This window comes from Pleurodeles waltl, chromosome 8 (assembly GCF_031143425.1).
Source record: "Pleurodeles waltl isolate 20211129_DDA chromosome 8, aPleWal1.hap1.20221129, whole genome shotgun sequence".
NCBI lineage: Eukaryota > Metazoa > Chordata > Amphibia > Caudata > Salamandridae > Pleurodeles > Pleurodeles waltl.
Window position 1 is genome coordinate 1,084,011,344 of NC_090447.1, and position 144,179 is coordinate 1,084,155,522.

The following is a 144,179-nucleotide window of genomic DNA, read 5'->3' on the forward strand; positions in this document are numbered from 1 at the left end:
CTCAGTAGAAGCAACCTTATATTGAATACAATAATCACTGTAGAGATTAAGGGAGCCAAGTGTTTTTTTGACTGCACTATTTTCTTAGCACAAAATGCATTCTCGCACCGTATTTGGATGTGAGGGTGCATTTTGCACTAAGAAGAAGTGCCTAATGCCCAATCTGCCCCGTCACAGACTTCAACAGAATTTCACTGAATTTTAATGTAACTCCACACAATTCAACAGAATCAAACTCAGGTATTGCAACTCAACAGAGTCAAAATCTTTATCAGCATCTAATGCAAATATTGCTAGGGTGTCCTTTAATGCCTGTGCCAATGTTGTGGTGTTACAGAATCCTCTGACATTCGGTTTAGTAACCTGTTTGAGATAAAGTCAGACTGATCTACCTTCATGAAAGCTCTCCTGCTAGTTTTTAGCTCATACATTATTCAGTGAAATAAGCCGTGAATACCTTACTGGCCTTTTTTATTTTTAAGTGCTGCTAAAGAAGAATTAATTGTATGTCAACATAGAGATATACTGACCAAATATTTTACACGTGTGCAGTTGTACTTTATTGCCTTAAATCGACTAATAATTTCAGTATGCAAAGGAAGTAATGAAAGTGTGTTCCTAAAGGGCCAATTTACATTTTGCCAGACCGAGGCATTGCAGCCATGGCAACGGAATAATTTACTCCTTTGCCTCCTTTGCCTAGACTGCACATCCGCTCACCAAATCATGAAATCACCACCAAGCTGACGGTCATTTCTTAAAACATTTTCAGGAACTGCCGTGATGGTGGTTCGTGTCTATTGTTAGGGTCGAGCCTGCGTTGAATGCGCTCGCGCATGCGTATCGCAGCGAGATGCTTTTGTATTTAGAAAAGGGCTCGGAGCCCTGTCAACTTCACCTCAGTGTTTTTTATTGGTTCGTGGGCTTGCCTAATAAAATCTGCTTGCTTTTATTAGTCGAATGCATGCATACGTCATGCCTTTTCCGGTGGCTAGCCCTCCTCGAGCGCAGCGACCAAGTACAGAAAACATGCGAGGCTCGCTGTTTTCTATCGGGCTCGTGGACTTCTTTTTCTCTAATTTACGAGCGCGATCTCGCTTGGCAGAAGTCGAGCGCTTTACATAGTTAATTTCACTTTTTCGGGTTCTGTACATAAATGTACTTTTGCCCGATAGGTTAAAAGTCGGGTTATGGAGTTTACAACGCGATCAGCTCTAACATGAGCAAACGCGAGACCCGTTGCATTGTAAATGCTTGTTTTTGTAGCTGGTGCTGGGCCTCTTCAGCATGACTGAGCCCTGAACCACACTGTTTTCTTTTCAAAATGAAATCCAGAAGTGGGAATTTCTTTTCGAAAATAAAAGAAAATGCCACCTTCACCATGGAAATCATCTCTAATAGGGAGGTGGCCATTCTTGTTTCTTACTGACTCTTACCACCAGGATTTTACCTAATGGTGACAGGCAGTAAACCCCGCTATTTGTCCTTGCATTGTAAGTGGCGTGCAGACATTTAGCCATTTTCTGATGGCCCATAATCTGTCAGGCTTTTAGAGCAGTTTGGCCATGGCTGAGATGGAGTAGTCTCAGCTGTGGCCAAACTAAGGTCCACCTTCTATTAAATTCAGCAGGCGGACAATAATGTTGGGAGTAAGCACACTCCATCGCTGTTGTGACAGAGTATTCTTACAGCCAATATTTAAATATGGCCCTAAATTTGAAGAAATTGTTCATATTTGCATTCCAAGGTGATTGGACTACCTAAATGCAATTCTTACATGTTTCACCTCTTAGTGGCAGCTTCTTCGTGCAATATAAAGGGTTATGTACTATTATAAATAAATGCAGCAATGTTATTTTTCACAAACCAGAAAAACTAATGAGTATGCTGAAAAGACCTACAACCTATGTCGAAATACAAATAAGTAATTGTTATAATTTTTGTATTAAGCTTGGTATATACATTAAAGTATCCTACACTGGAATCGTTTACCGAAACCATTTATTTCTTAATGAAAGATATGGCCTGCGGCAAGCTTTCTTTAAAGTGACAGATTTCTCCTTGCAAGTGAAACTTTTTATTTCTTCTGGGTACCAATTTTGCCTTGCAAGAAGGGTAATTATTAGGAAGGCAGCAGATTAATTAATTATTAAAGTACCCTGTTCTATCCTCCAGCTAAATTCCCAGTTACACATTAGATGCAAAGCGGCATTTTGGTAATGAATCGTTCTTTTTCCCCACAACAGTTTAGGTTAATGACATCTATTGCTTTAGGAAGCTAATTTAGCACTACAGTTGCCTGGCACTACACCACAGCGTGACCTGAACCTCAAAGATCGTCCTTCTACGTTTGGACTTCATTTGTGACTGCTTTGTTCCCAAAAATGTTTCACGATCCACTCATAAGGCACTGCTCCTGGGGACAGTTTTTTCCAGGAGTACTCATAGAAATGTGTTGTGAAATCTATTTTATTATAATCAGGTATGTATGAAAATTATTAGCTCATGGGAAAATCCTCCAGCAAATGTGGTTTATAACATGTTTTCTTTTTTCACCATGGGGAAATATTTTCCTAAGAAGAAAGCCCCCATCGCCTCTTCTCATCAATTCTGGGAGTACGCCCACCCACTTCAACCATGGAAATGTATTTATTTCTGCCTTTGACAGGAATAAGTCTCTCATCATTATCAGGGTGCGAATGAGCCGAGAAGACGTTTGTGGGACTGTAAACTCTCTCTAGGGCATCCCATTTATGGAAACACACTTTCTGCCTTAGGAGTAACTTATCTACTACTTCATATTATTCCAAACAGGTGTAATATTAAATGAGAATAAATAGAGTTATGAGTGTAAATGTATGTTTTATGAGCTTCCTTAAATTGTTGTTTCAGTGTATTTTCCTTTCCATCTTGACTGACCTTTCTTTCAATAGATTGTCTGTTATTTGCCTATTTTGCTCTCCTTATTCTCCTATGTTCAGGTTCGACCCCAATGTGCTTTTCCACGTTTCTTAGCTACCATATTGATTTACCAACTATGTATTAAAGACAAAGAAGTATTAGCTCACATCAAAATCATGTGTTTAGACAGCTGCTTGTACAAATCGACGACAATGTGCATCCTTCACTGTGCCATTCTCTCTTATCTCTAAATGCCTTTTATGTTTTTTTATAACATAAAACCCTTAACACATTCGGGGCATGATGTATCGAACGCTTTTACCCATTCGGTGTCTATTTGAAATGCATTGACACTTAAGGACCACAGTTACCAAATCATGTATAACTTCTGTAAAGAATATTCTTGACCCAGGGACTCTGATCCTGTACAGAATTATTTGGAAAACTCTCTAGGACCCTGCCAACATTTCCGAGTGTGACGGCCATTCTAAGCAACACTCCCAGACAAAACCAATGCTTATTATTAGTATGACAATAATGCACTTAATGCAGTAGCACACTTTAATATGGAGAGAATTTGTTCCTGTACCCTGGATACACCTTTAAACAATTTATGCTGGCTCCCTGGCACTGCTTAGATGGAGCATGTTTGCCTTAGTTGCTCATTGAAATTGTTGCAAATCTGGATCCTTACCTTTCTCACCTCCTATGGCATGACATACCCAACTATGCTTAATCACATAACAGGATATGTTGAATCCCTGGTTCAAATTGGGCTTTTAACACACTGTTTATCACAGCATCGAAGACTCAACTGAGGTTTGTGTTGTAAATACAAAATCTCATCTCCCTTCCCTATAGAAAGCCCCCAGGGATCCATATAGAAATTAGCCTTTGAAGGAATAAGTTACATTCTACTTGTCCTTTGAAACTACTAAATGTACTTTCAGCACAACCAAACCCTTGGTGAAGCAATGTTCTTGTTAGGTAACAGAGAGAGCAAAATGTTTGAAAATCGAAGAAGACATTTTCTACTTTCATTAAACAATTTAAAATGTATATAGTCATGTAGGTAGCCCATCAGGGCAGCTCTTTGAGCTACCTTGATGGGCTATCCAATGAGATAGGCAGTGCTATGCAGGTCGTACATTTAAATTCTTGCAAACATTACCCAGCCTTTTTATCTTCTGAATTTGGTCAATTGAGTTCATTTGAGCTGGATGATCGCATTAGATTATTTATAGGAATTAGAAAAGTGGGAACTATTAAGAACAGCACTACGTAAAATTCTAGCTATTACTTTCAATGTCCACATAATAATGCTCTTTTATAGCAATTTATTTGATAGATCCTAACCAATGACATTTTCTGGTTATAGTACACTTTGCAAAGTTCACCATCTTGCTCTCACTATGTGCTGCTCATGAATGACATCCTTTAAATGATATCCCCAATGATTTCATCAATGACATCTTGCAAACTCTTTTCCATCATTGAATTGTTGCATGAAGAAAATAATATGAACTTCACAAATGCTGGAGCATTTTCATCCTTCGCAGGAATCAATGCTCAACTAGGGCAACAGACCTTTGGACCCTGCGACAGGGTGTGGTAGAACCATGCAACTCAATTTCAATACAAACCAGCTATGTTAAACAATATGGCCCATTTGGCCATATAAGGACAATTCCAATCAGGAATAAAGTTAAGAGATTTATTACGAAGTTAAGCTCAAAGTAATGTAGACAACTCTCAAAACAAAATTATAATGATACAGAATCACCAAGGGTTGCCCATGATGACATAATAAGTTCAGGTGAACTAACAATAATAAAACTAATCATTCAATTTGAAAAGTGCAAAACATTAACAGAATTATTTGGGATATAGAAATCACATATTGCTCAGGCTTAGCAAGTCAGTTTCAAATCATCAAAGTTATGGTTTTCAGCTGAGCAAGGGAAAACCCTACCATAACCAAATTAGGGATTGGCATGTGTGGAGCGGAACATATGCGGGCAAAAGACAAAAAGAACAAAAAGAGCAAAAAGAAATTTGGAAAAAGGAAGTCTTGGGCAACAAGGTATTAACTTAGGTGGGCAAAAGATAAGTAAAAAGGGCAAGCATCAGCATGTCCGAAGCTCGATCAAGAGTCTTCTGCAAGGGTTCGGGAGAAAAATCTTTAAGTCTCAGCAGGGCATCTCAAGGGGGAAAGCAGAGAGCAACATATCTCGTCCAGGGGCTCAGCATTCAGGAATTCTTCATGAGTAAGGGTTCTGGTTGAAGAACATTCGGAAATCTGAAGAATAAACCAAAGAACAACTGGTCAACGGCATGTTGAAGTTTATAAAGCAATCTGATTCACTCTGAAAGACAGTCCATATTACTTTGAAGGGGCATCACCCAATAGTAATCGATCACAGGACTGCAGGTTGCAACATCAACATCCATTCCTAGTTGTGTCATGGGACCCTCATCCATCCATGAAGCTCCACACAGGATTGAAAGATTTGTATACTTTGTTAGTCAGGATGTTTCAAACTCAAGGACACTATTACAATATGACTAAACAACAGGGGTTTATTAACAAAGCTAGTCTTTTCATGGGGACAAAGCCTGAAAGAAAGCTCTAATTCTGAAAATGAATCTGCATTTCTTGCACAGACATTAATTACAAAAATAACAGGTCAGTCTAATGCTAGTGAGTTTAAGCAATACATGTAATTAATACATTTTAATAAACACAATTCTAACATTCAAACTTATGAATTCAACATTAACATTGGTTCGATAATTTGCATTCATTTTAAACGCAAGACTACTATTGCATTTTAATTGATATAAATTGATATAAAGCAAGTCTGCATTTATTTTTTTTGCACACATATTTAAACATTAATCATTAGAAATCGAATATCTTTTCAATACTTTCTGTTAGTCTAAGGTCTAAATTATAACATAATATCAATTAAATCTTGCAAACATTTGATTTATAAGGCATACCACTAGGGTTTCTAACACTTGTTTAAACACATGCACAGTTAAAATAGCGTCTACATTCAAACTCTCAGTACTTTGGTTAACATAATGCATATATTGTCTAGTACTGATGACATTTGTGATATGAGGGACAGCACTAAAATTTCAACTACATCACAAACAATTATTTGAAGTAATAACAAGTGGAATGTTGGTGGTTTGCATAAAATACATTGATCGCTTACATGATGACAACTTCCTTATATGTGCATCCTTCAATGCTTTGCTTAGGAAACAGCCTTTACCAGTATCACTCAGTATCCAAATCCAACTAGCCATATGCATAAGCTGCAGTTTGTATTTCATTCTGTCTAGTGGACTGTCATTTGGGGGGTGAAAGATACCATTTCACCCAAGGAGTTTTATGGGATGTGGAAAACACCCTGTTAAAACATATGTGTCTGCTTGCACCTTTTACTTCTGGTAGGAGCAGCAGGGAAAGGTGTGTAGATAAAAGCCTGGAATAAGGAACTTCATGCAATGGGTAATTACAGTGCCCAGTAATTCTGAGTCCATTATAATTTTCCCTGTGTCAAACTTGAACATTCAAATTAGCTAGTAATTAGGATGGTGATACAGCCACAAACTGTGTTTTTGGTCCACTCATCTCCACCTCCAAATACGTGGGGGCCAAAGATGAACTTTCTTACATCCCTTTGCAGTTGTGTAACAAAGTTTGCCCAACGCATGACACACTCCATGTTTGGGTTTAGTAGAAAATAAAACACTTTATTAAACAGGTAAAAGATAAAAGGCATACCTGCTGGAACTGATGCTATGAAATTCCTTTAAATCATCATCCATGCAAAAACTGTGTCATAACCTGTTACTTATTCAATGTCAATGTCAAACACAAATTAAACATGTTTACCAGCTCCCCACAATTTTGTACATACTACATATGTATGTGCTGCATGTTGTGCAAATAGTGCATCCCTTTCTCACACACTGTATTTTCACCTACCCTTTCTCCCATTGTTAAGTTTCAGAGGTGCAGTTCAAATTAATCACTTGTAAGCACAGTGGGCATGAATAGTCAATTTGTGCCAACATTGGTGCCATAGATACTGTCATTGCTGATGTCACACATGATCTCACCATATTGTAATTTGAGATCTCAATAGTCATGTCATGGAATGTATAATTTGAGACATTATCAGTGATATTGTGTGCAAAGTAATAAGCAGCATATCCAAGGTATGACGGGTTGCTGTAATAACCCACTTTTGCCTTTCTCGTCAGGGGTACAAAATTGGACGGGGTGTTGAACAGCGGCAAAACTTGGTGTTCAAAGACCCAATCGGCAGATAATAAAAAACATATATAACAAAAAAGCGGTGCTCCCATAAGGGAAAACACCCAATCCCTCAATCTAAAAAAAACAGGTTAATCAGACAAAGCTACAAACATAGAGGCACACGCTGAAGTAAATTAGTACATATCTTCCGTTAATTATTTGAAGCCCATATGGAAATATCTTGATCATGTAACAATGAAATATCAACGTCCAAAACACCTTAACATGAGAATAATCTGATTTTATAACAAACATAAACAAAACGTTGCAGTGTAATTCAACCAGTTTGTAATTTATTTGTTCCAAACATAAATCTTGTCCTCCTAAATGTATGGATGATGCATTCCAAATGTACCTTAACCAACACTAAGGGAATAACCCCACAACGCCCTCAGGGCTAGAATCACAGCAAAAAAGAACCTAATGTAACTATACAATTTTTTATATTTACAACTGTAATAAACATGAACCCTTCACCATAGTGTCCTAGGAATGGAGACCAAATGTTACAAATCACCTCACTGTAAATGTTCTAAACAATACAAATAATAATTCAGTAATATTCTTGTGATTTATAAAACTTGTAGTCCATTGGCATGCCACAATTATATAAACTTTTAGTATAACAAAGAATTTAATATGCTCATATTGTGCAGATCCCAAAAAGCTCAAGTAAAAAGGTGTAATGAACCATGCACACACATGTGCAACAGAACCTTGTGATAGCATCAAAAGAAAAGTCTCAACTATTCTCAAAAACCTACCTGATACAATATCAGTTTTATAGTCAACTACCAAGTTCACAAGTCTTATCAGGTGAGCTCCAACATAATGCCCCAGGTTGCATCAGCTGTCAAAATTCAAATCAAAGATGCTAAATCAGTCCAACGTACCATGTGATAATGTTACTATCTATTCAGTGTTATCGTGAACCTCAATTCCTCACTGTGCTTAAATGTTTCAATGTGACAATAATATTATTGAAAACATGCACAAAGTGCATTTGCAACAGAAATATAAAAGTAACCTTAACCAATAACTGATAAATGAGTACATTGCCCGACAATACAGTACGAAAACCATTCATACTAATGTGTATAGACAAGAATAAAATTGCTTTTGGCGCCATTGGCGTAGTGAAAATGTTATTGTTTCATAATAGGTGGGAAGAAGACATAACCAGTATCATGTATATCATAAAGAGACCGTAGTTAATTAATATGCTGAGCAACTCACCTCATCGGTAAAACAAGTACATTGAAACCACGAATGGAGGTTGTGAGTACGCTCCCACTTTCAATTTCGGAAAGAACCTCCTTTAAAGAGACCATAGAAGTAAAGGAAGGACTTATCCATACAACTTTCCTTGTCAGCCATCTTACGTGTATATCATCAATGCATTCCCCGTAGGTGGAATCACAAAATGAAATTAATGGCCTCCTACGCCAGACAAATATGAAATATAATAAAATCTGAATCATGCCTGCGCCTTCAAATGCGAGAACCAGTCCCCCGTGGATGTAGTGCCAAAACAAGATATGTCGCCTCTTTCGCTGAAGAATCATAAAACGCCCATAACATGGGAATCAGCTGATTGGCAGTCATATACAAAGAATAACTAGAGTGTAACTGTAAAAATTCCAAGCAGTTAAGAAATTATTTTTCAATCCCCAATAACAACAGATTGCGTTACAGCTTAGTTCCCCAAAGCAAATTAGCAGTTCTTCCATTTATCTGCAATAAATACCATTCTCTAATTGTCATTAGGTGAGTGTTGGGACAGAAAAGTCCTTCAGATGGTGAAGTGCACCCCTGTCCTGTGTGCCCCAAAGGTAAACACATCTAGATCCCTGATGCTGATATTTGTTCTCATGGGAATACCCAGACCATGTGTGTGTGTGCAGTGAGATAGGCCACTGCGGTCTATTTGGACCAGAGGGGAGCTTAGGAGCTAAGCAGCAGAAACACACTGGGGGCAAACACAGTGGCTCATTAATTTATAGTTCTGCTGCTGTGTGCTCAACTCACTCTTGCCCTACATTAATTTAGTGGGTAGTGCTGTGCAGTTTGTGTGTGCCTGTGGCTGTTACAATAAAGGGAAGATGCAGTTCGGTACAGTGTGTGTATAGTATAAACATGTGTTGGGTGTATGTGTGCCTGTGAATGGTAGAATACATAAATGATGTAGTGCTGTGCAGTGCTTGTATGTTGTATGCATGTAATGGGTGTATGTGCCTGCGAACTTTACAATACATGGAAACATCTGATTTCAATTTTGGGAGACCCAGATTTAACTGGAGGACTTAAGGGGGTAGAGGACCCTGCCACCAGGCAGATTTAAGGATTGCTGCTTTCCTGTGAGATGGATGAGACGCAATGGGAGGAAGCACATGTCAAAGGGTGCTCTTTGATTCAGAGAAAGGTCACTAGCAAACGGTCTCAGCACATCTAAGGAAGGAGAATCATAAACAGTATGTTGGAAAATGGGTTATTAGTAAGGGCAGGTAGGTACCTACACCTAGCAACAAGCCACTAACCTCCACCTAGGTACAGTTAGGTCTCAGTAAATTAATCCCAGCTCAACCCTTGGTAGCTTGGCAACGAGCGTCAAGGCTTAACTTAGGAGACAGTGTGTAAAGCATTCAAATATCACAAAACAGTAATTAAATAAAACACAGGAAACAGTTTAAAAATCCAAAACCAATTTATAAAAATAGTTTATATTTTTATCTTTAAAATGACACAAAAACGATTAAAATCGGTTCAGGGGAACCGGAGATATTAATTTTTAAAGAATTATTATTTTTCTAGCGCTTAGAAACAAAAAGCGCCAATCGGGTCATCTGGTTGCACCAGGACCGGGGCAAAGTCAAAGTTTCAGGCCGACCGCGATGGAGCCCTGCTCGGCTACAAGTCGCGGGAGGCCTCGGTTAAAAAGTTACCTTCTGACTTAGTCTTTATTTTGAAGTTTTTCTTCCCCGGGACGAACCTGCCTGTTGAATCCGACCTCCTGGAGCACTTGTCCGGATACGCGATGTGGGTTTCCTCGGTGGTGATTTTTACCTTCGGACTTAGTCGTTTTTTCGAGATGAAAATCCTTCGACCGGGGTAAACCTGGATCTTGATCCGACGTCCGTGGAGCCCTTCTCGGATACGATGGCTGGGAGGTCCCGGTCAACTTTTTACCTTCGGACTTAGTCTCTTTTTCGGATGTTTTTCTTCACCGGGACGAACCACGAAGTCAGGCCGGGTCGCGGTTGAGGCAAGCCGGCTAGAATTTCCGCGGCGGGTCGGTCCCTCTCTGGAGCTTTTTTACAAAAATTTTCAAATCTTCTCCAAACTTCTGGGGCTTCACCCAGATGTTCTTTTAAGGTTCTTTTGGGGTCCACAGCTCACCCCAAGGGTCCAGAAGTTCTGTGATGGTCCTTGGGGGGTGCGGACTTCAACTCCCAGAATGCACCTGGCGCAAACTCCTTTTTGGCCACTGGACAGTGGTCAGCTGGTCACTTTTTCAGGAGTTGGTGCAGGGGACTCTGGATAGCAATTTTTCACCTGTAGCAAACAGGGAGTCCCTCCTTGAACCAGTTGAAGCCAGGCAAAGTCCTTCTTGTGGTGAAGCCCAAGTGTGCAGCTGGTGCAGTCCTTCTGAGTGCAGGTTCCAGGTGCAGGCCAGGGGTCCAGCAGGGCAGTCCTTCGTCTCCTTTAGTTCCTTCTTCTTGAAATTTGGTGGGGATCTGAGGCGTGGGTGCAGGTCTGCCAGTTTTATCCTTGCTCCTGGGTGAAAAGCAGGGGGGCCCTGGTTCTCCAATCAGGGACAGGGTCGTCCCCCTGTGATGACCACTTCCTGGGAAGTGTGGCAAAAATCCATCCCAGAAGGCAACAGTCTCTAAAAATCCAACATGGATGAATCTGATTTTTGGAGGTTACATCTGGCTGAGCCCACCCACTGGTGTGGCTAAAAATCATAAACACACCCCTCTCCTGCCCTCTCTTAATCTAATCAAGGGGGCACCTAATTGTCTGGGGTTGCAGGATGTGGGGGTGTTGCTGGGTGCTGCAAATGTCCTTCTCTGCCTTTGAAGACCAGTCTGGCAGCCCTCCCCCTTCCTGCCTCACCATCTGCTGAGGGGAGATTCTATCCCCCAAGCACATTCCTTTGTGTGAAGCCAGGCCACTTCACACCTCATCAAGGCAGCCTGACAGAAGCTGCTGAAGGCTGGCCAATCAGAGCACAGCAGCAAAAACAATGCAGAGCTGAAATTGGCAACTTTTTAAGTAAAGTCTAAACTTTTTACCTGAACAAGTTATATTAAATCCAACAACTGGAAGTTGTGGGATTTATTACAACAATTAATTTGATACCAAATTCTTGGTATGTAACATTTAAGGAGACTTTAAAATTTAAAATAAAGTCTGCCCATTCTAGCCTATGAAGGCCATTTACTTCAATGAGGGAAAAACAAATTTGGCTGTTTTTACCTCACCAGGGCTTATAAATCTATTTTTATAAAGTCCCTGCTTATAGTTACATGGCACCCAGCCCTAGGGGCACATAGGGCACACCTTAGGGGTGACTTATATGTAAAAATAAGGTAGTTTAAGACTTTGGAAGTACCTTTAATTCCAAAGTCGAATTTGCATATAACTTTAATTTAAAAGCAGCCAGCAAGGCAGGCTTGCTTTTAAAATGACACTGGGCACCTCAGCAGTGCACCTAGGTGTGCACCACCTATGCTGTGGTCCCTAAACCTACATGCCCTACCATATACTAGGGACTTATAGTTAGGTTAACTTAGCCAATTATAATTAGCCTAATTTGCATATCCATTTTACACAGAGCACAGGCCCTGGGACTGGTTAGCAGTACCCAGGGCACCATCAAAGTCAGGAAAAAAACAGCAAAAAGAGGAAAATGGGGGCAAAAAGTTATGGAGCCTCTGCAATCAGCCCTGTTTTCTCACACAACCCCCCCCCAGCCCACACGCCCAGGAGACTCAGCCCAACCCTGGGAGAGTCTTCCTGGCTTGTTAGGCGAGGAAGACAGTGAAGAAAACTGGCTGTCCCTTTGCGGGGCCTACTCTGCCTTATATCCTCCTGTCAGGGTCACTCCCTATGGGTAGTGAAGCCATCCCAACAGTAAAAGGACCCAACTCAAACTGAAACTTTCCTCTAGGGGGGTCTTCCTCCTTTCTCTCTGCCAACTTGGGTAGTGAGGTGCCCACCTCCCCTACTCCAAACTTTGCTAGGGCAACACCTAGCTTACCCAAAGAGGTCACCCAACACTTGAGCAACCCCACCATGACCAATAGGGTCAGGGGGCCTACTTTGCTATTGGCCCTGGGGTCTGCCTCCCAGGCCAAGTACAGTGCTGCCAGGAAGGCTAGCACCCAGCAGAGGCTACTGACAGCTGTCAGTACCCAGAACCACACCCTAAGCTCCCCACTGACAGGTGGCTGAGCTGCTTTAGGGGCATCTTTGGGGTCCTGGCACCCCTCTTGCTGTCTAGAGTGGGGGGCTACCACCTCCTGTGGCAGACACCCTCCTTCCACTCTCCCTTCTGTCAGTGCAGGGACAACACCCTGCATCTGAACAGCTGCCTGACTATTCAGGACTTCCTTGGGGTCAGGGGAGGCCTAACCAGTGCCAATTCTGGGCTCCCCCCCTACTGGGGCAGAAGGCCTTTGGCTCCCTGGAACTCTCTTTAAGAGTGGCCTACCCTTCTTTTTCTTCTTTCCTTTTCTTGGGGACCCCTGTCTCCTAACTGTAGGGACTGACTCCCCAGGACTTTGGGTTGGGGGGGCGCCCTGGGCGACCACCCCATCTGTGACCAGACTCACCTCTGGGAGGTCATTGCCCAGGATACAATCTAGGGGAAGGTCAGCACTGACTACCACCCTAATCCAGTCAAGGATACCCTCCCTCTCTAGGGGCACTATGGCTACAGGTTTGGAGGTGACCTCCCCTGTGGCTATCCTGACTTTCTTTGTCTTTCCTGGGACATACATGTCTGGGGTCACTAACCGGTCACTCACTATAGTGTGACTGGCACAGGTGTCTCTCAGGCCAGTGGTAGGGATCCCATTCACTTGAATGTGGTGGAAGTGCCTACTCCCACCCTCAGGGATCACCAGCTTACCATCTGGTCCTGTCTCCCAGCTCAATGCTAGGAGGACTTCATCATCTGAGGAATCCTCCTCTATGGCTACACTGGACAGCCCAGTGCTAACCACCTTCTTTGGACAGGCTGCATCTCCTCTGAAGTGACCTGTCTGCTGACAGTCAAAGCAAGCCCTACTGTCCAAGAGCTTTTTTAACCCTGGGTCTAACTGTCTCTGCTGGTCAGATTGGGAGTGGGATTTACTCTCCTCCTTCTTAGGGTTCTTGGGTACAGAGGGAGTCTCTGTGGTGGGCTTACCACCTCCCTCCTTAGGTGTTTGGGGACCTGTCCCCCCCTTCTTGGAGTCTCCCCCCTGGGACTTGACAACCACCCTGGTTCTCAACCACTCATCAGCTGCCTCCCCTAGTTCTCTAGGGTTGGTCTGCTTAGAGTCCACTAGATGCTGGCGTAACCTTTCTTGGGTACAATTGGTCAAGATGTGCTCTCTCATGATCAGATTGTATAACCCCTCATAAGTATCTACTTTGTTACCAATAATCCAGCCCTCTAGTGCCTTTAGTGAAATGTCCACAAAGTCAACCCAAGACTGGGTACTGACCTTCTGGGTGTCCCTGAACTTCATTCTATATTGCTCTGGGGTCAGACCAAACTTCTTGGCTAAGCACCTCTTCATACTAGGGTATGAATCTGCCTCCTCCCCCCTTAAGGTCAGAAGCCTATCCCTCCCTGAGTTGGGGACCAACTCCCACAAAAGGGAACCCCAGTATTGAGGCCTAACCCTTCTCATTTGGAGTGCCCTCTCAAAGGCCCCCAGCCACTTATCTATGTCATCCCCCTCTACATAGGCAGGAACCACCCCTTTGGGTAATCTGGGGCAAACTCCCCCACCCATGGACACCTCAGCTTCTTTATCGCTGCCTCCATCTCTTTTCTCTTTGTGTGCCCACTTTTTCTTTTCTAGGGCCAGCTTGTCTGCTTCCAAAGCTATGTATGCTAGCTGGGCCTCCAGCTCTCTTTCTCTGATGGATGGGTTCTCTCCTCCTGAAAGGATCCCCTTCCTACCACTAGCTTTGGGTCTGCCCCTAGTGACTGTATCTACTGAGGACCGTTCTTCCTCATCCTCACTTAGGCTCAGATGCCTTCCCTCCCCTGAGTGGTTAGAGCTTGCATCCTCCCTTCTTTCTCCCTCCTCTGGAGCTTCTTCTGACTCTACCTCTTGGGCCTCATCCCATGCTGTCAGGGATGTGATCAGGATTTGCTTCCTGAGATCAGTGGTTGCAGGCAACCCTCTTTCAATACACAACCCCCTAAGCTGGACTACTGTCAGTGTGGGTAGGCTAGCCAGATCAAGCTCCATGGTTCCCTAGTTTTGTGTCAACAAAAACTTTTTGCAAAAATTGAAAACAATAATTTAGAAAAATTACAAAAATTCAATAATTGAAATTAATCCAAATTAATAATTAATAAAAAAAAATAAAAAAAATTAAAAACATTTTTTTTTGCACTAAGACAATTTAAAGGATTTTTAATTTGTTTTACTTAAAACTGTAACGTGATACTGAACACAAGTACAGGATCCCACTGCTGCCACCAAAAATGTTGGAAAATGGGTTATTAGTAAGGGCAGGTAGGTACCTACACCTAGCAACAAGCCACTAACCTCCACCTAGGTACAGTTAGGTCTCAGTAAATTAATCCCAGCTCAACCCTTGGTAGCTTGGCAATGAGCGTCAAGGCTTAACTTAGGAGACAGTGTGTAAAGCATTCAAATATCACAAAACAGTAATTAAATAAAACACAGGAAACAGTTTAAAAATCCAAAACCAATTTATAAAAATAGTTTATATTTTTATCTTTAAAATGACACAAAAACGATTAAAATCGGTTCAGGGGAACCGGAGATATGAATTTTTAAAGAATTATTATTTTTCTAGCGCTTAGAAACAAAAAGCGCCAATCGGGTCATCTGGTTGCACCAGGACCGGGGCAAAGTCAAAGTTTCAGGCCGACCGCGATGGAGCCCTGCTCGGCTACAAGTCGCGGGAGGCCTCGGTTAAAAAGTTACCTTCTGACTTAGTCTTTATTTTGAAGTTTTTCTTCCCCGGGACGAACCTGCCTGTTGAATCCGACCTCCTGGAGCCCTTGTCCGGATACGCGATGTGGGTTTCCTCGGTGGTGATTTTTACCTTCGGACTTAGTCGTTTTTTCGAGATGAAAATCCTTCGACCGGGGTAAACCTGGATCTTGATCCGACGTCCGTGGAGCCCATCTCGGATACGATGGCTGGGAGGTCCCGGTCAACTTTTTACCTTCGGACTTAGTCTCTTTTTCGGATGTTTTTCTTTACCGGGACGAACCACGAAGTCAGGCCGGGTCGCGGTTGAGGCAAGCCGGCTAGAATTTCCGCGGCGGGTCGGTCCCTCTCTGGAGCTTTTTTACAAAAATTTTCAAATCTTCTCCAAACTTCTGGGGCTTCACCCAGATGTTCTTTTAAGGTTCTTTTGGGGTCCACAGCTCACCCCAAGGGTCCAGAAGTTCTGTGATGGTCCTTGGGGGGTGCGGACTTCAACTCCCAGAATGCACCTGGCGCAAACTCCTTTTTGGCCACTGGACAGTGGTCAGCTGGTCACTTTTTCAGGAGTTGGTGCAGGGGACTCTGGATAGCAATTTTTCACCTGTAGCAAACAGGAAGTCCCTCCTTGAACCAGTTGAAGCCAGGCAAAGTCCTTCTTGTGGTGAAGCCCAAGTGTGCAGCTGGTGCAGTCCTTCTGAGTGCAGGTTCCAGGTGCAGGCCAGGGGTCCAGCAGGGCAGTCCTTCGTCTCCTTTAGTTCCTTCTTCTTGAAATTTGGTGGGGATCTGAGGCGTGGGTGCAGGTCTGCCAGTTTTATCCTTGCTCCTGGGTGAAAAGCAGGGGGGCCCTGGTTCTCCAATCAGGGACAGGGTCGTCCCCCTGTGATGACCACTTCCTGGGAAGTGTGGCAAAAATCCATCCCAGAAGGCAACAGTCTCTAAACATCCAACATGGATGAATCTGATTTTTGGAGGTTACATCTGGCTGAGCCCACCCACTGGTGTGGCTAAAAATCATAAACACACCCCTCTCCTGCCCTCTCCTAATCTAATCAAGGGGGCACCTAATTGTCTGGGGTTGCAGGATGTGGGGGTGTTGCTGGGTGCTGCAAATGTCCTTCTCTGCCTTTGAAGACCAGTTTGGCAGCCCTCCCCCTTCCTGCCTCACCATCTGCTGAGGGGAGATTCTCTCCCCCAAGCACATTCCTTTGTGTGAAGCCAGGCCACTTCACACCTCATCAAGGCAGCCTGACAGAAGCTGCTGAAGGCTGGCCAATCAGAGCACAGCAGCAAAAACAATGCACAGCTGAAATTGGCAACTTTTTAGGTAAAGTCTAAACTTTTTACCTGAACAAGTTATATTAAATCCAACAACTGGAAGTTGTGGGATTTATTACAACAATTAATTTGATACCAAATTCTTGGTATGTAACATTTAAGGAGACTTTAAAATTTAAAATAAAGTCTGCCCATTCTAGCCTATGAAGGCCATTTACTTCAATGAGGGAAAAACGAATTTGGCTGTTTTTACCTCACCAGGGCTTATAAATCTATTTTTATAAAGTCCCTGCTTATAGTTACATGGCACCCAGCCCTAGGGGCACATAGGACACACCTTAGGGGTGACTTATATGTAAAAATAAGGTAGTTTAAGACTTTGGAAGTACCTTTAATTCCAAAGTCGAATTTGCATATAACTTTAATTTAAAAGCAGCCAGCAAGGCAGGCTTGCTTTTAAAATGACACTGGGCACCTCAGCAGTGCACCTAGGTGTGCACCACCTATGCTGTGGTCCCTAAACCTACATGCCCTACCATATACTAGGGACTTATAGTTAGGTTAACTTAGCCAATTATAATTAGCCTAATTTGCATATCCATTTTACACAGAGCACAGGCCCTGGGACTGGTTAGCAGTACCCAGGGCACCATCAAAGTCAGGAAAACACCAGCAAAAAGAGGAAAATGGGGGCAAAAAGTTATGGGGCCTCTGCAATCAGCCCTGTTTTCTCACACAATAGGCCTGAGACGTTGGACTAACATTTTGATACATTTATCACTATTTCTGACATCCAGGTGTAAACCTCTAGTCACTCCCATGGGCTGTGTTATGAGGCTAACAGATTTCACTCCTACTGTTGTGGACTACTTTTTGGAGGAAGAGCAGGGCAGAGAAGAGGGCAGTTCAGAAGGAAGAAGACTTCCAACATAAACTTCAAAGACCTAGAACCCAAATCACATTTGTTGTCTGGAAATGGACTATAAGAATGGGACCTCAAGGCCCCAAAAGATATTATCTGTCAAGCAGCCAGTCAGGTTGTGTGCAGTGCAGAAGGCCTGCAAGACTTCTGCCTGTGGACAGGGCTGATGAATAAGGCCTGCCACTCTTCCAGCTGAATGAGGGGACATCACCCAGGGACATCAAGACCACCTGGCCCTGTAGCCTATTGCACCACTGCCTGCCTGCTTACAAGCCCAGTGTGCCCTATGTGAAAGAGGAGGACTGAAGCAAATGAGGTCTAGTGGGAGGGTTCTGTTGATTGGATTCCTGCATTGAGGTGTGATGAGATAGTGTTGTAGGGTTATTTTATCGCTTTGCATTGGCACATTTATTGAGGTTTGAGGCCCATGGCCTGTGCCCTTTTATCCAGATTTGTTTCATTTATTCCTTTTTATTATTTTAGCAAAAGCTTCATTTTAGTGGTGGTTTTATTATTTTTATCAGTTGCCCTTCCATGCAGAATTTGATATTAGTTCTTTTGCACAACATTTCATCTTGTGCTCAGTCCAAGGCCATACGTGGCGGTACATGAGTGTTTACTGAGTATTCAGGTCCAAAGAGGACATTGTTTACCATACGCAGAAAAGACATTTTATCACATCAGGACAGCTGTCAGAACTACAACATGTTTAATTATAAAACAATAGACTGACATAATCCAGGTTAGAGGGGAACATTCCAGCCAGTCAGCCATCTTATGCTGTATCCTCTCATTGCAGCACTGCTACACTTGCCTCTTCACTCCAACCAGTTGGGAGGACTGCCAGCAGACCAGCATGCTACCCCCCTCTCTATTATCCAGGTATGGGGATGGGCCTTCCTTGCAGAGACTAAGCATGGGCAGATATTGCTTTTAGATTCACTAGTGCGACAGAATGTCGGGCTTTTTATCTGTTTCTCATTTTTCATCATGTTGATAACAGTGTTGGGTTTTATCATCCTAATAACCGCATATTCATGCCTTTTTACATAGAATGCAGTTGTTTCAAGAAATATATATTGAACCAAGTCCTGCTTTTGTTTGTCTTTTAATGTAAGTGACTTGTCTAACTGAAAGAAAGAGGTAAGATGTGTTTCACCTCAACTTCCCTGAGAAGTGAAGAGTGTCATGTGTCAGGCTGCTACAAATAACCTTTACGTCTAGGTTTTGGTGAGGTGCTGCTAGCTAGCCCAAAGGGGAAGGCCGACAGTTACCAGATGGTGTGGGATAAGACCCAGTCCCGAATCCAGCAGTCTTGTCCCCATGGTGAGTTTCCTATGACAGCAACTGCTGTGTTGATCAGGTTATTGCCAATGTGCAGGGAAAGGTTTGCAACCCCCGTATGGCAGAGGAAGGCTGCTGTGTATTGAATTATGACCATTGCTGAGTCAGTGACCCTGTATACAGGATGGGGCCACTGTGATGAGTGCTGCCATGTCAATTGCCCTATGGCCTGTGTGAGAAGCAGAGTAGGCAATCCCATATGCCAGGTCGGGCGGCCATGAAGAAATGCTGCCGGGCCCTTCGGGCCAAAGCCCATTTGCAGAGCTAAGTAGGTGACTCCGTATGCCAGGTGGGACCACCCTGAAGATTGTAGCGGGTCATGGTCTGTGCACAGAGGAAGAACAGTGACCCCATGTGCCAGAGGGGTCACCGGGATAATGCAGGGAACATAGGCTGGTTGAGCCCATTGTTCATGGAAGGGCATCACCATGGTGACCCAGGCAAACCCAAGCCTCGACAGAGGACCGGCAACAGTAGTGTCACTGGCCCCCCACACCTGTGAGGAGAATGACTATGGAAGGAGCATTGAGAACCCTTTCATAAAGATTCAGAAAGGGACTCCTGAGACCCAGACTGACTACTAGTGGGGTTTAAACTGAATGTCATCTATAGTGAATGGAGAATAACCACATGCCTAGTGATAAGGGAGTGGAACCTGCCTATAAAGTACTAAAGCACTGACTTAAGGGAACTGTGTGTATTTTCAGTGTATGTCACATTTCACTTTGAGTTTGTATATAAATACTCTTTTTTCATAAAAGCAAGTAGTTGACTGGACAATCATTTATTGCTGCTGCTAAATATATTTTGAGTTTTGAGCCTATGTTCACCCTCCTATGTCTTTCACCCCCCCCCACCAGAAGCAAATTCTACTCGACCTCCACTACCACTGAGTCAAGTGCTGTAGGGGCATTCAAACCAGTTGCTAAGCATGCATAGCTCGTTGGGCACTGGGACATCAGGAGTAAAAGGCCTCAACCCCCACAGCTGGGCCCAGCAGCTCCTGCTTGCTCTGTGGCCCTCTGCACAGAGTACTCACAGGGTGCGAATTGTATAGCACGCAATTTGCCAATAATGTAGATCCACAGCACTTCAGATAGATATCTTTTATTGACTTAGGTGAAACTGTATTGCTATCCAGTGCAGAGGACATCCAACACCTACATGTATGGTGAGTCAGAGAGGGACAGGTCTAAAAATTGTGCATGTTTATCCTTCACCAAACAAACAAAAATATCTGGCTATGGATCACACGCACTCTTTTGGCTTAATCACATTGGATGGGAACAGAATAGACATGGCACATATATCATCTCTTTCCATTATGAGCTTTTTTCACAGTACAATGGTTGGGGGAGAAGAGAGGGTCAAGTCTTCAATGGTTGATAAACATTTTCCCTCAAGTCTGCTGAGGCTGCTTGTTTTGGAATTTCATGAGTGGCAAGATCGCACAGCAAGTTAAGTTATCACTTTACAAGTATAAAGTGAAATGCGAATCATGATTGTTTTTTCTAGATCTCTTTATGACGTTTTCTTGTTTCATTATGAAAATGAAAATAAGCCAGTAAGCACATGAACAATGGAGATCACTAAAGCAGTTACTTGCTGTGAGAACTTGGGCTGTTAATTCAGAGCTATGAAACTCTACTCAAGCAACAGCCACAATCCTTGTCATGGTGAACCACAAAAAGTCACTTAATTAACCTAAGCTTAGCCCTCTGGTAGCTTTGCACAAAGGCAGTCAGGCAGCACTTAAAGGCAATGTTTCAAGTATTTATGCAGCACAGTAATACAATGAAAACAAAACACACCAAAAATCCCATAGTAATTTAGAAAAATAGAGTACATTTTAACGTATTTGACACTAAAACAATAAATGCATGAGCAGTGCAGGGGCCCCTATTGGGCCCCCTCACCCCATATCTGCCAGCATTACATGGCGGTGCAACTACCATGTAAACAACAGTGGAGAGATGGGTCGTAATCCCCCAGGGCAGTGCTGCTTGCAGCACAGGTCTGGCGGATTGAGACTGCTAACACCACCAGGCCATCGGCTATCGGCCAGTAGAAATGTGGCGGTGCTGGCGGTTCGACCATGGTGCGTTTGCCACGGTTGTAATGTGAAGGCCGGACTGCGACATTGGTGGCGGTCCTGTCGCCACCCTCTTTTTTGAAAGTCAAAAATCTCCAGCAGGACGAAGCTGTAGGGTTTGGGGAGGACCTGCTGAATAAGATTTGCTGCTGCGGAGAAGAACCTAGTGAGAGCTGATGGGAATTCAGGAGAACCAGCGATGCACATTGGGGGAATTCACAAGCAGGTAAGCCCTGGTCTCCTTTCAGTTAACAGAGCACTTTTTGGGCAAAAATGTTCTAAGTTACAAGTTTTAGATTGGGGCTATCTGGGATCTTCTAGCACCACAGGGGAGGCAACACTTGACAGTCAGGACTCTCTCAGGCAGGGTTCTGGTGCAGTTTTACAGTGGTTGGAACCATTTATGTTCTTGAGGCTCTGATCAGGAGGCTAGACAAGGCTATATTCTGCAATATGGTTTCATAAGGTAGTGATTGCTAGAATTTCCCAAACCACCAGTACAAAGCTGCAACCTCCTTTTTTCTCCAATATAGCAAAAGCATCTTTCTATCTATATATGTAGATATTCAGGCTCCAGAACACTGCAATCCTCAATCGAAGAAAGCTCACACCACCCAGTACATCATAACTCACCAAGCTTTCCGATGTAATTCAAAAAATGGGACAGCACTCCAGGAGTGTGTTCCAAGTTCTGTTCTGTTCACATGAAAACCACGGTGGATCAAGACCATCAACACGCTTCAGCTCACTCCTGAGGCTTGATCACAACAGTGCATGCCATTTTGAAATGCCACTATATCCAAATCTCTATCATAGATATAGACAATAAACTGTACAATTCATCCTAAGTAGGAAACCAAAACTGTGCATACAACAAAAACATCCCACTGGTGCTGCAGACATCTGGTAATAAGCCCATGTGGGCCCCATATATTTCATTAGATGCTGTTCCTCATGCCAATCATTAGTCCCATGATCAATAGCCAACATCACCATCCTTTGCCTTAAACAGAAATGTGTATACAAACAAGACATTTGTTGCCTATTGCTATGCATGTAACAAACAAGACATTAAATCAGTGATTTCAAACACAAATCAAAAACTGCCCTTATTATGACTGAGTCAGCTAATCTAAAAACATCATAGATGCATACATAATTCCTCCTTGCAGTTCAGTCGTCACAGCTCTTTACAATCCCACATCAAAATATGTTTAGACTCCAATCTGTGTAATTGTAAAATTATTAGCTTCTTGTGTTAAGATGCAGATTCCTCTATGTGTCTTTCGATATCCATTACTTAATCACATTATAGAGTCCCTTTGATGCTGTCCAACATTATTCTGTCCAACTCAATGGACATGTTAAATTTAGGTCTGCCCTAGAATCACCAGCTCCCCTGTGTCTCTCATTATTTTCTTAGTGTCTCTATTTTACTTTTCTCGAATGACATTGGGTGCTGTATATATTTAAAATAGCCAGGAGCTGCCTATTTTAATCAAGTCTTTATTTGTATTCTCGAGGTGTCTTTCACTATAGAACTTTGCCCTACAACCAGCCCCTTCATAAGTAAATTAGCTAGGAGCAAAACATCTGGAATAGGTCTGCTGGCATAGGTACAAACCTTGTGGTACTTATTGGGGGAATGTAAGCCTTTACCGTTCAGAGCCATCATCTTAATTAATAGGTACCTCCTGGATGTCAATGCTTAATCTCAGGTTCTGGGTTCAATTACACACCTCTTGCTGGTCACTAGCACAAAATCAATTTATATATTCCTATCACAGGACTCAACATGTTGCTTGCTTTTATTCCTTATAGCTGTCCTTTAGTCTATGGATTTTCATTTTTAGATGTGCAGCTATTCAGCACGCTCCACTGATCACTCAGTACAGTGTAAATGTTTTGTTTGCTTAACTGTCACTATCAAGTGAGAGTCAACTTTCAGTCATCCAAGGTGGGATCACTGCATATAGGGAAAGACCTTTCTCTTAAAGTAACTGTCACTCACTGAATAATAAATAACCTGTGCCATGCTTCATCATTGAAAAGGCAAATGAACTTTGGAAAACACTGGAGGCATGGCTCAGCCTAAACCAAAATGCATTGTTTGTAGTCACATCAACAAAACATTTGAATCACCAGAGTGTGCATTTCCAACATGATGTTTTGGAGGATTTGACATAGATACACACAGGGTCTCATTCTCTCAAGCACTGCAATCACCTCATCAGGGCGCCAGTGAATTTGTGAGAAGACATCTAGGGGCATATTTATAAAGCCCCCAGTGCCACCTTGCACCACATTTGTGTCATTTTCTTAACGCTAATGTGGGCCAACGGGACCAAAATTCTAGCTCTGTATTTACAAAGTGGCGCAATGCATGCCTTGTGCCACTTTTTAACCCCTTGCAGTACATTATGTGTGCGCAAGGCATAATGTATGCAAAGAGGGCATCCCCCATTAGGGGGGCTGTAGGAAGTTGGCTCTGTATGCACTATTTCAAAGTAAGGAATAGTATGCACAGAGTCCAAGGGTTCCCCTTAGAGGTAAGATAGTGGCAAAAAGAGATAATACTAATGCTCTATTTTGTGGTAGTGTGGTCGAGCAGTAGGCTTATCAAAGGAGTAGTGTTAAGCATTTGTTGTACATACACACAGGCAATAAATGAGGAACACACACTCAGAGACAATTCCAGGCCAATAGGTTTTTGTATAGAAAAATATATTTTTTTAGTTTATTTTAAGAACCACAGGTTCAAATTCTACATGTAATATCTCATTTGGAAGGTATTGCAGGTAAGTACTTTAGGAACTTTGAATAATCACAATAGCATATAGACTTTTTACATAAAACACATATAGCTATTTTAAAAGTGGACACAGTGCAATTTTCACAGTTCCTAGGGGAGGTAAGTTATTGTTAGTTCTTGCAGGTAAGTAAACCACCTACGGGGTTCAAATTGGGGTCCAAGGTAGCCCACCGTTGGGGGTTCAGAGCAACCCCAAAGTCACCACACCAGCAGCTCAGGGCCGGTCAGGTGCAGAGTTCAAAGTGGTGCCCAAAACGCATAGGCTTCAATGGAGAAGGGTGTGCCCCGGTTCCAGTCTGCCAGCAGGTAAGTACCCGCGTCTTCGGAGGGCAGACCAGGGGGGGTTTTATAGGGCACCGGGGGGACACAAGTCCACACAGAAAGTACACCCTCAGCAGCGCGGGGGCGGACGGGTGCAGTGTGCAAACAAGCGTCGGGTTTGTAATAGGAATTAATGGGAGACCAAGGGGTCTCTTCAGTGGTGCAGGCAGGCAAGGGGGGGCTCCTCGGGGTAGCCACCACCTGGGCAAGGGAGAGGGCCTCCTGGGGGTCACTCCTGCACTGGAGTTCCGATCCTTCAGGTCCTGGGGGCTGCGGGTGCAGGGTCTTTTCCAGGCGTCGGCATCTTAGAGTCAGGCAGTCGTGGTCAGGGGGAGCCTCGGGATTCCCTCTGCAGGCGTCGCTGTGGGGGCTCAGGAGGGACAACTTTGGTTACTCACAGTCTTAGAGTCACCTGGGGGTCCTCCCTGTAGCGTTGTTTCTTCACCAGTCGAGTCGGGGTCGCCGGGTGCAGTGTTGCAAGTCTCACGCTTCTGGCGGGAATTGCAGGGGTCTTTAAAGGTGCTCCTCTGAAACAAAGTTGCAGTCTTTGTTGAACAGGGCCGCTGTTCTCTGGAGTTTCTTGGTCCTTTTAGAGCAGGGCAGTCCTCTGAGGATTCAGAGGTCACTGGTCCTGGGGAAAGCGTCGCTGGAGCAGTTTTCTTCCGAAGGGGGGAGACAGGCCGGTAGAGCTGGGGCCAATGCAGTTGGTGTCTCCGTCTTCTCTGCAGGGTTTTTCAGCTCAGCAGTCCTCTTCTTCTTAGGTTGCAGGAATCTGATTTCCTAGGTTCTGGGGAGCCCCTAAATACTGAATTTAGGGGGGTGTTTAGGTCTGGGAGGGCAGTAGCCAATGGCTACTGTCCTTGAGGGTGGGTACACCCTCTTTGTGCCTCCTCCCTGAGGGGAGGGGGGCACATCCCTATTCCTATTGGGGGAATCCTCTTTCTACAAGATGGAGGATTTCTAAAAGTCAGAGTCACCTCAGCTCAGGACACCTTAGGGGCTGTCCTGACTGGCCAGTGACTCCTCCTTGTTTTTCTCATTATCTCTCCTGGACTTGCCGCCAAAAGTGGGGGCTGGGTCCAGGGGGGCGGGCATCTCCACTAGCTGGAGTGCCCTGGGGCATTGTAACACGAAGCTTGAGCCTTTGAAGCTCACTGCTAGCTGTTACAGTTCCTGCAGGGGGGAGGTGTGAAGCACCTCCACCCAGAGCAGGCTTTGTTTCTGTCCTCAGAGAGCACAAAGGCTCTCACCGCATGGGGTCAGAAACTCGTCTCTCAGCAGCAGTCTGGCACAGACCAGTCAGTCCTGCACTGAACAATTGGTTAAAATACAGGGGGCTCTCTAAGATGCCCTCTGTGTGCATTTTGTAATAAATCCAACACTGGCATCAGTGTGGGTTTATTATTCTGAGAAGATTGATACCAAACTTCCCAGTATTCAGTGTAGCCATTATGGAGCTGTGGAGTTCGTTTTTGACAGACTCCCAGGCCATATACTCTTATGGCTACCCTGCACTTACAATGTCTAAGGTTTTGCTTAGACACTGTAGGGGCATAGTGCTCATGCACCTATGCCCTCACCTGTGGTATAGTGCACCCTGCCTTAGGGCTGTAAGGCCTGCTAGAGGGGTGACTTACCTATGCCACAGGCAGTGTGAGGTTGGCATGGCACCCTGAGGGGAGTGCCATGTCGACTTAGTCATTTTCTCCCCACCAGCACACACAAGCTGGCAAGCAGTGTGTCTGTGCTGAGTGAGGGGTCCCTAGGGTGGCATAAGACATGATGCAGCCCTTAGAGACCTTCCCTGGCATCAGGGCCCTTGGTACCAGAGGTACCAGTTACAAGGGACTTACCTGGGTGCCAGGGTTGTGCCAATTGTGGAGACAACGGTACATTTTAGGTGCAAGAACACTGGTGCTGGGGCCTGGTTAGCAGGGTCCCAGCACACTTCTCAGTCAAGTCAGCATCAGTATCAGGCAAAAAGTGGGGGGTAACTGCAACAGGGAGCCATTTCTTTACAGGGGCTGAAAAAATGGCACAAGGAAATCTAAGAGATTTCCTTGCGCCATTTTGTATGGCACTTTTCACGCCAGCTCTGAGCAGGCATTAAAAAGGGGCTTCCATTATTTATAATGGGCCCCTATGTACTCTGCAGGAGTAGCACCAATATTTTGGTGCTACTCCTGCAGAGTACATCAATAGCGTCATGAAAAATTATGCTGTTGCCCCCACCCTGTGCTATGGTGCGCCGTATTTTAAATATTGTGCACATGGGGTGGCGGTAGTGGGGCACTTCCATAAATCTGCCCCTAAGTATATTGTATGGCATATTTAGAGAAAATGTTTAAAAAGATAACTGTCATGGAGAAAGAATGTGAGGTGTTAAAACAGTTGCGAGTAAGAAAAAAAGTATGATAGAAGATGTGAAGCTTCAAGGGCATTGTCACAGATGTAGTGCACACATGGCAAATAATAAGGATGGCCTAGGTGGAATGTGATGTTTAAGATTTAGGTGATGAAGGAGAATTTTGAAAAAAAAATGTAGAAGTGTATGAGACAGAAAGAACACGAGAGCAGTAAGTGTTGAATGTGAGAGTCTGGGTGAGCAAGTGGTCTTACAATTTATAGGAAAATGTGAGACTGGAGCAAATGAGAAAGTATACATTTTAAAGTGTATATGTCAATATGTTGCTCAATTCAGTGGTACAGATAACATTAATTGCCAGAAATATTTTAGGCAAAGAATTGTGATGGAGTTTAAACTTGGTCAGCCAGACATAAATCTGAAAAGATATGAATGTGAACCTATCAAGCTGCTAGGCTATTTTATTGGGGGCAGTCAGTAGAAAGATTGATATAGATCAAAAAGAGTTTGTATACATAATAGGCAATTCAATTATCAGCTATTTTCACCAAAGTGATTTTCGGTTGTATCTTGACCCAAATTCGGAACTGGCAGTAAGATCGAGGGATATGACAGATTTAATTGAGTTGGGTGTTGAAAGAATGTATTATGAAGAGTTTTCTTTTTTTTTATATAAAGGAATAGGGATGGTTCAAAGTGTATGACCACATGATCAAGTTGAAAGAAGGGTTATAATCCAAGGTTGGATTGGTTGGGTATGTTCTGATTATGGATAAGGAATTCATGAATAAAGCGCTAGAAAAGTTAAAAGAGAATGACATTATAGAAGAGGATGAGGCAACAGAGTGGCTTTCACCAATAGCGGTAGCATGGAAGGGGAATAGAGAGGCTAAGTTATGTATAGATTTGTGAAAATTGAACAAGGGCTTTGTGGTGGACACCTGTGCCTTCCAAAAGTCATGGAGATATATATCAAATCTCCAAGGTGCAAAGGTTTTTACGCCCTTTAAATTACCTGCAACATATCAACAGGTAAATGTACATTGCAGCTCACAAGAGTTGATTTTATATTTTCCGCTTTTGGAACAGTTTTAAGAATGCCATTCAGCCTAAATTCCACAGTGTAGGTTTTTAATTATGGAGATGTTTCTTAAAAGGCTACAACCTGTGAAGATCTATCAAGATGATATGCTTTGTTATGGAAGTAATGAATTCCAAGCATGTCCAACAGTTGCAGAGTGTTACAGCGACTGATACCTAGAATAAATATCTAATGTTTAACATATCCATGCTATTCGTCCATCCATATCGTATTAGTTAATGCCAGGAGGTCGGTTTTCTATCTTGTTTTCATTTGACTCTGATAGAAGAGAGAGGCACATCTGTGATCTTGGTCATCTGAAACATAACCCAGGAAGTATCAAACTAGAAAGATTTAAGCACTGCTAGGAAGAAAAACAACACAAAGAAAATGGGATTAATCTTAGTTTTTTGTTATGGCCATATTTTTAATTATTTAATACTTTTTAGTTAGATAGCTGGAGACAATTTTAACCAATGCATTCTTGCTATGCTAATTGGAATCTAGTGGCCTCGAACTTAATTGTTTTGAAGAGTTTGGCATCTGCCTTTGATTGAAAAGGGCCTGAAGAGATTAAACATGTTGAACTTCCCTTCTGAATTTTGAATTTTGAATCATGATTAAAGGTATCATATAAATTAGACTCCTCAGGTATTTAACAAAAGTGTGCTCATAGCTCAACACATACCCACAGCCCTCCAGCTGTTGTTCATATGGAGGGAGTAGTGAAGATGCAAGTAAAATGGCAGGCAGCAGGCGACGAAGTGAGTGAAAACAATCAATAGTAAGCCTTATTTATCCTACTTTTCCATATCCCTTAAAAACAAATCATCTCCATAGATTGACTAAATAAAAACATAAACTTGCTTCAAATATGCAGTCAGTGTGCTTTATATTAAAAATATGCAAATCAGGCACCTAGCACTTAAGTATGAAAGAGAGCAAATACATTTAAAAATGTATATTACATAGACTTAAAAGATTAACAATTAAACAATATCTTAGCAGTCAACTGTGAGAAGGTAGCCTCTTTCTAGCCTTGTTACCCCCACTTTTGGCCTGTTTGTGAGTGTATGTCAGGGTGTTTGTCACTGTTTTCACTGTCTCACTGGGATCCTGATAGCCACGCCTCAGTGCTCATAGTGAAAACACTATGTTTTCACTATGTTTGTTATGTGTCACTGGGATCCTGCTGGTCAGGACCCCAGTGCTCATAGGTTTGTGGCCTATATGTATGTGTCACTGGGACCCTGTCACACAGGGCCCCAGTGCTCATAGGTGTGCATGTATATGTTCCCTGTGTGGTGCCTAACTGTCTCACTGAGGCTCTGCTAACCAGAACCTCAGTGGTTATGCTCTCTCATTACTTTCAAATTGTCACTAACAGGCTAGTGACCAATTTTACCAATTTACATTGGCTTACTGGAACACCCTTATAATTCCCTAGTATATGGTACTGAGGTACCCAGGGTATTGGGGTTCCAGGAGATCCCTATGGGCTGCAGCATTTCTTTTGCCACCCATAGGGAGCTCTGACAATTCTTACACAGGCCTGCCACTGCAGCCTGAGTGAAATAACGTCCACGTTATTTCACAGCCATTTTACACTGCACTTAAGTAACTTATAAGTCACCTATATGTCTAACCTTTACCTGGTAAAGGTTGGGTGCAAAGTTACTTAGTGTGAGGGCACCCTGGCACTAGCCAAGGTGCCCCCACATTGTTCAGAGCCAATTCACTGAACTTTGTGAGTGCGGGGACACCATTACACGCGTGCACTACATATAGGTCACTACCTATATGTAGCTTCACCATGGTAACTCCGAATATGGCCATGTAACATGTCTATGATCATGGAATTGCCCCCTCTATGCCATCCTGGCATTGTTGGTACAATTCCATGATCCCAGTGGTCTGTAGCACAGACCCTGGTACTGCCAAACTGCCCTTCCTGGGGTTTCACTGCAGCTGCTGCTGCTGCCAACCCCTCAGACAGGCATCTGCCCTCCTGGGGTCCAGCCAGGCCTGGCCCAGGATGGCAGAACAAAGAACTTCCTCTGAGAGAGGGTGTGACACCCTCTCCCTTTGGAAAATGGTGTGAAGGCAGGGGAGGAGTAGCCTCCCCCAGCCTCTGGAAATGCTTTCTTGGGCACAGATGTGCCCAATTCTTCATAAGCCAGTCTACACCGGTTCAGGGACCCCTTAGCCCCTGCTCTGGCGCGAAACTGGACAAAGGAAAGGGGAGTGACCACTCCCCTGACCTGCACCTCCCCTGGGAGGTGTCCAGAGCTCCTCCAGTGTGCTCCAGACCTCTGCCATCTTGGAAACAGAGGTGCTGCTGGCACACTGGACTGCTCTGAGTGGCCAGTGCCACCAGGTGACGTCAGAGACTCCTTGTGATAGGCTCCTTCAGGTGTTAGTAGCCTCTCCTCTCTCCTAGGTAGCCAAACCCTCTTTTCTGGCTATTTAGGGTCTCTGTCTCTGGGGAAACTTTAGATAACGAATGCATGAGCTCAGCCGAGTTCCTCTGCATCTCCCTCTTCACCTTCTGATAAGGAATCGACCGCTGACCGCGCTGGAAGCCTGCAAACCTGCAACATAGTAGCAAAGACGACTACTGCAACTCTGTAACGCTGATCCTGCCGCCTTCTCGACTGTTTTCCTGCTTGTGCATGCTGTGGGGGTAGCCTGCCTCCTCTCTGCACCAGAAGCTCCGAAGAAATCTCCCGTGGGTCGACGGAATCTTCCCCCTGCAACCGCAGGCACCAAAAAGCTGCATTACCGGTCCCTTGGGTCTCCTCTCCGCACGACGAGCGAGGTCCCTTGAATCCAGCGACACCGTCCAAGTGACCCCCACAGTCCAGTGACTCTTCAGCCCAAGTTTGGTGGAGGTAAGTCCTTGCCTCACCTCGCTGGGCTGCATTGCTGGGAACCGCGACTTTGCAAGCTACTCCGGCCCCTGTGCACTTCCGGCGGAAATCCTTCATGCACAGCCAAGCCTGGGTCCACGGCACTCTAACCTGCATTGCACGACTTTCTAAGTTGGTCTCCGGCGACGTGGGACTCCTTTGTGCAACTTCGGCAAGCACCGTTTCACGCATCCTCGTAGTGCCTGTTTCTGGCACTTCTCCGGGAGCTACCTGCCTCAGTGAGGGCTCTTTGTCTTGCTCGACGTCCCCTATCTCTGCAGGTCCAATTTGCGACCTCCTGGTCCCTCCTGGGCCCCAGCAGCGTCCAAAAATGCCAAACGCATGATTTGCGTGTAGCAAGGCTTGTTGGCGTCCATCCGGCGGGAAAACACTTCTGCACGACTCTCCAAGGCGTGTGGGATCCATCCTCCAAAGGGGAAGTCTCTAGCCCTTGTCGTTCCTGCAGTATTCACAGTTCTTCAGCCTAGTAAGAGCTTCTTTGCACCAACCACTGGCATTTCTTGGGCATCTGCCCATCTCCGAGTTGCTTGTGACTTTTGGACTTGGTCCCCTTGTTCCACAGGTACCCTCAGTCAGGAATCCATCGTTGTTGCATTGCTGATTTGTGTTTTCCTTGCATTTTCCCTCTAACACGACTATTTTGTCCTTAGGGGAACTTTAGTGCACTTTGCACTCACTTTTCAGGGTCTTGGGGAGGGTTATTTTTCTAACTCTCACTATTTTCTAATAGTCCCAGCGACCCTCTACAAGGTCACATAGGTTTGGGGTCCATTCGTGGTTCGCATTCCACTTTTGGAGTATATGGTTTGTGTTGCCCCTATCCCTATGTTTCCCCATTGCATCCTATTGTAACTATACATTGTTTGCACTGTTTTCTAAGACTATACTGCATATTTTTGCTATTGTGTATATATATCTTGTGTATATTTCCTATCCTCTCACTGAGGGTACACTCTAAGATACTTTGGCATATTGTCATAAAAATAAAGTACCTTTATTTTTAGTATAACTGTGTATTGTGTTTTCTTATGATATTGTGCATATGACACTAAGTGGTACTGTAGTAGCTTCACACGTCTCCTAGTTCAGCCTAAGCTGCTCTGCTAAGCTACCATTATCTATCAGCCTAAGCTGCTAGACACCCTATACACTAATAAGGGATAACTGGGCCTGGTGCAAGGTGCAAGTACCCCTTGGTACTCACTACAAGCCAGTCCAGCCTCCTACATTGGTTGTGCAGCGGTGGGATAAGTGCTTGAGACTACTTACCACTCTTGTCATTGTACTTTTCATAAGAGAAAAATATACAAAACAAGGTCAGTGTATATACACATAGCCAAAAAGTTTTGCATTTCCTCTTTTCACTCTTTTCTAAGTGCTGAAAAGTACTTCTAAAACTTTCAAAAAGTTTAAAAAGTTTTTTCTGTCTTTCCAAAAAGTTCTGAAAACTTTTTTTTCTCTTTTTCTATCACTTTAACTCTCTCTAAAAAAATGTCTGGCACAGGAAAAAATGTTGAACTGTCCAAACTTGCATATGATCACCTTAGCTGGAAAGGAGCAAGGAGTCTCTGCATAGAGAGAGGTTTGAGTGTAGGGAAGAATCCTTCCTTAGAACTGTTAATTAATATGCTTAGAGTACAGGATAAGGCCATAAGTGCCCAATCTGTAGAAAAAGTAGCTAATGGTTCTCAATCTGATCCAGGGACTCCCCCAGGAAAAGGTTCAGGAAAGAAACTTCTCAGCCTGCCCATTACTAGACAGTCTAGCATAGTTGGTACAGAGGTTGAATCACACCATACTAATGGTGTGCTCTCACATTATACTGGTAGCCAAGCTGTTAGGGTGCCCTCTGTAAGGGACAGGTCTCCTTCTGTTCATTCCCATCATACCTCTGTATCTAGAAATGTCCCTCCCACCCACCCTGATGACAGATTGTTAGAAAGGGAGCTCAATAGATTGAGAGTGGAACAAACCAGACTGAAGCTCAAGAAGCAACAGCTGGATTTGGATAGACAGTCTTTAGAAATAGAGAGGGAAAGACAGAAGTTGGGTTTAGATACCCATGGTGGCAGCAGCAGTATTCCCCATAGTCATCCTGCAAAAGAGCATGATTCCAGGAATCTGCACAAGATAGTTCCCCCTTATAAGGAGGGGGATGACATTAACAAGTGGTTTGCTGCACTTGAGAGGGCCTGTGCTGTACAGGATGTCCCTCAAAAGCAGTGGGCTGCTATCCTATGGCTATCATTTACTGGAAAAGGTAGGGATAGGCTCCTTACTGTAAAAGAAAATGATGCTAATAATTTCCAAGTTCTTAAGAATGCACTCCTGGATGGTTATGGCTTAACCACTGAACAGTACAGGATAAAGTTCAGAGAGACCAAAAAGGAGTCTTCACAAGACTGGGTTGATTTCATTGACCATTCAGTGAAGGCCTTGGAGGGGTGGTTACATGGCAGTAAAGTTACTGATTATGAGGGCCTGTATAACACAATCCTGAGAGAGCATATACTTAATAATTGTGTGTCTGATTTGTTGCACCAGTACCTGGTAGACTCTGATCTGACCTCTCCCCAAGAATTGGGAAAGAAGGCAGACAAATGGGTCAGAACAAGGGTGAACAGAAAAGTTCATACAGGGGGTGACAAAGATGGCAATAAGAAGAAAGATGGTGAAAAATCTCAAGATAAGCATGGGGATAAGGGTAAAATCAAAGATCCCACTTCAAATCTTAAACACTCTTCAGAGGGTGGGGATAAAACAAATTCTTCCTCTTCTTCCCAACCTGCACACATTAAAAAGCCTTGGTGCTTTGTGTGTAAAAACAGAGGCCATAGGCCAGGGGATAAGTCCTGTCCAGGTAAACCCCCTGAGCCTACCACCACTAATCCATCAAGCTCTAGTGCCCCTAGCAGTAGTGGTACTAGTGCTGGGACTGCTGGCAACAGTCAAGCAAAGGGTGTAGTTGGGTTCACTTATGGGTCCATAGTGGAAACTGATGTAATCAGTCCCAAGACAGTTTCTGTCACACCTAGTGGCATTGGCCTTGCCACACTGGCTGCTTGTCCCCTTACAATGGATAAGTACAGGCAGACAGTTTCAATAAATGGTGTTGAGGCCTTGGCCTACAGGGACACAGGTGCCAGTTTCACTTTAGTGACTGAAAACCTAGTGCCTCCTGAACAACACATCATTGGACAACAGTATAAGATTATTGATGTCCATAACTCCACTAAGTTTCTTCCCTTAGCTATAATTCAGTTTAGTTGGGGTGGAGTTACTGGCCCTAAGCAGGTGGTGGTATCACCTAGCTTACCTGTAGACTGTCTCTTAGGTAATGACCTAGAGGCCTCAGGTTGGGCTGATGTAGAGTTTTATGCCCATGCAGCCATGCTGGGCATCCCTGAGGAATTGTTCCCTCTCATTTCAAGTGAAATGAAAAAGCAAAGGAGAGAAGGCCTGAAAACTCAGGATCCCTCTCCATCAACAGGTAAAAAGGGTATCACAGTATCCCCTAACCACCCTACCATTCAGGATACCATTCCTGTGGTGGGAGAAACCTCTCCTGGGGTGGCACCTGTTCCAAGGGAATCATCAGCTGGCAAAGCTGGACTCCCTGAGGTGGAAGTACCTCTCTGTGGGATAACTAACATTGGTGAGAAAAACAGCACCATTTTAGTTAACATGGAGCATCCCTCCAACCCTCCCAGAGAAACTTTAGTGCAGAAACCCTGCACTACCTCACAACACTTAGGACAGCATCCCTGCCCTAGTGTGGAGCTCATAGGACAGCATCCCTGCCCTGCTCCAACTCAAGAGAAACAGCATCCCTGTTCTCTCTTCCAGCCAAATGGACAAAGTTTTTGCCCAGCTATGGCTTTACTGAGACAGCATCCCTGTCTGGCATTTCCATCATTACAAATAGGTTCAGTGGATAATTCCCACTGCTCTAAACTAAAACTTACTGATAGAAACTCTGAAAATACATCTTCACATTGTTGGTTAGCTAAAAAACTTCAAACAGGGTGGTTTACATCCCCACAGGGAAGTAATCATATAGTGGATGATAAAGGGAGTAACCAATCTATTGCAGAGCTACTCTCTACTTATCACCACTTAGACAATAAAGTCTCAACTGGCCAAGGTTAGCCTTATTGTCCTTCGTTTGGGGGGGGGTTGTGTGAGAAGGTAGCCTCTTTCTAGCCTTGTTACCCCCACTTTTGGCCTGTTTGTGAGTGTATGTCAGGGTGTTTGTCACTGTTTTCACTGTCTCACTGGGATCCTGATAGCCAGGCCTCAGTGCTCATAGTGAAAACACTATGTTTTCACTATGTTTGTTATGTGTCACTGGGATCCTGCTGGTCAGGACCCCAGTGCTCATAGGTTTGTGGCCTATATGTATGTGTCACTGGGACCCTGTCACACAGGGCCCCAGTGCTCATAGGTGTGCATGTATATGTTCCCTGTGTGGTGCCTAACTGTCTCACTGAGGCTCTGCTAACCAGAACCTCAGTGGTTATGCTCTCTCATTACTTTCAAATTGTCACTAACAGTCTAGTGACCAATTTTACCAATTTACATTGGCTTACTGGAACACCCTTATAATTCCCTAGTATATGGTACTGAGGTACCCAGGGTATTGGGGTTCCAGGAGATCCCTATGGGCTGCAGCATTTCTTTTGCCACCCATAGGGAGCTCTGACAATTCTTACACAGGCCTGCCACTGCAGCCTGAGTGAAATAACGTCCACGTTATTTCACAGCCATTTTACACTGCACTTAAGTAATCTATAAGTCACCTATATGTCTAACCTTTACCTGGTAAAGGTTGGGTGCAAAGTTACTTAGTGTGAGGGCACCCTGGCACTAGCCAAGGTGCCCCCACATTGTTCAGAGCCAATTCACTGAACTTTGTGAGTGCGGGGACACCATTACACGCGTGCACTACATATAGGTCACTACCTATATGTAGCTTCACCATGGTAACTCCGAATATGGCCATGTAACATGTCTATGATCATGGAATTGCCCCCTCTATGCCATCCTGGCATTGTTGGTACAATTCCATGATCCCAGTGGTCTGTAGCACAGACCCTGGTACTGCCAAACTGCCCTTCCTGGGGTTTCACTGCAGCTGCTGCTGCTGCCAACCCCTCAGACAGGCATCTGCCCTCCTGGGGTCCAGCCAGGCCTGGCCCAGGATGGCAGAACAAAGAACTTCCTCTGAGAGAGGGTGTGACACCCTCTCCCTTTGGAAAATGGTGTGAAGGCAGGGGAGGAGTAGCCTCCCCCAGCCTCTGGAAATGCTTTCTTGGGCACAGATGTGCCCAATTCTTCATAAGCCAGTCTACACCGGTTCAGGGACCCCTTAGCCCCTGCTCTGGCGCGAAACTGGACAAAGGAAAGGGGAGTGACCACTCCCCTGACCTGCACCTCCCCTGGGAGGTGTCCAGAGCTCCTCCAGTGTGCTCCAGACCTCTGCCATCTTGGAAACAGAGGTGCTGCTGGCACACTGGACTGCTCTGAGTGGCCAGTGCCACCAGGTGACGTCAGAGACTCCTTGTGATAGGCTCCTTCAGGTGTTAGTAGCCTCTCCTCTCTCCTAGGTAGCCAAACCCTCTTTTCTGGCTATTTAGGGTCTCTGTCTCTGGGGAAACTTTAGATAACGAATGCATGAGCTCAGCCGAGTTCCTCTGCATCTCCCTCTTCACCTTCTGATAAGGAATCGACCGCTGACCGCGCTGGAAGCCTGCAAACCTGCAACATAGTAGCAAAGACGACTACTGCAACTCTGTAACGCTGATCCTGCCGCCTTCTCGACTGTTTTCCTGCTTGTGCATGCTGTGGGGGTAGCCTGCCTCCTCTCTGCACCAGAAGCTCCGAAGAAATCTCCCGTGGGTCGACGGAATCTTCCCCCTGCAACCGCAGGCACCAAAAAGCTGCATTACCGGTCCCTTGGGTCTCCTCTCCGCACGACGAGCGAGGTCCCTCGAATCCAGCGACACCGTCCAAGTGACCCCCACAGTCCAGTGACTCTTCAGCCCAAGTTTGGTGGAGGTAAGTCCTTGCCTCACCTCGCTGGGCTGCATTGCTGGGAACCGCGACTTTGCAAGCTACTCCGGCCCCTGTGCACTTCCGGCGGAAATCCTTCATGCACAGCCAAGCCTGGGTCCACGGCACTCTAACCTGCATTGCACGACTTTCTAAGTTGGTCTCCGGCGACGTTGGACTCCTTTGTGCAACTTCGGCAAGCACCGTTTCACGCATCCTCGTAGTGCCTGTTTCTGGCACTTCTCCGGGAGCTACCTGCCTCAGTGAGGGCTCTTTGTCTTGCTCGACGTCCCCTATCTCTGCAGGTCCAATTTGCGACCTCCTGGTCCCTCCTGGGCCCCAGCAGCGTCCAAAAATGCCAAACGCATGATTTGCGTGTAGCAAGGCTTGTTGGCGTCCATCCGGCGGGAAAACACTTCTGCACGACTCTCCAAGGCGTGTGGGATCCATCCTCCAAAGGGGAAGTCTCTAGCCCTTGTCGTTCCTGCAGTATTCACAGTTCTTCAGCCTAGTAAGAGCTTCTTTGCACCAACCGCTGGCATTTCTTGGGCATCTGCCCATCTCCGAGTTGCTTGTGACTTTTGGACTTGGTCCCCTTGTTCCACAGGTACCCTCAGTCAGGAATCCATCGTTGTTGCATTGCTGATTTGTGTTTTCCTTGCATTTTCCCTCTAACACGACTATTTTGTCCTTAGGGGAACTTTAGTGCACTTTGCACTCACTTTTCAGGGTCTTGGGGAGGGTTATTTTTCTAACTCTCACTATTTTCTAATAGTCCCAGCGACCCTCTACAAGGTCACATAGGTTTGGGGTCCATTCGTGGTTCGCATTCCACTTTTGGAGTATATGGTTTGTGTTGCCCCTATCCCTATGTTTCCCCATTGCATCCTATTGTAACTATACATTGTTTGCACTGTTTTCTAAGACTATACTGCATATTTTTGCTATTGTGTATATATATCTTGTGTATATTTCCTATCCTCTCACTGAGGGTACACTCTAAGATACTTTGGCATATTGTCATAAAAATAAAGTACCTTTATTTTTAGTATAACTGTGTATTGTGTTTTCTTATGATATTGTGCATATGACACTAAGTGGTACTGTAGTAGCTTCACACGTCTCCTAGTTCAGCCTAAGCTGCTCTGCTAAGCTACCATTATCTATCAGCCTAAGCTGCTAGACACCCTATACACTAATAAGGGATAACTGGGCCTGGTGCAAGGTGCAAGTACCCCTTGGTACTCACTACAAGCCAGTCCAGCCTCCTACATCAACAAATTAGCAAATTCACAATAAACCTTTATAGTGAAATACGTGCATACTTGTGAATGTTTTTCTAGAGTAAAACCCTTTACACTTACAGGCAGATTCATCATTATTTCAAACAGCGTGCAGCAAACCAGCTTGCTGCGCTGCATGAAAGAGATAGGACAGGAATGCACTATATTTAACATGATACTGTGCATTCCTGTCCTTTCTTTGTGGTGGTGCACAATGTGCCACCTTGCGCCAAGGCAGGCACCCTTGCACCATGGTGCAAGGGTGCCTGCATAGCACGCCCAAATGCTTTTGTGCAAGAAGGGGCACCTTTCTGCACAAAATCAATCCTCAGCAACATTTTCTTCTTAGAAAGAAAGAAACCACAAGGATAAATAAAGCTGTTTCTCCTTGTTTCTCCTCCCCTGGGAAGGCGTAGCATTTTGATGCATTCCCTGGTTTATCAGTGATGGTAACTCTGGGAATGTGCCAAAAACATGGATCGATGAGTGGGAACACCCACGCTCCACCCTTGGTACGCCTCTGTGGAGCAGAGTAACACAAGGCAGCAATTTGCATGATTCGAAATTTGTCAAGCCACTCAAGGCTACGCAAGGTGGATAAATCTACGCTTGAGAGGCGCACAGGTGATGCAAAACCATGATAAATATTCCCCCAGGGCTGCAAAAATGTATATATTTAATAAGTACAATTTAATTAATTACTGCAAAATATATTCTCTAGAAGTACATTAGAAATACTCTACAGGTACATTAAAATATTGAATTCATAGTTATCATAAATATTTCAGCTATGAAACAAATTGACAGCCAAAAGGTAAGTAGTGTACAGCCTAAGCCAAAAGGAAATTAGTGCACAGGCTGGTGCATACAGCTCACAGCAAGAGTGATTTTTTGTTCAGACAGGATTCATATACTAATTAGTTTCTCTGGCTATATTTGCATAGTTTGAGTATAGAAAAGTTAATTTAGTTAAAGAGAGTGCATTCAGTCCATAGTGAAATAGAATCCCAGATGTTGCAGTAAGCACATTTACAAAATGTTGTCCTTAGATACCCTGTTTAGCTTTTCACAAGATAAAACTTGTTTTTACAATTGTTTATCATTAATTTAATTGGCAAACAAATACAAGATTATCCCCTTTTTGGACCTGGTAAGCAGGACCACTGAAGTTATGCACTTTTGTGGCTGCTGTGTTTTTCGCAAATCTATTGATTGACCGCATTAGCTACTTATTCTTTCACCTGTTCCATAATATCCAGATTCTGTTTCTAGCTCAGTTGGAGTAAAAGTTACTATAAGTGTGGCAACAAATGTTCCCACGCAATGGTAGGTCTTTCGTAAAGGGCGACAGGGCATCTTTCAATTGTTTATTATTGTATTTGGTGCTACACTGGGAATAATATGGTAAAGATGTTCAAATAGAGTTACCATGTTAAAAAAACACAAAACAATTATGCAATACAATCACAACATGTGTTACATTGTGCCACATAATGTGCCTTTTTTGCTGCATAATCTGATCCTCCCGGACACATAATTTGATCCTCCCCTGCTGATTAATTGCAGTGACATTACAAATAGTACATTGCAAGGGGCCACAATCTCACCTTCACACCAGGAACCCCGCATCAGTATTTAGGAAAACACCATGTCCATCAATATGGATCTCCTTAAAATTTCTCTGCCATCTCTGAGACACACACCAAATATACTGCTATCACTACTGCTCAGCCAACCCACACAAATGCATGCATATTCTACTCTTGGCATCACTTTACCACACATGCAAAAGATCTAGATTCATCATGCTGATCAAGGCTAACTTTGTAATCTGGCACATTGAATACATAATCAATTCACACATTCTTGATTATACCATAATCACTGAGACTTGGATCTGTCCCACCTCTACAGACTTATTCAATGTCCTGAAAAAACATGTGTACATGATCTCAGATTGCCCTGTCATTATGTACATGATCTGTATTCCAAAGTTTTGTATGCCATTTTCTTATGCTATTGTTGTGATTGGTGCTGCCATGAAGCACTGTGTCATACTTGTCAGGATGGCTGCAAGTAGATCTTGAGTGCTTCCTTCTTAGGCTAACATTAAATAGTTTGACCTGTATAGGAAGCATGAGGTAATGTGTTAGATGGCTAGATAGGTGGTCCAGACTTATTGCTGTATATGTAAATGTAACCATGCCTTCATGTCTATTATACCTTTATGTTTATTCAAACTCTGAGCAGGGTAGGGTGTGGGACTGTGTTGACAGCTCTACATAGATCATTCCTAGAGGTAAAGAGAGCATCATGTTGAGTACCTTGTAAGGAACAGAAGAGTTTGACTGAGTGACCATCAGTTTAAATTTTTGAAGGACTTTTCTGTACCTGAGTGATCTTTGGTCTCTCCAAAATACATAAAAGACCATCCCCTGTATATCTGATAGCTTTACATAAATTCAATCACAGTGCCCCTTTTACCTTCTAATATTGGTGTGGTGATTGCAGTGGTAGATGCAATGCCTTTTGGTCCCTTACAGCAGACTCTGGTGACTTTCACTATAAACATAGTAAATACCAATATGCCATCAAACAAATACATTTAAGTGATCCCTTACACATTGGTTTATAGACTCACACCACATGAGGTACAATCTAAATTCATTACTGAGCTCTTAGAGCTGATTTTGAAGAACATTTGTTTCTACACATAATGAAACACTTTGCATATCAACAGAACCAGCATGGGACTCATATTCACCCCCAGTGTGTTAAACATTTATGTCAGAGGCTTTGAAATAGAATATTTTATAACAAATCAACACACTTTTGAGAACAACATATGATTTCAGAGATGAATAGTGTTAGATATTGGGTCACTAGTTGGCAGAGGTAGGCATCCTGTCCAAGTAGGGACCGCAATCCTAGTCAGAGTAAGTCAGATACATAACCTAAGTTAACTTGTGCTTACCGGCTGGTAGCTTGGCATAGAACAGTCAGGCTTAACTTCAGAGGCAATGTGTAAAGTATTTGTGCAACACTTAATTTACAGTCACACAGGAAAATATGCCACAAAACACACTGCACCAGAGTAGAAAAACAGAGAATATTTATCTTAGCAAAACATGAACAAAATGTCAGAAACCCAATAAGTAGAGGCCAAGATATGAATTTTTAAAGATTTGCTTGAAAACGACGGTGTGTGTTGCTATGCCAAATTTGGCAGTGTCGCGTACCGTCATTTTCAAAACACAGGGATGCTCTATATTTACAATAATACGGAGCACCCCTGTGCTTCCCCCTGCGTCGCACACCAATGAAACCACCCTTGCACCATAGTGCAAGGATGGCTGCGTTGAGAGGGAGATTTTTTTTGTGCAGGAAGGGACACCTTCCTCCACAAAAACAATCTTCAATGGCTATTTGCTCCTTCTAGGTGTGCTGCAAAATGTGGCACACATAAAAATAGCAAACAACGACGGGAAATGAAAGCATTTCTCCTTGTTGTGCCATGCTAATGCTACCACTGAAATGGCATTCGATTTTGGCACTGCCGCAGGCTTACGAAAACTCATAAATCTGGGGCAGCGTCAAAATGCAATGGTTTTTGCCGTGACATGCCCACAGCAACACCCATTGCATGCCCCTTCCCCACAAAGTGATGCGTGTGAAGGGGCCATATTTACAAGGTGAGGTTAAGTCCCAAAAAGTGTCGGAATGCCACCTTTTAAATATGGTGCAGTGCATCGCGCCATCTGAACATCACTAAAAGTGACGCTCAGGTGGGGCTGAGGGCTCTTAAATATGCCCCTAAATGTGAAAACAGTGTGTAGAAGTCAGTAGTGCTCCAAAGGTTACTTGAGGATCTCGAGGTAATGGTGCAAATCCAAAATCAATGCTTCGGAATTTCTCCCACACTTGAGGCGATGCGTTGGTTTTTGCTGAATTCACCTGCAGAACCCACTTCTAAGGCCAACGACTGGAGGGGGGCACCTCAGGGGCTGACAGGACTCATAGATGGCAGAGTCCAGCAGCACCAGGAGAGATGCAGTCAGTTTTTGATGTCCCTGAGACTGCAGGAGAACAAGGAGCAAGCCAACAAGCCCTTGGAGACTCTTGGGTGCAAGGATGTAGAAAACAAGTCCAGTCCTTCTCACTGCAGCCAAGACGCAGTAGGCCATCACAGAAATACATTTGAAGGGTGGCAGTCCATCCTGGCAGCAGAGACAGCAGTCCTTCTTCCTTGCAGAGTGTCCTTGGTTTCAGTAGAGTTCTGATTTGGTGGGGTTTGGAATCCAATACTTATGTCCAAATGTGCCTTTAAAGTGGGGAGACTTCAAAGAGGCCTTTGAAGACCAGGAGGTCCCTTCCCTTCCTTCCTTGACTCCAGACACTCTACAGGGGGTTATACAGCCCTTTCTGTGTGGTGAGGCACATCCCTATTCAGTTGTAAGTGAGGCAGTGCTATGCTCTGCATCCCAAGCCAGTTAATGTCCCATTAGCCTGCTGATTGGCCATCAGGATGCAAATGTCACACACCCAGACTTGTATGTGACTGTCTATAGGGAATGCACAAAGCCTAGCTGTCACCAACCCTAGACGTGTGCACAGAGACAGGCAGAAGCACAGAATGGTTAAAGAAAGAAAATGTCAACTTTCTTTTTGGCATTTTCAGACTTACAATTTAAAATCAGACTTCATCATAAGTTGTGTTATTAAATTGTGAGTCCAGTGACGCCAAACTCCAAATTTCAATTTTTTCCTAATTGGAAGTTATGCTTAAAAGCTGGTTCACGGTAACCCTAATGTTGACCTAAAGAAGAGATAGCCCTTGCAGTAGTGAAAAACGAATATATTAGTTGTTTACTGCCAAGACATGTTAAACTTAGAAGTAAACGTCAGAGTTTTTAAATACTCTGCACCCTGGCTCACTAGGGTCTTCCTTAGGTAACCTATATGTAATATAAAGGAATGCTTGGCCTGGCAAGTGGCTACAGTTGCCAAGTCAAAATGGTGTTTAAAACTGCACACACAGGCTCTGCAGTGGCAGGCCTGAGACATCTTTGCATGGCTATCGTAGTGGGTGGTACAATGAGTGCTGCAGGCCCACTGGTAGCATTTTATTTACAGGCCATGGGCACATATACCACAATTTACTAGGAATTTACAAGTAAATTAAACATGCCAATTGTGGATAAGTCAATGTTACCATATTTTAAGAACAGAGCCAAAGCACTTGAGCACTGGTTACCAGTGTAAAGTGCACAGAGGCCTAAAACTAACAAAAACAATGTCTGAAACTGAGGAGGAGGAAGGCAAAACAGGTATGGGGATGACCCTGCAGAAAGGGTCATTTCCCACACAACCCTCCTCTAGCCTAAGGCCTAAAGCCAGAGTAGACTAATCAACACCTTGATGGGCTTCCCTGCTTAGGCCAATAGAACATGGACAATGGCCCACTACTGCAAGGGCACTTGCCAATTCTACACTTCTTTAAACCCAGCTGGATTCCTCTTTCTACACTCTCGGGGGCCATGGAGCTGACCCATGATGAGCCCTTCCCTCATCTGTAGAACCCATCTGTGCAGCACTTAACCTTTACTTCCTCACAGATGCATGCCAGCAGGCAGACAGTAACACCATTACCAAAAAAGTAATGTGGGCCATTCCACCCCTTGTGTTTTCTGTCCCCATCCCAGGGAAAACTCTGTCCACAAGGGCAACAACCAACAGAGGCCACTGACAGCTGTCAGTGTCAACAACCAGACCCCAGGCCATCCTGGAGTCTCTGACCTCTGAAGTGGGGGCAGTAGCCCCAGGTGCCTTGCATTCTTTCTCCATTTCTTCTCCTACCAGTCCTGGGGTGGTATCCTGCAACTGGTCATTCAACCTAGGATCTGCACTCTTAGGTTGAATAGGAGTCAGGGGTGAGACCTTCATCCCCCACCCCTACATCTGAGGTTCTGTACCCTCTGTTTGGGAGTGATACCCACAGAAAGCTAAGCTATCAGGATGCTTGTGGTAGCCTGCCCTGCCCAGTTCTCTCACCAGTTCAGGGGTGAAGTCCTGCAACTGGTCCTTCAGCCCAGGGTCTGTACCCTTAGGCTGAACATGTGCCTGACAAGTTAGGACTTCCAGGGTAGTACACCTACAACTCCCAAGGGAAACACTTGTGGCATGTGTTGTGCAAGACCCCTGTCCATGTTACAGAGCATAAAAATCCCACAGGCCATAAGGGACTTCATCAGGGTCAGTCTTGGGGTGCTCTGATCATAAAGCTGGGAACCCCTGATCCTCTGTTCATTTCACTATGGACCGTTTCTACTTCCTGCTCCTCCATCTGGGCATCTGCACCTTCCTCTGTAGAGTGGTCCTGCCAGAAGCCATAACTGGATGGACACTTGTGGCAGCTGCCCCCCCATATTCTTCTGACACTCTGAGACTCCCATTGGTGCATGGGATCATGGTACAGATGACATTCCCCCTGGTTGTGCCTACTCTGAGAGCAATCCGAGCACTGGAGTTAAAAATGGGGCACCCTGGGTCTCTGGTCACCCGCACCCTTTCCCTACTCTTGGAACGGACATGGGACCCTTCCCCAATACACTGGGACTTGTCTGGAGCACTGTGACCCTTCTTCTCACTCTGATGGGGATAACCTCAGCCCCCCTCTTAAGGATCATCCCCCAATGCCATCCCAGACATTTTGGTACTCACCCAAGGGTTTACCTCCTTTGCAAGTTTCCTACGATCAGACAATGCACAATCCACCAGGTGCTGGAGTAGCTCTGAAAAACAGACTGAACCTGTGCTCTCTAGCAATCAAGCTGTACAGCCCTTCAAATGTGTTCACCATACTACCTTTCATCCAACCATCCAGTGCCCTGCAAAAATGACCCACAAAATCCACTCAGAACTGGTGAGACAGTTTTCTACTGCCCCTGAAATTCAACCCCCACTCCCCACTGATGGAGCCATACTTCTTTACCAGGGTTTCCTTCATGAGAGTATACCTTTTCCTGTCACTCCCTTCTAGAGCCAGTAGAGTATCTCCCCCACCCTTAGGAATATGACTTCATCTGCCAGTGCCCCAATCCTCCTCTGGGACCCTCTGCATCTCTAGACCATACGCCAGTAAGCACTGGCATGTGTCACCCCGCCTCCTTGAAGCTAGGAACCAAGGGCCAGATGTAGCAAGAAATGTTTTTGCGACTCAGAAATTGCGAGTCTCAGACATCTTCTGCGAATCGCAAGGGGGTCGCAAAGACCCACCTCATTAATCTTAATGAGGTGGGTTGCAATTTGCGACCCCCTTGCGATTCCCTGCACTCACAGGGATGGTGGCCTGCTGGAGACAGCAGACCTCCATGTCTGTGACTGCTTTTTCAATAAAGCTGTTTTTTTTTTGTATTGCAGCCCGTTTTCCTTAAAGGAAAGGTCCATTGGACCACTGCCTGCTCTGAAAAAACATTTTGTGCGACATTCACAAACCCGAATGAGTTAGCACCCACTTCACATGGGTGCTAACTGCGCATTGCGGTGCGAGTCGCAAATAGGAAGGGAACATCCCTTCCTATTTGCGAGTCGCATTCCCATTTTGCTAGTCGGTACCGACTCTCAAAATGGGAATGTGCATCGCGATGGCCGTTTTGCATGGTGCAAACTGCGAAATTGCAGTTTGCACCATGCAAAACGGTTTGTACATCTGGCCCGAAGTCTCTTGGTATGTGGACTATATCTTTACCCCCAGACACAATAATGTTGCTGCCTCCACTGGACTCTACTTGCTGTGCTTGTAACTTCAGATGCTTCAAACTAGGCTCATGGGCCAATTTCTCCTCCTCAAGAGTAAGTTTTTTTCCTTACAAAGATCCTTTCTGCCTCCACCATCCTCTCCACAGCCAGGGCTCTGTCAGCCTCAGCTCTTCTTTCTTCTACAGCCAGCTGGGCCAGCTGTAGCCTCAGGTTCCTCTCAGCCTGTCTGTCATTGAGCTTCCCAGAGGACAGGATTTGGAAGGTGATACTGCTCCCAGTAATAGATCCAGCAAGTGACTCCGGATCCATGGGGTCCCCTTTCTCCACTGGAGCCCCTGGCCACTCATTTTTCTCCTCCTTATCATTCTTCTAAGGGCCACTTACCTCTTTGGCCTCTGGTTTGGCATCCAGGATATTCCAGGGCTTTGGAATTATTAGGATTCCAAGGGGGCCTCCTCAGAGTCCTCCCCGAGTCCTCTGCTGTTACCTTTCCCAGATCACCTCCTCGAAAGCAAATAGGGCTTCCTGAAGGTCTAGCCTTGTGGATTTCTTAGACACCTTCTGCCCCCTCTGCTGGCAGAATTCTTTCGGTTCACATCTACTGTACTATGGCAGGAGATTTAGATCTAGAACTAACCCCATTCTGCTAAGGCACCACTGATGCAAAAACAAGAGTCCCAGTGCAAGAAGATGAAGCAGGCCCAAAATTTAAAAAAATTACCAATTGAGAGAAAAAGGAGAAAAACTTGTAATGGTCCGAGCAGTGAATAGTATTTTACTAAATTACTATAAGGCACCGCACAAATACAAGTCCTATCCTCATCGCTGATCAACAATGTTTGAAATTGGTTCTCTAATTTGCAGAGGTATGCACCCTGTCCAAGTAGGAACTACAAGCCTAGTTAGAGTAAGTCAGATACACAATCTAAATTAACCTGTGCTCACCCTCTGATAGCTTGGCACAAAGCAGTCATGCTTAACTTAAGAGGCAATGTGAAAAGTATTTGTACAACACTTAATTTACTGTAACACAGTAAAACATACCACAAAAAAACTATTAGAAAAATAGAAAATATTTATCTGAGAAAAACAAGACCAAAATGTTAAAGATCAAATAAGTAGAAGGTGAGACATAAATGGCACCCTTTCCCATCCACTTTTGTTTCTAATCCACTAATCCCTGACTTTTTAACTCTATGATTACATCCACTCCTTCTCTGACAGAGTACACTGCGCCTGTACTGAGTGGAAAAGATTATCTGAGAAAAGGAGGGCTAAAGCACAAGCTGAAGATCTCAAGAACCCCTCAAAGACAGATGTAGAGACATCAATGCACTCTCACTGATGGATACAAAACCTACGTTGATGCAACCTGCTGACAGCCACACAGCCTACAATGATCTCTCACAAACAGCCTCAGAGTCTTGAGCATGCCATCACAGACAGCTAAACAGGGTTCAGCACGCTATCGCTGACAACCATACAAACTTAAATGCACTCTCACAACCATTCACCTATTCGTCAATGCACTCTCACTGAAACCCACACAGACTTTAATGTGCTCTCACAGACAGCCGCACAGACTTTAATACACTCTCAGAGAGCTACACAGACTTTAATGTGCCCTCCCAGAGAGCCGTGAGGACTATATTGTGCCCTAGCAAACAGCCACTTCAGTTCAAAGCACACCTTCTGTCAACCACACAGGTCTGAGTGTACTCTCATGGACTACCACACACACTTCATTGTACTCTCAAAGACAGCCATGCATTCTTCAATCCAGTCTCATACTTAGCGACACAGACTTCAATTCAGTTCCAACCAACCACAGACACATCAATGCACTCTCATATAGACATACATATGTTAATGTCCTTCCACTGAGAGCTACAGAAACTTCAGTAAAGTTTTAGGGACACCATACAAACTAGAATGCACTCTCAGTGCGAGAGAGACAACCTTCAGTCCACGCACTGACAGCCACACAGACTGCAGTGTACTCGAACAAATAGGCATACAATTAAACACATCCTCACAGGCAGCCCCACACACTTTAACACTGTCTTTCACAAGCGTCAGTGCCCGCTCACTGAACAAACCAGAAATGCGGGCAGGCGAACACACACACACACTAAGGCCCATATTTATAGTTCTTTAGCGCCGCATTTGTGTCATTTTTTTACGCAAAAGCGGCGCAAACTTCCAAAATACAATTGTATTTTGGAAGTTTGCGCCGCTTTTGCATCAAAAAGTGGCTCAAATGAGGCGCTAAAAAGTATAAATATGGGCCCAACTCTCTATCGAGAAGTCAATGCCTATGTGCACTTACTCCATAGAACAAAAGGATGGAAATAAAGCTACGGGAATACATATAGGTGATGTAAAAAAGAAAGCGAACAAAAGAGAATAAAACCCACTAACGCCTGATTTGAAAATATGACCTATAATAAGGAGGTCATACATTGAAAAAATGCATTGACATTTTATTTGCAATTCTGCCTGTTTGACTGCGAAGAGGGTGAGAATTGGTTACAAAAACACAAATAAACTGGTAGTTGATTTTCTGCTTTAATCAGGTATTGTACTCAAGATGAAGCATGTTAGAGATTTTTGTTGTGATGTTCTTTTGTGTTTCGTTAAGGTTATTGTGTAAATAGAAGCGTTTGTCGTGCCCATTCTGTAACTCGGCTTGAAGAAAATTCTGAAATATGTTGTTTTGATGTCCCTGTTATGAACAGCTCCAATACTACACATATACTGTTCTTAGAGACAACAAAACACTGCACCATTTGTCCTAGTTTTTCCTACAAGTTCAACAACGTGGTGGAATTTGAAGAAATCGGCGTGTCTGTGACTTTATGGTATACTGTGATAATATGTTTACTTTCAATAAACAGTGCCTGAAGTGATTGACAGTTTTAATAACCCCCATGAAACATAGCAGAAAGTATGATCATTTGATGGTTCTTACAGCTTCCTGCAATTCCCATTTCTTGAAGCAACATCATTCTTCTTGACTCCTTTGCCCCCTCCCGACCTCTCCACCCGGCTCAGATTCATGTTTTCTGGAACATGAGCGTGTGGTATCATTATACCCAGCAAAGTGATATTCGCCAGGATCAATAGTCTAGTTGTCCCTGCAAAAGCCCCATCAATCACTAAATGCCCTTTTTCATAATCTACAAGAAATGAGAAGTGTTCTTAACGGACAGGCTCTGGCTGGCTATATTGACAGTTCAATGTGTCCATTTGGAATATTCTCCCTAAAAAAGACGAGAGACCGGAAATGAAAATATCCCCATAATTTAAAGGATTATTGATGACTATTATTTTACACTTTGAATTGCATAATGTGCCTTGCACATTAGAATAGGTGGACCATGGTGTGGTATTTCCGGACCTCTTTAGGGAAATCATCAAGTAAATTCCTGCCTGCACGATTTATTTAGTTTTACAATATATTTTTGAAAAATGTGGCCGATTATGATTACCCTTTGTTACTCTCATATGTTGCAAATGGTTAGAAACTGTTCTTGTGGACTGCAGAGAGTTGCAAGCCATTGTTGTTTTATTATACAATTAAAAAGGAAACTTCTCATGTTACTGCACATGCTGCTAGTTTTGTAGCTGGGACTGTGAAAATAGTATGTTGTCTTAATTCAACACCAGAATTTTCAATTGCAGAGCAATTTTCTTCTTCTACAGAGCCTGTATTAATACCCGCAGTACCAACATTTTAATGCCAGAAACTAGGAAGACACTTTGGGCCTTTTTATGAGTCTGACGGTCATTAGATAATGCGGCAGTCTGAGTGCCACATTACAACCCTGGTGGTTGAGCCGCCAGGGAACCGCCAGCTCCCCCAGGATCAGAGATCCCGGTGGTGTGGGGATGGTGGCGGTTCTAATCCACCAGGGAAGCACTGCAAGCAGTGCTGCCCTGGGGATTATGACCCCCTTCTCTGCCAGCTGTTTCATGTCGGTACCACCATCATGAAAAGGCTAGCAGAGAATGGGCGTAAGGGGATCCGGAGGGCACCTACACTATCCATGCACTTGGCATGGACAGTGCAGGCCCCCCTTGGCCAGCACCATCACAATGTTCACTGTCTGCTTTGCTTCGATTACCAGTCAGAGACAGTGCTGTAGGCTGTTTCCCCCTAGGCCAGTGGTCAGAAACTCAGGTTTCTGCTCGCTGACTCGCTGACTTAGCAGGAAACTCTTAATGGGGCCGGCAGGGAGGTAGCCTGTGAGGCTGCTATCTCTCTGTCAGAAGTTCAGCGGATGGTAACAACTGCCCACCGAACTCATAATGACCTCCTTAGTGGCCAAAGAAGGATATAGCAACAAAATTGAAGTCTCTCAGCTTGTATATAATAAACATCTAAACCAACAACATCATTCTGGCTCAGTGCAGAGATGTGAAACCATGTACAGTTCAACAATCTGTTCCACTACTTCATAAACTCTTTTCAACACTCTCAGATTACTAGCCTAGACCGCCTCTGGCCACAGCATTTAACACAGGTGTCCGAGAGAATTATTAGTTCAGAGAGCAAGTGCCACAGTAACCAATTATTTTGATAGAAATGCGTCCCCAGTTTGCACATGAAACACAATACTGAGGTATCAGCTACAGCACACTTTTGAGGTTCCCACTTGCCAGCAAATTCCTAGCCTTGAAACAGTTTAACTCATAATGGGCTTAATAGCCAAATCATCTGGTGCCCAAATACAGTATTCAAACAAGTTTACACACCTACCTTTTGGACATAGATATAGAAAAACTACAGCCAAAGGCACATTCCAAACATCACTTTCAATCAGTGTCTCAAAAAATAATCTGGGTCTAGACAAGATGGCCCTGGATTAAGTCAGAACCACTGTGACGCATAAGATGCCTGGCTACCCACACAAAACACACCTTATTAAAACGATACCAGAAGACTATGTAATATAGGCATCAATAGATTTGAATCTCTTGCATGTTGAACAGTAGTGAAGGAAATTTATAAGCAACAACATCAGAGAGTGCAACAGAACTCTCACAACTGACAGTCACTGACCACTACTTGGGCTTGAGACTGGGTAACACAAAGACCAAAATCCACTCCTCCGCTATAAAAGCCAGTGATTGATAGGTCATGTCAGAAATCATTTAGCAATCAAAAGTCCCTAAAGAAAGAAATCTCTAATAGCATATATGGGCATGTCATTGCAATGCCAATAATAATTGGAACAATATAAAAATAATACTGACCAATAACAAAAAACAGTGAAACTTGGATAGTGTAACCTAATTAAGTTTAGATCTTCATGAACTCGGGTTTAGTTGAATGATCATCCTTTCCACCGCACCAAATTACTAATGATAACTCCAGTGTGAGAAAGTCAGTCAGAATGACGACTACCGTTATTTTGAGATAGGAATCTGGTGACAATGCAAGGGTGACAATGGGATCAGCTATCCACCGTTTCTTCCAGGGCCATCCCAGTCACTATGGGGCTCCCCTACAGAACCACAAAGCATACACCCTATTGTCATAGTTGAGAATCAGCTGTACAAAGTTACCAAAATATGACAAGAGAAGGAGCTCACCAATTTGTGAAAAATAAATGCACACAGGCACAAGTCTACTAATCTCAAGCCATAGCTGTATGTGCTTTATGACCTAGTGCAGTGGTTCCCAAACTGTGCGCCGCGGCACCCCGGTGCGCCATTAGAAGTTGCCAGGGGCGCCACGTGCATTTTGGAAACATGACAGGAACAATTTAAAAGATTTATGTGCAGTTTATAAATTATCTCTTAGGACGAGGTAAACAGTCTTTTGTGGCGAGTAACTCATTTGGCATTTCATGTGGGGGAATTACACAAGCCCCACCTGATAACGTCTTGCATCTGGAGCATGGTTTCACTCAGCGTGATTACGTTATCAGAGCCTTCTCTTCTAAGGAGTGCAGCAATTGCGAAGACAGCAGTGTGATCAGGCCATGCTCATTGAAGTGCGCACATCCAACAGTGCGCACATCCGACGTGTTTCCCTGAAGTTCCTTGTCGAATTTAGGAAAATCAGGTAAGTATTATTATAATAATTAGGAAAATCTAGAGTGAGAGAGAGGGCACGACAGGACCGGAGATTTCAGGAATGCTCAGAAAATTCTCCTAACCAGCACTGGTGTGGTAATTAAATGGGGCTCCTCTTATCCTGCACTGCATCTAGGCGACTTTGATAACAGTGTTTACAGAGTCTTATAAACAACAGAATTATTTACAATGACCCAGTTTCTGCTTCACAAAACCATTCCCCTGGGAGCCCCCGTCCAAAAAACAGGAAAATAGTTTATTTGGAATGAACTGAGTTAATTTGCTAGGAGAAGTCAGGGTCAAGTTATGTGCACTCCACGGCCTTCCAGGGGAGATTTATGATGCAACATTGATGTTAAAGAAAATTCTTAATTTTTGTAGCATGTGCTAAATACAATCACATTTACATATTTACATTTTTATTACTGAATGGTTTGCGCCCAAAAAAGAGACAGTAGTATGAACTTTTATGTAACGGGGCTATTTTTACTGATTTTAAGTATAACTACTGGAGCACATGATCTGTTTCCATGCCTCTGCATTTATTTTGTTGAACTACAAAAAACAGAAATGAGTTATTTCAGTGTCGGCCAATCTGGTTGGTCATGACGCCCTTTTCTCATTATAAAGCACACCTTTCCTTTTTTCCCCATTTGTGTTTAAAAAATGCTATTTAAATTGTCCAAAATAAATTATAGGCCGACAGTCCTCCCTCACTTGCATGCCCAAATCAGATTCCTTACTGAGTCTTGCTGCCAAGGAAAGGCAATTTTCGTTGGGAGGCCAGAAAAACGGCTATGGGAGGTACAGACCTAGTGGAACTTGGAAAGCACAGTTTTCAAAAGCTGAAGGCTTTGAAATAATTTAGAAACTGCTGAGTGTGAGTGTGAACGACAGTGCTTAATTTGTAAATAAAAATGTGCTGGTGCCCAAAGCCCTCCTCTTAAACATGTGGCTGCTGCAATTAAATGTGGGAAAATGGAATACTGAGGCAGTGTAATCCTGAAGCCATCTCAAGCCTCTTCAATGATTTTAAAGCCATTCCCTGCCCCTTCAGCTCACTCTTGCAGCTTTCTGTTTTCTCCCATTGTGACATTATTTTGTTTTTCTCTTTTCCTCAGTCTTTCCCATATGTGTCTTATGTGTCGTTTGCTCGCAGTAAATGCTTGAGGCAGAAAAATAAGTGCTGGCCCTCAAAAATAAGTGCTGGTGCTGTGCACCGGAAACAAGCACAAATTAAGCACTGATGAATGATCAAGTACTGTTGCTAATTCATGGAAACATTTTTGGCCCTTAATATTGTATTGTTTCTGACTTAACTGAATTGAAAAACATTCTTAAAGTAAACAACTTATATTTTTATTTTTTTACCAATACCTTCATCGCCTTCATCCCAATTATTTGGAGGGAGAAAAATTGAAGTACTCCCGAGGCTGGGCTTACATCGCCTACCCGAATAAAAGTGACATAATGGGGAGCCGCGGGCAATGGCCAATATAGGTGAAGGGAGCCGCGGGTCGAAAAAGTTTGGGAACCACTGACCTAGTGAACAAGACACCCTAATAAAAGGAACTACAAAAAGTGCTTCTTTTGCAAACAGTTGGCATCAAAGGTAAGAATAAAGTAAGTTATGATTAGTGAATATCCCACCAGAACTCATTAGAGGGTTCTTGCCAATGGAGAAAGTGAAATGCAGCATTCCAGGGTTAATTGAGAGCCTAGGTTATCCATCAACTCTTCTAACCAGTTCAATTACCTCTTGTCATGGAGCTTAAGAACGTTAAGAAAAGAATCAGGAAGTAGAGGTGCAGTTCAGTCATGAGTAAGCACTAACAAGTGAGTCATATGCATTATTTGAACACCTAACCAACTGTTCCCCAAACAACCTAACCTACTTTTACTGTTGACAGTGATTTTGCTAGTTTTGTAATGGAGATCTTAGACTTTGCTTCTCATCTTCAAGCACAGTCCACACACTCATATGTGGCGTTATAAACCTATGGGCTTAAAGCAGGGCAGCAAATATATGTTTTAGCAATGTAGAAAACCCTGAAGGGTCCTGGGTTGCCTCTCCTAGCCAAGGGTCACAGCCTAGACCTGGTGACATGTATTAATAATGAAGAGTGCCACATTTCAATTACAGTATCGGACAGATCACTTATTTATTGTCCCTAATATTGTCAGAGCACCACTCAACTACCAACAACCTCAGACACTCCTTATGCTACTTTAATGACCAATTAATTTCAAGGTACCTGAAACCATGGTCCTGTAAACTCTAAGTGCAACATTCACACTACACCAACAGAGCCCAATGTAAAGATCCAAACACACACGTTTTATAAAGAACAAAGTGTGTTTATTTTCCGACAACACAGTACTCCCTTCCAAGACCTCTTCCTCAAGCCCCTCTCCGTCTTTTCTCTCAAGAATCCTCCTGCATTCTTTCTCCCCATTCTATCTCTCACAACACTCTAAATTCTACACAAATTAGAATGTAACACAGTTACCCTCCTTAAACAGCCAACCCCAACAATAACAATAAAAAAAAACTAAACTATAAAATGCATTAACAATCCTAAACAAAGTCCTCAAATTTGGATGGCAAGCATCTTGTTCTAGCATTGGGTTTCAACCACGATGCTATAGAACTATTACCTATTGCATCGCAGTCATCGTTGACAGTTTCTATGATTTCCCCTTCATTCGCACATTCATTCGTCATAATCGTCTGCTCTTGATTCACAATTTCAACATCACGTTCAACTGACGGCAATCCTCTCACACCAACGTCAATTCCTACCTTTACAACAGAACTACCACCTCTTCCAACACCAAGGTTCTCACCACCACTACCACACTTTGCCAATCTCCTCACATTCCACACTTTGCCATCCTGCGTAACAACACTCTTGTTATATACTTTGATCACCTTCAAAGCTCTCCCAAACTTGGATGAACCTTTCTTCACAAACCCTGACTTATGTACTGTGACCCAATCTCCAACTGCAACTCCAGATTCCTTCACCCGCCATTTGTTATCATACGCTTCCTTGGATTTCTCTTGTGTCCTCTTCACTCTTTCTCTGACCTCTTGCACATGGACATTCTAGAAATATTTTCCTTGTTTCTTCTTGAACCACCATGGACACAATTTAGACACAGGATGTCTTCCTTTCAATAATTTAGAAGGACTCACTTCTGTTATACTCTGTGGTGTTATACGGTAATACCACCATTTTTCCCTCAACTTCTCCTTCCACTGTCCACCAAACCCTTGTGCCCAGCAAATACTCTCTTTCAGAACTCAGATGAATCTCTCAACTTGACCATTGCCTTGCGGTTCATAAAGTGGAGTGGTAACGTCTTATATTGCTATACTTTTTTAATTTTTTTATTTATTTAATGTATTCATTTTATTAAGGTAAAGATACAACAGAGAGAGCCCAACTCACAAAAAGGGCAAAAGCAATGCTTCGCATAGTCCCATGCCATAACCAAATACCAGATATATAGTTCAACACATCCAGTAGTAATTTCAAGGCGCGTTCAACCGCATGCCCAATTATACATGTTCAATAGTGGCACCCCCAGTGGGAGTGTTGAGTCATTGACCAACACAAGGCCAGGGACAAATTAAAAAATATATATATTCGTAGGGCTGAAGAACACATCCACAACAAACAAAGAGATAAAGAAAAGGTACGGATAGAAATGAGAGGCAAGAAAGCAGTGCAACCATCCATTTCAACACAAAAGTCGTGGTATATGAAAAATAGCAACAGGAATCAGAACTTAAATATGCGTGGCAAGATGTAGCTCGCATTGACAACCTCACAGGTGAGACTCCAAAAAGGAGCGCAGCGGAGCCCATATATCCCTAGGCCGGGATCCCTCAGGCATCAACTCCCAAAAGATCATTAGTTGTTCTTGGCAAAAATAGGCATCTCGCAGCCATTCAGATCCTCGAGGGGCCCGGCCGCGTCCCCAGCACATAGCAATCCTGCGCTTAGCCAGTAGCAGCAGCAGGCCCACCAGTCTCCTGTGAGCCGACGGTATCTCCTCAACATATCCAAGAAGCACAGGTTTAGGGGTAAAGGGCAGAACCAGACCAGTCATCTCCTCAATCATATGCAACACCTCAATACAATAAGTGTGCATGTCTGCACAGCACCCCCCTAGATGCAGAAAATCAGTGTCTGGGGCGCGTCACCTTTCGCAACACGAATCCGCGCGCAGACCCATACCATGCCAACCCCGTGGGGTGTAGTACAAGCGATGCAGGAATTTGAAATGGATAAGACGCAGTCTATAATTAGGGGATAGGACCCTCATATGCGCAACATTTCCTCCACGTTTCCTCAGATATAGCCTCACCAATATCGACTTCCCATCACTCCTTTGCAGTAATTTCAGTTCCACTCTGCTGACTTTGTAAGCAATTATATAACTTAGTAATGAGCTTGCGCGGAGACCTTGCACGATACATCACCTCCAGAGCCTGACACACCAACGGGGCCTTGGGGAGGCCAGGGAAATACGCATGGAGCATTGCACAAATGCGCAACACATACAACCGGTGCAGCGCAATATCTCGTTCACACTTCAGCGCCATCACCAGTGAGACACACCGCCCCTCCACCAATCAGTCTCACAATTCAGCTAAGATTGATTCACAGAAAAATTCGCGCAACCTCACATCCCGAAACATCCGCTCATCTGTGACATCAAGTACCGGCATCGACGGAGCGTAGGGCTCACGCACACCAGCTCGGTGCAATGAAGCGGTTCAAGCTCTAGCAGTACAAGTCACTGTATCCACTCCGCGTGGCCTGGGCCGGGAAAGGGTCCCGACCACTCACGATAGTCCGTCCGGCCACACCACATCACTTTCTGGTGCAAGATGCGGTAAATATCAAACAGGGCGTATCCAATAATATGCAAAATGAGCTTGCGCGCAGTAATAATAGAGCTCCAAGTCAGGAGCAGCCAGGCCACCCAATTCTTATAGTGCTATACTTAAAAAACACTGCATCTCTTTTGCCATCAATTGAACACCATTGTCAGATATCAACACCTCAGGATATCCTTCCCTATCAAACACTTCTTTAAAGAACTCAATAATAGTACACAATGTCACTTGGGAAACTAACTTCACCTCCACCATTTAGAGTAATAATCAATCAAAACTAGCGCAATAACGAGCCTCACCAGGAAGAGAATAGTACAGACCAGAAATATCAAACCCTAACTTCTGCCATGGCGAATCTGGCCAGGGTACTGGTAAAAGAGGTGCTGGCACTGTTCTTAACATCTTCTCCGCATTGACAGACACATTGCACTCCCTTACCACTCTGCCTGCCATCTTATCTAACCCTGGCCACCAAAAAAACACGTACGTATCAACCTTTTCATAGAAGACTTTCCAGGATGACCCTCATGTGAAAGTTTCAAAATAATTTCTTGCATACCTTTAGGAGGAATAAATTTCCCCTTTTTAAGCAGAAGTTCATTTTCTATTTCCAAATCATCCATAACTTTTTGGAACGGTGCAACCTCAGGCAAAACCCTCTTCTCATCACATTTCATCCACTTATCCTCTTCTATACTACTTAGTTCACTAGGCATATACCCTGACACTACAGATACTACCTCATTTTCCAATTCATTCTGATGTACATCCACTTTCTTTGCCTCATCATAAGGAAGTCGTAACAAACAATCTGCCACAGCATTGCTCCTTCCAGGTACATACTCGATCTTGAAACAATACTCCTGCAATCTAGAAACAAGACTGGCAATCCATGCAGTATCATTCCATCCACCACCTGGAGAAATAATTCCTACCAATGGCTTATGATCCGTCTGCAGAATACATATTTAACCCCAAATGTAGTTGCGAAAATGTTCAACAGCCCAAACACACGCCAACAGCTCCTTCTCTATCACAGCATACCTCCTCTCTGCATCCGTTAACGTACGAGATGCAAAAGAGACATTCCACTTGTCCTTACCATAACTCTGAGTCAATACCACTCTTATACCGTACATACTTGCATCCACAGCCACAATACACTGCGCTTTTATGCTAAAAGGTTTCAAAGTAGGAGCTTCTACAATCTCTCTCTTAATTATTTCAAATGCACACTTCTGTTTCTCTGTCCATACATACTGGACACCTTAACATGTAAGTTCTCTCAGTGGCTCCATTTTAGTCGCAAAATGTTCAATAAATTTACTAAAATATTAACAGAGACCTGTATATGACAACAGCTTATCCTGATTGTCAGGAGCAGGAGCATTAACAAAAGCCTCCATCAAAGACCATTTTGGTATCACTCCTTCTCCCAATATAGTATGACCCAAATATTACACAGATTTAGAGAAAAACTTATATTTATTTTCTTTTAAAGTCAACCCACTCTTTCTCAATACTTCACAGACATTTTCAACATGTTTTTTGTGTTCGCTTTCATCCTTTGAAAATATCAAAACATCATCTTGAAAACACTTCACATATTTATCCATATCTTTGAACAGATGAAACATTACCCTTTGAAACACCGATGCCACAGAAGCTAACCCAAACGGAATTCTTTAAAATTGGTACAAACCCTGTGGTGTGATAAATGCTGTGAGATGCCTTGAGTCTTCAGTCAGTTCAATCTGATGATATGCTGATCTAAAATCTAGAGTGGAGGAAATGTTTGCCCCTTCCAACATACTGATTACTTCATTTAAATTGAGCAAAGGATGGCAATTCACAATAATATTAGCATTTACAGCCCTCATTTCCACACACAATCTCAAAGATTTGTCAGCCTTCCGAGCCAAGACAATTGGAGATACCCATTCAGAAGATTCAGTTTCTTCTATTACATTATCTTTAACCATTTCTGACAAAATCTGTTTCAATTCTTTTCTGACACTGATGGGAACATTCCTAAGTTTCTGTACCAGTGGTTTTGCATTAGCCTTAACTCTGATTTTATGACTGTAATTCTCCTACTTTCCCAATTTACTAGTAAAAACCTGTGGAAACTTAGATGCAACCCACTCCCTTGTCCTGCAATTCTCCACCACTAGCACAAGTTCACTACTTCTGGGATTCAATATAATTCCCAATTTTCCTTGGTCTTTCCACCCCAGGACATTGGCACCTTTATCTGCAATATACAGCTTAATAGCAGCACATTTCCTTTAAAAACTATGGCCCTCATTACAATCCTGGCGGTCGGTATTAAAGCGGCGGTAATACCGCAAACAGTCCGGCGGAAAGAAAATGGAATCATGACCATGGCGGAAACCGCCAACATAGACAGCCACTTTAACACTCCGACCGCCACGGCGGTAGAAACAAACACCGCAGCGGTAACCGCCGACAGATAGGCGGAAGACAATGTACCGCCCACCATATCACAAGAGGCCTATCCGCCACCTTTTCCGGGGCGGAACCAACGCAAACATAAACACGGCGGAAACAGTACACCGAAGGGAAAATGCTCACCTCTCCACACCCCATGAGGAACCAGGATGCCATGAAGCCCGAATTGCAGATACTGCTGATGCTGGTCTTCCTTCTCTTCTATCAGGAGCACCAAAGACGGCGGCGACGACCACGGTGAGCACTGTACCTACAACACAGGGGAGGAGGGAGGGAAAAGAGAGTGACACACACATGCAACATGCAACACCCCGACCCCCACCCTCACCCACAACAACATACACACAAATACATGCAGCAACAGTACACATACACCCCCGCACCCTCTGGAAGAAAGCAAGGACAAAAGGAAATGATTTGAACAAACGTAATCATGTGAAATCTCATTATCAAAGTTCAAAATCCAGTAAATACAATTATGTACACCAACTACACAAGTGGGGATAGTGCACCAATCATTGTCCGTGGACCACTGGGCCCAAAATGCATGGGCGAAGCCCACACTAGATACCTGACTGGAAACGGAGAGAACACTGGAGGGGCATCAGATCGAAATGAAACAGGCACCTCAGGAGGAGGGCGAGGGGGGGCACCTCAGCCGGATGAACGCACGACACCACTGCTGCTCAAGGGGGCTTCATGCCCACTGCCTTATCCTGGGGAGTGCAATGCCACAGTCTCACAAGTCTCTCCTGTGGGTGGTTTGCCGACTGCTTTATCCTGGGGAGTGCAAAGCCACAGTCTCTCAAGCCTCTCCAGTGGGTGATTTGCCCATTGCCTTATCCTGGGGAGTGCAAAGCCACAGTCTCTCAAGTCTCTCCAGTGAGTGGTTTGCCCACTGCTGCATCCTGGGGAGTGCAAAGCCACAGTCTCTCACATCTCTCCAGTGAGTGGTTTGCCCACTGCTTTATCCTGGGGAGTGCAAAGCCACAGTCTCTCAAGTCTCTCCAGTGGGTGGTTTGCCCACTGATTTATCCTGGGGAGTGCAAAGCCACAGTCTCTCAAGCCTCTCCAGTGGGTGGTTTGTCCACTGCTTCATCCTGGGGAGTGCAAAGCCACAGTCTCTCAAGTCTCTCCAGTGGGTGGTTTGCCCACTGCTGCATCCTGGGGACTGCAAAGCCACAGTCTCTCAAGTGGATGTCATTCTCCACTGGTTCTGGAGGGTGCCTGGTGCCCAGAGTGCTTCATCCTGCCAAGGACTGAGGTAGTGGATGTCATTCTCCACTTGTTCTGGAGGGTGCCTGGTGCCCAGAGTGCTTCATCCTGCCAAGGACTGAGGTAGTGGATGTCATTCTCCACTGGTTCTGGAGGGAGCCTGGTGCCCAGAGTGCTTCATCCTGCCAAGGACTGAGGTAGTAGATGTCATTCTCCACTGGTTCTGGAGGGGGCCTGGTGCCCAGAGTGCTCCACGTGCAGTGTGGCCGGTACAATTTACTCACCTGGGTGCGTGCCACAACATTGGCGAGGTACAAGTAGCATGATACGCCATGGAGGCAGCGACTCACCCCACACTGCTGCGGCTTCGCCTTCCACCTGCAGGTGCCAACAGTGATGACAGTAATGCTTCATGGAAGCTGCCCAGGGTCCTGGAACTCACCACCAGCCTCGGACGACTGACCTCTGGGGATGGTAGGCATGTCAGCGGTGGTGCCACTGTCCGAGGACGTCGCAGGGCCGCTGGCGGTGCTTGCGGCGATGTCTGCCGTGGCGGTGCTGGCGGCGGGGTCTGTGGTGGCGGTGCTGGCTGCGGGGTGTGTGGCGGCGGTGCTGGCGGCGGTGTCTGTGGTGGTGGTGGTGGTGCTGGCGGCGGGGTCTGTGGTGGCAGGGCTGGCGGCGGGACAAGTGTCAGCACCTACTAAGGGAGAAAGCAGGATGTCTCCTGCAGCCTCGGATGGCTGCCCACCTGGGAAGAGGCTGGGGACTGTCACAGCGGCTGTAGATGTGCCAGAGGCGGTGCAGGTGGTGGTGCAGGTGGCGGTGTTCACCGTCGTACAAGTTGGCGTGGACGTGGACAGAAGATGTGACACTGGTCCCTCAGTCTGTGCCACCATGCCCTATCCTGACCTGCCCTTCTGTTTTTGGCCCTTCCCCACCTTTGATGGTGACGCAGTTGTCTTGCCACTAGCCCCTTTCGTTTTCGCTGAACCCTTGGTGGCTGGTGGTTTCGGTTTCTCCCTTTGGGATGTGGGCACCTTTTTCACCTTGGCAGGTGGCGGAATGTCCTTGCCCTCGCTCCGTGGCACACTGGCAGCCCTGATGGTTGGCGCACTCCATGACCCTGCAGTTGCTGCGCCACTGTGCCTGGGGATGTGGTGGCTGGGGTGCTGGGCTGGGACCTGGAAAGCCTGGCCCTAGGGGAAGGACGGGGGGAGGTGTAGGGAAGAGGTCAATGTTAGCCAGGAAAAGTTTTTTAGACACACTGGGACGGGTAGATGGAGGGGGTTTTAGAGTGGAGGAAGAGGTAGTGGTTGTAGGAGGTGTGCGTCAGCTGAATTTGGGTGAAGGTGCATGGGCTGGAGGCTGTTGTGAGTTGGATGGCTGTTGGGCGAGTGGGCTTGTACGACACACAACTCATCCTCTCCCTCACCAAGGACCCGCACACCGCCAAAACCAACCTCCACGAGGGACTAAAAGCCATCAACGATTGGATGAGAGACAGCCGGCTAAAACTGAACTCGGACAAAACAGAGGTCCTCATCCTTGGGTGCACCCCCTCCGCCTGGGACAACTCATGGTGGCCGACCACACTGGGTCCCCACCGACAGCGCACAAGACCTCGGCTTCACCCTCGACTCCTCACTCTCCATGTCAAAGCAGGTCAGCACCATCTCCTCCTCCTGCTACAACACCCTCCGCATGCTTCGCAGAGTTTACAAATGGATCCCAACAGTAACAAGAAAAACAGTAACCCAGGCCCTCGTCAGCAGCAGACTCGACTACGGCAACACCCTCTACACCAGTATCCCATAAAACTCCTACAACGCCTCCAACGCATCCAAAACGCCTCCGCCCGACTCATCCTCAACATCCCTCGCCACTGCCACATCACCCCCCACCTAAGAGACCTTCACTGGCTCCCCGTCAACAAGAGGATCACCTTCAAGCTCGTGACCCACGCACACAAGGCACACCACAACACTGGACCAACATACCTGAACAACAGACTCAGATTCTACACCCCCACCTGGCATCTCCGCTCCGCAAACCTTCCCCTCACCTCCATCCCCCGCATCCGGGGCAAATCTTCCAGCCGCAGATCATTCTCGTACCTCGCCGCCAAGACCTGGAACACCCTCCCGTCAGATCTATAACAGACCCAGAACCTTCTTTCCTTCAGAAAACTCCTCAAGACATGGCTCTTCGAGCAGTAGCAGCACCCTTCCCCCCAGCGCCTTGAAACCCTCACAGGTATGTAGTGCACTTTACAAATTGATTGATTGATTGATTGTGCCTGTGTTTGTGTACTTTGGGAGGAGGGCTCACAGACACAATGTTAGAGGACACTGGGGATGTGTGAATGGTAGTGGGGGTGGTGATTGCACATGAGCGGTGTGTGGTGAGGGGCGTGCTGGTGATGGAGGTACTGGCTGAGGATGTAGTGCATGCAGGTGTGAGTGGAGACGAGACTGGGAGGGAGGAGGGAGACGTGGAGGAGGGGGACACAGTGGAGGAAGTGGATGTTGGCATGTGTGCATTGGTATGTTGCTTGTGTGAGTGCCTGTGGGATGTGTGGTGCTTATGTTTGCCTGAGCCACTCTTGTGTGTTCATATGTGTGCATGCTGGTCTCATGGTGTGCTTGGGATAGGCAGAGGTACAAGGGATTGGGTCTGGGTGGAGGAGGTTGGAGGGGGGGAGGCTGGACACAGGGACAATGGCTGACATCAGTGCTGAGGCCAGAGCCTGAAATGCTCTCTGTTGGGCTGCCTGGCCAGAATGAATGCCCTCCAGGTATGCATTTGTTTGTTGCAAGTGCCTCTCAACACCCTGGATGGCATTCAGAATGGTAGACTGCCCAACAGGGAGGGATCTCAGGAGTTCAATAGCCTCCTCACTGAGGGCAGCAGGGCTAACTGTGGCAGGGCCTGAGATGCCTGGGGTAAAGGAGATGCCCCCCTCCTGGGTGAGCGGGCACAGGACAGATGCTGAGGGGCTGCTGGGAGGGCGGTGCTGGTAGGGGGGTGGCGGCTGTACCTGTTGATGCAGTGGGCAGAGAGGGGCCCGCCACCGCAAGGGAGCTCCCAGGAGAGGAGGAGTCGCTGTCGTTGGTCTCTGCTCCTGTCCCCACCATGGAGCTCCTCTCGCCCTCCTTCCCACTGGTGGCTTCAGACTCCATAGCTTCACCCTCCAGGGCCAAGTGGGTTGCAGCTCCCTCCTGCTCCGATGTCAATGCTCCTCTGCCTGATGATGCTATTGCACACAAGAACAGGGAGACCACAAAAAAGGGGAGGGAAAGACAGAAGAAAGACATGTTCAGTGCATGCAACACCACTACCGTTGGGGGCACAACAGACAGTGAGCAGCCCTCTGCACTACGCCATGCACTTATAGTTCCCAGATTTCTCACATGCCCATGGGGTACGAGGCCTAAGCCCAATTGCTGCACACCTGGAAGTCACAGGAGCTTGCATAGGTGTAGATGGCTCTTACCACTAGTGGGGTTGGGGTGCCACATAGCCTGCCTCACAAGGGACCTTGCCTACCAAGAACGCCCTGGTCTAGGGGAACTCACGGCCCACCTCCCCCACCCAGACACCTTGTAAGGCGCGCAGAGTCAGCTAAATGAGAGAGTACTCACCCCCCTTGTGGCTGCTTTGATGCCCTCAAGCGCCCATCCAACTCCGTATAGGCCACCGCCAGGATCCGGAACATCAGGGGGGTCATGGTGTGACGGGCACCCCTCCCACGTTGGGAGGCCATCCCCAGCTGGGCCTCCGCCATATTCTTGCTCCAGCGGCCCAGGTCCTCCCATCTTTTATGGCAGTGGGTGCTCCATCTGTGGTAGACCTCCAGGGTCAGGACGTCCTTGGCGATGGCATACCAAATAACCTTCTTCTGGTGGGCGCTGACCTAGAGGAATGGTACAGGGGGAAAGGACATTACTCACCTGGCGGGACCGTCATACTCATTGCCCACCAGTTCCCACCCATGCCATGACGCACAGACACTCACCATCAGCACATGTAGGCCTCAGCCCCTCCATGTATCTTCCAGCCACACCACTCAAAGCAGGCCTTGCCCATTCAGCATGCTCACAGTGTACTCACCTGTTTGTCTGGAAGACCATACAGTTGCGTGTACTGGGGGAAGACCCCATCCACTAGTTTCTCCAAGTCCTCCGAAGTGAAGACAGGGGCCCTTTCCCCAGACACATGAGCCATCGTCGCTTCCAGACACAGGTCACAGCAGCACTTGTAGTGTAGGTCCTCTCCTGTTGAAGGTCAGTTATCAAGTGAGTGAACAGACAGAAAATGGCGGTCACGTCCGCGGCGGTGCGTACCGTCACCGCCGGCGTACATCGTCATTAGCTCCTCGGACCCATAGGGCCCAATGTTAACCAATGCTGAATAGCGCCGCAGTCTTCGACCACCCACCGCAACAGTGTACAATGCCAGCACAGTTACCTCATATCCCTTTGTCCCACCTTACAGGTCAGGCAGCCGCCATTTCAGGGGGCCACATGGCATTAATAATAACTGCGTCACACCTATCTAGGCCTGGAATACACACAGTTACAGGCACATTACGGATTAATAAATTTCTGCAAATTACATTTTGTGATACCTCAGTGTTGGCAGACTCTCTGCTTGCTGTTCTTCTCCATAGGGCACGTCTGCTGGGGCAGGTGATGAGATGGTGGCATTCTCCGGTGTACAGACCCCTGGTGGACCTGTCGACAATGGAAGAGAGGCACATCATAGTCACATACAGACTTGATCGTGCAACAGTCCAGGAACTGTGTGCCCAGTTGGAGCCAGACCTGATGTCAGCTATCCGCCATCCCACAGGGATACCCCCTCTAGTGCAGGTCCTGTCAGTACTCCATTTCCTGGCAAGTGGTTCCTTTTAAACAACAGTGGCAATTGCATCAGGGATGTCCCAGCTAATGTTCTCTAACGTGTGGTCCAGCGTGTTGTCTGCCCTACTGAAACACATGCGTAGCTACATTGTGTTCCCTCAGGTGGAGGATTTGCCCACAGTGAAAGGTGACTTCTATGCCCTGGGACATATCCCTAACATCATAGGTGCCATTGATGGGACACATGTGGCATTAGTACCCCACGCGGAAGTCAACAGGTGTACAGAAACCGGAAGAGCTACCATTTGATGAATGTGCAGATGGTGTGTTTGGCAGACCAGTACATCTCCCATGTGAATGCCAAGTTTCCTGGCTCAGTGCATGACACTTACATTTTGAGGAATAGCAGCATCCCTTATGTGATGGGGCAACTCCAGAGGCACTGCGTGTGGCTAATAGGTGAGGCCAAGGACCCAATACAGTGTGAATAGGTGTCTGGGTATGGGGTTGTCCCTTAGGGTGAGTGTGTGTCTAACAGTTGTCCCTCGATATTTGCAGGTGACTCTGGTTACCCCAACCTGTCATGGCTTCTGACCCCAGTGAGGAATCCCAGGACAAGGGCAGAGGGATGCTACAATGAGGCACATGGGAAAACTAGGAGGGTGATCGAACGCACCTTCACCCTCCTGAAGGCTATATTCCGGTGCCTCCAAATGACAGGTGGTTCCCTCTACTACTCACCAAAGAAGGTGTGCCCATAATCGTGACCTGCTGTATGCTGTAGAATCTGGCTTTGCGACAGCAGGTGCCTTTTCTGCAGGAGGATGGGCCAGCTGGTGGTCTTGTGGCAGCTGTGGAGCCTTTGGACAGTGAAGAAGAGGAGGCAGAAGAAGAGGATATCGACAACCGAAACAAAAAAATCATGCAATACTTCCAGTGAGACACAGGTAAGAAGATGTCACTACCTCCCACATCTCATACTATTGTTGGAGCTAGCATAAGTCTGTCATTTTCACTCAGTGTATGGACACTGACTGGTCACTTTGCCTTTCCATTTCACAGATGTGGGTCCCACTTTGTGCCCTCTGCTATATTTCCTCCTGGCCTACAGCTGTGTTACATTGGTATGTGAACAACTAAATTGACTTTGCAATATTCCATGGTTATTGCAATTACACATTTGTGAAAGCACGGACTGACTCCAGATTGTTTTGTGATTGAAGTGTGTTTATTTCTGTGCTAATAAGTGGAGGGGGTTGTAAAATGGGATGGGGGATGGTGGAGGAATGTCCATGGCAGAGTCCAGTCTATTTTTTTCACAGGTGCATTATCCAAAGGGGCATAAGAAGTGGAGCAATGGCAGTTTAAGGATGGACAGGGTGACAAAGTGGGACAGAAGGGTGACATTCAGGGGGTCTCATTTCCTGGCGGGGGTCTTGGCAATGTTCTCTGTCTTGTTCCTGGATCTCAGGGACCGTTTGCGGGTGGTTCTACATCTGCAGGGGGTGGGGTGCTGGTGTTGTGTTTCTGTGGTTGTGCCTCCTGTCCACTAGCGCCGGCGGAGGTGGAGGGCTGTTCATCGTCCAAGCTAGTGGCAGGGGCCCCTTGTTGTGCCACTGTGTCCCTCCTGGTGTTGACAAGGTCTGCCAGCACCCCTGCAATGGTGACCAGGGTGTTGTTAATGGACTTCAAGTCCTCCCTGATCCCAAGGTAGTGTCCCTCCTACAGCCGTTGGGTCTCCTGAAACTTGGCCAGTACCGTTGCCATTGTCTCCTGGAAATGCTGGTAAACTCCCATGATGTTGGAGAGGGCCTTGTGGAAAGTGGGTTCCCTGGGCCTGTCCTCCCCCTGTCGCACAGCAGTCCTCCCAGCTTCCCTGTTGCCCTATGCCTCTGTCCGCTGAACTGTATGCCCACTGCCCCCAGGTCTCTGATCATCCTGTGTTAGTGGGGTTGCCTGGGTTCCCTGTAGTGGTGGACACACTGCTGATTGACGTGTTTTGGGGACAGAGGGATGGGCCCGCTGGGTGGGTACTGTGCTGGTGTTTCCTGAGGGGGAGACTCTGTGGTGGTTTGTGACTGTGTCAGGGGAACCGACTGTCCCGAGGTCCCAGATGGGCCGGGCTGGTCATCTTGATCCAGTTGTGCAGAGCTGCTGTCATCACTGTGGGTCTTTTCAGTGGGGGGACTGGATATGTCTGGCACCTCCTGTCAGGTGACATTGTGTAGGGGTCATGTAGGGGTGTAAAAGCATGATTATTGCATCTGTGTATGCCATCGTGTGCAATGGGTGAGTGACCCTGTACTTCAGTGCTTGCATTCTTTCCTTGGTCCTTGTGTAATAGTTGGTTTGGGGTCTGTGTGGGTATCTATACTGGACATGCTTTGGTGATGGGTGTCCATGCATTGGTGTTACATGCAGGGCTTGTTTTTGGGATGTGTGGGTTGTGTTGGTGGGGTATATGTGAGTTGTTGGGGTGATGGGTGTGAGGATAGGGTGGGGTATGTGATGGCATGCAGGTAGGGTGGGGGATAAAGTAGTCAAGATTTGCCTCGCCAGAGTCCAGTCCTCCTGCTACTCCTGCGAGGCCCTCAGGATGCAGTAGTGCCAAGACTTGCTCCTCCCATGTTGTTGGTTGTGGGGGAGGAGGTGGGTGTCCACCGCCAGTCCTCTGTACTGCAATCTGGTGACTGGAGACCACGGAACGCACCTTCCCCCCGTAGGTCGTTCCACCTCTTCCTGATGTCATCCCTAGTTCTTGGATGTTGTCCCACTGCAATGGATGTCTGCTGCACCTGTGATCCGAATAGCTGAGGCTCTACCCAGACGATTTCCTCCACCATGACCCTGAGCTCCTCCTCAGAGAACCTGGGGTCTCGTTGAGGTGCCATGATGTGGTGTGGGTGATGTGTGAGGTGCTGTCTGTTGTGATGTGTGATGGGATGTGTTGTTGTGTGTTGTTTGAGGTGCGTGGATGCTGTGTAAGTGATGGTGTTGTGTGGATGCTGGTCTTGTTTAAGATAGTGTCTCTCTCTGGCCTGCTTCAAATTTCTGGTAGTATGGGTTTGTGGGTAATGTGGGTGTGTGTTTTATATTAAATTGAGTGTGTGGGTGTGGTGTGTGCATGTGTATCAGGTGTGTGTATTTCGAATTTTCCAAGTGGTGGTGATTTGTAAATGTGTGTGTATTTTGAGCGTGGCGGTGTGTACCGCCAATGGTTTACCGCGGTTGAAAGTCCACTGCGTTAATTCGTGTGTCGTGATAGTGTAGTCGTATTCCTGTTGGCGTGACGGTGTCGGTTTTGTAATAGCCTGTTTATTTCTGACCTTTGTGTGGTGGACTTGTGTGGGTGTCTGTATTGTGGCGGATTCCGAGCTCTGGGTCGTAATACCTGTAGCGGAATTCCATGGCTTCAGCGGTATGATGGTGGTCTTCTGCACGGCGGTAAGCGGGATTTACCGCCTGGGTTGTAATGAGGGCCTATACCTGTCTCAACAAAACCTATAATGTCAATATTTGTACCATCAACACTCTCAGCTTTTATGTCAGGTCCCTTCAAATCAGACATTTCCCATACTCCTTCAAATTTCTGTTTAAAGAATTCCTGTGTAACAATTGTCCAAGGTGACCCCGAGTCTGCCACTAGTTGTACATTTTTACTGACACTTGCACTTTGCACTTGGGTTGCCTAACACCACCACCCACTACCTCATCTTGTTTGAGTGACAAGACCATACCTCTATGTTCTTCCTCCTGTCCGTCACACCTTTGCCACCCTTCCTCATATTTTCCACCATTCATATAAGCCACTTTAACCTTCGTACAACTGCTATTTTTTGTAACGTCTCTACATACTTGAGCAAAATACCCAGTTCTACTACATTTCTGACACGTCTTACCAACCGCGGGACATTGAGGCAAAGTTGCAAGATAATTCATATTATCAGAGCGGTAGCATGTGAATCTTTTCATCCTACCAGGCCTATCTGACTTCTTACTGAACATGTTACTTCTAGTACTTAAATTACTACCCAAACTATTACCTCCTACTGCACCCACTACTTCAGATTCCATATTTTTAATATTGTCAGAATCCTGTACTGACTTTATCCATTTATCTGACTGTTCTAATGCTCTAGCTGTGGTAATTACATCTTGTAATTTGGGTTCCTCCATCACCCACAATTGTTCTTGAATCTTCCTGCTTTTAACATGCACTATAATCTGATCTCTTATCATTTCATCTGCCATATTTCCAAAATTACAATGCATAGACAACCCACGTAAAGCTGTTAAAAACTCATCAAAAGTCTCCTCAGATTGCTGCGCTCTAGTATAAACTTTTAACATACTCAATGCTATGCTTGGGGTAGGTTTGAACCTATTCTCAAGTCTCATTAACGCTTCCTTGAATATGTCTATTTCACCATCAGTTTGTCCTTGTATGACAACTTGAGGTAAAGTTCGGAACACCATTTCTCCTTCCGAACCTAAACAATGTAGTAAAATATTATTCTTCCTTTCTTAAGACATCTGATTACCATCAATCGCCTTCATATAAGTCAAAAACTCTTCTTTCCACCTAGTCCAAGGTATAGGTGGATCTCCTTTGTTCTGCAAAGATTTCGCTGGAGGTTCAAACTGCATTCTTTATTATATATATATTTTTTTATAACAGAATATTAGTCTGCACGAGGTGCAAGTATGCCAGTCACTGTAAAAATTGCTCTTTCCTCCTCTGTCACTATGCCAGTAACATTTTGCTTAATGAAAGTTAAATACAAAATACAGATCTGCACAGCAGTGTAAATGTGCAAATCATTGTCAATTGTTACAGATTCCAAATGCTACTGTGAAGATTTTAAATGGCTTGTTCCTGTCAGCTCCGCTATTCTTTATTATTAAAGTCCTTTGTCTGCATTTACAACAGGAAGGACACAGACTAAATGCCGGGAGAGTTAATTTCCTGTACAATGCAGAGACCAGCAAGCAGAAATCCAATAAGGTATGTGGTCTTCTTTAAGTTAAGAATAGAAAGTGAAGTCCACCATATTCACACGTGTAGAAAACAAGTATAAAACAAAAGGCGCCGCGCATAGCGTCCTTTGAAATTCAGTTACGCGCAACAGCTTCCAGTTCCATCACACGCGCATTCTTGAATACACGCTCGTCTCCATAACATCAAGTCAACAAAGGATGTCGCGCGGCGCACCTTTCAAAAACAATGCGCGACAGCCAAACGGAAACTGGCGAAGCGCAGTAAAGTGTCTTGAATAAATCTTTACCAATCCAGAAAAATCAGCAAAAGCTTTACGCGTTATGCGGAGCGTTACACAAATACATTACCAGAGTGTCCGCATCAGAATATGTTGTACTGTTGCTCCAATGAATATAGGCAGCCTCCACCAGGTTCGAAGGAGCCGATGCTGCTCCCGACAACACCGCTCCTATGCTGTAAATATAGTAACAGGTGTCATCCCTTGTCGCCACTTGTAAAGATCCAAAAACACACGTCTTAGATAGAACAAAGTTTATTTTCTAACAACACAGTATCACTCTCCCTTCCAAGACCTCTTCCTCAAGCCCCTCTCTGTCTTTTCTCTCGAGAATCCTCCCACATTCTTTCTCCCCATTCTATCTCTTACAACACTCTAAATTCTACATAAATTAGAATATAGCACCCAACACAACACTTCCTGTAAAATGTTCCTCTCCAGCATCAACCACAATGATGAAAGGGAGCAGTAAAAACTGTAAGCACACCTTGAAAAATATCAATGCGCCATTGGGATAAGAATTGTTGCACTATGCACATTAAAGGCTACGACTTCGCTGTATTTAGGTTAAAATAATCTTCCTTTTTGGCACAGCAGTATGCCATCCTTTCAAACAAATTTTCAGAATGTAACTGTATGTTAACAAACCTGGTGTCACAGATATTCTTTCCCAGCACCACCCTTAAACACAATAAAGAGATGCTATTTTTATTGGCAACAAGAATGCTCAATAGAAGCTATTCTTTATGATTTGAGAATGGCACTATTTGGAGCACTGTATGAATCATTGGATGTAACTGTTCAATATGCCTCATTACTTTATTTGGGATGCCTAGTAACAATATCTCTGATTACCAAGCATCAGAAGTCTGAAAATCCCATTCAGTGTAAATAAGAATATGACAAAATGCTATCTGAGCAAATATACTACAAGGCGGTAGGGCTGTGTTCCAAAATAGAGGAACTCTGTGTCACATTTTGGAGGTATGTGGAAAATATAGGACAGAATAGAGTGTTAGGTGCCTGAGCTATTGATTTTACCATTGATTGTTGTCTTTGAATGTTTTTAATTAGACTGTAAAAAAAAAGTTAAACAATGTCAGGCTGTGCATGCTTGTGGACCACTGTTGTTCTTGTTATGGTTCTTTTTATGATGGACACCCATATGCGAACTACTATAAAAGACATTAAAAGACATTTGATCATGTATCTGCACACATGCCCAGGCACTAGTGGCCATTTTTGAATACCTTTTGTGATCTTCTACTAATCATTCAAAGATAGATCCAATTGTGCATGTTTTAAAGTAGTAGGAAAACAATTCAAAGATGGCCACTTGGACATACAAATGCAAATGCATGCATACATGCAGGCAGCCATTTTTGAACGGCTTTAGAGCCCTCTGCAGACAGAGCAGCTGGACAAAGGAAAGATAATGCATTTTTTAACCGACGCATTGGCTTGCTATTCCCTAGCACTGAAGGGGGCTATTTTCTGTGTAGTTGATTATATTTTACTTGGGCATTACATCAACTCTCACACAAAATAGAATCTGAGGCTGCCATGGGATGACTTGTTGTTCCATCCTGTATAATCTGGTGGGTGGAAAAAAAAAATGTCAATGGCTACAACAGACCAATGAATGAAGAGGACTGAGAGAAAGAATATTTGTAAACATATTTACGAATGTGTTTAACCCCTTCGCTGCCAAGCCTTTTCCCCTGAGGTGCCGAACCTTTTTTTGGCTATTTGGGGCAGTTCGCTCTTAAACCCTTATACATTTTTGTTCACATAAGCTACCCATGCCAAATTTTGGTCCTTTTTTTCCAACATCCTTAGGATTCTAGAGGTACCCAGAGTTTGTGGGTTCCCTTGGAGGAGGCCAACAAATTAGCCAAAATACAGCTAAAATGTTGTTTGTTTTAAAACAAATCTTCTCAGCATTCAGGAACAGGCAGACTTGAATCAGAAAACCACATTTTTCAACACAATTTTGGCATTTTACTGGGACATACCCTATTTGTACTATTTTTCTGCTTTAAGCCTCCTTCCAGTTAGTGACAGAAATGGGTGTAAAACCAATGCTGGATCCCAGACAGCTAAACATTTCTGAAAAGTAGACAAAATTCTGAATTCAGCAAGGGATCATTTGTGTAGATCCTTGAAGGTTTTTCAACAGAAAGTAACAGCTAAAATAAACAAATATTGAAATTGAGGTGAAAAAAAGAGCCATTTCTGTCCACGTTTTCTTCTATAACTTTTTCCAGCTACGGCATATTTTTTAAAGCAATATACTGTTATGTTTGCTGGACTCTTCTGGTTGCAGGGATATATAGGGCTTGTAGGTTAATCAAGAAGCCTAGGTACCCAGAGCCAATATATAAGCTGCACCTTACAATGGGTTTTCATTGTATATCAGATATACAGCAATTCATTTGGTGAAATATAAACAGTGAAAAATAGGTATCAAGGAAACCTTTGAAATTCCAGAATGGGCACAAGATAAGGTGTTGAGAAGCAGTGGTTATTTGCACATCACTGAATTCCGGGGTCCCCATACCAGCATGTGACTTACAGAGCATTTCTCAAATAGACACCTTTTTTACACACTGTCTTACATTTGGAAGGAAAAAATGTAGAAAATGACAAGGGGCAATAACACTTGTTCTTCTATTCTGTATTTCCCAAAGCCCCCAATAAAAATGGAACCTCACTTGTGTGGGTAGGCCTAATGCCCGCGACAGGAAACACAACATGGACACATCACATTTTTACATTAAAATCTGACGTGTTTTTTGGAAAGTGCCTAGCTGTGGATTTTGGCCTCTAGCTCAGCCGGGCCCAAGGGAAACCTACCAAACCTGTGCATTTTTTAAAACTAAACACCTGGGGGAATCTAGGATGGGGTGACTTGTTGGGCTCTCACCAGGTTCTATTACCCAGAATCCTTTGCAAACCTCAGAATTTGGCAAAAAAACATTTTTCCTCACGTTTTGGTGATAGAAAGTTCTGGAATCTAAGAGGATCTACAAATTTCCTTCAACCCAGCATTTTCACAAGTCTCCCAATAAAAATGGTACCTCACTTGTGTGGGTAGGCCGAGTGCACGCGACAGGAAATGCCCCAAAACCCAACATAGACACATCACATTTTCCCAAAGAAAACTGACCTGTTTTTTGCAAAGTGCTTTTTGGCCCCTAGCTCACCCAGCACCTAGAAAACCAAGCAAACCTGGAAATTTCTGAAAAGTAGACACCTAGGGGAACCCAGGATGAGGTAACTTGTGGTGCTCTCAGCAGATTCTGTTACCCAGAATCCTTAGCAAACCTCAAAATTTAGCAAACAAAAAACTTTTTCCTCACATTTTGGGGCTGCAAAGTTCTGGAATCTGAGGGGAAACACACATTTCCTTCTACCCAGCATTCCCCCACGTCTCCCAATAAAAATGGTACCTCACTTTTTTGGGTAGGCCTAGTGCCTGCAAGAGGAAATGCCCCAAAACACTACATGGACACATCAAAATGATCAAAAACAAACTACCTGCTTTTGCAGGGGTTACCTGCCTTTTTGGTCCTGGGCTCAGCAGCCATCTAGGGAAACCTACCAAACCCAGACATTTCTGAAAACTAGACACCCGAAGGAGTCCAGGAAGGTGTGACTTGCGTAGATCCCCCAGTGTTTTCTTACCCAGAATCCTCAGCATACCTCACATTTAGCTAAAAAAACAAATTTTCCCCAGATTTCTTCGGGGGATCACTTCACCGGCACAAATTTCCTACCATACAATGTTCCCCTCAGTCTCCCGATAATAATGATACCTCACTTGTGTAGCTAGAACAAGTGCCTGTGACAGGGAAGAGCCAAAAACATGTCGAAATTGAGGGGGAAGCAAAGTGGGTCCAAAAGGGCAGGTTGAAAAAAAAAAACAATCTTAGGCTGACAAGTGGGCAGAATTTGTATTGGTATAGATGTGACAATACTGGGTGGCCAGAATTTTGTGGATTCCTACAGATTCCGGAAGGTTGCATCACAAAAATGTGGGGAAAAATTGTGATTTCAAGCAAAGTTGGAGGTTTGCAGGGCATTGTGGGTAAGAAAATGGTGCGGGTGCATGTAAAGCACACCACCCTGGATTCACCAAGATGTTTAGTTTTCAGATGTGTCTAGGTCTCGCAGATTTTTGTACACTGCAGCGTCCCAAAGTCCAAAAAGTGCAGCCCTCACCATTTCAAGTGGGACAATTTTGAGAGTTAGACAAGCTCTCATGGCCCACATGTAAAACAAAAACCCAAAATAATCAAATGTCCTCTTGCTTGCCGTTCGATAAAATCTTTTAGTGTGCGGGGGGAGAGGTGAAAGACTTTTAATACCTTCAGTTGGGAGGGGGGCATAACCATGCCCATACTGGTTGGTAGTCACCACCTATCTGTTTTCTTTTTTTTATGTTTTATTTCCCAGCACCTAGTAGCCTTTCTGCCCCCGGGGAGTGGATTGGGGGTAACTGCCCCATCTGCCCACCGGTGGGCAGAACAACTTTGTCCCCATTTAGTTGGAGTGAGGGTATGCCCATACCCCCACCCTCTTGTCTTTTAAAAGAATTGTTCCCTGGTGCCTAGTGGGCTTTTGCCGCCCCTAGGGGCAGATGGACCTTACAAAAATAGGGTGAGCTGCCCCCGGGGGGGGGGGCAGAAATGACCAACAGTAATGTTCCTCCATGTGGAGTGACTCTTGCCCAAGGGCTGCCACCCAAACAAAACACACACAAACACAGACCATTCCCTGGTGCCGAACTGGGTATTGCCCCCCACGGGGCAGATCAGCCTCATAGATACAGGACTATCTGCCCCCAAGGGGGGCAGAAATGGCCTAAAATAAATTTGCCCACCAGGGGAGTGACCCTTGCCTGAATGGTCACTTCCCTTCCATGAAATTGGCGCAAAAAAATCCCTGGTGCCTAGTGGTTTCTGCCCCCCTTTGGGGCAGGCTGGCCTAAAAAAAATAGGCCGATCTGCCCACAAGGGGGGGCAGAAACCACTAGGCACCAGGGACATTTTTGTTTTAAGAGATGGGGACCAGAAATGGCCTAAAATAAATTTGCCCCTCAGGGGAGCAACCATGCCCTAAGGGGTCACTCCCCTTATGAAATTATGTATAACAAAAAAATGAGCCCTGGTGCCCAGTGGCTTCTGCCCCCCCAACCCTGGGGCAGATCGGCCTAATTAAAATAAGTCCCCCCAGGGGAGCCACCCTTGTCCCAGGGGTCGTCCCCTTCATTATTTATTTTAAAAAAAACCTCCCTGATGTCTAGTGGGCTTTTCTGCAGCCCGATCTCTTTACGATCGGGCTGCAAAAATGTTCAGAAAGACATGAAAGGAAAGGAAAACTGTTCCCTTTTCTTTTATGTCTCTCTGCCCGTCCCCACCCCTCAATCGGAAAAGAAATGTTTTCATTTCTCTCCTGATCACGCTGGAAGCTGAGCTTCCAGTGCGGTGGGGGCAGCCTCTGATGAGGTAAGCGCGCGATTGCACGCTGATGTCATCAGATGTCACCAGGGAGGTGGGGGGCAGGGTGGAAGGGAAAGCGATTCCCCTTCCATCCCTGCCTAGGAGAGGTGGGTGGTAGGCCCACAGGGGGAGCGCTGGCCAGTCATAGGGCCTGATTTACGAAAGGTTCGCGCAGTCTTTAAGTCACAAAAGCGGTGCAAACTTACAAAATATAATCATATTTTGTAAGTTTGCGCCGCTTTTGCATCAGAAAATGACATAAAGGCAGTGCTAACTTTTCATACATCAGGCCCATAGTGTCTTGGGGGTTACGAGCCAGGCAGTCCAAGGACTGCCAGACTTGCAGTGCCGGTCATACCGCAGCACTCCAGGTGGTCCAACTGCCACATTACAACCCTGGCAGCCGGACTGTCAGCCCCACCAGGAACATGGTTCCTGAAGGGATGGCAGCAGTCTGACTGGTGCTCAGCCATGGCAGTGATGAATTCAGCACTGCCGTGCTGAGCATGAGTCCCCTTTCTGCTAGCCTTTCCTTGGTGGTTAAATCAGCATGGAAAGGCTGGCAGAAAGGCTGTGCAGGGTCCAAAAGGCCCACAGGGGGGACCTGCACTGGCATGGGCATTGCAGCCCCCCCTGCCAAGCACCCTCGGAATGTGCACTTTCTGCTTTGCACACAATGCACATTCCAAGGGTGCTGTTGGAAATGTCATAATATAATGTTCCTGCTGGTCAGGCAGGTGGGAGCATCATAATCAGGTGGGGGGTGAGGCAGCCTGGTTGATGGCCGACTCATCCCCTCCAGTTTGGCGGTCGGCTCGTGGGCCACCATATTCGTAATGATCCCCTTAGAATGCAAAATACATCAATCCTAATCTTCCTCACTTTTTCACCACTCTCTTGTATTTATTGTTTATTTATTTTTCAAGCTCTGATACGTGGTCCTGTTAGCTGTTTGAGCCAAAGCCAAAAAGGAGAAAGCCTAAAGGTAAGGCCTTGGCCAAAGTGCAGGATGTGAGACAAATATGTTGATTGTCTCCAAAAATAATTATCAGCAATATTAACAGTAATGGGCCAATTAACAAAGGGATTTTGAGCATGTGAAGTAGTACTACAACAGTATTTTGGCTTAACAAACCTAAATACAGTTTTAGTTTAAATTATATTAAAGAGTGGAATATTTATGTTGAATCTTTTGTTTAAAGCATGATTGGTTTACTTGATTGATTAATAAGAAATAAAAGCACTAGAATGCAACATCTGAGATACAATCCACGGTAACAATCTACCTATCCCCCAACACTCTATTAATTGAAACATCTGTCTTCAGTGCCTTCAAACCGGGGATCCAAGCTAAATTTCTCAGGGACAGCCAGTAGAATCAAATATATGATCCTTTTAGTTGGCCTCTGCTCCACCTCTTTCACATAGGGCCATTGTTAACACCATTACCTGAAACACTTTCAAACGCTCCTTCAGCAGGATCATCTCTGAAAGCTAAGGTATGTTAGAGGGGTTTGGAAAAAGCAACAATCACATCTATGAAATTCTTGCATGCCATCAGAGAACCAACACAAGTGTGACAAAGGAGAGAGTGGAGTTTCTTTATTCTTGTTTAGTAGATGTGGTCAATCTTGATGTGCAGCCAGCACTTATCTGAGAGCTCTTTGAAGCGGTTTTCAGTAACACTTATATATTGATGCTTTCCAGTAACACTTGTATATTGAATTACATTACCTTAAAGGCACAAAACAACTTCACGCACTTATCAAATCTAATCAACCCTGCACTTTACTAATCACTCCTTAACTAATTTCTCTTTTATTAATGACTCCACCTGGATCACCTTATGTTGAGTTTGAACTGCTCTCAGCTTGAGACAGTGGCACTCCAGAAGTCCAATCCTTTTGAACCTCTAAGTGGTCTAAGTCACAGTAGATCACAAGATACTCCTGAACAGATGGAAGAAATAACCTTGAGTAACAGAACTATCCCTTGAATGGATATGTTAATTCTTCCCAGGGCAATAGTAATAGAATAAGAGTTTCCAGATCACATCCTCCCCATATAAAGAGCCAAGAAGAGTACCCCAAAACATCTCACTGTCATCAAGGAATGCAGGGGAAATAATATCCTGTTACTAGTCCTAATTCCAAATGTATGTGGATGATGTGAAACTGTATCTCTTACTGGAGAAGGGAAAAGTGAATTTCTAGATCATCATCGACAAATGTCTAAAACATTTCAAGATATTCACGAAGGAGAATTATGTTTGTCTGAATGGTTACAGCATGAATATCCTAACTATGATGGATGCAGCTATGGTATGGTATAATGCTTTTCATGGTAAGTGGACAAAATATTGAATCAAAAATATTGAGTCACAGAAATATCGAGTTTTAAATATCATGAACCAGAAATATCATAATGAAGAAATATCATTGACATAAATATTGACTTTTATGTAAGTAATATTGTTTTCAATAATATCAGTATTATTAAAATCGTTGTCAATAATATAGTTAAAAAACGATTGTTTTTTAAATTATCTTTATGTGTTTTAGCTATAGTTTATTTGTATATGGGTTATATTGTTTGGTTAATTGTTGTAAATATTTATGAATATAGTTTGTAATTTTAATTTAGTTATAATTTAATTTGTAATAGTTATTTACGGTGTTGTAGCTGATTGGGAGGTTTGTAGGGGTACACAGTGGGAAGTTAATTAAGCAAAATTCATTAATTATTACATTTTAAATATCAATATTCAAGTGATAATTAATTATTTAAATTGTATAATTATAAAAAATGTTATCTTATAAATTATTTGCGGGTTTAGAGGGGTATAGGGTGGGAAGGTAATTAAGTAATAATTGATTATTTATTAATTTGTAATTCATAAATAAATACATACATTGTGTAATTATATTTTTTAAGTTATATTTTAGGTGCGGGTTGTTGGGTTTCCAGGGCTGTAGGGTGGGAAGTTAACTATGAATAATTGTTTATTAATACATTATTTATTATTTATTAATTATTTAAGTGATAATTACATATGTAAATTGTGTAATTATTATACTTGTTAATTTATATTTTAGATACAGGATGTTGTGTTTGTAGGTGTATAGGTTGGGAAGTTAAGTATTAATTAAGTATTAATTAAGAATTAATTTGTATTAAAATAGTTAATTGAATTTTAATTATGTTAACTTTAATAACTATATTTTTTATGTTATATTTTAGTTGATATTTGTTGTTTTCATAGTGTAATAGTAAGTGAAGTAATAATTCATTGTCAGTTACTTATTAATTTATAATTAATGGTTTCATTTCTTACTATGTGATTTCTTTTTTTTTTCACTATATTTTAATCTGGGCAGCTACGTTTGTGGAAGTATTTTGAAGACTGGCTGTTACAAGATGGAAGACTTAAATAATGTAATTTGGTTTAACAATTTGTATGTTTTATGGTGGGCTTTTAGATCTCGGCTAGAGGCTGCTATTTCCTAAGTATTGGGTATACATACTTAGAGAAGACTTTGGGTCTCCCTTTGCTCATGGCTGTATATTTTTTTTCATCTCAATCCAATGTTCCAAATTCAATGCCACTCCTACCTATTATTGTGTCTATCCCACCCAGATGCACCCAGGGATCACTTTCTCTCCCTCACTCTCTACCTCCTTCTCCACAAATCCCTACCCCCTCCCCTTTTAGTCCCCAGACTCCTTTCTCATTTTTAGGTCGATCACTCAAGCACTCTGACCTTTTGTAATCTATCTGTGGGCTTTTAACCATGCCCATCGCACGCCCCTCACTATCACTTGTTCGTGGGCTTGCCTTTCAAAAATTATTTCTTATCATTGGTAAATACTTTATGTTTGTTCCTCCTTGGAGCGGTTTGGTTACCGCCTTGAATACTGACCCTGTAACATGGATAATTGCACATTTGCAGATACATTTGACTGCGGGCAAACGTATTTTTCCTTTTGTGTCTCTCCTTCGCACTCATACTCATGGCAGCCGTGGCTCTTTGAATCGGCTCGCTTATGTTAGCTGTTTTACTTTTAATTTTCAATCTAAGTGGCAAGAAAAGTCGAGTTAGGAATTTACAACATTAAGAGTTCTAACTCGAGCAAACGCAAGACCCATTGCATTGCAAATGCTTGTTTACTATTTCCTGCGCTGTCACCAGAAAACCATTTTAAAAGGTATTTTGACCAGTCCAAGATGTTCACACTCGCCTGGCAGGTATCTTTGAATCGCTTTTGTTTTCTTTCAACAGATCCTGTTCACAGATGGTATCCGGACATGCATGCACATTTAAGGCAGCCATCTTTGAAAGAAATTTGTAAAATTAAACAAAATGCATTCACAGCTAGCCACTATGGATTCACACATCAATGGCAGCAATCTTTGAATACATTTTTCAATATTTTAATCATTTCCACTTGAAGATAACTGCTGACGATGTGCATGCCTGTGCTAGACGCTTGTATAAAGACTGGGTATACATAATTCCACAAATGCACACATGCACACACACGCACCGACCCACACCGACATATTGCGCATTGACGAGAGTGCTTTGAGGGTGTTCTAGTTTCTGCTTCCCTATCTATCGGTCGGTGCGAGTGAATTAGAAGTCCGATCAATATACAATATTGCTTTCCTACATGGTTTCTAAATTAGAGACGTCTATTGAATAATGGTTAAATAATAAAAAAGAATTTGCAGGAAATATATCACATTAGAGTTTTGTGTCTAACTGCCTTTGGGAATTCACTCCGCTTGTAGAATTGCGAGGCTTGCTGCTAAACTATGGCTCGTTTTCGCTCTGGGTAAATCCAGAAGGAAAGGCACACATATCTCTTCATGTCATCGTGTCAGAAGATTCCAGCTAATGTTAATATATTTGCAGTTAGGTTCCATTAAAGATGTAAAACAGAATCCTACTAATATAAGCCGTTGACAGAAGTGGAGCATAATTAGAATATGAACCACCGTCCCCTTTCAAATGCAATATTTATTACGAGACTAGCTGATCAGAGCATTTCTAATTTCGGCCCTCGTATTTCAAGTATCCGCGAGACAGCCTGCGTTCTGGGCCTCAGAAGCCAGCTCAGCTCACTGAGAAGTCACGGGAAGTCATGTTTATTGTCTCAGCAGGTAGCTTCCTCTTTAAGTCTAACACTGGAAGACAAGGGGAAAACAAAGCCAGCCTGTGTTATAATAAGCACGCTACAAGCTTCCTGACAGATGTGCCTTCAGAAAAAAAGTAATGAGAAAAAAAAGGGAGCACGGTGTAGACTTCAGATCCTATCATGCTTTGAATGTTTCTCCTTTAAGATGTCAACTTAAGTCCTTTAGTTTTCCTAAATACATGATAATGGGGGCGGCAGTCTCCTCAGTGGTAGGAAATGCGAACAATCTCCCCCAATAAGAAATGCAGTCAGTAATCTTCTGTGTGCGTTATTGGTGTTTCAGCTTGATGGCTGCGACGCATATCGGTACTGTTACCATGCTTGGGATTTATGTATTAAAAGCGACTACAGTAATGAAATGTTTGTTTATTCAATTTCAGCAAGGAGACTTATCTGTTAGGCACGGGAGTGCGAGGCATTATGCTAACATAATTCAGATTTGCAGGCAGGCCTGACAGGCTTTTTCTGTTACTTTTTCTCATGACACACCGTGCTCTTGGCTTCCTAGAAGTGCTTGATAACGAGACTGCCCTGTGTACCTGGCCTCTCGCACTGTCATTCGACGATTTGGAAGATGAGGTTTTGTTGCAAAGGACAGAAGCGCAGAGTGCGTGATATTTGATAACTAACGCCGCGCTTGCCTGCAGGGCTTCTCAGGCGTGACAGATTGGTCGGTCATTCCTATGGGTCCACTTCAGAAAAGTCAATAAGCCACGGCTACATTTCAGGCAGAGAAAATAAATAAATAGGAGGACGAGTCAGTAAATAACAGATGGTTTGTGTAGCAGCAACAACGCAGGTAGACACAGCAAACCCAGGACAAACCCACGCTTACCTCGGGTTCAGTAAATCGGCCAGGACACATGCCAAGAATTGTTGGCTCAAAGCGGGCACAGGTGACATTGACTTTACTGGAATCGGTCTGCTTCAATGAAAGAGCAGATGCTTCAGCGGCCGAACAGCACGAGTCCAACTTGCAATAAAGCCATCGCAGGGATTCACGTAAACAGTGAATATATTTCCCTGTGTTCATGAGTATGTGCAGAAGCACGACCAACCAGCGGTGTTGCTGCAGTGAGAAGGATGAGAGACCGCAAGCGGAACCTGGAAGTCATTATATACCACCAAGAAGTCAGAGAAACGCTCAAGTATCTAAAACTCTCTCTCTCTCTCTCTCTCTATATATATATATATATATACATATATATATATATATATACATATATATATATATGTATACATATATATATATATATATATATATATATATATATATATATATATATATATATATATATAAAATTACCTGTCGATATTTATGTCCTCAATATTTTTCAAGTGATACCGTTGTACACCAATACACCCTGCTCGATATTTTATACCTCCATCAATGAATATTCCAGGCAAGAATTGTTGAAGGAACAAAGGAGATGATGCAGTTGAGCGACAAATATAATGTGTCTGCCATACCTTCGTGTGACATCTGGCTGTAGGGAATGTTGGGATGGGCAAAAATTGCCCGGTTTGGTAAAATTTAAGGAACTTCATACTCCTTTGTGAGGTGCTGAGTTTCGAGGGCTATGGGCGCGTATTTAACATTTCAAAATCTCTATTCTCTACAAATTGAAGGGTGTGCCAAGAATGAAGAGACGTATGCCAACGTAGGTGTCTCGTCTTTTACATTACACATAGTACTGAAAGTAATCATCTTTGCAGGCACTTCATAGAGATTAGTAATTAGCTCTTATTAATTGTGTAGCACTACTATTACATCGAATACAGTGAGCGTGTTTTACGTTTAGTGAAAACCACAAAACAGGATTCTCTGAATACATTCCACATAACAATATATAAGAGGTCTGAAACTCAATATACGTGGTGAATGAAGCGAAGAGCAGGGAATAGGATGTGGGGCAGACAAAAAAGGAAGTATGTGAAGTAACTGGGCAGTTTTTTTATTTGCTGTAGACCTTCTTTGAGTGCTGCCTAGATTAGTGGTGGGCTCCCCAGAGCTAGAGATGAGAAGAGAGTAGATCGGGAAAAGGAGATGTAGGTAGGGAGATAAGAAGTAAAGGGAGAGCTGTTGGAAGTTAGGTAAGAGCAATATTACTATATTGCTTCATGATTACCAGGAGAAAATGTAACTCGATCCCTCAGGTCATTCGGACAGAAACTCCAAACCTATACTCTTTGAGTAAAGTGTGAAAGCAGTCACTTGTTGGAGTTCAAATACTCACAGTTTATTTACATTTAAAGAAACACACGTCCCGATTGCAGGCGGGGCAAAGCAATTTTAATATTTATGGCAATGTATAATAAACTTGGCAATAATCCATCGTTAATTATCAGGTAAAGCTGAAGTCAGTCTCTTTGGAGTAATCCCATCTTTTTCCATTCTTAGCCAGTCCTGTCATTTGGCATGCAAAAACCTGCTGTTGCAAACTTCTCCCCTCAAATACCGCCCACCTTTAGTTGGTGTTGGGGATGCCATTTTCATGCACTTGATAACAAAATTAGCACCCATTTCACAGCAAGGGGGTGTGGCCTACCGCTGAAGATGGTGGACGCACAACTTGGGAGCTCTCAGGCCCTGGCCTAACCATCGTCATTTATCTGCTGGTAACAAGGACACCTGACTGCAGAAAACACCCGGCTTTTTGCCACTGAGCAATAGATAAATGGCAGAAAGCAAAGTCCTGCTGATTTTGACAGTGGCACTAACTAAACGACTAGGCCTGGTTGTCCAAGACACTGACCGCCCGGAGAGGCGCAACGGGGAAGGAGCATGGCATGCACAGAGCCACAAGCACTGCTTAGCCCCTCAGAAAAATAGAGCTGTCTAGGAGACCCGGAGCTGATCTTTGTTCCATGCAGAGCTGGAAGGACCTAGGAGCCCACGTGATGGAGACAGCAAAGGCTGCGCCCTCCTACCTGATGCAGCGTTGATAGCCGGGAAGAGACACGGCTAGCAGCCGATGCCTGCCGGAACCAGCTGGCAATTGAAGAGCCTTGGCTGCGATGCAGGCAGTGGGGCATCTGCCGGCAGACCCAGCGGGTGACCAGATGAGCTCTGCTGGGGGTGCTGCTGAGATTGGAGGTGAGAGAGAAGCTATAGGACGGGTGAGAGGGGGGTGCATGAGGGCAGGGCAGATGGGGAGTGGCACAGAGCCAGGAACGACTACTGGACCAAATGAACTTCTCAGAACAGTGAATCCCAGGGATGATACAAAAAACATGGCATCAACACCCTGTTCTCTCGGAGCAAGGAGGAATGGAAGCCCCAGATTTCAAAGCCTACTGTAGAGTTGCTTTCCTTCTGGTTAGCTGGGCAGAACCTTCAGGAAATAGGCTACTCACAGGCTTTATGAGACAGAGGCAGGCTACACTGCCTGATTTGCCTTGGATTCCCACCCCTCACATGACTCCTCTCTTTCTCTGCATTGCCCTCCGGTATTTAAGACTGGCTTTGAGATACACAGCCTCAGCAATACCATATGCTCCGAATATCCCTCTGGTGGAAATCCATATGACCACCGGGGTGCTTTTGAGCATTCAGCTGAGCGCCTGGGAGTAAAGTGGAGTGAGGGCAAAAGGAGCACTGTTTAGAGATAACATACTAATGAGCCATACTGACTTCATACATGAACAGAATATACCGAACTCCCTGTTCTTGACACATGGCATCAATACACGATACATCAGGCAATACTGGACACCAGAAGGCACAGAACCTCCAACACATGTGTTCGTGCAAGCGATGTACAATATGGGACAGGGTAGACAATTGATATATTGGCTCTACCGAGGACTTCGGGAACACTTGCATGTACCCCTAGTACACTTGAAAAATAAATGGGAAGAAAATATAGGATGAGAACTTAGAGACAAAGAATGGGCTTCCCTGATAGCATATCCGAGAGCAATATCCCGTAACTCCAGGTTCAAATTTATACACTACTCAATACACCACTGAGTCTACCTCACACCACATAGGCTGCACACAATGTCCCCAGCAGTTTCCTTGGAGTGCCCCAGATGCACTACAGAGGATGCATCATTAGTACATATGCCCTGGAGCTGCCCTGCTTTTTCCACCTATTGAATATGGATTAAAAACACATTGGTGGAACTGGCACAAAGAGAGATGTGGTCGACACTCGAATTCTGCTTATTAGGACTGTTTCCCAACCCTAAGAGTACAAGAGTAATGCCACGATTTGTGGAACTTATATTGATACAGGCCAAACGCCTCTAGACTAGGAGGTGAAAATCAGCGATGGTGCCTACCATGCTACAATTGTGGGAGAAGGTGGAAAGGTTGGGATTGGCTGAGAGTAAGGCACTCCACAGAGAGGAGTACAGAGACTTGCGATCAAAACTGATTGCTCTGTAGTGGAATGCTATACTAGAATCTTTCAAAGCACTGAATGTTATTCACAGAGGTACTGTCTGATTCCCTGAGGATTGGGAAACCTAGGATGTACAGACTTTACAGGGCATCTCTGGTGCTGATACAATCACACCAGTGGGAGGGGGCAATTATGGATACCCGGGGTTGTGCAAATCACTGAGTCACTTGATACTGTCATATTCTGAATGTATAACACCGTTTAGGGACACTCATGAATCTCTAGTGTACCACCAAGTAATAGAGTAAAATGTTCAGCCAAAAATTTATTAATAGAGAGACGTCCATATTGAGTAATGTTAAAAGTTGGATGAGAAAGACAAATTCCTGGAAACACAGTGATTCTTGTCAGTATAAACTAAATGCAATTTGTTCTTGTATAACAGCAACATGATGGCTTCACTATTAGTGTAAGACATGACAAATGTTTTAGAGCTAACGCTCATTTTGACTACATGAAATGTCTGTATGGGAACATTAATATACAACTTGAAAACAATAACGTTTGTTTAAAAAAAAATAGCACCGATGTCACTGCAGTGTTCTATTTCCACCTTACTTCCAGTCCTTCAGACATGGGTGAGTAGGTGGATAACAAGGCAGTTGTGATTGTACATGTTGTTATGTAAAACGAGGTGTTTCTTTCAAAGTAAGGTGTTACTGTGAGAGATATTAGGGGGCTGACTCTAAATGGAGCCTTTGGCCTACTGGAAGCTCTAGTTGAGGCTGTTGCTAAGAGAGGGAGTAGGTGATGCTTTTCTAAGATCTATCTAATCTCCTAAATCTATATGGTACTTTATTTTTTGTTTCTGTTTTCTTATTTTATTTTACTTTTGTGCCTCACACTGTCACAACTTTCTGCTTTTCTCCCTCTCACAACCAGTGTTTTAATGCTGGTTTCAAATTCCACACTTGCTTGTTTCCCCACATTTAACGTTTGAGGCTAGCAAGGAAGGTCTGGTCCCGGAAAAAAGAAAAAAAAAAGAAAAGGGTCCAGGGTAGGGACACGCTGACCCCTTAGGTCTAGTGCCAGTTGGACCCCACCCCCGGGTGCAAAAGCACTAATTTCTTAACATTTGTGCCAAGAGTTCACAATGGGGTTGCAAATCCAACAAGCGCAGTCTTTCATGATTGTTTTAATAAAGCCTCTGGGTGGGCCAGGTCCTGGGGGTACGTAAAAAAATAAAGCAGAGGGGGTGCATATTGAAGCCCACCTCTCTGGGAGCTTTGTTTCAATAGTATGAGGGCCCTCGCACAGCCCCAGGGACCACCACCTCCCCAGGGCAAAGTGTGTGAAAAAGTATGGGGTTTTGTGGGCCCTGGCAGCCCTGGGGACCACCACCACCACCACCATCCCGGAGCTGAAATAAAAGAATGAAGGGGGTCCGTTGCAGACCCCCGGTCCCTGGGACCACCATCTCCCAGGGGCTCAGTGAAATGTTGAAAGCGGACCACGTGGCCCCTCCTCGAGCAGCCAATAATGACCCTGGGGACACCTACCCACCAAGATCAGTTCCTGGTATGTCCTGGGGTGCCCACCCCCGGGACATAGCTGTTTGCTGTGACTTGGCAGGAGCTTTGACAGCTTGTGTCAAGTCACAGCAAACACTACTGTTTCAGCAAGTGTCAAACAGTTCTTGCTTGCTGGAAGCAGAGGTTTCATCTGTTTCCCTGCCCACAGAGGAATCAATTTCTCTCACAGACGGGGAGTTGCATGTTTAGCAGCTCGCTGTCTGTGACAGTAATGCCAGCTCCCGTAGGAGGCGGGAGGTGGTTGGGACCACGTGGGTTTTTAGGCCCAATGATGGTTACTGGGTGCCTTAGGGGGGCACCCTGGACAGATGGCTGGGCCATGGGGGTGGGGTCCCAGGGGCCGAGATTGGCCCAGGGAGGGGGTCACGTGGCCCCCACCTAAAAAAAGAATATGTTGAGGCCAGGCCCAGGGGGATGGGGTCCCAGGGGCTGAAATCGGCCAGAGGAGTGGGGGGTGCTCGGCTCCTCTCCCTCCCCCCAAATAAATGAACATGTTGAGGCCAGGCCCCAGGGAATGAGGTGCCCAGGGCCAAAATCGGCTGGGGGAGGGGAGAATGCAGCCCCCTTCTCCATTTATTGAAGGCCGGGCTCTGGGTGGTGGGGTTCCCGGGGCTGAGATTGGCCTAGGGAGAGAGCCATATGCCCCCCCCCATGGAATTGTAGTGGGCCTCAGGGAATGGGGTCCCCAGGGTTGAAATCAACCAGGGATGGGGGGCCACATGGCCTCCTTCCCCACACTGGACATTTTCCCAACAAGCACTTACTAACTGACCAGTAGAAAGTGCTCCAGTTGGATAAACATTTTGTGCAAACTGTGGACTCTTGTTGGATAAATGGGCAGGTAAGCTTCAGTTCTTGCCACAATGCTCATTTCACAGGAAAAAACCTCAATAGGAAGCACTCACAAATATACATGTAGAAGATGTCCTAGTTGAAGCTCCACTTCTGAAAAGGACAAATGATCCTAACTCCTGGGCTTGGCAACAGCAAAGCAAGTGTGTTTACTCTGCAATTCCATGTTGAAAAATTACCTGAGATCCTTCATGGAAGTGGATGCAGCTTTCATCTATTGGAGTGCAATCAGACACTCTCACACCCAGACACTCCCACAGACACTGTCACACCTAGAGACAACCTTTCACACTTATTATCACACATAGAGAGACAGGCCCTGCAGCCAACTCCCAAAGGGCGTGGCCAAAGGCGGTGCATGTGCAGAGTTAAGTGGTTATAAGGGTTAGTCTCCGGCTCTGCCGCTAAACTTTATGTTAAAAAACATAGAAAATGAATGATAAAACCACAGGTTACAGGGACATTATAGTTAGGAAATAGAATTAAAAAAACCTTGGAAATTCACTTAAAAAAACAAAGGTTACAGGGACGTTGTAGTTAGGTTCTGGATTTGCTATATATATGTATAAAATAAACTGTATTCGGTACAATGACCATAAAAGCACACAAGAAGAATAAAAAAAAATGCATTGAAAGACCATTGCATGATATCATAAAATACAGAGACAATCAGTCTAACCTATTAAAATCACCTAAATAACAATACATATATTATAATATATTATAATAATTATAAATATAATATACTTACATTTTTTACATAAAAAAAGACTACAACAGAATTGTGACTCCCGGTAGACGTTAATAAGCTTTAGCACAGAGTAAACAAAGTGCACGATACTAAGCCAGTGAAGAGTGTGCCTTGGGTAGCACACATTTCTTAAAGCTTTAGCTCTACGATCAACAATTGCCTAATAGAATGGTCCTATGTAGTTCAAGATATTAATGACGTGTGCAATATGTTTAATGTTTTGTGTAATTTCATACAGTTTGATGGGTGAATTTATAATAAATGGAAAAATATATATAGATATGTTTTTAGTATGTTATGTGGTATATATTTGTAGCAAATAAGATTTGGAGACCATAGGTACTGTGGAGTAGACTTCTAGAAGTGCAAATAATATTTTACAAAGAGGAGATAATTTTCGTTTGCCTATATTTAAAACATAAATTTCAAAACATTGACCCTGATTACAACATCAGCAGTAAAAACCGCCTTCCGCGTCTGGCGACGGCCACCAAAAGAACGTTGCCATGGCTACCAGCCGTCCTCCATAATATGACCACAGCCGTATTTCTGCCACAAGAATGGTGGAAATCTGGCTGTGGCCATACTGGTGGATGGCGGTAAGGTGGCGCTGCTACCACCAGCAGCTCCACCCCAGTAGACCGCTGCCAGCTGTAATATGACAAATAATACGGCCTGGCGGTGTTCTGCTGCCAGGCGCTGCTGGCGGAAGCAGCACCCCATCCTGTCTCCTTCCGGAGGACCTCCTGGATCCAGGTAAGATGGGTCTCCAACAGGGGGGGTGGTGGGAGGTGTTGTGTGTGTGGGGGTGTGAGTGCATGTGTGTGTGTGAATGTGGGTATGTGTTGAGTGTTGAATGCATGTGTGCATGTACGGACGTGTGAGTGTGTGTACGTTGTGAAATGTGAATGCATGTCTGCGTGTATGTTTGGAAGTGTGTGCGGATGTGTCTGTGATTGGATGTATGCATGTGTGTATGAATGTTTGAATGAGTGTGCGTATGCGTGTGTGTGTGTGAAGGGTGTGTGGATGTAGGGGTTGGGGGAGTTTGGTGAGGTAGGGGTGGGGGGTATCTGTAGAGGTAGGGAGGGACCTCTATCAGTGACAGGGAAGGAATTCCCTGTCACTGATATGGCCTACCGCCATGGTTTTCGCGGCGTTATGAACGCCATGAAAACCATGGCGGTAGGTGGGGTTATAATCCCGCAGGTGGCACAATGGTGGCCGCCGGACTGGAGATGGATATCTCCAGCCTGGCAGCTGTTACCGCTATGGCGGTCGGAGTGGTACATTCCAACAATGTCATAATGTGGCGGTAAGTACCACTAGCCTGTCGGCGGTACTACGGCCACATTATAGCCGACTGCCGGGATCATAATGACCCCCATAGTCTGCTCTAGACCATGTAGGGAATCATTTCTTTAGAATTTGCCATTCAAAAGACATGACAGCCACATGTATGGCATGTTAGGCATGCCCTCACATCTACACATTATATACTTAAGCCTTGTAGGTTTCAAGGTACATATTACAGGTGACTCAATAATGGTGTAAGTAAGATTTCATACATGCCAACAAGGTTTATTTTGACATGGATACAGAGGTATGGGTGCAGCAGTCACTATTGCTATAGCAGCTGTGGATTAATATTTTTCATAACCATTCATGTGGTTTGTGTAATTCGACACTGCAGCAAACTTGACATCTAGCTTTTATGCCACTGGTGTAGTTTCCTCGCAAGTGTACCGTGATCTACCTAAAACGTCTGGTTTGTGAATTTGGTTTCTCAATGAATTACCATGTTTGAAGGGTCAAAATGCATGCACCAAGAGTTGTCTATTAGCCTGTAAATCCAGTTGAAAAAAATGGGGAACCACACAAAATATACATTTTTGTTCATGTGTATGGAAATTTAGAGGGACATGTTGAAAAATACCTCTTAACTTTTAGAAAAATATGTAACTGTGCAAAGTTTACTTATGATGTGTTCTACAACACTCATTACAGAGAAGATTTTGTATTCAGCTGTAGAGAAAGTTATTATCTGGAACTTTAGAAGCTCCTGATCAATTGTGATTTGCTGGTCTTTCTAGGTACTGCTGGTTTGTGATGGAACCAACTTCAAATCACGCTTCTTCTAGTTCTCTTTGAATAGCAGATAATATCAATTTGTTTATACTAATAATAATAATGAAAATCTTAAGATGTTATGTTTATAATTTACCTTGTGTGAAATCAATTGCTATTACTGGGACTGAATAAAAGCATAACAATGTATAGTGCAGGTATATGAATAATATTAATATGCTCTTAACTTAATTTACTCATTAGTGTAAGAAGATCATTAATTTGCTTTATAGAAATATTTTTCTTATCTTCTCGTGTTAATTGCCTTATTTTAGTATAATAAAATAGCTTGTGCATAATTGTAATAAGAAATTCACAAGATAAACACTAATATCTTAAACTTCTAAAGCAACTCAAACCAACTTTACCTGAAACAATCATGTTTCATCTGTGCCAGCTCCATCCAGCCCTGCAAGCGGTATTCATATTTTAAACCATTATCTTCCTTGAAACTAGACCTCCCCTCAATCCCAGGGTATAGGCCTAATCATCTAATGAAACTTCCACCATTTCGCAAATGGAGGTATTAATAACACCTAAAGGCCTTATTGAACCCTTGACAGGGGACCTGCTAGACTTCCACATCAGTGCAGGTTCTCACCTCCACCTTCCCTGTGGTAGCCCACCAACTTTGCTTTAAGATTGCAACCTCCTTGACAGGAATCATTTTGCCACAAGAGCATCAGTGGGGCAGATTTACTATCGCAAATCTGAGCACCATGTAGGCCTCCATATGTTGTTGTGATCTGCTTGCCTTTCTTTTTGTTCTGCAGAAAAAAAAACACAAAGCAGTGGTTTCTCTCTGCAGAACAATATGGAACTGCCCATGTTGTCTTGAATGGTGGTAATGCGCATTAAAAATAAAAAAGTACATGCATACCATAAGAGTGCTGCGTCCCAGGAAACATCCCACTAAAAACCTGATGGATAATTTGAATTGCACACAAATACCCCCAAAGTTTGAAAAATATTTTACCATGACCACACCACAGGCAAGTACACTCAGTACCAGAACACACACTATAAGAAATATTGGTAAATGACAGGGATGTCCGATGGAACATTTTGTCTACACAGTGCATTAAAATACACTAGGGCTCCACTTGCAAAGTTTGGAAAAAATTGAATAAAATTGGTACAAATATTTGCGGGTCTCCACCATTTCACTTCAATATTAGGAAATACCCTTTAGCTTTATATCAGATCATATGATTGTCCCCTATTCTCATTCTGAAGCACCTCAAGCAAAAAACAAAAAACAAAATAAGTCAAAAAAATAAATAACAATGTGGTAATGCCCACTTTGGCTTGACTAACAATCCAGTAAGCATACAGAAAAATAACACTTTGTGAGATGCTTTCCTTTCACTATCCAAATCCAAAATAACTATACTGTCAACAAGCACTTGGGAGGAATCTTGAACACAGGAAGAGGGAGCTCTTATTGTATGTACAACAAATATCTACTTCTCTTTATGGTTCTTTTTGTGAAAAAAAGTTAAAATAAATGCAGTATTGGTGGGTTAAAGGTCCCAAAATAATGCAGTATGATAGGGATGCACCAACCACCCACAATTAAAGTTTAAAAAACTAGCTTTGCACCATGATAAAAGTTTTTTTTTTGCGCAGCAGGTTTCTCCAAGTCATGGGGAAATTTTTACAAGTGCAATAGTTTCATCTGCTACCTAACACTCACAAGGGCTACTGCAGATCGATTTAGATGAAAGGAAGGAGGGAAAAACTGCAAACTATGTGAAATCCAATAAGCATAAACTATATCATCTTGTTCTAGTGTTATAATACCTCTACACGCCTTGTCCATTTTCAGAAGAAATCACTTGTTAATTCTGTTATCATAATACATTATACTCTCTATTTAAGCTGCAGCCCACCACAACTGATTATGAGCATGTGTGACAGGCAATCTGCAGAAAGATAAGAAGATTCACACATTTCAGCTCTGGCTGCAGTCTGTGGCATAAGATTAATCTCCAAATCCATCCCAACCACAGGGGAGGTGCTAACTTTCAGAGAACTCTGACGAGGATGCCGTGACCTCAGACCTTAGAGTCAGGACCTCAAATACTGTTGGGATGCTGTTTGCATGGCTCCTATCATTGAAAACGTAAGGGGAGAAACGTCACTCCCCACCACTAACAGCAACCTCCACACTACTGTGCACTGCCATCCGCAGGGAGCACTCCATTGCCGAGAAATCAATCATGTCATGATTAGGCTGAGAGGTTGCGAGCTGTAGTGTGGGTGGCTGGAAGTCTGCAAGCCTTTGCATGTGCAGGTGTTGCACCTGTGCTTGTAGGCCTGTCTTTCGCCCATGTTGTTGTTTGCCCCGCATTGACCTTCTCTGGCGCTGTCTGCAACATGTAAGGATAGATGGAACGGTCTCATGATGGCTCACATCACTGAGCTTAATCACCACAATCTAAGTCAGAGGAACAACTTTTCACCAGGAGGTGGTCAGTGTACTCAATCTGGTTCTGGAGAAGAATTTCACGTTCTTTAAGCCACAATTTTCTACCTGCAGCACCCCTGCAGTGCAGGGGTGTGAGATAGAGCAGCAACTTGTCGTCTGTCTGCTTGGACTATGTATGCTGTGCCGCCTCAACAGCAAGTAATATATGGGAGCAACAAGCCATGAGCCTGAGCTAACTGCCTGAAAGTCTTGAGCTAATCGTTCATGTCCTGAGCACCAGGGCTATGCTGTACGAGACCCCTGAGCTGTGAGAGACTCTAAGTGGTTGGTGTCTCTGAGGGAAAGCACGGAAGCGGCTGAAGTTAGTCATTGTAGTGTGCATCTACCCCTGCAGTCTGCTACCTCACATTGCCCCCTCGTCTCCATTCTGTCCAAAGCAACTATACAGGGTTTCTCCCACTTCCAGGTGGTCAGCCAAATCTTGAGGACCAGTGGTGCCTCAAAAGTAAAGAAGAAAGCGGACAGACTTATTAGTTGACTCTGCCACTCTTGACCACATTTTACCATTTCCTCCATCTGCAGCTGTGCAGCCTACAGTAACCTTGCATGTGGTCACAACCTGCTCCTCATTAGGAGCTAAGTCAAACTTGAATGGTTTTCAACCAAACATTTTGGCCAAATGTAATTTTCTTAAGGATGCAGGGGCCGTGATCTTTCCAGCCACACCATCATCAAGGATCTTCCATCCCCTTTAGCCCCACTGTGGTGGTCCACGCAAGGTCAATGTCCCCTCCCTGGCAAGATGGGAACCCAGAATCCTGCCCTGAACTGAAGAGTTTGAATATTGGCCAAGACCTCGCTCACAAAGAGTGTGATCATGCGGGGCAGGATAGGGAGAAGAAGCTGGTGGCTAAAAGTTGTCCTACCAACTCTTTTAGCCCCTTGACTCAAGAGAGTTGGAATCATTAGAAGATCGCTTTAGTCTGACAGAGGGGGCAGACTTGTCACAGCCTCTGCTCAGCTCGTCGCTTGGAGGGGAAGCCTTGTCCTACCTAATAAATCAACTTGAAGAAGAAGAAAAAAATCTGAAAGCTCCTGGGACTGAGGCCGCCCTAGCCGATAATGTTGGAGGTAGTGAGATCATGCCAGATACGCCCAGGCAACTCACGGGGACAACAACGTTACCAATTGAAATGGTTATCAAGGGTGCAAGACACAGCTGGAACTTGGAGCAAACGAAACTGCCCCATCAGAGGAAGACTCATAAGCCCTTTCAAAAGACCTTTTATATATTCACTCCAAAGAATCGGAGAATGTGATGGAAACACATGGCAATGAAGAACGCCTAATTCCAGCCCCATCATTACCGCCAAAAAGGAACCGCAAGGGCTAAAAAAGAGCTGCTCTGGACAACAATGCTTGGAATCCTGCAGGGTTCAGTGGGGGCAATGAACTCCAGGCCAATAAAATGGACTTGCAGATCAGCCTCATGAACACTTTAGTAATGTTCATAGTGGGAACTGATGAAAAGATAGCCAATCCAAATAACTTGATCATAAGAGAACAGGCGGATGCACAGGGCTCAGCATGGGGGTGCACTTGCTCCCCAGTCCTTGATAAGCTATCCACACTTCTGGAATTGATGACTAAGCTAATGGATGTCTTGAAGGATGTGGCCAATAGAAGGCCTCAAAAAGATATAAGGGGACCTGAAAAAGAAAGTGTAGTAGATCTTAGCACCTGGCCTTGGCCTGGAGATATCACAGAAGAGGCAACTATAGGTGGGTCCAAGGTAAAGCACCCTGTAAATCCCAGGGACAAGCCCAACGAAATAAACCACAAGAATGAATTGATTAATGAAACCAGTCCAGGAGAGACACTATCTTCATTCAGTAGTATTCGTGAACCTAGCAGGGAGCGTTCCTCAACGGAAGGGGAGCCTAAACGCAACAGAGCAAAGAAAAGGAAGAGTCACAACAAAAACTTCTCCCAGGTTCATAACTTGGTTGCATATCCAATCTTTCATTCAAGGGAGATCCCTGCTCTTCCCACTCTGGACCAAGACCATGAATCTAGCAAAGTCTTGTGGGGGACCACTGCAGAATCGTGTCTGCCCTTATTGACTATTCATGGACCCAAGCACAGAATGGGGCTAATATTGCCCAAAGAACTGCCTCACAAGATATAATGGAGCCAGTTTCAACAGGAAATTCAGACGTTTATGCAACCCGTCTTAGGTCTACAGTCGAAGATAGACGCCCCTCAAGTTTAAATATTTGCATCGCACCTCCAGACGCCTCTACATGGCCAACCAACTCAACACCCTCAATCGCAGCCGCATCACAGCATGCTTCCAGCCCTCACCAAGGAACACCCACGGACCCTTCTCATGCCGAAGCTGCAGATTCACCTGCGACAGAACAATGAAACCTACAAAGACCGGAAAAAAACACCTCCACTGCATACTCCTCAACACCCGCTCCGCACACAAGCACGCCATCGAGCTCTGGGTCCTACTCGACTCCACCGCCCAGACGTAGCCTTCCTGACCGAGACCTGGTGGAACGACTCCTCGGCGCCCGACATCGCAATAGCCATCCCGGACGACTACAAGATCATCCGAAGAGACCGCACTAACGGAATCGGAGGAGGAATAGCCATCGCCCACAAATCCACCCTCAAGGTCAACACCCACACTGACGACACCCTCAAGAATGCCGAACACCTACACTTCCGCATCCACACCGACCCCAACACCACTCTCAGAGGAACACTCATCTACAGACCTCCCGGGCCACGAGCACCCTTCAGCGAATCCATCGCCGACCTCACCAGCACCCACGCACTCAACTCAACGGATTACATTCTCCTCGGGGACCTAAACTTCCACCTGGAGAACAACAACGACACCAACTCCACTACTCTGATCGACAACCTCACAAACACGGCCTCAGAAAACTTGTAAACACACCAACCCACATCTCCGGCCACACGCTTGATCCCATCTTCTCCTCAAGCGCCCACGTCACCTTCAACCACACCACCGTACTCCACTGCACCGACCACCACTGCATCCACTTCACCTACAAGAAACATACCGAGCACCATCGCACCCAACAACCACCCCGCCGATGCTGTAGCAAAGTTACGGAAGACCAGCTTACCATCACCCTCGCCCAGAACCCACCCTCCGACCCCACCGACCCAGACACCGCCGCCCACAACCTCACTCTGTGGATCAACGATTGCGCCAACACCCTCGCGCCACTCAAGAAACCCACCGACAACTAAGTCAGAAGAAAAGCCATCTGGTTCACCAACGAGCTCCTAAACTCCAAGCTCGACTGCCGGAAACTAAAAAAGGGATGGCTCCTCAAACGCACACCTGACAGCCTCATAGCCCACAAGGACGCCACCCGCAGACACCACCAACTCATCAGACAAACGAAACGATCCCACTTCAAAGACTGCCTGGACAACAACGCATACGACAGCAAAGAGCTCTTCAGCATCGTAAAAGAACTCTCCAACCCCAGCGCCAACATCAACGACATCCCCCATCCCAAGAACTCTGCAACGCACTGTCCACCTTCTTCCACTGAAAGATTACCGACATCCACGACAGCTTCAACGCCCTCCCACGCCAGACCCCACCCCCGAAAGCTCCACCTGCGCAAACCACCTGACCTCCTGGACCAACGTCAACGACACAGAGACATGCAAGATCATGAACTCCATCCACTCAGGATCCTCGTCAGACCCCTTCCCCCACCACGTACACAACAAGGCCGACTCCACCATCACCCCCCAACTACGGAAGGTCATCAACATCTCCTTCGATACAGCGACTTTTCCGGAAAGTTGGAAGCACGCCGAAATGCGCGCCCTCATCAAGAAGCCCACAGAAGACCCCAACGACCTCAAAAACTTCCAACCGATCTCCCTACTCCCCTTCCCAGCGAAGGTGATTGAAAAAATCATCAACACGCAACTAACCACCCACCTCGAAGACAACAACATCCTGGCTCCCTCCCAATCTGGATTTAGACGAAATCACAGCACCGAGACCGCCCTTCTCGCCGCCACAGACGACATCAGATGTCAAATGGACAACGGCGAAACATCAGCCCTCATCCTCCTGGACCTATCAGCCGCCTTCGACACAGTCTGCCACCGCACTCTGAAAAAACGCCTCCAGAAATCCGGACTCCAAGGAAAAGCCCTCGACTGGATCATCTCATTCCTCTCCGGCAGAACCCAGAGAGTCCGCCTTCCCCCCTTCTGCTCCGAAGTCACCGACATCATCTGCGGCGTCCCCCAAGGCTCATCCCTCAGCCCAACGCTGTTCAACATCTACATGGCCCCCCTCGCACGAGTAGCCCACAACACAACCTCAACATTCTCACCTACTCCGACGACACCCAGCTCATCCTCTCGCTCACCAAAGACCCGCGCACAGCCAAAACCATCCACCACGAAGGAATGGAATCCATCGCCGATTGGATAAAAAGCAGCCGTCTGAAACTCAACTCGGACAAGACGGAGGTCCTCATCCCAGGACCCAGCCCCTCTGCCTGGGACGACTCCTGGTGGCCTACCGCACTAGGAACCCCTCCAACACCAACCAACCACGCACAAAACCTGGGCGTAATCCTCGACTCCTCCCTCACCATGTCCAAACAGGTCAACGCTGTCTCCTCCTCCTGCTACAACACACTCTGCATGCTCCGTAGGATCTTCAAGTGGATCCCGACAGAAACAAGAAGAACAGTGACACAGGCCCTCGTCAGCAGAAGGCTAGACTACGGCAATGCACTCTACACAGGCATCCCAGCAAAAGACCTACTACGCCTCCAATGCATCCAAAACGCCTCCGCCCGGCTGATACTCGACGTACCCCACCGCAGCCACATCTCCCACCACCCGAGAAACCTTCACTGGCTCCCCGTGGAAAAGAGGATCACCTTCAAGCTTCTTACCCACGCCCATAAAGCACTCCACAACACTGGACCAACCTACCTGAACAACAGACTCAGCTTCTACACCCCGACCCGCCAGCTCCGCTCCACAAACCTCGCCGTCGTCCCCCGCATCCAACAAAAGACCTCCGGAGGTAGATCCTTCTCATACCTCGCTGCCAAAACCTGGAACACGCTCCCTACCAACCTACGACAGATCCAAGACCTACTCACCTTCGGAAGACTCCTCAAGACCTGGCTCTTCGATCAGTAACAACTACATCCCCCCTCCCAGCGCCTTGAAACCCTCTCGGGTACGTAGAGCGCTTTACAAATTCAATGATTGATTGATTGATCGGGATGTACCACCCTGCCCCCTGTGTCATACTTGGCAATGAAAATGTGGCGTCTGCCTCAGACCTTAAAACCGAGAAGGAGTCATCCAACTTCCATGCCCCCTCCCCTCTCATCATTAGAGAAGTTGCGGAAGCCCCCTATCAGGAATTCACAATCCAATAATCATTAAAGTCAAGTGCTGGTCCTCAGGAAGGCCCATGACTCTCGACTTCAGCACCCTGTACACATCCTTACCTGGAAAACACCTCTGTTTGATATTTTGAACATGGGCAACATTCTTAAGATTGTTTGATTGTTGGACACTCTAAAAGACGTCACAACTCAAGTCATTTTCTCAATAGAGGTCATCAACCCGGGCCCAGGGCAGAGCAACAAAATGACCATGGTAACCTGGCGGGTCTCTGTATTGGTGCAGAAGGCCTTGGAAAATGCAGAGACCTTTAAGAACTGGGGGATTATAAGCACCACTCCAAGGATCCCGGGATATCCACATGTCCTGGAGAGCTGGAAGGCACCTCTTTCATTAGACCTAGACCAATCTACTCAGTCCTAAGAAATGCCCTAAGCTAATCCCCAAACACTCCAACTGATCAAATTGGTAGGCTTTCAGATAAGCCTGCTTCTGGTCTTGAAGCAACAGCTGAATGGGGGCAGTTGTCAGGCGCCCTGAGCTCTACCAGACTTTTACGATAAAAAAGTGCTCCTGCAGTCAACTCTACAGCTCAGGCACTAAAGTTTGCTCCTAAAACATCAACAGCCTTGTCACTAAGTTGGAAGGACCTGGAACTCTTCATTATCTACACTCATTCAAAGTAGTGCTCCTACAAGCGACATGGTCACAGATGGCACTTCACCTGGAGAGATATAGCAATTAGTGAATGCAAGTATGGGCATAGCAAGAGAAGTCTTGCAATTTATATTTCAGCCACCGTTGCAATTGAATGCTACAAACAATACAGCAATGATCCGGGACTGCAGGCAGTAGAAATGGCGCTCAAAACTTCCAGCGACCAGCCCAAGGAAATCAGCTTGATTAATGTGTATGTCCGTCCAAATGCAAGATCAAGATCTGACCTTTTGGATATCTTGGTAGACATTGCAATAGGCCTATTGTTTGAGAGGCCCAGTAATTACCTTATTATGTCTGGGCATTTCAATATGTGGTTAATTAACGCACTTCCTGATACCGAGGTCACTTAGGCACAAAACAGTATCTGTATGATACCACCTCAGGATACTCCTGGGTGGCACAAAGAAGACAGGAATGGATGGTCCTCACAAGGAAATCTTGAACACCTTGGTCTGGTGGACTGTAAATGGAGTTTGCGGACATCTGCCAAATGTGGCTTCCTCTAATATCACTGAGCCAACCTGGCAGCAATTTCTGCTCAATCACTTTAATCCCGTCGTGACTGTCTGGACAAGCTAGCGCACAGGTAGGCAATGTGGACCCTACAATAGTCATGCCAAAGGATACTATGGGAAATGACAATAAATCAATATGGTGTAATGTATCCACAAGCATCAATTTGAAACAAATTGCGAAAAGTCACAGGGAGGGGGCTTCTGGACTGAATGGAATTCCTCCTGCCATCTATAAGGAAGACCCAGTATTTTGGAGAGCACAACTTACATCTGTATTCCACACCATCTTGCAGCTAAACGCATACCTCCCTCATGGCACGGCTCCATTTTGGCACCAATATTTAAAGGAGGTGACAGGGGAGTACCTGGAAATTATCGACTGGTAGCTTTAATCAACAATGACACCAAGGGGGTCATTCAGACCCCGGCGGGAGCCGCCCGCCTGGCGGGAACCGCCGAATGACCGCACCGCGGTCAAAAGACCGCGGCGGCCATTCTGTGTTTCCCGCTGGGCTGGCGGGCGACCGCCAGAAGGCCGCCCGCCAGCCCAGCGGGAAACCCCTTCCCACGAGGACGCCGGCTCCGAATAGAGCTGGCGTAGTGGGAAGGGTGCGACGGGTGCAGTTGCACCCGTCGCGAATTTCAGTGTCTGCAATGCAGACACTGAAATTCAAAGTGGGGCCCGCTTACGGGGGGCCCCATGACACCCCTCACCGCCATCCTGTTCCTGGCGGTGCGCCGCCATGGGGGATTCCTCAGGGCATCGGAAAACCGGCGGGAGACCGCCGGTTTTCCTGTTCTGACCGCGGCCAAACCGCCACGGTCAGAATGCCCTGCGGGGCACCGCCAGCCTGTTGGCGGTGCTCCCGCCAACCCCGGCCCCGGTGGTACTTGACCGCCGGGGTCGGAATGACCCCCCAAATACTTTGCTGGGGTGCTTCTGGAGGAACTGCAACTGTGGGCTAAGAACAATGCCATTATCTTGCCAAATCAAAATGGTTTCACCAAGGAAACCGGGACCTCTGTCAACTTCATGACTCTTTCCTTTTTAACCAACTGGGCTAAAATCCATTGCCTCCCAGCCTATCTGGCTTTATTGACTATAAGTTTGGATTTGATAGGGTTGATGGGGGAAAGTTGTGGCAGAAACTAGCCAACTTAAACATCCCAGCCAGTCTGTTAAGGGCCCTCAAACTTCTGCACTGAAACATGGGTCATATTCAAATATAGGGACAGTACGCAATTATCTAGGCAACTCAAAACCATGCAAGGCCTTAAGCAGGGCTGCATCCTTGCCCCTGCATTATGAAACCTGTTCCTATCAGATCTTACTCCAACTCTAAATGCAGTTAAGTCTCATCTGCCCAAACTAGGGGGCTTTCAGCTTTCGAACCTGCTATATGCACATGACTTTGTTTTGATCAGCAGAACCAAGGTTGGCTTGCAGCACCTTTTTGATGCTACCTCAGCCTACTCTTCAAGGAGTAGACTGACAATTAACAGGAAAAAAAAACAAAAAAAGTGGCAGTTCCTGGCTCTAGAACGCAAAAACCATTGTGGTTTCTGGACCAAGATAAATTAAGGTTGGCAACAACTTTAAGTACCTTGGAGTCTCCTCCAGTGAAAAAGTATAGTGATCAGCTTGAAGAAATTAGGAGGAAGGGCAATGCCCTGGCTTTCTGCCAAATGTCACTGTTAGGAATGGGGTATTTGGTTGGCAGTCAGGTTACCCCCTGTCCAAGCAAGGACCCTCACTCAGGGTCAGGGTAAGTGACACACAATGCAAATTATCCTGTAACCACCCCCTGGTAGCTTGGCATTGAGCAGTCAGGCTTAACGTAGAGGGCAATGTGTTAAGTATTTGTACAATATACCATACCACAATATAACGCCACAAAAATACACCACACAGTGTTTAGAAAAATATATAATATTTATCTAGATAAATGCAGGTCCAAAACGATTAAAGAATAAATAAGGTTATGTAGGGATATCACTGAAAGTGATATCAAGTGTCTTTAGAGTTAAACAATTGCTGTAAAAGCAATAAAAAGTGTCTTAAGTTCTCCTAGAAACCACAAGTGTCTCTTGCAGGGAAAAGTACCTGGTTTGCATTGAAAAATCAACGCAAGGGACTGCAGAGGAGGAGATGTGTGGAAAATGGTGAGTGTGCGTCAGTTTCGCCCCTTCGCACACGGACTTGCGCCGTTATTTTCCACGCGGGGAAGACGATGCTTTGATTTACGGTGCGTGGACTTGGATCCTCTCCGGGTTGCGGGGTTTTCAGATGCCCCGGGGATGATGAGAGGAATCCAGGGCTTGCGGAGCAAAGTCACAGAGGCTGCGTCGATTCCGGTAGGCAATGCGTGGAATTTTCTTCCGCACGGCAGGCACTGTGTCGATTCCTCTCTGGAAGTGAGGCGGCATTGCTCTGAGTCGGCTTGCGTCGATCCAGTAGGGCTGTGCGTTGAAATTCCAGTTGCATCGCTGGTGCTGCGTCGATCTTCTGTCGCAAAGTCGAGCTGCGTCATTCCGGACTCGGCGTGCAGTGAAATTTTCACTGAGAGCAGGCTGTGCGTCGTTCTTGGCAGGTGGTGCGTCGAATTTTCGCCGCACGGGGATTTCAGCTGCAGGAGAGACGTCTTTTTGGTCCTGAGACTTCAGGGAACAGGAGGCAAGCTCTATCCAAGCCCTTGAAGAGCACTTCTGCAGCAAAGCAAGAGAGCAGCAAGACAACAGGGCAACAGCAAGGCAGCAGTCCTCTTCAGAAAGCAGTCAGGTGAGTCCTTTAGGTAGCCAGGCAGTTCTTCTTGTCAGGGTGCAGGTTCTGGTTCAGGTTTCTTCTCCAGGAAGTATCTGTGGTGGTAGGGCAGGGGCCCTGTTTTTATACCCAAATGTGCCTTTGAAGTGGGGGATACGTCAAAGAGTGGCTTAGAAGTGCGCCAGGTCCCCTTTCAGTTCATTCCTGTCTGCCAGGGTCCTAGTAAGGGGTGTGGCAGTCCTTTGTGTGAGAGCAGGCACTCCACCATCCCAGCCCAGGAAGACCCATTCAAAATGCAGATGTATGCAAGTGAGGTTGAGTATCCTGTGTATGGGGTGTGTCTGAGTGAATGCACAAGGAGCTGTCAACTAAACCCAGCCAGATGTGGATTGTAAGGCACAGAAAGATTTAAGTGCAGAGAAATGCTCACTTTCTAAACGTGGCATTTCTAAAATAGTAATATTAAATCCAACTTCGCCAGTCAGTAGGATTTTGTATTACCATTCTGGCCATACTAAATATGACCTCCCTACTCCTTTCATATCAGCAGCTACCACTCAAACAAAGTATGAGGGCAGCCCCAATGTTAGCCTATGAAGGGATCAGGCCTCACATTAGTTGTCCTGCCATTTACCTACACAGCACCCTGCTCTAGGGGTTACCTATGGCACACCTTAGGGGTGGCTTATATGTAGAAAAGGGGAGTTTTAGGCTTGTCAAGTACATTTAAATGCCAAGTAGAATTTGGCAGGGAAACTGCACACAGGCTTCGCAATAACAGACCTGTGACAAGGTTAAGGTGCTACTGAAGTGGGTCGCACAATCAGTGCTGAAGGCCCACTAGTAGCTTTTAATCTACAAGCCCTGGGCACATATAGTGCACTCTACTAGGGACTTATAAGTAAATTAAATAGCCCAGTTGGGTGTGATCCGATGTTACCATGTTTAAAGGGAGAGAGCATACACACTGGTTAGCAGTGGTAAAGTGTGCAGAGTCTAAAAACCAGCAAAAAAGTATCTCAAAAGAGGAGGGAGGCAGGCAAAAAGTTAGGGGTAACCACCCTAAGGCTGTCAGGTGTAACAGTCACTCTTCAGAAAACTGAAAGGGCCATTGCTTAAGCTGATCCTGAATATGGCCCAGGCAAAGGTACTTCCAACCTTGACCTATGGAAGTGAGGCTCCCATAGGGCAGGATAGTGCAACACTGGTTAAACTGTTTCTTAAGGTGTAAAGGTAAATTTCCCGGCTACGCTCCTATTCATCGCCTGCCCAGATGAGGTTGGAGTTTGGGATCATCAAACAATCACTTGCAAGGAAGGTGGCCTTAATGCCACAAACTCAGATTATCAGAGGAGGGCATTATCTCTGGTCTCATCTAAAAGCAAAGCCCAGCTCCCCAGCTATGATGTACTTGATACAGGCCCGGAGTACTCTTGGTTTAACCAGCACTTGGGATTAACTGTTCGCCATCAGAAGTTCAAAAAGCTGGTTATATCAAGTGCACAGAAGCTGTCATTGCTTGTGGACAAAAACTCGCTCTCTTGACGTAAACACGGCCGGATGATGCTGCACAGTTACATGAGGCTGAGATCTTAGGGCTATCTAAGTGAAACCAATAGCGAGTGGAACAAGATGCAGTTCCTGAAGTACAGGGTGAGGGCACTACCAATTTCAAGGCACTATCCTGTTTGAATTAGATGAGAAGCACCAGATAACTATCAGCTACGTGGCCAGGGCCAAGAAGATATAATTCACATCATCTGCTTGTGCACTACTGTAATAGGGGACTGGCGCTAGCTGCTAAGGAGAACTTGGAATGAGCGAGGCATAAGATCTTGCATGGAGGCAGTGATGGCCTGCTTTGAACCATTGGACCTTAGGTTGAACTGTGCAATGGTGCAATTCTTTCAGAGAGTTAGGAAAAAGAATGATGCTAGGGCTCAGTTGTTGCTAGGGAGGGATGTTTCCAGAGAAAACATTGCTTAAAAACCAGCATTTTATTTCAGTAACACTTGTTGTAACTTCCTCCTCCTTGTCCTTAGCCAGTACTTGCGGGAAGGCTCACATGGTCGGGGAATGCAGTTCTTAATCTGCTGCACCCGTACTTTATGCCAACAGCATTTATTGCAACACACAACCCCTGCTTCAGTATGTTGCACTTAACATTCTTTTTTTATTTTATCTTGCCATTGGTGGAAGCGTAGGCCCTAAGGCACCTGTGCTGCAACACTTGCACATCACTGCTTCAAGGACACTGCGCCTGTACTTTATAATGACATCATCTACTGTAACATCTACTGTAACACTCTCTTCCCATCCTCAGACAAAGCACCTAATACCCGTTGCCTCATTTATCATCCGTACTTGTACATTCTATAAGCAAAGCCCCTAAGGCACGTTTGCAGCAGTTCTTGCCCATTACTGCCCCATTTTTATTGCACTTTATCTCCTGCACTTTCTGGCTACATAGAGTGTAACATCGTTTTTTTAAGTAACATTCTAGCCTCTGGAGATGTACCCACCCTTAGAAATAGGCTAATTTTTAAGCGGGGAAACTTTCAACACTTTCTTGTTGCCAATTATGTGGCTTCTCTGTGTAAGGGCCAATTTTAATTGTTTTGCGTTATAGGACAGGAAGGGTGCCCCTTTGCAATTTGACATACAATGATTAGTTGTGCACATTTAATGAATTTTATTAATGTTTTACTGTGTATGGCATTCCAATGGTTTTCAAGGAATAAAAATGTATTGTCATCATTGACCCCTACTGCATACACTATTTGGTGCAGAACTTAATTAGGAATGCCAATAAATCAAAATAAATATGGAAAAAAGAGGGAATTATTTTTGTGTTCAGTACATTGTTTGCCTTTTTAATAGTACACACATTAGATGCAGCCCCTTGACTGGCAGGGCAACTGAGCACTCTGACATAAACAAATAGGCCCTTATTACAACCCTGGCGGTAAATCCCGCGTACCCCCGTGCTGATGGCCGTCAAGATACCGTGGCCGCGGCAGAAATCCGTTACAGGTATTACGACTTACATCTCGTAATCCGCCACAATACAGACACCCACACAAGTCCGCCACACCAAAGGTCAGTGATAAACTAGCGATAGCAAAACCTACACCGTCACCCCAGCAGGAATATGCCAACAGTATCACGACCCACGAATGAACACGGCGGTCTTTGAACAGCGGTAATCCATTAGCAGTACACACCGCCAAGCTCAAAATACACACACATTTACAAAACACAACCACATTAGACAATTCAAAATACACACACCTGATACACATACACACACCACAGCCACGCTCCCACACCACTATAAAACACACACCCACATTACCCACAACCCCTTACAACGACATTTTTGGAAGAAGCAGAGAGAGAGAGAATAGCAAACACAATACCCGCATCCACAGGCACACAACATCATCACTCATACAACATCCACATACCTCAAAGAACACACACCAACACAACACTTCACACAGCACAACAAACATCACCTCACACATCACCCACACCACATTATGACACCTCAAAGATACCCCAGGTTTTCTGAGGAGGAGCTCAGGGTTATGGTGGAGGAAATCATCTGGGTAGAGACACAGCTATTCGGATCACAGGTGCAGCAGACCTCCATTGCAAAGAAGATGGAGCTATGGAGGAGAATTGTCGACAGGGTCAACGCAGTGAGACAGCACCCTAGAATACGGGATGACATCAGGAAGAGGTGGAACGACCTACGGGGGAAGGTGCGTTCCGTGGTATCCAGACACCAGGTAGCCATGCAGAGGACTGGCGGTGGACCCCCACCTCCTCTCCCACAACTAACAACATGGGAGGAGCAAGTCTTGGTGATCAAGTATCCCGAGGGCCTAGCAGGAGTAGCAGGAGGACTGAACTCTGGTAAGGTAAATATGTACTATTATATCCCCCCCACCCTACCTGCATGCCATCACAAACTCCTATCCCTACCCTCACACCCATCACCCCAACACCTCACAGATACCCCACTACCACAACCCACACAACCCAATACCAAGCCCGGCATGTAACACCAATGCATGGACACCTATTATAGACCTGCATGGACACCCATCACCAAAGCATGTCCAGTAGAGAGACTCACCCAGGCCACAAAATCACCACTCACACAAGGGCCAAGGCAATATTGCAAGCACAGAAGTAGCAGGAAACTACCCCATTGCACAAGATGGCACACACAGATACAATAACTATGCATTTACACCCCAACAGGACCCCTACCCAACATCACCGGACAGGAGGTGCCAGCCATATCCAGTCCCCCCACTGAAGAGGCCCACAGTGACATCAGCAGCTCTGCACGCCTGGATCAAGATGACCAATCTGGCCCATCAGGGACTTCTGGACAGTCGGCTCCCCTGCCACAGTCACAGACCACCACTGAACCTCCCCCCTCAGGAAACTCCACCACAGCACCCACCCAGCGGGCCCATGCCACTATCCCCAGGACACGTCAATCAGCAGTGTGTCCACCACTACAGGGACCCCAGTAACCCAAGACAATCACGGACCTAGGTCAGTGGCAGTGGGCACACGGTTCAGGGGACAGAGGCACAGGACAATAGGGAAGCTTGGAGGACTGCTGTGCGACAGGGGGAGGACAAGCCCAGGGAACCCACTCTCCACAAGGCACTCTCAAACATAATGGGAGCATACCACCATTCCCAGGAGGCCATGGGCACGGTACTGGCCAAGTTTCAGGAGACCCAGTGGCTGCAGGAAGAACAGTACCTGGGGATCAGGGAGGACTTGAAGTCCATTAACACACCCTGTTCACCATTGCAGGGGTGCTGGCAGACATGGCCAACACCATGAGGGAGACAGTGGCACACCAACAGGCCCCTGACACTAGCCTGAATGATGAACAGCCCTCCACGTCTGCCGGTGCTAGTGGACAGGAGGTCCCGCCACAGGACCAACAGGCCACCAGCACCCCACCCCCTGCAGAAGGAGAACCACCCTGCAAACAGTCCCTGCGAACCAGGCACAAGATGGAGAACATTGCCAAGACCCCCGCCAGGAAATAAGACTCTCCTGATTGTCACCCTTCTGTCCCACTATGTCACCCTGATCACCTTCAACTGCCATTACTCCACTTCCTATGCTCCTTTGGACAATGCACCTGTGATACCAAGAGACTGCACTCTACCATGGACATTCCTCCACCATCACCCCAGCCCATTGCACATACCCCTACACTGATTAGCACTTAAATAAACACCCTTGAATCACAAAACGATCTGGAGTCAGTCTGTACTTTCACAATTGTGTTATTACAACCTCTCTGACAAATATCAATGTAAATTTTCATTTGCACATACCAAAGTATGACAGTTGTTGGCCACCAGTAGACGTAGCAGAAGGCAGAATGTGGTACCCAGATCTGTGAAAAGGAAAGGCAAAGTGAACTGTCAGGGTCCACACAGAGGTAAAAAGGCAGCATCATGCAATATCCTACAGTAGTCTGATATGAGAGGAGCAGTGCCAGTCTCTTACCTGTGTCTCACTGGAAGTAATGCATGATGATGTTGTTTCGGTTGTCTATGTCTTCTTCACCTGCCTCCTCTTCTTCACTGTCCAGAGGCTCCAAACTGCCACAAAACCAACATCAGGCCCATCCTCCTGCATAAAAGGCACCTAGCGTCGCAAAGCCAGGTTGTGCAACATACAGCATGCCACGATGATCTGGCACACCTTCTTCGGTGAGTAGTATAGGGAGCCACCTGTCAGATGGAGGCACCGGAACCTGGCCTTCAGGAGGCTGAAAGTCCACTCTATAATCCTCCTAGTTCGCCCATGTGCCTCATTGTAGCGTTCCTCTGCCCTTGTCATGAGATTCCTCACTGGGGTCAGTAGCCATGACAGGTTGGGGTAACCAGAGTCACCTGCAAATATCGAGGGGTATCTGTTAGACACACACCAACCCTTAGGGACTCTCCCATACCCAGACACCTATTCAAACTGTGTGTGGACTCTGGGCTCACCTATTAGCCACACACAGTGCCTCTGGAGTTGGCCAATCACATAAGGAATGCTGCTATTCCTCAAAATGTAAGCCTCATGCACTGAGCCAGGATACTTGGTAATCACATGGCAGATGTACTGGTCTGCCAAACACACCATCTGCACATTCATGGAATGGTAGCTTTTGCGGTTTCTGTACACCTGTTTATTCTTGCGGGGTGGGACAAATGCCACATGTGTCCCATCAATGGCACCAATGATGTTGGGGATATGTCCCAGGGCATAGAGGTCACCTTTCACTGTGGGCAAATCCTCCACCTGGGGGAACACAATGTAGCTGCGCATGTGTTTCAGCAGGGCAGACATCACTCTGGACAACACGTTAGAGAACATTGGCTGTGACATCCGTGATGTCATGGCCACTGTTGTTTCAAAGGAACCACTGGCCAGGAAACAGAGCACTGACAGGACCTGCACTAGAGGGGGTATTCCTGTGGGATGCTGACATCAGGTGTGGCTCCAACTGGGCACACAGTTCATGGATTGTGGCACGATCAAGTCTGTAGGTGATAATGATGTGTCTGTCGTCCATTTTTGACAGGTCCATCAGGGGTCTGTACACCAGAGGATGACGTCATCTCATCATCTGCCCCAACGGATGTGCCCTATGGAGGAGAAGAGTGAGCAGAGGGTCATATACCACATAGGTTGCACAAGGGTGTTTTGCAATATTGTGATGTCATCGGCGTGTGGTGCTGTCTGTCCGTATTCCTGCCCAAAAGTGCTGTGATGCAGTTAGGTGCCCTGCCATGTGGCCCCCTGAAATGGAGGCTGTCTGACCTGTAAGGAAGGACAAGGGGAAATGAGGTAACTGCGCTGGCATTGTGCAGCGTCGCGGTAGGCGGACGAAGACCAGTGCGCAATTCAGAATTGGTATTTATTGGGCCCTATGGGTTCCAGGAGCCAATGATGATGTACACTGGCGGTGACGGTATGCACCCCGCGGACGTGACCGCCATTTTCTATGTGTTCACTCACTTGATACCTGACCTTCAACAGGAGAGGACCTACACTGCAAGTGCTGCTGTGACCTGAGTCTGGAAGTGACAATGACTACAGTGTCTGGGGAAAGGGCCCCTGCCTTCACTGCGGAGGAGTTGAACAACCTGGTGGCTGGGGTCCTCCCCCAGTACACGCTACTCTATGGTCCTCCAGACAAACAGGTGAGTACACTGTGTGCATGATGGATGGGACATGAATGTATGGAGTGGCATAGATGGAAGATACATGTGGGGGGGGCTGTGGCCACCATGTGAGGATGGTCAATGTATGTGTTTCATGGCATGGTTGGGAAGTTGTGGCCAATGAGTAAGAATAACCGGAAGGGGGAGTAAAATCAATTTTTACTTTACCTTTCATTTAGGTCAGCGCCCACCAGAAATAGGGTATTTGGGGTGCCATCGCCAAGGAAGTGCAGACCCTGGGGGTCTACCATAGGCGGAGCACTCACTGCCGCAAAAGATGGGAGGACCTGAGACGCTGGAGCAAGAAGACGGCGGAGGCCCAGCTGGGGATGGCCTCCCAACTTGGAAGGGGTACCCGTCGCATCATGACCCCCCTGATGTACTGGATCTTGGCGGTGGCATATCCGGAGTTGGATGGGCGCTTGAGGGCATCACAGCAGCCACAAGGGGGTGAGTACAGTCTCATTCAGCTGACTCTGCACGCTTTACGAGGTGTCTGGTTGGGGGAAGTGGGCTGTGGGTTCCCCGTGGCCAGGGCGAACTTGGTAGGGTAGGTCCCTTGTTAGGCAGACTCTGTAGCACTCCAACCCCAATAGTGGTAGTGACCATCTACACCTAGTCAGGCTCCTGTGGGTTCCATGTGTGCAGCAAATGGGCTTAGGCACAGTCTCCCATGGCCAGGTAATTTTCCTAAGAACTGTTAGTCCATGGCCTAGTGCATAGGGCTGCTCCCTGTGTGTTGTGTCCACCAACGGTGGTGTTGTTGCTGGCATTGACTGTTAGAAATGGGGTTTTTGGTTGGCAGTCAGGTTACCCTCTGTCCAAGCAAAAGCCCTCACTCTAGTCAGGGTAAGTCACACACTATCCAAGATTATCCTGTGCCCACCCTCTGGTAGCTTGGCACGAGCAGTCAGGCTTAACTTAGAAGGCAATGTGTAAAGTATTTGTGCAATAAATCATACAATACCACCATATAGCACCACAAAAATACACCACACAGTGTTTAGAAAAATATATAATATTTATCAGGATAATTGTAGGTCAAAAAGAATAAAGTTGCAATGGAAAATTGTAGAAATATCACAGGAAAGTGATATCAAGTGTCTTAAGTCTTTAGAATGTAACAAAAGTCTCTTTCAAGCACAAGTACCTGGTTAGGAGTGGAAAATCTCCTCAGAGGGCCACAGGAGAAGAGATGCGTGGAAAAAGGTTGTGTGCGTCGATTTCTCCTCAGCACACAAAGACTTGCGTCGTTCTTTTCCACGCGGGGAAGTCGGGCGTCGTTTTCCGGCGCGCAGACAGTCTCTTTTCGTGGATCGCGGGGATTACCAGATGTCCTGGGTCTGTGCGTGGATTCTCCGACTTGTTTTCCGGCTGCGCGTCGTTCTGCGGGGCTGTGCGTCGAAGTTTCGATCTCACGGTAGGCGTCGCGTCGATTTCTCCTTGGAAGTCGGGCGGCATTGTCCTTGCGAGGCCGTGCGTCGAAATTTTGGTCTCACGGCAGGCGTCGCGTCGATTTCTCCTCGGAAGTCGGGCGGCGTTGTCATTGCGAGGCCGTGCGTCAAAGTTTCGCACTCACGGTAGGCGTCGCGTCGATTTCTCCTGGAAAGTCGGGCGGCGTTGTCCTTGCGAGGTTGTGCGTCGAAGTCTCGATCGTCCCGAGGGCGTCGCGTTGATCAGCGTCGGTGTGCGGCGTTTTTCTCGCCGCGAAACAAGCTGTGTGTCGAAATTTTCAGCGCACGGAGCGTCCAAGTGAAAGGAAGAAGTCTTTTTGGTCCTGAGACTTCAAGGAACAGGAGGCAAGCTCTATCCAGCCCTTGGAGAGCACTTTCACAGTCAGACAAGAGTTCAGCAAGGCAGCAGGGCAACAGCAAGGCAGCAGTCCTCTGTAGAAAGCAGACAGGTGAGTCCTTTGAGCAACCAGGCAGTTCTTCTTGGCAGGATGTAGTTTCTGGTTCAGGTTTCTTCTCCAGCAAGTGTCTGATGAGGTAGGGCAGAGGCCCTGTTTTATACCCAAATGTGCCTTTGAAGTGGGGGAGACTTCAAAGAGTGGCTAAGAAGTGCACCAGGTCCCCTTTCAGTTTACTCCTGTCTGCCAGGGTCCCAGTAGGGGGTGTGGCAGTCCTTTGTGTGAGAGCAGACCCTCCACCCTCCCAGCCCAGGAAGACCCATTCAAAATGCAGATGTATGCAAGTGAGGCTGAGTACCCTGTGTTTGGGGTGTGTCTGAGTGAATGCACAAGGAGCTGTCAACCAAGCCCAGCCAGACGTGGATTGTAAGGCACAGAAGGATTTAAGTGCAAAGAAATGCTCACTTTCTAAAAGTGGCATTTCTAGAATAGTAATATTAAATCCGACTTCACCAGTCAGTAGGACTTTGTATTACCATTCTGGCCATACTAAATATGACCTCCCTGCTCCTTTCAGATCAGCAGCTGCCACTTCAACAGTGTATGAGGGCAGCCCTAATGTTAGCCTATGAAGGGAGCAGGCCTCTCAGTAGTGTGAAAACGAATTTAGGAGTTTTACACTACCAGGACATATAACTACACAGGTACATGTCCTGCCTTTTACCTACACAGCACCCTGCCCTAGGGGTTACCTAGGGCACACCTTAAGGGTGACTTATATGTAGAGAAAGGGGAGTTCTAGGCTTGGCAAGTACTTTTAAATGCCAAGTCGAGGTGGCAGTGAAACTGCACACACAGGCCTTGCAATGGCAGGCCTGAGACAAGGAAAAAGGGGCTACTTAAGTGGGTGGCACAACCAGTGCTGCAGGCCCACTAGTAGCATTTAATTTACCAGCCCTATGCACATAAAGTGCACCTTACTAGGGACTTATAAGTAAATTAATAGTCCAATCAGGTATGATTCCAGGTTACCATGTTTTAAGGGAGAGAGCATATGCACTTTAGCACTGGTTAGCAGTGGTAAAGTGCGCAGAGTCTATAAACCAGCAAAAACAGTGTCCAAAAAAATGGAGGGAGGCAGGCAAAAAGTTAGGGGTGACTACCCTAAGGCTGTCAGGTCTAACATGTGTCCCCCCCAGCTGAAAGTGGGGAGAGCTACCCGACCTCCTGGGAGCTCTCATCGCTAAGGCGGAAGTACCTGGAGAGACCATCAGCATTGGCGTGGTCAACCCCTGGGCGATGTTCCACCGTAAAGTCCATCCCCTGTAGGGAAATGGACCACCTCAAGAGTTTTAAATTCTCACCCCTCATCTGCATGAGCCATCTGAGGGGCCTGTGGTCTGTCTGAACCCGGAAGTGAGTCCCAAACAGGTAGGGTCTTAGCTTCTTTAGTGCCCAGAGCACAGCAAAAGCTTCTCGTTCAATAGCACTCCACCTCTGTTCCCGTGGTAATAGCCTTCTGCTAATAAAGACTACCGGTTGATCTCTGCCCTCCTCATTCAGCTGTGCTAGGACTGCCCCTATGCCATGCTCTGAAGCGTCTGTCTGCACGATAAATTCCTGGGAGTAGTCAGGGGCCATGAGTATGGGGGCCGTGCACATGGCTTCCTTCAGGGCGTCAAAGGCTTTCTGACAAACCTCTGTCCAATTCACCAACTTAGGTTGCTTCTTGGAAGTGAATTCTGTCAAGGGTGTTACAATGGTACCATAGCCCTTGACAAATCGGCGGTAGTATCCTGTGAGGCCTAGAAAGGCTCTCACCTCCGTCTGTGTTCGGGGTGGTTGCCAGGCCTTGATAGTTTCAATCTTGGCCTGGAGTGGCTGCACCTTGCCACCACCCACTAGGTGTCCTAAGTACACCACGGAACCCTGCCCAATCTGGCACTTACTGGCCTTGATGGTCAGGCCTGCCTGTTGCAGGGCCTGAGGCACCTCCTTGAGGTGAAGCAGGTGTTCCTCCCAGCTGGAACTGTAGACAGCTATGTCATCCAGGTAGGCTGCACAGAAGGCATCATTGCCAGCTAGGACCCCGTTAACCAACCGTTGGAAGGTAGCGGGGGCATTTTTCAACCCAAACGGCATCACCCGGAACTGGTAATGGCCATCCGGGGTTGAAAATGCGGATCTTTCCTTGGCCCCCTCAGTTAGGCCGATCTGCCAGTACCCTGAAGTAAGATCAAACGTACTCAGGAACTTGGCAGCGCCTAGCCTGTCCACGAGCTCATCAGCTCGGGGGATGGGGTGAGCATCAGTCCGGGTGACTGAGTTGAGACCCCGGTAGTCCACACAGAACCGGAGTTCTGGCTTCGCACCTGGGGCAGTAGCCTTAGGGACCAATACCACTGGGCTGGCCCAGGGACTACTGGATTTCTCAATGACCCCTAGAGTCAACATCTTGGAGACCTCCTCCTTGATGCTGGCCTTCACCTTATCCGACAACCTGTAAATTTTGTTTTTCACAGGGAGACTGTCACCGGTGTCAATATCATGAACACAGAGGTGGGTCAGCCCAGGAGTAAGGGAGAACAGGGGGGAGAACTGCTCCAACAGCTCATAACAGTCTCCTTTCTGATTTAGAGTTAGGGAGTCAGACAGGATGACCCCGCTTACTGACCCATCACCTTCTTGGGCAGAGAGGAGGTCGGGGAGAGGTTCACTCTCCTCTTCCGTTCCTTCATCTGTGACCAGAAGCATGTTGATCTCCGACCTCTCAAAATGAGCTTTTAGTCGGTTCACATGGAGCACCCTTAGGGGATTCCTAGGGGTTTTGAGGTCCACTAGGTAAGTGGCCTCCCCTTTCCGCTCCTTTATTTCAAATGGGCCAGACCAGCGGTCCTGGAGAGCTCTGGGCTCTACTGGCTCCATTACCCACACTTTGTCTCCAGGTTGAAACTCTACCAGGGTGGCCTTCTGGTCATACCATTGTTTCATCACCTCTTGACTGGCCTCAAGGTTATCTTGGGCTTCTTTCCAGAAGCGGGTCATCTGGTTGCGGAGGGCCAACATATAGCTGACCACATCCTGAGGGGGTGTCTTTGGAGCTTTCTCCAATCCCTCCTGGACAATGCTTAAGGGTCCCCTGACAGGGTACCCATAAAGAAGTTCAAAGGGACTGAACCCTACCCCTCTCTGGGGGACCTCTCTGTAAGCAAAGAGAAGGCATGGTAAGAGGACGTCCCACTTACGCCTCATGGCCTCAGGGAGGCCACCAATCATGCCTTTCAGGGTCTTGTTGAATCTCTCCACAAGACCATTCGACTGGGGGTGATAGGGTGTGGTGAACTTGTAAGTTACACCACACGCATCCCACAGAGACTTCATGTATGCAGACATGAAGTTAGTGCCTCTGTCAGACACTATTTCCTTGGGGAATCCCACACGGGTAAATATCCCCATCAGGGTTCTGGCCACCACCGGTGCAGTTACTGTCCTCAGAGGGATTGCCTCTGGGTAACGGGTGGCATGGTCCACCAAAACCAGGATGAACCTGTTGCCTAAGGCAGTTTTGGGGTCCAAGGGACCAACAATGTCGATGCCCACCCTTTCAAAGGGGGTGCCAACGACAGGAAGTGGAATCAGGGGGGTTTTAACCCTTTTTCCTGCTTTACCACTGGCCTGGCAGGTAGGACAGGACCTGCAGAACTTGTCTGAGTGTGTCCTCATTTTGGGCCAATAAAAGTGGGTGACAAGCCTGTTAAAGGTCTTGCCCTGCCCCAAATGTCCTGCCAGGGGAATGTCGTGAGCCAGACCCAGTAGGAAGGTTCGGTAACATTGGGGGACCACCAGCACACGTGCTGCCCCAAAGCCCGGAACCTTAGGCTCACTGTAGAGGAGATCATTCTCCCAATATAGGTGGTGATCGCCAGAGGCGTCGCCGGCTGCCTGGTTTGAGGCTTGTTTCCTCAAACCTTCTAGAGTGGGACATTCTTTCTGCGCCTTGCAGAATTCCTCCCTGGTGGGTCCACCCTCAACTTGCCAGCCAGCAAGCTCAGGTAAGTCACCTAGGGCGGCAATGTCTTCCCCAGTTGGCTCGGAAGCCTCCTCCTCAGGAGCCCCGTCAGCCACTGTGGGAACAGCTGGGGCCGGTTTCCCGCACCCCTGGTCCCTCCTCCTGGCAGCTCTCTGGGCCATCGTTCCAGGCTCCAGATGCCCTTGACTTCCCTCTCGGTCAGCCATGGACCGTGTGGTCATGCAGACCCACTCAGGTAACCCTAACATCTCCAGGTGAGACCTGAGCTCCACTTCTTTCCAAGCAGTGTGCTCAAGGTCATTGCCTAACAGACAATCTACAGGCATGGCAGGACTCACAGCTACTTTCAGAGTACCAGAGACCCCCCCCCCCACTCAAAGGGAACCAGAGCCACCGGTAGGTGACTCTCGCGATTGTCAGCGACTCTGACCTGGTGGAATGTATTAGGTACTATCTGCTCTGCTGACACCAGCTGACTCTTGATAGTAGTCATACTGGCTCCTGTGTCACGCAGAGCCTCCACCCTCTGCCCATCAATGGTGACCCACTGCCGGTACTTGGAAGTATTTCTGGGCATGTGGGCCTTGGGCACCATTTCTCCTTCTCCCAGGGACACTAGGGAAATCTCTACCTGCTCCCCAAAGCTAGTTGGGTCCATCTCCCCCCCGAGTGCTACACTAGTCAACCCAGGTGCATGTCCGGTAGTGGACGGTGCCCTCTTGGGGCACTGTGGATCGCCTTTGTAGTGACCATATTGGTAACACTCCATGCATTTGGGGCTAGATTTTCCTGACTTGTCAAATGTCCCTGGCTTTTTCCCAAATTTGGAAAAGGAAGGGTTGCCACCCCCTCCCTGGGAATTCTTTTGGGGGCCTTTAAAGAGTTCCTTATCTGTAAGTTTATCTCCCCCCTCTTTCTTCTGTTGGGAACCCTGACCACCTTTGTGGGAGTCCCCCCCAGGTACCTTTTTGGACACTCTGGTGCTAACCCAGAGGTCCGCCTCCTCAGCAAGCTTCCTGGGATCAGTCAGCTTACTATCCACTAGGTGCTGGCGCAAATCTGTATAAGTAACATTAAGCATATGCTCTCTCAGGATCAAGTCATATAAACCTTTATAATCTGCTACTTTGTTGCCCCGCACCCATCCATTCAGTGCCTTACTAGAGAAATCAAAGAAATCTACCCATGTTTGTGTGGTTTGTTTGGTGCTGTCCCTGAACCTCTGACGGTATCCCTCAGGGGTCAGCCCAAACTTGGCAAGTAAAGTGGCTTTCTGGAGTGGGTATGTGTTTTGATCCGGTGGATCCAATGTGAGAAGTGTGTCCCTCCCCAATGGCGGCACATAACCCCACATAGCTACCCCCCATTGCCCTTCAGGAACCTCATGAGCCCTTAGTGCAACTTCATAAGCAGCTAACCATTTATCTATGTCATCTCCCACCACAAAACTGGGCACCACATTTTTGGGTATACGAACCTTCTTTTCTCCAGCAGGTCCTGTCTGTATGCTGCCACCATTATTGCTGGATTCAGACTGTCTTGCCTTGATCTCCAGCTCCTTGAGACTCAGTTCATGAGCCAGCAATAGTTTCTTTTCAGCCAAAGCTCTTTCAGCTTCCACTTGTTTGGCTGCTCTTTCAGCTTCTGCTTGTTTGGCTGCCCTTTCAGCTTCTGCTTGAATCTGTTTGGCTGTTCTTTCAGCTTCAATCTGTTTGGCTGCTCTTTCAGCCTCAGCTTGTTTGGCTTCTCTTTCTGCCCTCCTCTCCTCCTGTTGCGCCTCAATTTTCAGTTTTGCCATTTGCAATTGGAACTCCCTTTCCTCTCTCCTTTCCTCTGCGGTCAGGCTTTGCATGGAGACACTGCTCCCTGGTCTGGAAGGGTGCACAATTGCAGTGGTAACACCATCCATAGATAGTGAAAATCCTTCTGAGGGGCCATTTTCTGGCTCCCCTTCCTCATCATCCTCTAAATGGGCTTCTGCCCAGGCCCTCAGCGCCACTTGAAAGTCCTCCTTTCTGGAGGCCCCTTGGGTGGGTACCCTTAATGCCCTGCAGAATCCTCTTAGTTGTTTGACCGTGTATGTATCCAACTGGACTAGGTCAAAGTCCCCTGTCTGAGACCCAGTCAGAGACATGTTGAGTGAGGATTTAGTTTTTGAAAATTGTCAGGAAAAAAAACGGATTTTCAAAAAGAGATAAAAACCAAGTTGACCTTCAACTGTGGGTAGGTAGTGAAATACTTAGCTACTGTATGTCACTGCACAAATACAAGTCCTATCCTCACCGCTGATCACCAATGTTAGAAATGGGGTTTTTGGTTGGCAGTCAGGTTACCCTCTGTCCAAGCAAAAGCCCTCACTCTAGTCAGGGTAAGTCACACACTATCCAAGATTATCCTGTGCCCACCCTCTGGTAGCTTGGCACGAGCAGTCAGGCTTAACTTAGAAGGCAATGTGTAAAGTATTTGTGCAATAAATCATACAATACTACCATATAGCACCACAAAAATACACCACACAGTGTTTAGAAAAATATATAATATTTATCAGGATAATTGTAGGTCAAAAAGAATAAAGTTGCAATGGAAAATTGTAGAAATACCACAGGAAAGTGATATCAAGTGTCTTAAGTCTTTAGAATGTAACAAAAGTCTCTTTCAAGCACAAGTACCTGGTTAGGAGTGGAAAATCTCCTCAGAGGGCCACAGGAGAAGAGATGCGTGGAAAAAGGTTGTGTGCGTCGATTTCTCCTCAGCACACAAAGACTTGCGTCGTTCTTTTCCACGCGGGGAAGTCGGGCGTCGTTTTCCGGCGCGCAGACAGTCTCTTTTCGTGGATCGCGGGGATTACCAGATGTCCCGGGTCTGTGCGTGGATTCTCCGACTTGTTTTCCGGCTGCGCGTCGTTCTGCGGGGCTGCGCGTCGAAGTTTCGATCTCACGGTAGGCGTCGCATCGATTTCTCCTTGGAAGTCGGGCGGCGTTGTCCTTGCGAGGCCGTGCGTCAAAATTTTGGTCTCACGGCAGGCGTCGCGACGATTTCTCCTCGGAAGTCGGGCGGCGTTGTCCTTGCGAGGCCGTGCGTCAAAGTTTCGCACTCACGGTAGGCGTCGCGTCGATTTCTCCTGGAAAGTCGGGCGGCGTTGTCCTTGCGAGGTTGTGCGTCGAAGTCTCGATCGTCCCGAGGGCGTCGCGTTGATCAGCGTCGGTGTGCGGCGTTTTTCTCGCCGCGAAACAAGCTGTGCGTCGAAATTTTCGGCGCACGGAGCGTCCAAGTGAAAGGAAGAAGTATTTTTGGTCCTGAGACTTCAAGGAACAGGAGGCAAGCTCTATCCAAGCCCTTGGAGAGCACTTTCACAGTCAGACAAGAGTTCAGCAAGGCAGCAGGGCAACAGCAAGGCAGCAGTCCTCTGTAGAAAGCAGACAGGTGAGTCCTTTGAGCAACCAGGCAGTTCTTCTTGGCAGGATGTAGTTTCTGGTTCAGGTTTCTTCTCCAGCAAGTGTCTGATGAGGTAGGGCAGAGGCCCTGTTTTATACCCAAATGTGCCTTTGAAGTGGGGGAGACTTCAAAGAGTGGCTAAGAAGTGCACCAGGTCCCCTTTCAGTTTACTCCTGTCTGCCAGGGTCCCAGTAGGGGGTGTGGCAGTCCTTTGTGTGAGAGCAGACCCTCCACCCTCCCAGCCCAGGAAGACCCATTCAAAATGCAGATGTATGCAAGTGAGGCTGAGTACCCTGTGTTTGGGGTGTGTCTGAGTGAATGCACAAGGAGCTGTCAACCAAGCCCAGCCAGACGTGGATTGTAAGGCACAGAAGGATTTAAGTGCAAAGAAATGCTCACTTTCTAAAAGTGGCATTTCTAGAATAGTAATATTAAATCCGACTTCACCAGTCAGTAGGACTTTGTATTACCATTCTGGCCATACTAAATATGACCACCCTGCTCCTTTCAGATCAGCAGCTGCCACTTCAACAGTGTATGAGGGCAGCCCTAATGTTAGCCTATGAAGGGAGCAGGCCTCTCAGTAGTGTGAAAACGAATTTAGGAGTTTTACACTACCAGGACATATAACTACACAGGTACATGTCCTGCCTTTTACCTACACAGCACCCTGCCCTAGGGGTTACCTAGGGCACACCTTAAGGGTGACTTATATGTAGAGAAAGGGGAGTTCTAGGCTTGGCAAGTACTTTTAAATGCCAAGTCGAGGTGGCAGTGAAACTGCACACACAGGCCTTGCAATGGCAGGCCTGAGACAAGGAAAAAGGGGCTACTTAAGTGGGTGGCACAACCAGTGCTGCAGGCCCACTAGTAGCATTTAATTTACCAGCCCTATGCACATAAAGTGCACCTTACTAGGGACTTATAAGTAAATTAATAGTCCAATCAGGTATGATTCCAGGTTACCATGTTTTAAGGGAGAGAGCATATGCACTTTAGCACTGGTTAGCAGTGGTAAAGTGCGCAGAGTCTATAAACCAGCAAAAACAGTGTCCAAAAAAATGGAGGGAGGCAGGCAAAAAGTTAGGGGTGACTACCCTAAGGCTGTCAGGTCTAACATTGACCATGTGTCTTCTCTGTCTTTCCCCCTCTTTTTGTTTTGTCACCCTGTCCTTTTGTGCATTAGCATCATCGGGCAGAGGAGCAGTGGCACCGGAGCAGGAGGGAGCTGCAACCCACATGGCCCAGGAGGGTGAATGTATGCAGTCTGAAGGCACCAGTGGGAGGGAGGGCGAGGTGAGCTCCACGCAAAGACAGGAGGAGACACCAGCGACAGCGACTCCTCCTCTGATGGGAGCTCCCTTGCGGTAGCGGGGACCTCTGTGCCCACCACAACAACAGGTACAGCCGCCACCCCCTCTACCAGCACCGCCCATCCCAGCAGCCCCTCAGCGTGTTTCCCGTGCCCGCTCACCCAGGAGGGTGGGCATCTCATTTGCCCCAGGCACCTCAGCCCCTGCCCCAGTCAGCCCTGCTGCCCTCAGTGAGGAGGCTATTGACTTCCTGAGATCCCTCACTGTTGGGAAGTCAACCATTTTGAATGCCATCCAGGGTGTCGAGAGGCATTTGCAACAAACAAATGCATACCTGGAGGGCATTCATTCTGGCGTGGTGGCCCAGTAGAGAGCATTTCAGGCCCTGGCCTCAGCACTGATGGCAGCCATTGTCTCTGTATCCAGCCTCCCCCTCCAACGTCCACTACCCAGACCCAATCCCCTCTACCTCAGCCTATCCTAAGCACACCATCAGACCACCATGCACACACATCAACACACAAAAGTGGCTCTGGCAAACATAAGCACCACACATCCTACAGGCACTCTCCCAAGCACCATACCCATGCAGACACACCAACATCCACTGCCTCCACTGTGTCCCCCTCCTCCACGTCCTCCACCTCACTCCCTGTCTCATCTCCGCTCACACCTGCATGGACTACATCCTCCGCCACTACCTCCATCACCAGCATGCCCATCACCACACACAGCTCACATGCAATCACCACCCCCCTACCATGCACACATCCCCTCTGTCCTCTCCCAGTGTGTCTGTGAGCCCTCTTCCCAAATTCCACAAACGCAGGCACACACCCACTCAACAGCCATCCACCTCACAACAGCCTCCAGCCCATGCACCTTCACCCAAACTCAGCAGACATACACCTCATACAACCACTACCTCTTCCTCCACTCCCAAACCCCCTCCATCTTCCTGTCCCAGTGTGTCAAAAACTTTTCCTAGGTTCGATTGACCTCTTCCCTACACCTCCCCCCGTCCTTCCCCTAGGTCCAGGATGTTCAGATCCCAGCCCAGCACCTCAGCCACAAAATCCTCGACCACTGTGGTCCCTGCAAGTACGGGAAAAGCGAAGGTGGCACCCCTCAGGGCTGCCAGTGTGCCACCTAGTGAGGCCAAGGACCACCATATTCCACCACCTCCAAAGTAAAGAAGGAGCCCCCATGCTGAAAAGAAAAACCGCACCAACCACCCAGCAAGGCTTCTTCCAGAACCAAAGAGGACAGTGCCAAGGTCCCAGCAGCGACTTCCAAGGTGGGAAAGGGACACAAGGGCAAAGGGAAGTCAGCTCAGGGCACGGAGCCTCTGGTTGAGGGACTGGTGTCACCCCTTCTGCAAGACAGAACAGCAACCTGTACGGCGGTGCCCACCGCCGCAACGACCGCCACCTGCACCGCCACCTGCACGTCTGCTGCCTCTACTACAGTCCCCAGCATCATCCCCAGTGGGCACCCTTCTGAGAAAGCATCCACTACCCGAGTCCTTGGCAGGATGAAGCACTCTGGGCACCATGCCCCCTTCAGAACCAGTGGAGAAAAGCATCCACTAGAGAGACTGTGGCTTTGCACTCCCCAGGAGCAAGCAGTGGGCAAACCACCCACTTGAGAGACTGTGGCTTTGCACTCCCCAGGACCAAGCAGTGGGCAAACCACCCACTTGAGAGACTTGAGAGACTGTGGCTTTGCACTCCCCAGGACCAGGCAGTTGGCAAACCACCCACTTGAGAGACTTTAGAGACTGTGGCTTTGCACTCCCCAGGAGCAAGCAGTGGGCAAACCACCCACTTGAGAGACTGCGGCTTTGTACTCCCCAGGACCAAGCAGTGGGCAAACCACCCACTTGAGACACTTGAGAGACTTTGGCTTTGCACTCCCCAGGAGCAAGCAGTGGGCATGGAGCCCCCACGAGGAGCAGTGGCGTCGTCCCATCATCCGGCTGAGGTGCCCCCCTCCCCTTTCCCCTGAGGTGCCTGTGTTTTTTTCGACCTGATGCCCCTGCAGTGTTCTCTCCGTTTTGAGGCAGGGGTCATGTGAGGGCTTCACCCATGCTTTTTGGGACCACTGGTCCACCGACATTTAATTGAACAGTATACGGACTTGTGTACTTGCTGTAAATATTTGTATATACTGATCTTTTAAAGTTATCTTGGCCTATCTGGATTTTCAAATATTACACTTGTTACAATCATTTCGTTTGGTCCTTGCGTTCTTCCAGGGGTTGACGGGGTGTATCTGTGATGTATTTGAATGTGTTTGTGTGTCTGTTGTTGTGGGTGAGGGGTGGGGGTGTTGTGTGTGTGTGTCACTCTCTATTTCCTCCCCCCTCCCCTGTGTGCTTAGTGCAGTACTCACCATGGTCGTCGTCGCCGTCTTTGATGTTCCTGGTAGATGAGGAGGTAAACCAACATTGGTAACACCTGTAACTCGGGCTCCATGGCGTCCTGGTTCCTCGTTGGGTTCTGAGAGGTGAGTGGTTTCCCTTCCACAGACTGTTTCCGCTGTGCTTTTGATGGCGTTAGTACCGCCCCGGAAATGCTGGCGGATTGGTGCCTTGTAATAGTGTGGGTGGTACATTGTCTCCCGCCTGGCTGTTGGCGATGACCGGCGAGCTGTTTGTTTCTACTGTGGTGGCGGTCAGAATGTTAAAGTGGTTGTCTGCGTTGGAGGTTTCTTCCATGGTCGTGATGAATTTTTTTTTACCGCTGTCCTGTTGGCAGTATTGCCGCCACTTTATCACCGACCGCCAGGGTTGTAATGAGGGCCATAGCTCGTACAAACTGGATTAGACTACAAGTCCCGATCTTTCTCTCTTCACAGTCCCTGTGAGGGACAGGGTCAGATTGTGACAACTAAAGCAGCCCTGGCAACAAAATCTCAAACTAGCCCTAGTCTCTTCGACTCCCTGCGCCATCTCTCTCTTTCCATTCATTCACTCTCCCCTCTGATTGCTTTCCCCCTTCCTTCTTCTCTTTCTCTCTCTTTCTGCCTGCTGCATCTGCTGAGCTGGGGCAATTTACTGAGGCACCAGGAGCGACCTTGGACATTTCAATTCGGACCTCCGGGTGCTGCAGCCCAGCGAGGAAATGCCCAGGAAAGGCCTACCAGCCCTGGAGAAGCAACATTTAATTCCCTGTGGCTTGGAATCTTCATATTAACGTGTACGTATTTTCTCCTAATGATAATTGCAGAATAAGGCAGCCCTAAAACGTCTGACATTATTTAATATTCATTGCACCATGTAGTGCACCGTGCCAGTGCACACCGATATTACTTAAATCACCAAGATATTACTGCTACCCTGTACCTGTGGGCCCCACAACATATCTGCCTAATGGATTAAATTTATAGCAAGAAAGACTGTTTTTTGCTGAACAAGACAAGCAATGGTTTTGTCTATATTTTTGCACTGTCACCCTAAAACTACAGGCATACCCTGCATAATTCTTTTTTTTGCACGGAGAGCCACACCTCCTCGTACTTCTAGTCCTGAGGTTGAAATAACAAGTCTGTGGCCTGGCCATGTAATCTATATTTTACTGTGAGAAATTAATCTTCTCATGTTGTTAGTTCAGGTAGGAGGGGCTGCCTAGAGAGGTGCTTGGGGAAATTAGCCCTGACGGACCCCCTGCCTCCGTAATAGTAATGACCAGTAGTTTACTTAGTCGACCTACAACTTGTCAGAGCACTCACATCACAGGTATCACACATGCCTTTCTCATGTTATTGTCCTATGTTACTTAACCCTACAGTTGAGAAATTCGTTCTTTAGCCATCATGTTCTATGGAATGGTATGAAGATCATACTTCCATTGTGATGGTTGATATAAAGTGACCCATCACTCACTTTTAAGAGACTTCTCATCCTGAATCACATGAAATCAGTGTACCTGGGGCATGACAGTAGAAACAGAAAGAAGTGGTGTTTTAGGTGTACTAAATACCAGTCGCAAAGAAAGAACATAATTTGGGACCAGAATTTTACTAACTAACCTACGTCCTAATAGGTCAGCTTTTAAAATACTGATTCAAGTGGCTTGCAATTAAATCTACCTCATGAATATTAATATGGTATTTCAAAATTTGCAACTCACTCCAATTGATAGCCATAACATCAATGGTTGCCTCCTAGAGTCATGAGATCACCATGTCTGTTTTTGCCATAAAATACAGTGTTTTGTTTTTTTGTACTGCAGCACTTTTTTAAAACGGTGCTGCTTAAAAAAAAGAAAAAGTTTGGTTTAGAGTTGGTAGTAGGGCCTTGACCCTTTCGTACTCTATAACAAACTTTTGTTTGACATTCACAAAGGAATAAGGGTCCCAACGAGATCCTGCGAATGGGTTACTATCCCAACTCGGAAGTTGGTAAATTTTCAATGTTTTATGACCAGATTACAGTTCCAAAACATTGATACATCACACACTGATTCAGTATTTAGAAGGGACATCTGCAACACTCCCTTCAAATATTGAATAGGTTTGGGGTTGTAATCCCATTATAGGTGGTGGTAAAGGTTTACAAACTCCTAAACTTGAATTGATATATAAGAAAAAACATTTTTGTTTTCAAACTCCGAATGAGTGTTTGTGACTCTGCAAATGCTTTATACACCTAGCACCCAGGCCTGAAATCTGTGGGCAGCGACTGCCCTATGAAAACACAGCTCTTACAAATACTTTATCTGATCGTTATTCTACATTTCCTTTCTCATTTTGCCTATAAAAATAAAGATTTGATCATAAAGTTGTGTTGCAGTCAGTTCTGCTCCATGTGATGGCAATGCTGGGTAAACTTATACAGCAAGTGTCTGCAGCTTTCGAAGACTATGATCAGGATTGTGTGAAGAGCATTTGAATTATGCATCCGTGGATTCATTTCACACAAATCTAATTTTAAACCGATTCTTTCTCTCTTCCCACTGGCAAGTTACCTTTTGAACATATATGACTCATAATTAAAATTATTTCAGTAACTTTATGGAAACAATAATCCTTCAGCTTTTAGTGACTGCTAGGCAGCTGTCAATGTTTTTCATTTTACGCCAAAGCAAATGTACAATTGGCATTTCTGAAGCTAAATCAGTCACCAGCAGAAAATGCACCCAGTGAATAAAGTCACCCATGTTTGGAACTGTCAGTCTTCTCGAAAGAAGTCAAAACAGTGCATTTGATCTACGGTTAGACATCATAGAGCATAAACATTGACAAAGACAATATGTTTCATATTTATGGTATAAAGTTAAACTGTGATGGCTATGACTTGCCACTTTCTGTCTTCTGTCAGCTCCAGTGCCAGATATTCTGCTTCACATCCTCATCTCTTTTGACTCCACAACATGAATAGCTTACATATGAATGAAGAAACACACAGAAAAATAGGAATTGATAATTGATCATCTTCCACTCTTGATATAACCAGAACCCATTACTACTACAATATCATGTACCATACTTTTTCTCCAGGTCTTTCTTTGTTGCAGCACTTTATTTCAATCTGTAGTAGACAATTCACATTCAACAACTAGATAGGGAGGGGAAATGAAACCTGAAGACTAATTCATTCTGCCTGGTGCCACATCGTATTCTCTGACTCTCTTTGTTCTCTCATCTCTGGACATGTGTGTTCTGTTGTTGGAGATTAAATTACACAAATTTAAGGGACTGCATGGATGCATGTCAATTGATAATCACACTTAGCTCAAGTACACTAGTCATCAGTGGCGTAAATGATGTGGGAGGGCCTCAGAATCAGATAAGGGCCCGCTGAGCCTCATTTTTTCACAGATATCAATTGATCTTTGGCTAAATCTAGGCCCCCTTGAAGGGTGAAAGGTGGAGCCCCCAGTGGCTGCATGACACCCTTGCTGGTCACCTTGCCAGTCCAAGTCTTAAAACAACTCAGTATCAACCAACTTCATAATTATTTCAGCAAGCCATTAAAATGTAAAAAGTGCTTGTCTGAGATTGTGTGGCAACTCAAAATTGTAAATAGTGGTCGACTGCCATGGGAATATTATTAACCCCAACTTAGTCCCTCATGACAACCCTGGCGGTCGGTGATAAAGTGGCGGTAATACTGCCAACAGGTTGGCGGTAACTACTGCCAAATTATGACCATAGCGGAAAGATCTCCAAAAGACAGCCAATGTACCACACCAACCGCCAGGGCGAAAACAACAGCCACCATCGCGGTAGTCACCTACAGCCAGGCGGAAGTCAATGATCCGCTCAACATATTAAGACCCTGCAAACTGCCACCTCTTCCGGGGCAGTACCAACAACATCAAAAGCCTGGCAGAAACTGAGCTCAGAAGTGAAAGGACTCACCATTGGAGACACAGGAAAGAACCATGCCACCATGGAACCAGAACTGCATGTTTTTCTGATGATATTCTACTTTCTGCTCCACCACGAACCCCTATGCCGGCGAAGACGTCGACGGTGGGTACAGCCGCCTAGCACACAAGGGAGAAGGGAGGAAAACGACAGTGACACACACACGCACCACACACACCCAATACACACATACCATACACACAACCAGCTGCACAAGAAAAACAATTTATCCCCGTAAACCGGCTGAATAATGCAAGGACAAAACAATTTAGCCAAAGTGTTCGTAATAGGATCAACACAGTAGAAATAATAAGTTAAGCAATATAACAGATACATAAAAATTTACAGATAAAGGGACACAGCCCAGTGCTCAATTTGTGTGGGCCACATGGCCACAGGCCAAAGTCCAAGGCCCCACTTGTCACCTGCTTCAACATGGAGAGAACACTGCAGGGGCATCAGTTGGTAAGTAGGCAGGCACCTCAGGGGGATGGGGGGTACACCTCAGCCGGGAGATGAAACAAGACCACTGGTTCTGGTGGGGCCAACATGCCCTGTGCTTGGTGCTGTGGAGTGCTAGGCCACAGTCTCTCAGGTGGGTGTCTTCCCCACTGGTTCTGGATGGAGCAACATGCCCTGTGCTTGGTCCTGGGGAGTGCAAGGCCCCAGTCTCTCAGGTGGGTGTCCTGCCCACTGGTTCTGGATCGGGCAACATGCCCTGTGCTTGATCCTGGGAAGTGATGGGCCACATTCTGTCGAGTGGGTGTCTTGCCCACTGGTTCTGTAGGGGGCAACATGGCTTGTGCTTGGTAGTGGGGAGTGCAAGGCCACAGTCTCTCATGTGGATGTCTTCGCACTTGTTCTGGATGTGGCAACATGGCTTGTGCTTGGTCCTGGGGAGTGCAAGGCCACAGTCTCTCAGGTGGGTGTCTTGCCCACTGGTTCTGGATGGGGCAACATGCCCTTTGCTTGATCCTGAGGAGTGATGGGCCACAGTCTGTTGAGTGGGTGTCTTGCCCCCTGGTTCTGGAGGGGGCAACATACCCTGTGCTTGGTCCTGGGGAGTGCAAGGCCACAATCTCTCAGGTGGGTGTCTTCCCCACTGGTTCTGGATGGGGAAACATGCCCTGTGATTGATCCTGGGGAGTGATGGGCCACAGTCTGTCGAGTGGGTGTCTTGCCCACTGTTTCTGGAGGGGACAGGCCTCCACAGCAACCCATGGAGGCAGGATTACATTCCGCCAGCTGTGACAGCTGCACAGTGGTGGTGCTGCTGGTGGGGGGAGGCTCCTGCATATCCCCTGCACCCATGGACGGATGCACAACCATGGTTGGTGGTGGAGGCTCCATCACACCTGCTGGTCCAGGCTCCTTGCCCTTCGTGCCTGCTGGTGCAGGCTCCTGGGCCTTTCGGGTGGCAGGTGCAGGCTCCTTTGCCTTTCGGGTGGCAGGTGCAGGTTCCTTGCCCTTCTTGTCTGCTGGGGCAGGCTCCTTCCCCTTTAGGCTGGCTGGTCCAGGCTCCTTCCACTTCAGTACATGTGGTCTGGATCCCTTTCCACCACGAGTTGGTGCGGTCAGGACTGGGCCCGTGGACTGTGTGGCTGAGGTGCTTGGCTGGGTGCGTAATACCCTGGCCATATGTGCAGGATAGGGGGAGGGTTAGGGAAAAGGTAAATGATGGATAGGAACAGTGTTTTAGGGACATTGGGGCGGGAACAGGGAGAAGGAATGGAAGTGGAGGATGAAGGAGTGATTGTTGGAGGTGTCTGTCTGCTGGATTTGGGTGCAGGTGCATGGGTTGTATGCTGTTGTGAGGTAGATGGCTGTTGGGTGTCTGAGTGCTTGTGTTTGTGTACTTTAGGAGGAGGGGACAGTCACAATGGGAGAGGACACAGGGGACGTGTGCATGGATGTTGTGGAGGTGTCTGCCAGTGAGGTCTGTGTTCTACTCTTTGTGCTGATGATGCTGGTAGTGGATGATGATGTAGTGCATGCAGGTGTGAATGTGGAAGTGGCTGGGAGGGAGGTGGTGGAGGGGGAGGAGGATGAGACAGTGGAAATAGTGGATGTTGTTGTGTCTGCGACTAGATGGTGTTTGTGTGAGTGCCTGTGTGATGAAGTGTGGTGCTTGAAATGTCTCTGACACTCTTAGGTGTTGTCTTGTGTGCATGGTCTTCTGTATGTGTGCCACAGATAGGTTGGGGTTAAAAGGAATGGGACTGGGCAGTGGAAGTTGGAGGGGGGAACGGTAGAAATAGGGACAATGGCTGCCATCAGAGAGGAGACCTGAGCCTGGATCGATCTCTGTTGGGCCGCCAACCCAGTGTGAATGCCCTCCAGGAATGCATTAGATTGTTGTATCTGGGATGCCAGCCTCTGGATGGCATTCACAATGGTTGACTGCCCTACAGAGATGGATCTCAGGAGGTCAATAGCCTCCTCACTCAGGGCAGCAGGGCTCACTGGGGCAGGGCCTTGGGTGCCTGGGGCGAAGGAGATGCCCAACCTCCTGAGCGGACAAAGGCACGGGCGAACTCGCTGAGGGGCTACTGGGAGGGCGGTGCTGGTACGGGAGGTGACGGCTGTACCTGTGGCCTGTGGCTTGGGTGGTCACAGAAGTGTCCGCCACCACCAGGGATCTTCCATCGGAGCAGGTATCTGTGTCTGAACTGTCCCATCCAGTCTCTGCCGTGGTGCTCCCCTAACCCTCTGTCCCACTGGTGCCCTCATCGGTGGACTCTGCCTCCTGGGTCCTGTGGGATGCAGCTTCCCCCGCCGAAGGTGCCTCTGCTCCTCCGCCAGATGATGCTAATGCACATAAAGACAGGATGACAAAACAAGAAAGGGGAGGAAGAGACAAAGGATACACTGGGTCAATGGCTGAACCAACATCACAGTTGGCGTTCACAGCACACTCACACACAGGTAACAGGTCTACACACTATGTATTGCACTACCAGAGTAATAGCTTGCCACCAAGGCATGGGAGGGGCACACACTGCCAAATGCAGCATACCTGGGACACACGCAGCCCTGACCAGTAGTGGATGCCTACGAGCTAGGTAGCAGGATTATCCCTTCAGAACCCTAGCCACCAGGGGACCTATGCTGCGGTGTCAGGCCTGGCCTGGGGGCACCCACTGACAAACATCCACCACCCGGATACCACCCTAACATGTGTATGTTGTAATGATGGACACTGTACTCACCTCCTTGTGTCTGCTGTGATGCCCTCAAGTGCCCATCCAGCTCTGGATAGGCCACCGGCAGTATGCAGGCCATCAGGGGGTTCAGGGTTCGAAGGGCACCCCTTCCTCGTTGGGTAGGCCATCCCCAGCTGGGCCTCTGCCATCTTCTGTGCCCAGCATCTCAGGTCCTCCCACCGTTTGTGACAGTTGGTGCTCCGCCTGCCGTAGCCCCCCTCCCAGGGTCCGCACTTCTTTGTCGATGGCATGCCATATACCCTTCTTTTGATATGCGCAGACCTGCAGAGGCAATACACACAGGAAAATACCATTAGACAACCAGTCCTGCCTGTTACACATATGGCCCACCATACACGTTCCCATCACCATTTCCACACACATGACCCAGCACACAATCTGTATCCCACCAAGAGGACATCCACCCACCCCCCTTAAACAAGGTCTCCACACACACACCCAACTCCATGCATTCATGCCACATGCATCATGCTCACAGTGTGCTCACCTGTTGGTCTGGAGGCCCATACAGAAGTCCGTACTGGGGTACGACCCCATCCACCAGTGTTAGAAATGGGTTTTTTGGTTGGCAGTCAGGTTACCCTCTGTCCAAGCAAAAGCCCTCACTCTAGTCAGGGTAAGTCACACACTATCCAAGATTATCCTGTGCCCACCCTCTGGTAGCTTGGCACGAGCAGTCAGGCTTAACTTAGAAGGCAATGTGTAAAGTATTTGTGCAATAAATCATACAATACCACCATATAGCACCACAAAAATACACCACACAGTGTTTAGAAAAATATCTAATATTTATCAGGATAATTGTAGGTCAAAAAGAATAAAGTTGCAATGGAAAATTGTAGAAATATCACAGTACAGTGATATAAAGTGTCTTAAGTCTTAAGAATGTAAACAAAGTCTCTTTTAAGCACAAGTACCTGGTTGGGAGTGGAAAAATCTCCTCAGAGGGCCACAAGAGAAGAGGTGCGTGGAAAAAGGGTGTGTGCGTCGATTTCTCCCCAGCACACACGGACTTGCGTTGTTATTTTCCACGCGGGGAAGTCGGCGTCGTTTTCCGGCGCTCGGACAGTCTCTTTCTGTGGATCGCGGGGATTACCAGATGTCCCGGGTCTGTGCGTGGATTTTCCTGCTTGTTCTCCGGCTGCGCGTCGGTCTGCGGGGCTGCGCGTCGAAACTACGATCTCACGGCAGGCGGCGTGTCGATTTCTCCTCTGGATGTCGATCTGCGGGGCTGCGCGTTGAAATTACGATCTCACGGCAGGCGTCGCGTCGATTTCTCCTCTAGAGGTCGGGCGGCGTTGTCCTTGCGAGGCCGTGCGTCGGATTTTCGATCGTCCCAAGAGCGTCGCGTTGATCAGCGTCGGTGTGCGGCGTTTTTCTCGCCGCGGAACCAGCGGTGCGTTGAAATTTTCAGCGCACGGAGTGTCCAAGTAAAAGAGAGAAGTCTTTTTGGTCCTGAGACTTCAGGGAACAGGAGGCAAGCTCTATCCAAGCCCTTGGAGAGCACTTTCACAGCCAGACAAGAGTTCAACAAGGCAGCAGGGTAACAGCAAGGCAGCAGTCCTTTGTAGAAAGCAGACAGGTGAGTCCTTTGAGCAGCCAGGCAGTTCTTCTTGGCAGGATGTAGTTTCTGGTTCAGGTTTCTTCTCCAGCAAGTGTCTGATGAGGTAGGGCAGAGGCCCTGTTTTATACCCAAATGTGCCTTTGAAGTGGGGTAGACTTCAAAGAGTGGCTAAGAAGTGCACCAGGACCCTTTCAGTTTAATCCTGTCTGCCAGGGTCCCAGTAGGGGGTGTGGCAGTCCTTTGTGTGAGAGCAGGCCCTCCACCCTGCCAGCCCAGGAAGACCCATTCAAAATGCAGATGTATGCAAGTGAGGCTGAGTACCCTGTGTTTGGGGTGTGTCTGAGTGAATGCACAAGGAGCTGTCAACCAAGCCCAGCCAGACGTGGATTGTAAGGCACAGAAGGATTTAAGTGCAAAGAAATGCTCACTTTCTAAAAGTGGCATTTCTAGAATAGTAATATTAAATCCGACTTCACCAGTCAGTAGGACTTTGTATTACCATTCTGGCCATACTAAATATGACCTTCCTGCTCCTTTCAGATCAGCAGCTCCCACTTCAACAGTGTATGAGGGCAGCCCTAATGTTAGCCTATGAAGGGAGCAGGCCTCACAGTAGTGTGAAAACAAATTTAGGAGTTTTACACTACCAGGACATATAACTACACAGGTACATGTCCTGCCTTTTACCTACACAGCACCCTGCCATAGGGGTTACCTAGGGCACACATTAAGGGTGACTTATATGTAGAAAAAGGGGAGTTCTAGGCTTGGCAAGTACTTTTAAATGCCAAGTCGAGGTGGCAGTGAAACTGCACACACAGGCCTTGCAATGGCAGGGCTGAGACAAGAAAAAGGGGCTACTTAAGTGGGTGGCACAACCAGTGCTGCAGGCCCACTAGTAGCATTTAATTTACCAGCCCTATGCACATAAAGTGCACCTTACTAGGGACTTATAAGTAAATTAATAGTCCAATCAGGTATGATTCAAGGTTACCATGTTTTAAGGGAGAGAGCATATGCACTTTAGCACTGGTTAGCAGTGGTAAAGTGCGCAGAGTCTATAAACCAGCAAAAACAGTGTCCAAAAAGTGGAGGGAGGCAGGCAAAAAGTTAGGGGTGACTACCCTAAGGCTGTCAGGTCTAACAACCAGTCTCTCCAACTCCTCCAAATTGAAGGCTGGGGCCCTTTCCCCGGTCACACAGGCCATGGTAGGTTCCAGACACAGGTCACAGCAGCACATGCAGTGTAGGTCCTCTCCTATTGAAGGTCAGGTAGCAAGTGAGGAATCAGATAGAAAATGGCGGTTATGTCCATGGTGGTGCATACCGTCAACACCGGCGTAGATCACCATTGGCCACTGTACCCCATAGGGCCCAATGTTAACCAATGAGGAGTTGCACGGTGGTTCCCTACCACCTCCCGCAACGGAGTACAACATCAGCGTAATTACCTCACTTCCACCTGTTCCTCCACAAAGGACACGCGGACACCATTTTGGGGGGGCAGGCCCTGGAATAATGCTGCATCACAAGAGATATTAGCACAAACAGGACAAATCACACTGACGCATTACATGTTTACAGAATGCAAACTACTGTTGTAGCTCCCATGTTCAGTTTGTGACCGGTTCCTCACTCTTTGGACCCTTAGATTCCTACCATTGTGGATGAATAGGAGATGGAGACATACCCCATGTACAGACCTCTTGTGGACTTGGCAACACTGGAGGACAGGCACATTATCCTCACCTATTGACTTGACAGGGCCACAATCACAGTGCTGTATGCCCAGTTAGAACCTGTCCTAATATCTCCTATCCGTCACCCCACTGGGATCCCCCTTCTTGTGCAAGTGCTATTGGTACTCCATTTCCTGGCAACTGGTTCTTTCCAAGTGACAGTGGGCTTGGCAGTAGGAATGTCAATGGCAGGAGCGACCTCTGACCTGCCTTAGGTCTAGAGCTCGCCCCCCACGTCCGCAGCACCAACCTTCTGTCTCCTGCCTCTGACCCCCGCCCACGCTGCTGCTAGCGTGTTCGAGGCCCTCCTCCACCCGCAGGCATCCTCCTGCGCCTCATCCCTGGTGTCTAGTGGGCTCTTGTAAGCTTCACTTGACCCGTGTGCCGCTTTTCGCCGTCCTGTAAGTTGTTTTTCTAATTTCAGCGCCTTGCCCCCCTGCGCGTCTGCCCCTGTTGTGCCCCTTCTGATTGTGCCGCTTTTCGCCGTCCTATAAGTGTTTTTTCCAACTTTCAGCGCCTTGCCTCCTTGCGCTTCTGCCCCCGTTGTGCCCCTCTGATTGCTGTACCCGAGTGTAACTTGTGCCATAATTGTATTTTGTGCCTGTTTTTAATCTTGTTCCTTACTGTTTTGTGCCTTTTTCCCAGGTTTTTTCGCCCCTTGGGCGCTCCCCCTTGCTGATCTCCCCTTGCCGCTGCCTCCCTGCGGCCCCGCCCCCCTCGCGCCCCCATTCGCCGCTCCCTTCCGCCTCCCGCCTCCCAGCTGCTCCTCCCTCCCCCCTCCCTTCTTAATGGCTGGCGCTGCGCGTCGCGAATGAGCGACCTCTGACCTGCCTTAGGTCTAGAGCTCGCCCCCCACATCCGCAGCACCAACCTGCTGTCTCCTGCCTCTGACCCCCGCCCACGCTGCTGCTAGCGTGTTCGAGGCCCTCCTCCACCCGCAGGCATCCTCCTGCGCCTCATCCCTGGTGTCTAGTGGGCTCTTGTAAGCTTCACTTGACCCGTGTGCCGCTTTTCACCGACCTGTAAGTTGTTTTTCAAATTTCAGCGCCTTGCCCTCCTGCGCGTCTGCCCCCGTTGTGCCCCTTCTGATTGTGCCGCTTTTCGCCATCCTATAAGTGTTTTTTCCAACTTTCAGCGCCTTGCCTCCTTGCGCTTCTGCCCCCGTTGTGCCCCTCTGATTGCTGTACCCCGAGTGTAACTTGTTCCATAATTGTATTTTGTGCCTGTTTTTAATCTTGTTCCTTACTGTTTTGTGCCTTTTTCCCTGGTTTTTTCGCCCCTAGGGCGCTCCCCCTTGCTGATCTCCCCTTGCCGCTGCCTCCCTGTGGCCCCGCCCCCGTCGCGCCCCCATTCGCCGCTCCCTCCCGCCTCCCAGCTGCTCCTCCCTCCCCCCTCCCTTCTTAATGGCTGGTGCTGCGCGTCGCGAGTGAGCGACCTCTGACCTGCCTTAGGTCTAGAGCTCGCCCCCCACGTCCGCAGCACCAACCTGCTGTCTCCTGCCTCTGACCCCCGCCCACGCTGCTGCTAGCGTGTTCGAGGCCCTCCTCCACCCGCAGGCATCCTCCTGCGCCTCATCCCTGGTGTCTAGTGGGCTCTTGTAAGCTTCACTTGACCCGTGTGCCGCTTTTTGCCGTCCTGTAAGTTGTTTTTCTAATTTCAGCACCTTGCCCCCCTGCGTGTCTGCCCCCGTTGTGCCCCTTCTGATTGTGCCGCTTTTCGCCGTCCTATAAGTGTTTTTTCCAACTTTCAGCGCCTTGCCTCCTTGCGCTTCTGCCCCCGTTGTGCCCCTCTGATTGCTGTACCCGAGTGTAACTTGTGCCATAATTGTATTTTGTGCCTGTTTTTAATCTTGTTCCTTACTGTTTTGTGCCTTTTTCCCTGTTTTTTTCGCCCCTTGGGCGCTCCCCCTTGCAGATCTCCCCTTGCCGCTGCCTCCCTGCGGCCCACCCCTCTTGCGCCCCCATTCGCCGCTCCCTCCCACCTCCTGCCCCCAGCTGCTCCTCCCTCCCCCCTCCCTTCTTAATGGCTGGCGCTGCGCGTCGCGAGTGAGCGACCTCTGACCTGCCTTAGGTCTAGAGCTCGCCCCCCACGTCCGCAGCACCAACCTGCTGTCTCCTGCCTCTGACCCCCGCCCACGCTGCTGCTAGCGTGTTCGAGGCCCTACTCCACCCGCAGGCATCCTCCTGCGCCTCATCCCTGGTGTCTAGTGGGCTCTTGTAAGCTTCACTTGACCCGTGTGCCGCTTTTCGCCGTCCTGTAAGTTGTTTTTCTAATTTCAGCGCCTTGCCCCCCTGCGCGTCTGCCCCCGTTGTGCCCCTTCTGATTGTGCCGCTTTTTGCCGTCCTATAAGTGTTTTTTCCAACTTTCAGCGCCTTGCCTCCTTGCGCTTCTGCCCCCGTTGTGCCCCTCTGATTGCTGTACCCCGAGTGTAACTTGTGCCATAATTGTATTTTGTGCCTGTTTTTAATCTTGTTCCTTACTGTTTTGTGCCTTTTTCCCTGGTTTTTTCGCCTCTTGGGCGCTCCCCCTTGCTGATCTCCCCTTGCCGCTGCCTCCCTGCGGCCCGCCCCCCTCGCGCCCCCATTTGCCGCTCCCTCCCGCCTCCCGCCTCCCAGCTGCTCCTCCCTCCCCCCTCCCTTCTTAATGGCTGGCGCTGCGCGTCGCGAGTGAGCGACCTCTGACCTGCCTTAGGTCTAGAGCTTGCCCCCCACGTCCGCAGCCCCAACCTGCTGTCTGCTGCCTCTGACCCCCGCCCACGCTGCTGCTAGCGTGTTCGAGGCCCTCCTCCACCCGCAGGCATACTCCTGCGCCTCATCCCTGGTGTCTAGTGGGCTCTTGTAAGCTTCACTTGACCCGTGTGCCGCTTTTCGCCGTCCTGTAAGTTGTTTTTCTAATTTCAGCGCCTTGCCCCCCTGCGCTTCTGCCCCCGTTGTGCCCCTTCTGATTGTGCCGCTTTTCGCCATCCTATAAGTGTTTTTTCCAACTTTCAGCGCCTTGCCTCCTTGCGCTTCTGCCCCCGTTGTGCCCCTCTGATTGCTGTCCCCCGAGTGTAACTTGTGCCATAATTGTATTTTGTGCCTGTTTTTAATCTTGTTCCTTACTGTTTTGTGCCTTTTTCCCTGGTTTTTTCGTCCCTTGGGCGCTCCCCCTTGCTGATCTCCCCTTGCCGCTGCCTCCCTGCGGCCCCTCCCCCCTCGCGCCCCCATTCGCCGCTCCCTCCCGCCTCCCGCCTCCCAGCTGCTCCTCCCTCCCCCCTCCCATCTTAATGGCTGGTGCTGCGCGACCGCGCCGCTGGTGCGCCGGAGGCGCGCCAGAGGCAAGCCCGTCTGCGCCCGTCCGCCCCTGGACCGCGCCCAGCGCCACCCCCCTTGGTCCTCACACCCCCCACACCCCCTGCCTCCGTTACTCGGCTAGCGAACTCCGCACCCTCAACCCTGGCCCCTCCACAGAGTGCTTCCAGGCCACCCCGAAGCACACCAAAGGACCTTTCTCCTGACGCACCTGCAACTTCTCCTGCAACAGAACAACGAAGCCAGCAACAACCAACACCAATCACCTGCACTGCATCCTCCTCAACACACGCTCCGCACGAAAACACGCCATCGAGCTCTGGGACCTGCTCGACACCACCGCCCCAGACGTGGCCTTCCTGACCGAAACCTGGTGGAACCACTCCTCGTCCCCTGACATCGCCATCGCCATCCCTGACGGATACAAGATCACCAGAAGAGATCGCACCAACGGAATCTGCGGAGGAATAGCCATCGCCCACAAATCTTCCCTCAAGATCCTCACCCACATGGACGACACCCTCAAGTCAGCCGAACACCTCCACTTCCAGATTCACACGGACCCCAACACCACCCTCAGAGGAACCCTCATATACCGTCCGCCAGGACCAAGAGCCCCCTTCATCGACACCGTCTCCGACCTCGCAAGCACCCACGCCCTCGCCTCTCCAGACTACATCCTCCTGGGAGATCTCAATTTCCACCTGGAGAACAACAATGACGCCAACACCGCATCACTGACCACCAACCTCTCCAACCTCGGACTCCGTCAACTGGTCAACACCCCCACCCACATCGCAGGACACACCCTTGACCCACTCTTCACTTCAAGCAACCACATCTCTTTCAGCCACACCTCCGAACTCCATTGGACTGACCATCACTGCGTACACTTCACCTTCAAGAAAAACACCGAACACCACCGCACCCCTCTACCGCCTCACCGCCGCTGGGGAAAAGTCACCAAAGAACAACTAGCCAGCACCCTCGCCAAAAACCCACCACCCGACCCCACCGACCCGGTCTCCGCCGCCATCAACCTCCATCAATGGATCCTCAACTGCTCCAACATCCTAGCTCCACTCAAGAGACCCACCGCCAACCAAGATAAGAAAAAAACAGCCTGGTTCACAGATGAACTGACCACCTCCAAACGCACCTGCCAGAAACTCAAGAAAAAATTGATCCTCGAGCGTACACCCAACAACCTTGCCACTTTCAAGGAAGCCAACCGCAGACACCACCAACTGATCCGACTCGCCAAGCGCTCCCACTTCACAGAACGCCTCAATAACAACGCTCACGACTGCAAAGAACTCTTCTGCATCGTGAAGGAACTTTCCAACCCCAACGCCAACGTCAACGACGTCCCTCCTTCCCAGGAACTCTGCGACGAGCTCTCCACCTTCTTCTACCAGAAAATCGCAACCATCCACGACAGCTTCAACACCTCACCTCTGCCGGACCCCACCCCCAGCAACTCCTCCCACGCCTACCGCATCACCACCTGGACTCAAGTAGATGACGCCAAAACACGAAAAACCATGAACTCCATTCACTCAGGATCCCCCGCTGACCCCTGCCCACATCACGTGTTCAACAAAGCCGACGCCACCATCGCCCCCAAACTCCGCAAGATCATCAAGCTCTCCTTCGACACCGCTACTTTCCCGGACAGCTGGAAGCACGCAGAAATCCAACCCCTCCTCAAGAAACCCAAGGCTGACCTCAACGATCTCAAAAACTTCCGTCCGATCTCCCTCCTCCCTTTCCCAGCGAAAGTCATCGAGAAGATCGTCAACGCACAACTCGCCCACTTCCTAGAAGACAACGCCATCCTAGACCCCTCTCAATCTGGTTTCAGACGAAACCACAGCACTGAGACCGCACTCCTCGCCGCCACAGATGACATCAGACAACAAATGGACAACGGCGAAACCTCAGCCCTAATCCTCTTAGACCTATCAGCCACTTTCGATACAGTCTGCCACCGCACCCTACTAAACCGTCTCCACGAGGCCGGCATCCAAGACAAAGCCCTCAACTGGATCTCATCCTTTCTCTCTGACAGAACTCAGAGAGTCCGACTCTCACCCTTCCGCTCCAAAGCCACCAACCTCATCTGCGGTGTCCCCCAAGGCTCCTCACTCAGCCCAACGTTGTTCAACGTCTACATGGCCCCCCTCGCACAACTGGCCCGCCAACACAACCTCAGCATCATCTCCTACGCCGACGACACCCAACTCGTCCTCTCCCTGACCAAAGATCCTTTCACCGCCAAAACCAACCTCCACAAGGGACTGAAATCCATTGCCGAGTGGATGAGCAACAGCCGCCTGAAACTCAACTCCGACAAGACGGAATTCCTCATCCTCGGACGCACCCCCTTGGCCTGGAACGACTCCTGGTGGCCCACAGCCCTCGGCCCGCCACCCACCCCTGCCAGCCACGCACGAAACCTGGGCTTCATCCTCGACTCCGCTCTCACCATGTCCAAACAGGTCAACGCTGTCTCCTCTTCCTGTTTCAACACCCTCCGCATGCTCCGCAGGATTTTCAAGTGGATTCCAACAGGAACCAGAAAGACGGTGACCCAAGCCCTCGTCAGTAGCAGACTCGACTACGGCAACGCACTCTACACAGGCATCCCAACGAAAGACATCAAACGACTCCAATGCATCCAGAACGCAGCCGCCCGCCTGATCCTCGACGTACCCCGCCGATGTCACATCTCCCCCCACCTGAAGAACCTCCACTGGCTCCCCGTGGAAAAGAGGATCACCTTTAAACTCCTCACCCACGCACACAAGGCACTCCACAACACCGGACCCACCCACCTGAACTCCAGACTCAACTTCTACGTTCCCTCACGTCAACTACGCTCTGCCAACCTCGCCATCGTCCCCCGAATCCAGCGCAAGACCTCTGGCGGCAGATCCTTCTCCTACCTCGCCGCCAAGACCTGGAACTCTCTCCCCACCTCTCTTCGCCAGACCCAGGACCTCCTCACCTTCAGGAGACTCCTCAAGACATGGCTCTTCGAACATTAGCAGCACCCCCCCCCCCCAGCGCCTCGAAACTCTAACGGGTACATAGCGCGCTTTATAAATCTTTGATTGATTGATTGATTGAATGTCACAGCCAATCTTCTCAAACGTGCTGACAAGAGTGTTGTCTGCCCTGATAAAACACATGTGCAGCTACATTGCTTTCCCCCAGGTTGAGGGTTTGGCAAGTGTGAAGGCTGAGTTTTAAGCCATGGGACATATCCCCAACATAACTGGGGCCATTGATGGAACTCATATTGCATTTGTCCCCACACAGCAGAATGAACAGGTGTTCAGGAATTGCAAGAGTTTCCACTCTATGAATGTTCATGTGGTGTGTTTAGCGGACCAGTACATCTCCCATGTCAATGCTAAGTATCCTGCCTTTGTCCTGAGGAATAGCACCATCCAAAATGTGATGGGCCAACTACAGAGGCATAGGGTGTGGCTAATAGGTGAGGCCTGTTTCCTCCCCGTAGAGGTTGGTGTATGGGTATGTGGGCCATGTAGGATAGTGTGTAACTAAATGTTGTCCCTCAGTATTTGCAGGTGACTCTGGTTACCCAAACCTATCATGACTGCTGACCCCTGTGAGGCATGCCAGGACAAGGGCAGAAGAACGTTATAATGAGGCACAGGGGTGAACCAGAAGGATCATTGAAAGGACCTTTGGTCTCCTGAAGGCCACAGTGCCTCCATCTAACTGGCAGTTCCCTGTGCTACTCACCAAAGAAGGTCTGCCAGACAGTGGTGGCATGCTGCATGTTGCATAAACTGGCCCTCAAACGCCATGTCCCATTCCTGCAGGAGGAGGAGGCTGGAGATGCCCGTGTGCCAGCAGTAAACCCTGTGGACACTGAGGATGAGGGGGCAGAGGATGAGGACAACAGAACATATGTGATCCAACAATACTTCCAATGACATACAGGTAGGACATATTACTTCACATTTCAATGACTTTGGTTGTAATTTGTGTTGCAATGGCATGCTGATATTTCCCACTTCTATGCCTGTTTACTGTTCCCTCTGGCAATTCATTTTGCAGATGTTGGTGACCTGACATATACTCCTGGTGTGATCACTACAGACAGCTACAGGTCATAAATCTATGCTCATTCTCTCTACAGTTGATTAGAAATGTTTGTACCTGTTTCAATGGATAAATATTTGATATACATGACATACTCCAAATGTTTTTTTTTCAAAGGGTGTTTATTGAAGTGCTAATATATAGAGGGGGAAGTGTAATGGGATAGGGTGATGATGGAGGAAAGTCCAGGGTATTGTTCCAGTCTGTTTGTAGCACAGGTGCATTGTCCAAGGGGACATAGGAAGGGGAGCAATGGCAGTTCAAGCTGGACAGGGTGACAGAGTAGGACACAAGGGTGACAATCAGGAGAGTCTAATTTCCTGGCGGGGTCTTGGCAAGTGTCTCTGGCTTATGTCTGGATTGCAGGGAACATTTGCAGGGTGGTTCACCTTCTGCAGGGGAGGGGTGCTGGTGGCCTGTGAGTCCTATGGTGGGGCCTTCTGGCCACTAGCGGAGGTGGAAGGTTGTTCAGATGTCTGGCTAGTGGCAGGGGCCCGCTGGCGTGAGACTGCCTCCCTCATAATATTGGCCATGTCTGCTAGCACCCCTGCTGTGGAGATCAGGGTGTTGTTAATGACCTGCAGGTCCTCCCTGATCCCTGGCACTGTTCCTCCTGCAGCCACCTGTTTTCCTGCACATTGTCCAGGATCTGACCCATCGGTTCCTGGGAATGTTGATAGGCTCCCATGATCTCGGTGAGTGCCTCCTGGAGTGTCAGTTCCCTGGGCCTGTCCTCCCCCTGGCGCACAGCAGTCCTCCCAGTGTCCCTGGTGGACTGTGCCTCTGTCCCTTGAACCGTGGGCCCACTGCCACTGACCCCAGCTTCCTGATTGTCTTGGGGGTGAGGTGTGATTTTAGCATCTGACATATTGTACATCCGTGGCTTACCCTCTCTGGTTGGATTTGCCCTGCCAGCTTTCACTTGTGTTTGTTAGTGTATGGTGGGATAGGTAATTCTCTATGGTGTGCATGCTTTAGTGATGAGTGCCTATGCAGGGCTGTGAAGGGTGTCCATGCATTGATACAGCATGCAGGGCTTAGCATTGGATTGAGTGGGTTGTGATGGTGGAGTGTGTAGGATGTTGTGGAGTGATGGGGTGAGGGTCTGTGATGGCAGGCAGGTAGGGGGGGTGATAGTAGTTGAGAGTTTACTTAACAGAGTCCAGTCCTCCTCCGACTCCGGCCAGGCCCTCAGGATGCAGTTTTGCCAAGACTTGCTCCTCCCATGCTGTGAGTTGTGGGGGAGGAGGTGGGGGTCCACCGCCAGTCCTCTGGATAGCGAGCTGGTGTCTTGCTGCTATGGAATTTACCTTCCCCCGTAGGTCGTTCCACCTCTTCCTGATGTCTTACCTAGTTCTTGGGTGCTGTCCCACAGCGGTGACTCTGTCCACGATTCTTCGCTATAGCTCCATCTTCCTAGCTATAGATATCTGCTGCACCTGTGCTCCAAATAGCTGTGGCTCTATCCTCACAATTTCCTCCACCATGACACCCTAGTTCCTCCTCTGTGAAACTGGGGTGTCTTTGTGGTGCCATGGGTGTTGTGTGATGTGTGTTGGTGAGGGTATGTTGGGTAATGTGTTGGGGTGTGTGATGTGGAGTGCCTGAGTGGTGTATAGGTGTGAATAGTGTGTGGCTCTATTTGTGTCAGTGGTCTTCGTGTCTCTCTGCTGGCAATGGTTTGTAATCGTAGAGGGTTGTGGGTAATGTGGGTGGGTGTTTTATGGTGGTGTGGGTGTGGTGTGTGTATGGCTGTCAGGTGTGTGTTGTTTGAATTGTTCAATGTGGTGTTATTTTGTTTGTGTTTGTACCGCCAATGTTTTACCACCGTTGAATGTCCGCCGTGGTGATTCGTGGGTCATATTGTGGGTGGCGTTGTTCTGTTGGTGTAGTAGTGTGGGTTTTTTTACCGCCAGTTTATCACTGACCTTTGGGCTGGCGGATTTGTGTATGTGGCTGAATACTGACGGATTGGTGTGTGTGTGTGTCTTAATATTGTGAACAGATATCTGCTGCGGCGGCGGTAAGTTGGTGGCCCTCAGCGTGGCGGTAAGTGGGATTTACCACCAAAGTCATGAGGGCCTTAATGTAGTATTTCGTTGAGTCCAATGTCTTTTGTGTGTACTTTGAGGCATGAAAATGTGGAAATACTATGGCAAAATTATGTTATGTGAATCTTTTATTGTGAACTATTGCCCGCCATCCCATAGTTAAGGCTGGGGGTTCCAGGATATTCCCACTTTCAACGTTGAATACAACCAATCAACCAAAAGAGAGGAACGGAATACTCTGCTGATCTTGGGCAGGGGCTTCTAAGCTGAAGTACGATAAGCATTCCTGAACTTTTCAGTCACCATCCATATGACTGCCTCAAATGATTTTAAACTGTTTACACATGAAGTCATTCATTCTATATTAGGTAATCTCTGCCTGCAGTGCCAAAAGTGGGATGCATTCTGCAAAAGTACACAACAGTCAAAGCACAAATAGAGGTTTTGAGAAGAGTTTTCTGGTGCGTCCCAGATACCAAGTGTCCTGGAGGAGTAGGTGTTATTAATCTCATCCAATACAATCTCACACTCCATGGTTCGTAATTTATTGGGAGTGATAAATTACACCTATTCCAAGTTTTTGAGAGCAGTGTATGGATTTTAGTGATTACTGCACCTGAATCCGAATGTCCCTGTAAATGCTACAGTCTCCCACAAAAAGGTAATTCCAGGGTGCATTAAATACATCACAATGTGGAATTCCGACCCACTCCACAAACTCCTGCATGCATTTCATCAGTGCACTTGCAACAAATTATTTCCACCATTCCAGAATATGTTGTCAGGATATTAGTACAACAAGATATTTGGATACTGGTGATGAGAGGTCACAAGAGAGGCGACACAACAGTTCAGGCAAAACCGCAGATGTCTGCATCCTTTTGCTCTTTATACCGTATCTAAACTCCATTGAGGTAAAGATTATTTCACTACTTTTTAATTGTGATACTCAATTGCTTTGGATATGTTTCCTGTGAGAGAGCATAACTTGGCTGGGCAATTATCTCTCAGAAAATGTGAAATAAAGGAGTAGTTATTTTCTTATGTATACCTGTGAAAGTGTCTTTCCATATAACATGGTGCAAAGACATGTATTCAAGTAAAGTGCAATGCATGTATGAATATAACTTTTTGTCTAAACCACCTGTATTCATTGTTTTGCAAGTATGTTTAT

The 144,179-nt window shown here is 46.8% G+C and overlaps 1 long non-coding RNA gene across 1 annotated transcript; it reads right to left on the reverse strand.

Moving 5' to 3' along the window:
* Positions 1–4,637: 4,637 nt before the first annotated feature.
* LOC138249187 (uncharacterized) lies at positions 4,638–82,206 on the reverse strand. Its single transcript, XR_011194767.1, has 3 exons — positions 82,023–82,206; positions 70,555–70,660; positions 4,638–5,200 (listed from the first exon to the last, which is right to left on the reverse strand). It is a non-coding gene; the product is annotated as an uncharacterized lncRNA (long non-coding RNA).
* Between the last annotated feature and the right edge of the window lie 61,973 nt (positions 82,207–144,179).